The sequence below is a fragment of the Rosa rugosa genome, chromosome 4 (genome assembly GCF_958449725.1).
Source record: "Rosa rugosa chromosome 4, drRosRugo1.1, whole genome shotgun sequence".
NCBI lineage: Eukaryota > Viridiplantae > Streptophyta > Magnoliopsida > Rosales > Rosaceae > Rosa > Rosa rugosa.
In genome coordinates this window covers 20,158,002-20,302,180 of record NC_084823.1, presented here as the reverse complement: position 1 = coordinate 20,302,180, position 144,179 = coordinate 20,158,002, and the positions used below count along the sequence as shown (strand labels likewise).

At 38.8% G+C, this 144,179-nt stretch overlaps 8 protein-coding genes and 1 long non-coding RNA gene across 11 annotated transcripts; 5 read left to right on the top strand and 4 right to left on the bottom strand.

Annotated features, from left to right (window-relative positions):
- Positions 1–13,122: 13,122 nt before the first annotated feature.
- LOC133745586 (probable jasmonic acid carboxyl methyltransferase 2) lies at positions 13,123–14,722 on the bottom strand. Its single transcript, XM_062173681.1, has 3 exons — positions 14,565–14,722; positions 13,806–14,480; positions 13,123–13,706 (listed from the first exon to the last, which is right to left on the bottom strand). The coding sequence occupies exons 1-3, from the start codon at positions 14,637–14,639 to the stop codon at positions 13,314–13,316; spliced, it is 1,143 nt and encodes a 380-aa protein (XP_062029665.1). The 5' UTR covers positions 14,640–14,722; the 3' UTR covers positions 13,123–13,313.
- Positions 14,723–15,921: 1,199 nt separating this feature from the next.
- On the top strand, positions 15,922–16,708 carry LOC133744486 (hydroquinone glucosyltransferase-like). The gene is made up of 2 exons (XM_062172588.1): positions 15,922–15,925; positions 16,074–16,708. The coding sequence occupies exons 1-2, from the start codon at positions 15,922–15,924 to the stop codon at positions 16,706–16,708; spliced, it is 639 nt and encodes a 212-aa protein (XP_062028572.1).
- Positions 16,709–24,671: 7,963 nt separating this feature from the next.
- LOC133742891 (probable jasmonic acid carboxyl methyltransferase 2) lies at positions 24,672–26,333 on the bottom strand. Its single transcript, XM_062170588.1, has 3 exons — positions 26,175–26,333; positions 25,410–26,081; positions 24,672–25,310 (listed from the first exon to the last, which is right to left on the bottom strand). The coding sequence occupies exons 1-3, from the start codon at positions 26,247–26,249 to the stop codon at positions 24,918–24,920; spliced, it is 1,140 nt and encodes a 379-aa protein (XP_062026572.1). The 5' UTR covers positions 26,250–26,333; the 3' UTR covers positions 24,672–24,917.
- A 231-nt stretch (positions 26,334–26,564) lies between these two features.
- On the top strand, positions 26,565–28,517 carry LOC133742889 (hydroquinone glucosyltransferase-like). Its single transcript, XM_062170586.1, has one exon. It carries the CDS (start codon positions 26,938–26,940, stop codon positions 28,345–28,347), a length of 1,410 nt encoding a protein of 469 aa, XP_062026570.1. The 5' UTR covers positions 26,565–26,937; the 3' UTR covers positions 28,348–28,517.
- Positions 28,518–92,528: 64,011 nt separating this feature from the next.
- On the bottom strand, positions 92,529–94,477 carry LOC133742892 (uncharacterized). 3 transcript variants are annotated; one of them, XR_009862819.1, is made up of 3 exons: positions 94,074–94,475; positions 93,059–93,155; positions 92,529–92,900 (listed from the first exon to the last, which is right to left on the bottom strand). XR_009862819.1 is itself a non-coding variant. In XM_062170589.1 (3 exons), exons 1-3 carry the CDS (start codon positions 94,383–94,385, stop codon positions 92,790–92,792), a joined length of 474 nt encoding a protein of 157 aa, XP_062026573.1. In that variant the 5' UTR covers positions 94,386–94,477; the 3' UTR covers positions 92,529–92,789. The 3 variants fall into 3 exon arrangements, 2 of the variants coding, with proteins under 2 accessions (XP_062026573.1, XP_062026574.1); XM_062170589.1 differs by having other exon boundaries at positions 94,120–94,477; XM_062170590.1 differs by having other exon boundaries at positions 94,153–94,476.
- A 226-nt stretch (positions 94,478–94,703) lies between these two features.
- LOC133742890 (probable jasmonic acid carboxyl methyltransferase 2) lies at positions 94,704–96,327 on the bottom strand. The gene is made up of 3 exons (XM_062170587.1): positions 96,170–96,327; positions 95,411–96,085; positions 94,704–95,311 (listed from the first exon to the last, which is right to left on the bottom strand). The coding sequence occupies exons 1-3, from the start codon at positions 96,242–96,244 to the stop codon at positions 94,919–94,921; spliced, it is 1,143 nt and encodes a 380-aa protein (XP_062026571.1). The 5' UTR covers positions 96,245–96,327; the 3' UTR covers positions 94,704–94,918.
- Positions 96,328–96,869: 542 nt separating this feature from the next.
- On the top strand, positions 96,870–103,595 carry LOC133744485 (hydroquinone glucosyltransferase-like). Its single transcript, XM_062172587.1, has 5 exons — positions 96,870–97,349; positions 97,588–97,657; positions 98,256–98,590; positions 99,125–99,370; positions 102,556–103,595. The coding sequence occupies exons 1-5, from the start codon at positions 96,962–96,964 to the stop codon at positions 103,593–103,595; spliced, it is 2,079 nt and encodes a 692-aa protein (XP_062028571.1). The 5' UTR covers positions 96,870–96,961.
- A 20,919-nt stretch (positions 103,596–124,514) lies between these two features.
- On the top strand, positions 124,515–127,636 carry LOC133742894 (uncharacterized). Its single transcript, XR_009862820.1, has 7 exons — positions 124,515–125,051; positions 125,684–125,783; positions 125,985–126,114; positions 126,403–126,490; positions 126,598–126,701; positions 126,801–127,071; positions 127,151–127,636. It is a non-coding gene; the product is annotated as an uncharacterized LOC133742894 (long non-coding RNA).
- A 1,509-nt stretch (positions 127,637–129,145) lies between these two features.
- On the top strand, positions 129,146–138,254 carry LOC133742888 (mitogen-activated protein kinase kinase kinase 9-like). Its single transcript, XM_062170585.1, has 8 exons — positions 129,146–130,159; positions 131,586–131,670; positions 132,152–132,214; positions 133,100–133,257; positions 134,115–134,187; positions 134,302–134,361; positions 136,490–136,600; positions 137,458–138,254. Exons 1-8 carry the CDS (start codon positions 129,411–129,413, stop codon positions 137,665–137,667), a joined length of 1,509 nt encoding a protein of 502 aa, XP_062026569.1. The 5' UTR covers positions 129,146–129,410; the 3' UTR covers positions 137,668–138,254.
- Positions 138,255–144,179: the final 5,925 nt, after the last annotated feature.

Here is a 144,179-nt window from a genome sequence, read left to right as displayed (position 1 = left end):
CAGCTGTTCTCCATGGTTCAGGGAGTTTCCTGTGCAACAGGTTGACTAGATCAGTGCTTTCTAGTTCACCAATTGTACAGTAATATTCTTGAAATTCATTCAAGTATTCTTCAAAATATCTCATGTCACAAATTTTGAGAGCGTAGATATTTGATTTGGCCGTTTCTCTGGCCTTTTCACTCATATTTGCAGAATCTCCACAGAACTGATCGTACAGGGGTACTGCAAAATCATACGGAGATTTTGATGCTTTGATATCTTCAAGCCATTCTTTTCCTCTGGCCGTTTCTTTGAAAGAGAAATAATATTTCTTGGCTACTCCTGTGAGAGTAGTTTCAAAGTACATCTGAAGATCAGGAGCTTCGAATTTTCCAAAGGTGAGAGCAGATGCCATCATCAGGCTGTCTACCCATTGGTCAAGAGTTTTTCTCTTGTCTAGAGTTTTATCCAGATCTAACCAGATACCAAAATTGGTAATTGGTACTCTGGGTATTTTGTCCTCTGGGACAAATCTTTGAGAATTTCTTTCTCCATCTCTGCCCGTAGGGGCCTTCTGTATAGGGAGTTTCACCTTTCCTTTTTCTCTGGTGATGGAAGTTTTGGAGCTTTCTCCTTCTTCCATTTCAACATCCTGGTAGGGAAGGAGTTTTCTTTCCTTTCCTGGATTGAAATTTTTCATTTCTTCGATTAGTTTTTCTAATCTTTCTGGGTTTTCACAGAATTCTGCTTCTTCATAGAGATCATAGAGCTTTTGTGCTCCAAGCATATTGACTGGTCTGTTTAGATCAGCTTCAAGGTCTTCTTCAGTAATTGGCTCTTCAATAGTGGATTTTGTGCCACTAGTACTAGCTTCTCTAGTGCTGTAGCTTCTTCTGAGAAGATTTTTGTTTATCCTGATATTCTCAGGACAGACATCACTTTTTCTGTGACTTTCAAAATTTAGACTGATTTCTCCAGTCTTTCTGCTTTCATAAATTTTAGCTTTTGCACTTTCTGCTGGTAGCTTCGGACCAGATAATTTCCATTCAATAGGAAACGTTACTTCATTCCAAGTAACCTTGTGGATCTGTTGTGAATGGTTCTTCTGACTGGTGAGGAATCCAGTAGTAAGACCAGGGATGTTTGATATTAAGTCTTAGGATTTTGCCAAATTTTGGACTAGAATCCTAAAATATTGTACTTGGGACATCTGACGGAAGGATTCTCAAGTGGACGATCCAGTGATGACATTTCCCTTTGAATGTTGTATATAGAAAAAAGAGAGTTATTAAGCCTTAATCGTTTGACCTAGCCAATTGACATCCTATCGATGATAAATTTTACCGAATTTTGTACTGGAATCCTAAAATATTGTACTTGGCACATCTGATGGAAGGATTCTCAAGCGCACGATCCGGTGACGACATTTCCCTTGGAAGGTTGCATAGGGAAACAATAGGGCTATTAACCCGTAGTCATTTGACCCAGCCGATCGACAGTCTATCGATGACGGATTTTGCCGAATTTTTGGCTGGAATCATAAAATATTGTACTTGTGACATCTGACGGAAGGATTTTCAAGTAGACAATCCGGTGACGACATTTCCCTTTGAAGGTTGTACATAGAAAAAAGAGGGTTATTAAGCCTTAATCGTTTGACCTAGCCAATTGACATCCTATCGATGATGGATTTTACCGAATTTTGTACTGGAATCCTAAAATATTGTACTTGGGACATCTGACGGAAAGATTCTCAAGTGGACGATCCGGTGACGACATTTCCCTTTGAAGGTTGTATCGAAAAAAATAGGGTTATTAAGTCTTAGTCGTTTGACCTAACCGATGAACATCGTATCGATGATGGATTTTGCCAAATTTTGGACTGGAATCCTAAAATATTGTACTTGGGACATCTGACAGAAGGATTCTCAAGTGAATGATCCGGTGATGACATTTCCCTTTGAAGGTTGTATACAGAAAAAAGAGGGTTATTAAGCCTTAATTGTTTGACCTAGCCAATTGACATCCTATCGATCATGGATTTAACCGAATTTTGTACTGGAATCCTAAAATATTGTACTTGGGACATCTGACGGAAGGATCTTCAAGTGGACGATCCAGTGACGACATTTCCCTTTTAAGGTTGTATCGAAAAAAAATAGGGTTATTAAGTCTTTGTCGTTTGACCGAGCCGATCGACATCCTATTGAAGACGAATTTTTCTGAATTTTGAAACCATACTCTAAAATAATGTACGTGCCACTTCTGACGGAAGGATTCTCAATCGTACGATCCAATGATGCCCTTGTCCTTTGTAGGTTGTATAGATAAAAAAAAAGGTTATTAAGTCTTAGTCGTTTGACCGAGCCGATCGACATCCTATTGAAGACGAATTTTTCTTAATTTTGAAACCATACTCTAAAATAATGTACATGCCACATCTAACGGAAGGATTCTCAATCGTACGATCCAATGACGCCCTTGCCCTTTGAAGGTTGTATAGATAAAAAATAGGGTTATTAAGTCTTAGTCGTATGACCTAGCCGATAGACATCCTATTGAAGACGGATTTTTCTGAATTTTCAAACCTGACTCTAAAATAATGTACGTGCCACATCTGACGGAAGGATTCTCATTCTTACGATCCAATGACGCCCTTGCCTTTTGAAGGTTGTATAGATAAAAATTAGGGTTATTAAGTCTTAGTCGTTTGACCGAGCCGATCGACATCCTATTGAAGACAGATTTTTCTGAATTTTGAAACCATACTCTAAAAAAATGTACGTGCCACATCTGACGGAAGGATTCTCAATCTTACGATCCAATGACCCCCTTGCCTTTTGAAGGTTGTATAGATAAAAAATAGGGTTATTAAGTCTTAGTCGTTTGACCGAGCCGATCGACATCCTATTGAAGACGGATTTTTCTGAATTTTGAAACCATACTCTAAAAAAATGTACGTGCCACATCTGACGGAAGGATTCTCAATTGTACGATCCAATGACGTCCTTGCCCTTTGAAGGTTGTATAGATAAAAAAATAGGGTTATTAAGTCTTAGTCGTTTGACCGAGCCGATCGATATCCTATTGAAGTTGGATTTTTCTGAATTTTGAAACCATACTCTAAAATAATGTACGTGCCACATCTGACGGAAGGATTCTCAATCGTACGATCCAATGACACCCTTGCCCTTTGAAGGTTGTATAGATAAAAAAATAGGGTTATTAAGTCTTAGTCGTATGACCTTGCCGATCAACATCCTATCGATGATGGATTTTGCCAACTTTTGGACAGGAATTCTAAAATATTATACTTGGGACATCTGACGGAAGGATTCTCAAGTGGACGATCTGATGACTACCTTGCCCTTTGAAGGTTGTATAGATAAAAAATAGGGTTATACTTCTTAGTCGTTTGACCAAGCCGATCGACATCCTATTGAAGACGTATTTTTCTGAATTTTGAAACCATACTCTAAAATAATGTATGTGCCACATCTGACGGAACGATTCTCAATCGTACGATCCAATGACGCCTTTGCCCTTTGAAGGTTGTATAGATAAAAAATAGGGTTATTAAGTCTTAGTCGGATGACCTTGCCGATCGACATCCTATCGATGATGGATTTTGCCAAATTTTGGACAGGAATTCTAAAATATTATACTTGGGACATCTGACGGAAGGATTCTCAAGTGGACGATGCGATGACGACCTTGCCCTTTGAAGGTTGTATAGGGAAAAAAATGGGTTATTAACCCGTAGTCGTTTGACCTAGCTGATCAACATCCTATCGATGACGGATTTTGCCGAATTTTTGACTGGAATCCTAAAATACTGTACTTGGGACATCTGACGGAAGGATTCTCAAATTCACTATCCGATCAAATCCTTGCCCTTGGAAGGTTGCATAGGGAAAAAATAGGGTTATTAAACCCTAGTCGCTTGACCGACTCGATCGACATCCTATCGATGATGAATTTTTCTAAATTTTTGATTGGAATTATAAAATAATGCACTTGGGACATATGACGGAAGGATTCTCAAGTGGACGATCCGATTACGACATTGCCCTTGGAAGGTTGTATAGCAAAATTTAGGGTTATTAAGCTTTAGTCGTTTGACCTAGCTGATGGACTAACTATCGATGACAGATTTCGCCGAATTTTGCACTGGAATCTTAAAATATTGTACCTGGGACATCTGACGGAAGGATTCTCAATGGGAAAATCAAGTGGACAATCCATTATCTGCCGAATGGTGGTGCTGTTAAGTCTAAAATAATGTACTTGCCACATCTGATGGAATGATTCTCAAGTGTATGATCCGATGACAGCCTTGCCCTTCGAATATTGTATAGAGAAAATGGGCTTATTAAGCCTTAGTCGTTTGACCGAGCCGATCGACATCCTATTGATGACGGATTTTACTAAATTTTAAACCGAAGTCTAAAATAATGTGCGTGCCACATCTGACGGAAGGATTCTCAAATGTATGATCCAATGACGCCCTTGCCCTTTGAAGCTTTTAGTGAAAAATAAAAGGGTTATTAACCCCTAATCCTTTGACCAGGCAGATCGACATGCCATTGATGAAGGATATTGCTGAATTTTTGACTTGAAGCTTAAAAGAATGTACTTGCCACATCTGACGAAATGATTCTCAAGTGGACGATCCGATTACGACCTTGCCCTTGAAAGGTTGTGTAGCAAAATTTAGGGTTATTAAGCCCTAGTCGTTTGACCTAGCCGATGGACCAACTATCATTGACGGATTTTGCCGAATTTTATACTGGAATCCTAGAATATTGTACTTGGATCATCTGACGGAAGGATTCTCAAGTGGACGATCTGGTGACGACATTTCCCTTTGAAGGTTGTATAGAGAAAAAAGAGGGTTATTAAGCCTTAGTCGTTTGACCTAGCCGATCAACATCCTATCGATGATGGATTTTACCGAATTTTGTACTGGAATCCTAAAATATTGTACTTGGGAAATCTGACGGAAGGATTCTCAAGTGAACAATCCGGTGATGACCTTGCCCTTTGAAGGTTGTATAGATACAAAATAGGGTTATTAAGTCTTATTCGTTTGACCTAGCCGATCGACATCGTATCGATGATGGATTTTGCCAACTTTTAGACAGGAATCCTAAAATATTAAACTTGGGACATTAGACGGAAGGATTCTCAAGTGCACTATCCGACGATGACCTTGCCCTTGGAAGGTTGTATAGGGAAAAAATTGTGTTATTAAGACCTAGTCGTTTGACCGACGCGATGGTCATACTATCGATGACGGATTTTTCTAAATTTTTGACTGGAAGCCTCTAATAATGTACTTGGGACATCAGACGGAAGGATTCTCAAGTGCACGATCGGACGATGACCTTGCCTTTGGAAGGTTGTATAGGGAAAAAATTGTGTTATTAAGACCTAGTCGTTTGACCAACGCGATCGACATCCTATCGATGACGGATTTTTCTAAATTTTTGACTGGAAGCCTCTAATAATGTACTTGGGACATCAGATGGAAGGATTCTCAAGTGCACGATCGGACGACGACCTTGCCCTTGGAAGGTTGTATAGGGAAAAAATTGTGTTATTAAGACCTAGTCGTTTGACCAACGCGATCGACATCCTATCGATGACAGATTTTTCTAAATTTTTGACTGGAAGCCTCTAATAATGTACTTGGGACATCAGACAGAAGGATTCTCAAGTGCACTATCCGACGATGACCTTGCCCTTGGAAGGTTGTATAGGGAAAAAAATGTGTTATTAAGACCTAGTCGTTGACCTACGCGATCGACATCCTATCGATGGCGGATTTTTCTAAATTTTTGACTGGAAGCCTCTAATAATGTACTTGGGACATCAGACGGAATGATTCTCAAGTACACTATCCGACGACGACCTTGTCCTTGGAAGGTTGTATAGGGAAAAAATTGTGTTATTAAGACCCAGTCGTTTGACCGATTCGATCGACATCCTATCGATGACGGATTTTTCTAAATTTTTGACTGGAAGCCTCTAATAATGTACTTGGGACATCAGATGGAAGGATTCTCAAGTGCACGATCTGATGACAACCTTGTCCTTGGAAGGTTGTATAATTAAAAAATAGGGTTGTCAACTCTCTGTCGGTCGACCGAGCCGATCGACATGGTAATGGTGATAGATTTTTTTGTATTTTGGAACCCAAGCCTAAAATAATGTCCTTTGCACATCTAACGGGAGGATTCTCAAGTGCACGACCTAATGACGGCCTTGCCCTTGGAAGGTTGTAGAGAAAAAAATTAGGGTTATTAAATCTTAGTCTTTTGACCGAGCCGATTGACATCCTATGGATGACGGATTTTTCCAAATTTTGGACTTGAAGCCTAAAATAATGTACTTTGCACATCTAAGGGAAGGTTTCTCAAGTGTACGATCCGATGATGCCCTTGCCTTTTGAAGCTTGTAGTGAAAAAAAAAAGGGTTATTAAGCCTTAATCCTTTGACCGAGCCGATCGACATCATAACGATAACGGATTTTTCCAAATGTTGCAGCCGAAGCCTAAAATAATGTACTTGGAACATCTAACGGAAGGTTTCTCAAGTGTAAGCTCCATGACGCCCTTGCCCTTTGAAGCTTGTAGTGAACAAAAATAGGGTTATTAAGACATAATTTTTTGACCGAACTGATCGACAACATAACGATGGCGAAATTTTCTGAATTTTGAACCCGAAGCCTGAAATAATGTACGTGTCACATCTGACGGAAGGATTCTCAATCGTACGATCCAATGATGCCCTTGCCCTTTGAAGGTTGTATAGATAAAAAAATAGGGTTTTTAAGTCTTAGTCGTTTGACCGAGCCGATCGACATTCTATTGAAGACGGATGTTTTTGAATTTTGAAACCAGACTCTAAAATAATGTACGTGCCACATCTGACGGAAGGATTCTCAATCGTACGATCCAATGACGCCCTTGCCCTTTGAAGGTTGTATAGATAAAAAATAGGGTTACTAAGTCTTAGTCGTTTGACCGAGCCGATCGACATCCTATTGAATACGGATTTTTCTGAATTTTGAAACTGGACTCTAAAATAATGTACGTGCCACATCTAACGGAAGGATTCTCAATTGGACAATCCGGTGAAGATCTTGCCCTTTGAAGGTTGTATAGAAAAAAAATAGGGTTATTAAGCCTTAGTCGTTTGACCGAGCCGATCGACATCCTATTGATGACGGATTTTTCTGAATTTTGAAACTAGACTCTAAAATAATGTACATGCCGCATCTGACGGAAGGATTCTCAATCGTACGATCCAATGACGCCCTTGCCCTTTGAAGGTTGTATAGATAAAAAATAGGGTTATTAAGTCGTAGTCGTTTGACCTAACCGATTGACATCCTATCGATGATGGATTTTTCTGAATTTTGGACTGGAATCCTAAAATATTGTACTTGGGACATCTGACGGAAGGATTCTCAAGTGGACGAACCGGTGATGACATTTCCCTTTGAAAGTTGTATAGAGAAAAAATAGGGTTATTTAGCCTTAGTCATTTGACCTAGCCGATCAACATCCTATCGATGATTGATTTTACCGAATTTTGTACTAGAATCCTAAAGTATTGTACTTGGGACATCTGACGGAAGGATTCTGAATTGGACAATCCGGTGATGATCTTGCCCTTTGAAGGTTGTATATATAAAAAATAGGGTTATTAAGTGTTAGTCGTTTGACCGAGCCGATAGACATCCTATTGAAGACGGATTTTACTGAATTTTGAAACCAGAGTCTTAAATAATGTACGTGCCATATCTGACGGAAAGATTCTCAATTGTACGATCCAATGACGTCCTTGCCCTTTGAAGGTTGTATAGATAAAAAATAGGGGCCGTGACCACTTACCCAATTTCAGCATGAACATTGCCCACTTACTCCACCAAGAGTTTATTAACCCCATTTACCCAATCTAACCTATAGTGACAGTATTGCCCCCTATTAAACTCTATCCTTTCAGACTCCCCTTCTCCTCTCTTTCTCTCTCTCTCTCTCTCTCTCTCTTCCTTCCCCTGCCAAGCCGACTCAACGACCACTATAAGCCACGAAGATGCCGAGTCCACCAACCACCATCTGTCTCGAAGATGTGAGTTCACCACCATCTGCGCTGGACGACGAATGGACGTTGATCGATAAGGCGGTCGGTTGGGGATGGAGATCTCGGCATCATGGAGATCTCCGTGATGCAGGAAATCGCTGCTCCCTTCTGGACGAAGACGACGACGATGATGAAGAAGAGAGGCGGCGACGAAAAGCTTCAGAGGTCTCACCGGCGCTGCCTTTGTCGGTGATGTCGTTCTTATCAGCTATTCCGGCGCCTAGGAACTCGGCGACTGGGTCTGTTCGACGGCGTCGGTGTGGATCCGGAGACGTGGGTGATCCGGTATGGCAGTGGAGCTGTAGTGCGTTGCTGGGTTTGCAGGGGCCGCGCGGGGATGGGCTGCTGTGTCAGTGCTCGGTGCAGCAGCAGGTGGTGGACGTGGGGATAGTGGGCTGTCTTGGATGAGTTGGGTGCCCAAGCGACTAGGTGCCCTTAGCAATTCGATGCTGGAGTCGCCGGAGGAGTGACATGGATTACTCCGGTTGCTGCGTTTTTTTTTTTTTTTTTTAAGAATTGTTGTTCAGTTCTTTTTTTTGGCAAGGAACAGCATTTTTTTTTTGAATGTCTATTGGATTGGAGGCCAATGATCTACTATCTGTTCAACAATGTGAGTAATCTGACATTGCAATGTAACTGTGGGGTTTGTTTGATGGTCTACTGGGGGGCAGTAGACACATTATTGGCCCCCAGTAGACTTTGATACGATGGACAGGGATCACTATAGTGTGGTGTTTTGATAAGTTACATGTTGTTTTCTGTGTATTAAAGTCAAATTATCTGTGAATCCTACAAAATGGTGCATTTTTGGTGGTCTATTGGGAGGCAGTAGAGACATTGGACTTTGTATTGGGGGGGCAATAATATGATTATTGGGAGGCACTAATATGATTATTGGGAGTCCATAATTTGATTATAAATTGATCAATTGTGCCTGTAGTGTATTCATTTTGGTTTTGGGAGTTCATACAATTCACTGGACGGCAATAACATGATTATTGGAGGCAATAATATGATTTTTGGGAGGCAATAATATGATTTTTGGGGGGCAATAATATGATTACTGGAAGGCAATAATATGGTTACTGGTATTAGTAGGGACCGGTCGCCGGATTCCGATCACCGGTCGCCCGGATTCCGGTCACCGGAGTCCGAGGCCGGCCACTAGTCACCGGAGTCCGGTCACCGGAGTCGGCGGCTGCCACTGGTCACCGGAGCTTAGCAAGGTGGAGGATGACTTCTCTCTCTAAGTGAGAAAGAAGGAGAGGGCAAAAAAGTCCCAAAAATAAATAAAAAAAATTAAAAAAGAATTAATTGGGTAAATGGGAAATAATCCCTTAGAGTGTTTTGGGTAAATGGGGTTTTTAAACTCTTCGTTGTGCAAGTGGGCAATTGTTAAGCTAAAAATGGGTAAATGATCATTTCCCCTAAAAAATATGGTTATTAAGTCGTAGTCGTTTGACCTAGCTGATCGACATCCTATCGATGATGGATTTTGCTGATCCAAGTACAATATTTTAGGATTCCAGTCCAAAATTTGGCAAAATCCATCATCGATACGATGTTGATCGGCTAGGTCAAATGACTAAGACTTAATAACCCTATTTTTTTTCGATACAACCTTCAAAGGGAAATGTCGTCACTGGATCGTCCACTTGAGAATCTTTCCGTCAGATGTCCCAAGTACAATATTTTAGGATTCCAGTACAAAATTCGGTAAAATCCATCATCGATAGGATGTCAATTGGCTAGGTCAAACGTTTAAGGCTTAATAACCTTTTTTTTTTTTTTTTCTATATACAACCTTCAAAGGGAAATGTCGTCACCGGATTGTCCACTTGAGAATCCTTCCGTCAGATGTCCCAAGTACAATATTTTAGGATTCCAGTCCAAAATTTGGCAAAATCCATCATCGATACGATGTTGATCGGCTAGGTCAAAGATTAAGGCTTAATAACCCTCTTTTTTATATATACAACCTTCAAAGGGCAAGGTCTTCACCGAATCGTTTACTTGAGAATCCTTCCGTCAGATGTCCCAAGTATAATATTTTAGGATTCCAGTCCAAAATTTGGCAAAATCCATTATCGATACGATGTTGATCGGCTAGGTCAAACGACTAAGACTTAATAACCCTATTTTTTTTCGATACAACCTTCAAAGGGAAATGTCGTCACCGGATCGTCCACTTGAGAATCCTTCCGTCAGATGTCCCAAGTACAATATTTTAGGATTCCAGTACAAAATTCGGTAAAATCCATCATCGATAGGATGTCAATTGGCTAGGTCAAACGATTAAGGCTTAATAACCTTCTTTTTTCTATATACAACCTTCAAAGGGAAATGTCGTCACCGGATTGTCCACTTGAGAATCCTTCCGTCAGATGTCCCAAGTACAATATTTTAGGATTCCAGTCCAAAATTTGGCAAAATCCATCATCGATACGATGTTGATCGGCTAGGTCAAACGATTAAGGCTTAATAACCCTCTTTTTTCTATATACAACCTTCAAAGGGCAAGGTCTTCACCGGATTGTCCACTTGAGAATCCTTCCGTCAGATGTCCCAAGTATAATATTTTAGGATTCCAGTCCAAAATTTGGCAAAATCCATCATCGATACGATGTTGATCGGCTAGGTCAAACGACTAAGACTTAATAACCCTATTTTTTTTCGATACAACCTTCAAAGGGCAAGGTCTTCACCGGATTGTCCACTTGAGAATCCTTTCGTCAGATGTCCCAAGTACAATATTTTAGGATTCTAGTCCAAAATTTGGCAAAATCCATCATCGATACTATGTTGATCTGCTAGGTCAAACGATTAAGGCTTAATAACCCTCTTTTTTCTATATACAACCTTCAAAGGGCAAGGTCTTCACCGGATCGTCCACTTGAGAATCCTTCCGTCAGATGTCCCAAGTATAATATTTTAGGATTCCAATCCAAAATTTGGCAAAATCCATCATTGATATGATGTTGATCGGCTAGGTCAAACGACTAAGACTTAATAACCCTATTTTTTTTCGATACAACCTTCAAAGGGAAATGTCGTCACCGGATCGTCCACTTGAGAATCCTTCCGTCAGATGTCCCAAGTACAATATTTTAGGATTCAAGTACAAAATTCGGTAAAATCCATCAACGATAGGATGTCAATTGGCTAGGTCAAACGATTAAGGCTTAATAACCCTCTTTTTTCTATATACAACCTTCAAAGGGAAATGTCGTCACCGGATCGTCCACTTGAGAATCCTTCCGTCAGATGTCCCAAGTACAATATTTTAGGTTTCCAGTCCAAAATTCGTCAAAATCCATCATCAATAGAATGTCGATCGGCTAGGTGAAACGACTAAGACTTAATAACCCTATTTTTTATCTATACAACCTTCAAAGGGCAAGGGCGTCATTGGATCATACACTTGAGAATTCTTCCTTCAGATGTGGCACGTACATTATTTTAGACTTCGGTTTCAAAATTCTGAAAAATCAGTCATCAATAGGATGTCGATCGGCTTGGTCAAACGACTAAGGCTTAATAATCCTATTTTCTCTATGCAACATTCCAAGGGCAAGGCCGTCATTGGATCATATACTTGAGAATCCTTCCGTCAGATGTGGCAAGTACATCATTTTAGACTTCAGCTTAAAAATTCATAAAATTCCGTAATAGTTATGACGTCGATCTACACGGTCAACTGACTAAGCTTTTTTCTTATTTTTATTAAGTCGCACTTCAAATGGCGAGACCGTTAAATAATACAAAGTTTGAGACACATTATTAAATTACACGTCACGCCGAGTTTGTTCGAATTTTTGAGAATTTTTGCCGACTCCAGAGCTATTTATTACAATTTTTAGAAGTTTTGGAATTTTAAAAGTTATAATACAAATATTCTCAAAAACATATCAATTATTTATTATAAAATAATTTTGAAGAGGTGCGATCTGGACCATATACTTTGCATATTTTGATCTTAACCGTTTATAGTAATATGTGAGCCCTGGAAAAATGTATTTAGCTTAATGGAGATCGTACGCGAAATTATTCAACGATCTCGATAAATGTCATGATGCTTGAGGAAATTTTTAGAAATTTTCATAAATTGAAATCCTCAATCTAGGCGTTGGATAATAAAGTACACGACCTGACGAGTTCGTTAAAATTTTTGGGGAATTTTTCGGATACCCGACCTAATTGTTATGATATTCCAAAGTTTTGAGATTTTAGAAATTAATTAAGGAAATAGAAAATGGGTGGAGCGATCCTAGCCATCCACCGTCTCCACCTTTTGATCACAGCCGTTCAAAAGCAATTGAAAGGGCCTATCAATAGGCCTGGGATTAGATGGACGATCTAGAACACCCGAACTGCAACCCCTCGACCCGACGACTTGACCCGACCGAAAATCTCTCCTCCGGCCATCTCTCCGTGGCGGACCACCGGAAAAAGCTTCGTCTCGCAGTCGCCTACGTCCCTGCGATCTCCGATTGTACATGCAGCTGGGGCGTTACTGTATATATATATATATATATATATATATATCGCCTCGCCTCCCTCGACCCAGAACCTCCCCTTCGTCTCCGTCAACAACAGCACCACCTCCAAGATCTCCGCTTCATCTGCGTCTACAACAGCACCACGTCGCCGCCCTCGGCCCAGAACGTCGCCCGCATCTCCTGTCGGTTCAGTTCGACAACGATCTCGGCTTCGACTCCCTCTCTTCGCCACCACAACACTCTGACGGAGCCGTCAGTGGAGACACCGACGCCGACTAGTTGTCTCTGTTCTGCAGGTGGTTTAATGGAAGAGGCTTCGAATCGGCGTGCCTCACTGCCTCCCATGTCAACTGTACCCATCTAATAATCAGCCGCGTTTTGGTAACCGCGCGTGTCCTTCAAACGCCCCCTAATGGCTTGGTGCAGGTGGACCTTGGTCCATGGAAGTCTCTTCGCCATGCAACAATGACAATATTTTTATTCATTACGATCTAAAAAGTGATAATAGGATAGAATTTCATAAATGCATACAAATATCACATATTGAACTCAGTAACACAACTGGAAGCAATTACACACGATTAAAAAGACAAAGAAGGATGGATGGGGGAAGGAAATTTGATGCTAGGGCTTTCTCCTCTTATTAAACACAAATATAGATAAATGAGTAAAAGATGTGAAGATTCAAGTCTTTTTAACGAGTGAAATGACCCAAACCGTATACTTGGGTGTAGTGGTACTATTTGTTAAGTGCCTGCTAACGAGCTCTGCATATTTCTGAAACACATCATCCATTATCTCTTTTCCAAAATGAGATTCAAGCATTGACTCAACTACGGCTCTTATGCTATTGGCCATTTGCTGCCCATTGCTTGTTATTGTTTGATCATCGTCAAATGTACCATTAGGCATGTTATGATCGAGATCAGCACCGCCAATATCCCAATCAACTTCGAATGCTTCAAGGTGTTCCTTGATGAAAGACCCTTCTTTTTGTAACACCAAATTCAATTCCTCTGCACATGGAGCATAGTGGGGCAAGTTGAAGGAATCAACCTTCTCCTCTTTTATAAGACCCTATTAACAATACAAATTAATGTGTATAGTTAGGCAGTGACGGATCTAGAAAATTTTCTCTACGAGAGAAAGAAGAAGCGATCGATAAATGAGTCTTACCTTGGAAACCATGGCCATTAATGCTTGGGCTAAGAGCTCGTACTGGTAGAAAATTCCCTGATCAGCTGTTGGGTCAGAGGATGGCCTGCCCATGAAGGACAACACCATTCGTCCTCCGTCGACTATTTCTTGTGCCCTAGACCTCAGAAAAACAGCAAAGCCTTTCTGAAACTGCATGGAGTATGCATCCAACACACACTGTGGGCTGCTCTTAGACATGTAAATCTTTCCTTTGTTGTTTAGGCCATCGGGGACCTGAGATAGCCAGTGAAGACTAAAAGAAGAGTGAACAAAGTGCATACTCTTTCTGGGAAACAATGGACCGTAAAACGAACCGGGCACAGCAGAAATTAAGGGATTTATGACATGCTGCTCAGGATCACGACCATTATTATAGTCTTGCTTATTCAGTTTATCGTAGAAGGCTGGGAGTGACATAAAGATGGAGTTGAAGTCGTTGCTAAAGAGGTCATTTAGAAACACTCTAAGCTCTGTAACTGTGCTAAATTTAGCATGTATTACATCCATGATATGCGAGACGAGTAGGAAGGTGTTGGGTCCAGAGGAGCAACCCAAATCTGCTATTCCCATGCTCTCTATTCCCATGATAGTGGAGCCCAAGATTTCTAGCACTGCTTTCTCAATGATTGGCTTGGCGAAAGATATTGTTTTTTTCTATAGCAATTAAAAAGAAATATTAATGGTACGTAGAAGATCAAAAAACGAAGAAAAACACTTGATTGATAGATGGATGATCACCTGAACAGTGGAGTTTCTGGCATAACTAGTCTCGCCATCTCCGTTCTTCATATGAAGTACTTGCACCACCTCCATCTCGATCTCTGCGTCAACTCTAGCTAAGCCTGAATTGCTTCTCTAGCTAAGGCTGCTAATAAAGCACCTATATATATATATATATATATATATATATATATATATATATATATAAAGCTGGGTTGGCACCGGGTTGGCACTGTACACTGTGATCATGAATTAATAGTAAATCATTGAGATCACAAATAATTTTCCATTAAAGTTTTGAAGTCGTGAACCGTTAGGTAGCTGAGGGCAGCCGACATGCTTGGGCCTTGGGTCATTGGGTGGCATCATATCAGCAGCAAGAAGAAACTACAACCACACCCGTCAATTACATGCATGCATGTCAGAAAAGAGTAAAGACTAGTCGGAAGCTAGAAAACAATCCACCCTTCCACAGAGAGCCAAATTAGGCCAATTTTGCTGCTGATTGGGTTACTAATTTAGGGCACATTTATTCTGATAGTATCATGTGGGTTGATAGGTTCCCACCTGTTGTTGCTAGAGCTATTTTCAGTATTTTGTTTGACTCTGTCCTCGTGGACTTCGTCTTTCATATCAAAAAAAAAAAAAACCCTTCCACAGCAAAAGAAAATAATCTTCTGTTTTTTCTCAATAGCTAACGTCTCTGTCTTTAAATAAAGTTGGTTAAATAGGAACCGATCGCCATTAATTCTTCACTGAACTCTAGCTAGCTTCATTACACCACACTAGCAACCATGGAACCAGCCGGTCAAGTCGCCATTGTCCCAACCAAAGTTACCTGAAACGCGGAACGTTGCGGTACGGGTACGCGGTACGTCAGTCTTTATGGTACGCGATACGCCAGGATATATTAGTTAATCTTAATCTTAATAGCAAATTGTTTTTACGTAACTATCCCTTATACAAATACTATGAAAACCTCATTAATTAGAATGGGTAAAGAGGTAAAATTATAAATAACAGAAAATATTCATTATTCTTTCTTGTTTGGTAAAAGAATAGTTATTATTTTTTATTTCAGAAGTAATAAGAATAAAAATCTCTTCCGGATTCTCTATAAAAATAAAAAAAATAAAAAGATAAACCTAAAAAAAGAATAAGAGGATAATCAAGTCGGATTTTGCCCTACATTACTTTTTCCTTCCTAGCCGCCCCATTTCAATCGTGCATTCTAGAGTTATGATACCATGTCCGTCGTAGGAAATAGGAATTCAAAGGCTTGTCTACTGTAGTGATCGATTTATTTCAAAGGGAGGGCTCCACAGAGCCATTGGGTCGCAGAAGATGGAGGAAACATCATATTCAAGAACACCAGATGGGTAAACATCAAGTTAGATGGAGGACTGATAAGGGATCGCTCAACCTAGCAATCTGGGTCGCGGATGCACCGCGATTGGGTACGTCTATTCCGAAACGCGGTTCGCTGGGGATATCAGCGTTTCCGGTGACTTTCACTCCCAACTCCAGGTTTAGGCCACCTGATACCCTTGCTCGAGCTGGCCAAAGGACTCGTCGTCCACCACAACTTCACAGTCACCTTCCTCATCCCTAACGACGGTACGAACCTGACACCGCAAAAGAAAGTCCTGGAAGCTTTGCCGGAGAGCATATCCTTCACCTTCCTCCCTCCAGTCAACTTCGACGACCTCCCACCAGAATCGAAGGTGGAAACCAAGATCGCTCTCACCTTGGCTCGGTCACTCTCCGCTGTCCGCGCCTCAGTTAAGGCCCTAGCGGAATCGGCTCGGCTGGTGGCGCTTGTTGTTGATGTCTTTGGTCCTGAGGCCTTTGATGTGGCCATTGAGTTTAATGTGCTGCCCTACCTTTTCTTCCCTACTTCGGCAATGGATTTGTGGTTTGTGTTTGAGTTGCCAAAGCTTGACGAGACTACTACTTGTGAGTACAGGGATTTGCCTGAACCGGTCCAGTATTCGGGTTGTGTGCCGTTGCATGGCAGAGACTTAGCAGACCCGGTTCAAGATAGGAGCAATGATGCTTATAAGGCGCTGCTCAGCATCAGCAAGAGGTATAAGTCGGCTGCTGGGATCATGGTGAACAGCTTTGCGGATTTGGAACCGGGTGCTTTCAAGGAGCAAGTGTAAGACTAAAATGGACTTTATCATTAGTTTACATCGAGTCATCAACAACTTACCAATTTACGCAGAATAAGTAATTGGAGAATTTTGAGACTTTAATTCTATATATTTTATTTATGGTGTATCCACGTAAATTATGGAGAAATCTAATATGACTTGGTTATTAAGTTAACCTAAAAAGATATGCAATTATATTAGAGATTTGGACTTGAATTGTTTCATTTATAGGAGGTTACAAAATATCCAATTCTCTATATAAAGCTTGGGTCCCTGCACTCTCTCATGCTCTCGGTAATAAAGCACCTATATATATATATATATATATAAAGCTGGGTTGGCACCGGGTTGGCACTGTACACTGTGATCATGAATTAATAGTAAATCATTGAGATCACAAATAATTTTCCATTAAAGTTTTGAAGTCGTGAACCGTTAGGTAGCTGAGGGCAGCCGACATGCTTGGGCCTTGGGTCATTGGGTGGCATCATGTCAGCAGCAAGAAGAAACTACAACCACACCCGTCAATTACATGCATGCATGTCAGAAAAGAGTAAAGACTAGTCGGAAGCTAGAAAACAATCCACCCTTCCACAGAGAGGCAAATTAGGCAATTTTTGCTGCTGATTGGGTTACTAATTTAGGGCACATTTATTCTGATAGTATCATGTGGGTTGATAGGTTCCCACCTGTTGTTGCTAGAGCTATTTTCAGTATTTTGTTTGACTCTGTCCTCGTGGCCTACGTCTTTCATATCAAAAAAACAAAAAACCCTTCCACAGCAAAAGAAAATAATCTTCTGTTTTTTCTCAATAGCTAACGTCTCTGTCTTTAAATAAAGTTGGTTAAATAGGAACCGATCGCCATTAATTCTTCACTGAACTCTAGCTAGCTTCATTACACCACACTAGCTTCATTAATTCTTCACTTTAAACAAATAATGAAAATAGACAGCAAAGAAACCAGACTGACAAGGACAACCAAGAAAGGGTACTACTGGTAGGGGTTTTGCTAAGAAGGGTAGGTAAGAATGGAAAGGAGAAAAAGATGTGTAAAGAGGAAGAAAAATAAGACACTGGGGTGTATGAGAAATATTCTTAGGGATTTGGAGTGTATAAGCATTAACCATTTATTAATCTATTAATCGTACGCTGAAATTGATCTGTTTGAAAAATTGGTATTTGCAATGTCTATCAAAGTTGAGCCGAAGAAGAAAACAAAAGAGGACACACCGCTTTGAATCTAAAAAGGTACAGAGTAACATTTTGATTCTCAGTTACCTTCCAAAACGCTATCTTGATTTTTAAAGTTTTGTAACTTTATCTTGATAATGATTGATTCCTCGATTTTTTAAGTTTTGTAACTTTATCTTGATAATGATTGATTCCTCGTATAATGATTTGAATATCTTTAACTTGATATAATAATTCATTTGTCAACTCAAAATAATGGTGACTCTGATTTAGTTTTCTGTTCTTACTTTGATCATCATTGATTGAACTATTAATATTAAAAATGTAGTTTCCATATATAATCCCTTATCGAAAATTCTCTTTGTTGTCTATGCTTCATGTAAATGTCGGGTTTGTACATATTTAATTTAGAAATTAACATCCATAAAAAGCTTTCCCTTTGTTTCTGACATCGGCTAATGACCAAACCAATGTTGTTTTCTGTTTCCCTGTCTGCACAAAGTGTGAAAGCCAAGATTCAAAACCTATTGCTCACTATTGTCAAAAAGCTATTGCTAGACCTATCATCCTCAGGTTTCCTGTTTTGCTATGTAATTCACCTCCTAAAATATCTATTACATCTTTTGTTAACCGTCATACTTTACTTATTGTATTAAGTAAATATAGCTACTGTAATTTGGTATGCATTTATAAAACATGCGCAAACTAACTCTGATATAAAGCTAATCTCTTTACATCACTTGAGTTATTATTATTATAAAAACACTAGCTTTGTAATTCATCTCTCAATTTCACCATAGAAACTGCAAAAAATAAAGGAAGAGCTGTTGCCGTAGAAAAACAGAGACCACTAGATCCACTAGCTGACAATTTTCACCAACAAACGTCAGGATTAATGGTTAACCTCTACTACTCTTCTGGCCTTTTTTTGTTGTCGAACCTCTCCTCTTTTTTTTTTATTAGTAAATTAGGACCATTGTTCCAAAGTGTTCTAAAATGCTGTTTATATATTTATTTATTTTTTTGGACAGAAAGCCTTTTTTAATTGCCCAGCATTTGCATTTTGTGCTGCTGCATGTGGTTTTGCTTGAAGTCTTACATATTCTGGTATGTAAGCTAGCATTTATTATTTCTCATGATTTTCATGTTGCTCTGTTAATGCCTACTGCCTGCAATAGTTCTTGATCAATTGATTTTAATCTGATCATGATAGATGATGATAACATTGTGCCAATTACACACTAAAAGTCTCACATATAGGACAGGAGTTCAAGTACTATGTGGATTATCCCGAAGAGATCAACAAGCTTGTCCACGCTGAAGTTCCTAACGTCAAGGGTGTTATCATGAAAAATATTGAAAAAATAGAAAGAGTTGCTGATATTTTGTTCTATTTCAAAATTGCAATCTTGTTTAGCATTTGAAACTTGATAACTGATCAAGTTACAACCAAATTTTGCATGCTTTTCAAAAATGTTCCAACAGCAACCATGTCACGCCCCGAATTTTGAATAACAAATTCAAATCCGAAACATGAATTTAACAACTAAATCAAATAAACGTTCTGAATTTTTTTCTCAGAACAAACACACCACTCGCCACTCAAATAAAAAGTCTCGAAGACCTCGAGTTTATTATTACAAATTCACTCTCACAAGTAAAATTGTAAAGCTCTAAATGAGCATAACAAACCTCACAATAGAAAATCAGAATAACACACTTGCAGCTACTCTACGCAGCTCGATCACCTTCCTGATTCTCTTGACCTGTAGTAGTACCCGCTACACAATTTGAATAGTGTACCGGGATTGCAACAACACCAAACCCGGTAAGCTTTTGACAGCTAGTATGAGTAAACAAGAATGAACTGTTGATTTATTAAAATACATTTCCTTTAACTCAAGTATAGAAATGTAGAAACATCACAATCACAACGACCACCACAAAACCACTTCACTTTCTCACTCTCATATATATAAATATATATACTTATGAGTCACTCCCCGTTACCCTCATAAGATCACTCAACATTTGGCAGACAGACTAGAGCTCTAACTGATCGTTTCCACCTACCCGGCGCGAGGGCGTGGTTCACGATTTAATGCTATTAGTTTCCACCTACCCGGTACAAGGGCGTGGTTCACTAATAGATGCCATGGTCACCCCCGTGACCTATTGATCTCCACAGATCAATATATCTCAACAAATCAACAATTTATTGTTTCTCAACAATAAATTTAATACCTCTCACAATATTGTTGCTTTTCAACAATAAACTCAACACAACTATAACAGTACATAATATCTCACAATTTCAACAATACATATTATTTCACATAAATAATATATATATAGATAGACATTCACACAGGAATGCCCATTAATACCAACTATAGTTCACAATGACGACAAAAAATAAATTAATTAAAAGTACTCGGTTCGTAATATGAACCACGTGAGGTTTACTCACCTCGATAATCCCGCTGCGTCTTCAATTCCGCTCAAAATACGATCCACAATCGTCCACTAACTCAAACCGTCAATCACCTAGTCAGATACGATCTTAACTTAGCAATCATTCATAAACCACACATATACGGAAATCCAACGGTCGGATTCTAATTTAATGATGATCCAACGGCCAGATCGAATTTATATGATGATCCAACGGTCGGATCCTCACGGATCGCCCTTAGGATCATCCTCCAAAATTATCACGAAGATCCAACGGTCAGATCTTCTTGAATCACTCTAACAAACATCTCCTCAAAATTATACGAAAATCCGACGGTCAGATTCTCACGAATCGCCTTCCGAATCACTATTTCACAATTATACGAAGATCCAATGGTGGGATCTTCGCCCGTGACCACACAAAGTCATCGGGACAGTCATACGATCAACATATTCAAATTTGAAGTAAATCTGACGGTCGGATCTTAGCGGATCGTAAACCGAAGATAAAACGTAAAAACGTTAAATAGTAACGTCAAAACATAAATCCACTATTTATCAACGTTTTCTAAAATGACCTTGTAATATATCAAAACGCTCGTAAGGATGCGTAGATCATCACCTAGATAATAAAAACTCGAAATATGGTCGAATACGCCGCCACAAGCGGCGGTCAGTGGGTGGTCAACGCGGCGGTCAACGACGGTCAACCACCTCCGATGCAAAAGTTGTCAACTACAAACTTGTTCAAAATGACGAGTTGATCCACTTTCATAACTAGCATGAAGTCTTAAAACGAAAGGAAGTGGTCGGAAATTACCTAGAACAGTCGAGGTGACTGGAAAATTTCCAGAATCCGGCGAGAAACTGCAGAAAACGGCGAGCTCCAATTCGACGTAAAAACGTCAATTTAAGGCTTCGATTCCTTCTGAAGAGTTGTTAATAAACTCAAGAAGAACTCACTGGTTCAAGAATCACAGAAAAATATGGTCTGTAACTCGAGATATACCGATCGAAAGCTTCGGTGGTCGGAAAAATTCCAGAATTTTGCAGAATCCGGCAAGGCTCGATTTCGACGTCAAAACTTCAATTTAAGGCTTCGATTCCTTCTGAAGAGTTGTTAAGAAACTCAAGAAGAACTCACTGGTTCAAGAATCACTCAAAACGACGTCCTGTAGCTCAAGATATTTGGATCGATAGTTCCGGTCTCGTTCTTGGTCGGGGTTGACTTGCAGCCACTGCTACGGGCCACGAAGCCGTGTAAGGCTGCTTCTGGGAGCTTCAGGAAGTTGAGGCAAGCACGAGGATGAAGTTTGGCAAGGATCGGTGGCCGGTAGCGTGAGATATCTCGATTTGGAACCAAAACGCGCTCAAACCGGCCTCGTGCTCCACCGCCGTGTACGGCTCAAGAGACAGCGAAAGGCTACCACTGGCAGCTGCGCAAGGAGGAGGCGAAGGCGTGGGACGTGGTCTGGGGTCGATCGATGGCTTGTGGAGAGAGAACAAGCTTGAAGAAAAATCTGGTGTTGTTTCGGCAGAAAGAGAGAACGAGAGAAAAATGAATTTTTTTCTTCTTCCTCCAAAGCCGGTATACCACCAATCCTATACAATTGTATAATAAAAAGCAAACTAGTGTCGCACCACTTTACTTAATGCTTGAAACACATAGCACGCCTCCATTTTTTTTTAACAAAGTGATTGCCACTACTTTGTGTTAAAACCAGAAATATAGGATTTGATTATTAATGTAGGGGAAATTTGATTAATCCTTGCTACAACAATAACAATTGAGATTTGACGTAAAATTAATCTCCACCAAATCGAAATGAATACTTCATTGAATAAAACTGCCGCCAAGTATTGCTCGATTGAAAATCGAGGTTATTACAATCTACCCCCCTTAAAGGAATTTCGTCCCGAAATTTACGCGCAAGTCAATTCCTCACGATTAAGGTTGACCTAACCATCGAATCTCCATCCTTTCGAAAGCTGTAGTAATCTACAAAGCCACAGCCCTTTGTATAAAAATACATTCCTATGGCCACTAAATCCTTTCATCACAAACGTAAACTCACACAACAACTGCTCAACAACACTCCACATCACATACACAAAATCGTCACATGGATCATCTCATAGATCCTCACATAGATCATCACATAGATCTTCACTTAGATCATCACTCTGTACTGGCATACAAGCACAGTAAACACTCCCACAAAGTGTTTCGCTACTCAATTAGCATCACGGTAAATCTCTATAGTAAAACTCAAGCATGCACCATTCTTCACAACAATAGAGATGCATCACTCAAAACAAATCATCCCCAAAAGTACGCCAATAAAATATGTCACCCAGTGACGATGACTTGGGCTTGCTCAATCCTTGGGCTAAGCATTAGGGCTGGCCAATTGGGCCGAAGAAACCGAACCATTCACATTTCGAACCGGCCCGAACCAATTTGGGTTTAACATTTGGGCCTACCATTCGGGCCGAACAATTGGGCTTAACATTTGGGCCTACCAATCGGCCGAACAATTGGGCTTACCATTTGGGCCTACCAATCGGCCCACCGACTTCCAGCTCGGCTACGGTATGAAATTGTACATACCGTAGGTATACTGTATATATGTATGCATACCGTACAGACCGTATATACGTATGCATATCGTACAACTGTATACACGTATGCATACCGTACAGACCATATATATGTATGTATACCGTACATACCGTATATACGTCCGTATATCAAGCATATACGAGATCCAAAAATATTTGTAAGAGGTAAGGTTCGAACTCCCGACCTCGAACACGAAGGTTTTGCTCCCAACCACTGAAGCAAGAGCTGCCTTCATTAATATATGCTCACGTGTTATATTTATTATGTCATAAGCGACATAAATAAAATAACGGGGGAGGCAAGATTCGAAACCTTAACCTGCTGCACGAAAGTTTTGTCCCCAACCACTGGAGCACAAGCTGTGCTTAATATAACGTGTACAATTGTTATACTTATTATGTCATAAGCGAACATAATAAAAATAAACGAGAGGCAAGGTTCGAACCTCTGACCTCTTGTACAAGAGCTTTGCTCTTCAACCACTAGAGCACCAGCTGCACTCGTTATTCTCCATGCAACTCCTTTTATTTATTCTATCATAAGCGATAGAATAAAACAAACTGTCGGTACACTCCACGTGCCACGACACGTCGCTTCCGTGATTTACGGAAAGCAGATCCCTTTCGGCGAAAGCTGTCTGCCACAGCATCTCGAGATTCGGCATGTCCCCTTACACGCTCAACACGCGCCAACAGCTTTTCCGGGTTTCGGGGCGACTTTAATCCAACGCGTGGATTCAAATTCTGAGATCGTTCATCCAACGGTGGAGATCTGCTCACCTTGTTCTATAAATAGGTGCATTCTGGAGACGCGACTGTTCACTCCAAAGGAAAAGAAATTTTCTTCCGAGCTCAAGCCTTTCTCTCTCAACTCTTCAGCCTTTCTCTTCTCAAATCCCCAGTTTTTTTTTACTCTCAAATCTTCAATCCTTCTCTCTCAGATCTTTTCTTCCATTTGAAGATTCGATCTCTTCTTTCCTCTGAACTTTCAGATCTCCAATACCCCTTCATCGACCTTAATCCTTCTAAGGTCAATCTCCCACAAACACTCAACAACTTCGTTCTTGAATTTACACTTCCTCTCAACTCATCACCATGGAACCACGAACTCTGCAACTAATGGAGCTACAAACCCAGCAACAAATCGAGGATGGAGGAAACAACCAAGCAGCCGGGAGTAGTGCCAACACAGATTTCTGGCGAAGCCGTGCCAGGTGGGTTCCTACTCCAGATCAAATAAAGATCCTCAGGGATCTTTACTACGACAAGGGAGTTAAGACCCCAACTACAGAGCAGATTCACGAGATCTGTCTCCAGCTGCAACAGTATGGACAGGTTGAGGGCAAGAACATTTATTTTTGGTTCCAGAACGTCAGGGCTCGAGAGAAGCAGATGAAGAGGTGCAATCAGGCTGCTCAAGTGCCCATGGAAACTAGTTCTCCTTATCTAGAAAATATTACGTTTGGTGACATTGAAATCTTCCTATTTTTTTTTTTTTTTTTTTATATAATTGCAATCACATCTGAGAGTATTATTTTGTGGGTCTCATCTCAGATCCAAAGAAACAGGATTGGAGTGTTGTCCCCATTAATCTAATCGTGGGGACTCAATCGTATCTTTAGCCCATATTTTGTTGAAGTGACGTACGCCCCACATTTCAAGTCTCATACTTTTGTTCAAGAAAATGAAAACATGTGAACCTGTGATATATAATTGATGCCATGCAACAATGACAATCGTTTTATTCATTACGATCTAAAAAGTGATAATAGGATAGAATTTCATAAATGCATACAAATATCACATATTGAACTCAGTAACACAACTGGAAGCAATTACACACGATTAAAGACAAAGAAGGATGGATGGATGGGGGAAGGAAATTTGATGCTAGGGCTTTCTCTCTTATTAAACACAAATATAGATAAATGAGTAAAAGATGTGAAGATTCAAGTCTTTTTAACGAGTGAAATGACCCAAACCGTATACTTGGGTGTAGTGGTACTATTTGTTAAGTGCCTGCTAACGAGCTCCGCATATTTCTGAAACACATCATCCATTATCTCTTTTCCAAAATGAGATTCAAGCATTGACTCAACCACGGCTCTTATGCCATTGGCCATTTGCTGCCCATTGCTAACAGTTTGATCATCGTCAAATGTACCGTTAGGCATGTTATGATGATCGAGATCAGCACCGCCAGTATCCCAATCAACTTCGAATGCTTTAAGGTGTTCCTTGATGAAAGACCCTTCTTTTTGTAACACCAAATTCAATTCCTCTGCACATGGAGCATAGTGGGGCAAGTTGAAGGAATCAACCTTCTCCTCTTTTATAAGACCCTATTAACAATAGAAATTAATGTGTATAGTTAGGCAGTGACGGATCTAGAAAATTTTCTCTACGAGAGAAAGAAGAAGCGATCGATAAATGAGTCTTACCTTGGAAACCATGGCCATTAATGCTTGGGCTAAGAGCTCGTACTGGTAGAAAGTTCCCTGATCAGCTGTTGGGTCAGAGGATGGCCTGCCCATGAAGGACAACACCATTCGTCCTCCGTCGACTATTTCTTGTGCCCTAGACCTCAGAAAAACAGCAAAGTCTTTCTGAAACTGCATGGAGTATGCATCCAACACACACTGTGGGCTGCTCTTAGACATGTAAATCTTTCCTTTGTTGTTTAGGCCATCGGGGACCTGAAATAGCCAGTGAAGACTAAAAGAAGAGTGAACAAAGTGCATACTCTTTCTGGGAAACAATGGACCGTAAAACGAACCGGGCACAGCAGAAATTAAGGGATTTACATGCTGATCAGGATCATGACCATTATTATAGTCTTGCTTATTCAGTTTATCGTAGAAGGCTGGGAGTGACATAAAGATGGAGTTGAAGTCGTTGCTAAAGAGGTCATTTAGAAACACTCTAAGCTCTGTAACCGTGCTAAATTTAGCATGTATTACATCCATGATATGCGAGATGAGTAGGAAGGTGTTGGGTCCAGAGGAGCAACCCAAATCTGCTATTCCCATGCTCTCTATTCCCATGATATTGGACCCCAAGATTTCTAGCACTGCTTTCTCAATGGTTGGCTTGGCGATAGATATTGTTTTTTTCTATAGCAATTAAAAAAATCAATGAGAAATATTAATGGTACGTGGAAGAACAAAAAACGAAGAAAAACAATTGATCGATAGATGGATGATCACCTGAACAGTGGAGTTTTTGGCATAACTAGTCTCGCCATCTCCTTTGTTCATATGAAGTACTTGCACCACCTCCATCTCGATCTCTGCGTCTACTCTAGCTAAGCCTGAATTGCTTCTATAGACTTTATGCTAGTTAAGGCTGCTAATTATAAAGCACCTATATACACATATATATATAGATACATTATACAATATACTAAAGCTGGGTTGGCACTGTACACTGTTCATGAATAGCAAATCATTGAGACCACAGATCATTTTCCATTAAGTTTTGAAGTCGTGAACCGTTAGGTAGCAGAGGGCAGCTGACATGCATGCTTGGATCATTGGGTGGCGTCATGTCGGCAGCGAGAAGAAACTACAAGTCTACAACCACACCCGTCAAATACATGCATGTCAGGAAAGACAAGTAGAAAGCTAGAAACAATTCACCCTTCCACAGCAAAAGAAAATAATCTTCTGTTTTTTCTCAATAGCTAACGTCTCCTCCATTTTTGGGTTTAGGGGAGCTTTGGTTCTTAGTTTCATTGTTTTTCCGTTTCTGTTTGCTGCGTTTCCTGTTTTTCCAGATTTCTGGGTTTTTTCTTATGTTTCGTTAAGTTCCTCGTCTTCCATTGGGCTAGAAAAAAAAAAAAAGGTATCATTTGACCCAAAAAAAAAAAAAAAAAGTCTCTGTCTTTAAATAAAGTTCGTTAAATAGGAACCGATCGCCATTCATTCTTCACTGAACTCTAGCTAGCTTCATTACACCACACTAGCAACCATGGAACCAGCCGGTCAAGTCGCCATTGTCCCAACTCCAGGTTTAGGCCACCTGATACCCCTGCTCGAGCTGGCCAAACGACTCGTCGTCCACCACAACTTCACCGTCACCTTCCTCATCCCCAACGATGGTACGAACCTGACACCGCAAAAGAAAGTCCTGGAAGCTTTGCCGGAGAGCATATCCTCCACCTTCCTCCCTCCAGTCAACTTCGACGACCTCCCACCAGAATCGAAGGTGGAAACCAAGATCGCTCTCACCTTGGCTCGGTCACTCTCCGCTGTCCGCGACTCAGTTAAGGCCCTAGCGGAATCGACTCGACTGGTGGCGCTTGTTGTTGATCTCTTTGGTCCTGAGGCCTTTGATGTGGCCATTGAGTTTAATGTGCTGCCCTACCTTTTCTTCCCTACTTCGGCAATGGATTTGTGGTTTGTGTTTGAGTTGCCAAAGCTTGATGAGACTACTACTTGTGAGTACAGGGATTTGCCTGAACCGGTCCAGTATCCGGGTTGTGTGCCGCTGCATGGCAGAGACTTAGCAGACCCGGTTCAAGATAGGAGCAATGATGCTTATAAGGCGCTGATCCGCATCAGCAAGAGGTATAAGTCGGCTGCTGGGATCATGGTGAATAGCTTTGCGGATTTGGAACCGGGTGCTTTCAAGGCTTTCAAGGAGCAAGGACCAGGTCTTGGTCTTCCACCGGTTTACCCGGTAGGACCGGTGATAAGGACCGGTTCGGCGGATGAGTTGGGTGAGAATGAGTGCTTGAGCTGGTTGGATCGTCAGCCAAAAGGGTCAGTGTTGTTTGTTTCGTTTGGAAGTGGTGGAACCCTTACCACTGAGCAAATGAATGAGTTGGCTTTAGGGCTTGAAATGAGTAGGGTCAGATTTCTTTGGGTTGCTAGGAGTCCAAATGAGAAACAAAATGCCACATTTTTTGGTGCTCGAGGTTCTAACGATCCTTTGAGTTTTCTACCCCAAGGGTTTTTAGAGAGAACCAAAGATGTTGGTCTAGTGGTAACTTGTTGGGCTCCTCAGGTCCAAATTTTGAGTCACACGTCGACGGGCGGTTTTTTGACCCATTGCGGGTGGAACTCAACCCTAGAGAGCATTGTACATGGTGTGCCTTTAATTGCTTGGCCGCTCTATGCTGAGCAAAAGATGAACGCTGTTTTGCTTGCTGAAGATCTAAAGGTAGCATGGAGGGTTAAGGTGAATGAAAAGGGCATAGTGCAGTGTGAGGAGATTTCCAAGTATGCAAAGGGACTAATTGAAGGAGACGAAGGGAGAGTGCTCAAAAAGAAGATGATGGAATTGAAAGAGGCATCTCAACTGGCTTTGAGCCAAGATGGGTCGTCTACAAAATCACTCTCAGAGGTAGCCAATATATGGAAGGAACACAAGAACTAATCAATATATTGTGTCAACTAATGTATGTTTTGATATGAAGTTTCTTTATCTTCTGTCTCAGGATTGCAATTTTTGTCATCAAATATGGTCTTTTAATGTACCGTTAAATAAGAAACTGGATTTTTCAATATATATAATAAAAAACAGGCCATCGCTAATTTTCTATTTTACATCATATACCATTTGAACACATAAGTACTTTGTACCAATATATAGCTGTATGGTTATATATATGATTGACGTGAGATAAAAAGAATGATTGAAGATAAATATATATACAATATGCCTATGGTTCATAATACCATGAACTATATGCATTTACTAGATAAATAGCCCGCGCTTTGCTGCGGGTATTTTTATTATATGTGTTTTGGATTCTTCTGGTAGTTAAACGCCCTCATTACTAGATATCCCACGCTTTCTTTCTGGATTCTCTGAACCCAAAGAGCAATAGTAATTTTCACTCCAAAACCAGTGGCAACTGTAACTACAATCCCCAAATGTGTGAACATTGATACAGAACTATTACAGATCATTAATGGTGTTGATGTACTCTTGAAACATAAATTCAATGATATCATTGTTCAGGAAGAAGACACATCTAAATGAAAGGGAGAAAGAAATCCTTCCAACCTTTGTAGATCTTGTAGGTGCATCATTTTATGGTCATTACAGAAGTGATCGAAAAATGTCCAAGCTGGTAACATATACAAACAGAGAGAGAATTATCTGACTTGTTACCAAAAGTTTACAAACCCAGGTGCCAAACTTGGAAATTAGAGAAGGGAATAAAAAAAAAATTGAGATAGATATAGAAACAGAGAGTTACCTGGCTTGCTGAAGTGTCAATATGTAAAAATGCTTTAGGCTTTTAGCCAATATGTAATTCGTAAGAAGCAACCAGCCATAGCCGCTGTAATCAACCAAGTTGAGACATTAAATGGCACAAAGAATACAACTAATGAGATTTTTGTGCAACCCCTAGCATTGTAAAGCCATTCATTTTTTTACCTGGATTTACAAAGAGAAATCCATTTAATCATTTGGAACAGTACATGAATCTTGTTGTGGGCGAAGAAGGGCCAAGCTGACATCAACTTTTTTCCATCTCAACTGTTGTAAGCCTCATATCATTTCATCTGTTCACAATACTAAGAAATTTTTACTCAATGTCAAGGATTGCACTCCTTATTGTCATCATATCGTGAATATCTGGTGGCACTTATGTACTTACCTTCAACAATTTCATGATATTCCAAGGTGTTCTGTTGGTTGGATTTACTTTGGGCGGCCTTCTTTAGCTTGGCTGCTCTGTCAGTGGAAACTGGAGGATAATAATCCACATCTACAACATGCTTGTAGTCAACGAAAGACTGTCGAGGAGGCTGCAAATAATGTTTAAAAAACATCATATTGATGCAAAAAATTGAAGGGTAAACTCAGTATTTGAATTAATCTAGAGCAAAAATATTTAGCTTGAGAAACATGATGGCCATGATTCCATAAACAAATTATACTTGTTTTGGGAATAGATGGAACAAATTTGACAGAAGTTACAAACTATGATTATATCAAATTCATAAAAATTTATCTCTCTCCTAATAGGTGATGTTTGAAAGTTCAGCCATTCATATAATTCTGCTACAAAATGAATGATACAGAGGAGGATATGATGATAGATACAGTAGCATAAAGAATCTGAGATCTAAATGACCCCAATGCAAATCTGCAAAATGAAACATATCAGAACTATAATAGAACTTTGCCAGAAAAAGAAATGCCTAAAGTAATTAATATAAAAGGCTCGACAAATTCAAATTGACTATGTGAAGGTTAGGTTCAACTATTCAAGTAGTCCTAGATACAGGAAATAAACGGCTACCATGATAAAGCATTACAGAAGCAAAGATATTTAGTTAAAAATACATTTCTGTTTTTACTTTTTTATATTTTTTTATTTTATTTACATTTGAAGTCTCAATATCATTACTATGTTTAATTGTTCTCTCCATACTGTAAGATATCTAACTGACATTGTAAACACTATGTTTAATAGATTATAGATATTGACTTTCAGACCTATATGGAAGCAATGTAAGCCGTGTTCTTCATGTAAAGCTGCATTTACTTTCATGGAAAGATCCAAATGCCTAAGTTTAAACGCTTAATCTATTAAGCAGCAGACTTTCAGAAAACTAAAGCTTTCAGTCAAACCTACATTTACTTTCTTGCTAAAGAGTTATATATAGTGCTCTCAGAAAATAGAAACCAAAATAGTGCTCTCAGGATGTATACAACTCTTTATTTTCTGAAACCAATTCAAACTTCTTACCCAAGATCGAACAGAAATCTGATGCAAATGGAATGGCAAGCACTATTTTCCTAAGCTGATGAGAAAGCTAATAAAATTTCATAATATGGTTTCTTTATCAATATTTTGCAATAAAGTTTCTGTCCATGAAAAAGCAGTAAACCATATTACAGGAAGCTTAACTGTACTTCCAATGATCCTATGATCCTATCTCCAAAGAAAGGCAAGATTTTGTAAATTGAGTCGCAAAGTTGATACTTCATTATTCACATGTAGACTGTAATCTCTTGATTATCTAATTGATTATCACAACTTAGAACCTTATTTGCATGTAGAATTGAAATGTAATGCATATGTAAATGGACCTAATCAATTTATTAATGTGTGTGTCTTAGTCTGCAGGATCAGAGTTCCAGAGTTTCAATTGCAACATGTTCTACCCTCAGCCCTTTCTTGGTGTTGATGACAGTTATAAATCAGCAAAGGAATGCTTATTAAATAACAGTACAAAATAAACTAAAATGAAAAGTGACATTAAACTATCATGCAGGTTTAGCAATTTCTCTAGACAGTTGATAGAGAAGGATAAGATTTGTGTACATGAGTTTTACCTGTGGTATTGGCTTGCATGGAGTGGGAAGCTTCCAGTCATGTGCCTCTTCAAGTAAAATTTTTATTTGTCTCTGCAAAAGGTAGATACTGTGTTTAAATAAAAAGATTGCTGTGTTCAGAAATTCCTGCAGCAGACCTGCAACTTTGAAAAATCATAATTAATTCTAGAAAAATCGTTTTTAGGAGATTCTATTTCTGAAACGATCTTTAAGATGTCTACTGCAATTTGTAAGAAGACAACAATTTCAAATTCCCAACCAAACTGTACACTTTTCAATAAAAGTTCAACTGGGTCAGAAACTCAGAAACACAAATTCACATTGGCAGACCTCTATTCTACCTTGAGTTTTAACCACTTAATGAATCCTAAATAGAAGAGCTGGAACTTAACAGAAACAAACCAAAAGACTCAAAATCAATTGAAAGACATAACCGATTAGAGAAACATAGCAAGGACTTTGGAAAAGAAGGAACCTGTGGATCTCTCTGCTCTGCTCTTCCTGCCGAGACCATAGTCCCAATGGGCATTTGTCAAGAGTTTACCTTCGACAATCATAAAAGCACTGCATGAAAATATTCAGTTCATAAGTTCTTATAGATTCATTGAAACACTCAATAGTTATCAACCAAGTGCACAATAGATACCTGTTAATATATGGTTTTCAGTTTTGTATCAAAAAAGTAATTTTCAGTAAACAATTAGTATCATCAAGCATGAGTCAAAGTATCAGTGACATGACACAGAACATTAATCTAACTAAGAACTTTGAATAAACATCAATAGAACACATAACTAATTCTATATCTGATTGTTTCTATATAGAGCACAGTATTTAACCGAACCAATCATACAAATGTCAAATGCCGCAGACCAACAAACATACCAATAAATATAACTCTACAGATATTAAACACTACACAATCATGCCACATTCATGAGCCATCAGTACACTTGGTAAGAGGCAAATAAGTCTTAATAAATATAGGAGATCGACTTACAATAGAGTTACCAAAAAGTTCAAGCTGTTGTGGCTGAGCAACGCCTTCATCATACACAACTTCTTGCCGGAGCTGGAATGTTGATGAGTTGAGGACCAGCAAGCCTCTTGATTTCTGGTCCACAAGTGCAGCCAAGCCCAGGATGGCCGGAAAAGTCGCCGGTGAAACTTAAATCGAATTCTGAAACTAATCACACAGCCATGTAGACCATGACGAGAAGATGAGGTTTCATACCAAATGCAGCTTAATCGGTCGCCGGAATTTGCACAAGTTGCCGGAGAAAGCTCGAAGCTTCCGGTCGTCGATTCTTCGTTCACGATCGTTGCATGGACGATCCTAGACATAAGGCACGTAGGTGACGGCGAGACGAACCTATTTCCGGTGGTACGCGGCGGAGAGGTGGCCGGAGGAGCGATTTCCGGTCGGACCCAGTCGCGGGTCGTGTGTTCTGGTGTGATCTCTATCCTTGATCTGATCAAGGGGTATAAATACCCTAATTTAAATTTGATTTCAAAGGCTAGGATGAAGCGGTGGATTTATGGATGGCTAGGATTGCACCGTAGCAATTTCTATTTCTCTAAATTATTTTCTAAGATCCCATAACTTCCAAAAATCGCTATAAATAGCTCGGGTATCCGAAAATTTTCACGAACTCGTGTCATGTACTTTATTATCCACCTCCTAAATTGAGGATTTTACTTTGTGAAAATTTCTGAAAGTATTCTCGAGCACTTTGACGTTTATCGAGATCGTTAAACAATTTCTCGTACGATCTCCACTAAGCTCGACACATTTTTCCGGGGCTCACAACTACTTATTGTGATGTGTTGGTGATATACGAAATTTCAAAAATTTCAGAAAATTTCGGTCAAATTTTTTGTGTGAATTTTTCATATATGTTATTTATATGTAGATATTTTAGAAATTAAGAATTTCATGAAAATTAATGAAAATTTTAAAAAAACTTCTGAGGGAAATGTCATAGCATATAAATTTTGTATCAATCCTTTAATATTACTGAAATTTCGGCAGTTTCGAAGAAGTTTCAATCCTTGGTTCAATCACTGTGGGATTAGCCACGTGCACCCATTAATTTCTCTCTACAGTGCAATTGACCATTCATTTTGTTTTGTTTCTACTTGAACCTTTGTGTACGAATCAGAAATCTCTTTCAATTTGAATGCATGGAGTAATTAAAGGTTTATTTTCTTGCTTCCATGGTTCTTGAATCCAGACCAGCAATTCTTATTTGTTCTTGAACCTAGACGCAGTGGATAGAGGAAGAAGGTAAGCAAATTTTTTTTTTTGCAATAATTAGAATTTTTTTTTGGAGAAAACAAATAAAGGGTAAATAGGTCAATTTTTATTAAAAATTAGAGAAAATACCGGGTATAACCCCACATTTAGCAATCTACCAACGGTAGACTAATGGAAGTATCACGTTGATAAAAAAAACATGAGTCCAGATATCACAATGATCACTTTGTAAGTTCATGTATATATCATCCTAAAAGTCCCCTAAGCCTCCAAACACTATTGGTGAAAATACCCTATTTTCTGCGACATATATATCTTGTAGTACAATACAGTTTTGACATCATTTGATAGCATAGTGAAATCCAACATTTGGAAAGAGAACTTTTTACGCTATAGATCGAAGCACTCAATTTTCTATTTTCCCTCCTCACTCTTGATAAGGGCTCGAACACATGATCTCTCGAATGGAAACCGTTGTCTTACCCTATCTATTGAAATTGGAAACATATAAAAAAATATCTCGATGTCTTAGAGTGTTGCCAAGTGTCAGCGCTTGAGCCCTTTGTCTGTTTCCATTTAACACCCATACCCTCTCTGCTGCAACTCGAAAACTCTCTATTCTCTCTCTCTTGTAGAAGAGTCGACTCCTTCAAGAGAGAGAGAGAGAGAGAGAGATGAAGAACATGGACAAGCGTCCGAAGTCGAGACTCGATCACCGGAACGCGATCAAGAACATAGACTACGACGCCGATCAGCACTCCCCTACTACTCTCCAGACTCGCTCTCTCGACCCCCCTCCTCTCTCCCATAACCAAACCAGCTTCCACGTCAGAGGCATCGACGGCGAATTCGACCTCATTTGCCGCTGTCTCGGCCTCTCCGGCCCGGAAGACTTCGCCAACCCACTCGCCGCTTGGGAGGCCCAGCGCGCCCGCTCCTCCTCCGACTTCACCTCCCGCCCTCTCCTCCGTTGAAACTTTGACATTCCGAAACCTAGGGTTACGACCGCCGTGAAAACTGGGGGCGGAGGAGGAATTAGGGGTGTTTGGCCCAGTGATGCCGGGATCGCTGGGTTTGCCGATGACCCGTCGCCCGACCCGCAACGTGGTACGATCGCGATCCAGATTGGTAACTCCAGCGATCCCATTGTCTCATCGCATCAGGTCTGGGTTTCATTCACCGAAACGATCCACGAAGCCTAGAGTCCATTGAGGCTTTGGAGTTTGGACCGCGGGTTTCAGACCACGGAGGCCATGAGGGCGGCGTACTGCACCGCCGTGACTGAGTGCACGGTCAAGTCTTTAAGAATCAAGACTGGTGATCAAGACTTCGTCAGTTTATCGGTGTTCTTGATTAGACCTCCATCTTTGCGATCTAGATTCTAGATCTATGAAAGCATAATTCAAAATATGAAAGCATCGAATTATGATTCGCTGAAAAGAATCCCCAACAAATTTCAAAGGAATCCATAGAATTATGGAAGCATCGAATTATTATCAGACCTTCATCGGCGATGTTCTTGATCAGACCTCCATTCTGCAATACTGTGGCTCCGATGACGTTGAGATTTTTTTTTTTAGTTTATCCTCTTTTCGTTTTTGTGAAGAGATTTCTTAAGATTATGACTATTCAGAATTTCTGATAAAAAAGAAGAATATAATATCTAAAAGATTTCTATCCTTATTCCTAATTACTTCTAATATCTAATTTTACTTGTTTACCCTTTCAAATTAATGTAGTTTTCATAGTACATGTATAAGGGTTATTTACGTCAAAAAGTTATGTTTCCAAATATGCTATTAGGATTATGATTAGGAATCCTGAATTCCAAATATTTTATTTTTTGATGAAGAATAAGGAATCCTACTATCCAAAATAGTATAGTTTGAACTCTATAAATGGGTGCATGCACACGTTAGTTTATCATAATAGTAAAATTACAATAGCATCTTTTAGCTAAGCTCAATAATGACTTTTGGAAAAAGAAAACCAATGCTTCAAGTACCAATTTTAGAAGAAAATTATGAAGATGTCAGTGAGTATGACGACAATAATTCTGTTGAAGAAACTCAATCAAGTGCTACATATCAATCATCAAGTAGAAACAGTCAAGACCAAGGTCAAGAATCCCAAGAAATTCCAATAAATTCTGATGTAAAGCCATTACTCAATGAAGTTGTTATCACAGGTAGAGCGCAAGGCAAAAATCCGGGTGGAGCAAAGTCTTGGACATGCAAACATTGCAATGGCAAGTTTAGTAGTTCATATACTCGCATTCACTATCATTTTTTTGGTACTCCCCCTGGAAAAAAATCAGAGATTCATTGATGTCGAGAATTACTTGCCAATCGGGAGGAATATGAGAGGGTTCGCCGAATGGTTATGGAAGCTGGAAAAAAAAAAAGGAGTTCTTCATCTTGAAAAATTCAACACTCTTGAGGCAGCAACCAAAAAAATCCACCGCGAGTGCTCTTGATGATATGTTCAAGATTATGAACAAAAACTCTGTTGATTTCAGGTGATGAGAGGATTATGCGCTAATGAAATTCTGTTTAATGTGTTGAGAAACCCCCAATTTCATGAGATGACACTATGCCAAAAACCTTATCAGACGACGGTGGAAAACCATTGTGTGATATGGAGAGCCACCGTTGTAGACCGAGCCGTTGTCTGATGAAAATTCAGACAACAGTGGAACACAGTTGTCTGAGAAACACACAGACGACGGGTATGTGTTAAAAGTGTTATCTGATAGCTCGACAAATGGCTCGACAGATGCCAGGTGCAGCTGTGCAGCAGTTGCAGCGCTGCCTTCAGACAACAATGCTTGTATGTAAAGCTTCTTAGACAACATACTTTTATTTTGTGTGTTGTCTGATTGATATTCAAACTTCAGTTCTTTGACTATATCTGTTGTATGATTTACTTTTGGACAACTGAGTTCAATTGCTTCTGCTGTCTGATTAACTTTTGGGACAACAGAGTTCAATTACTTCTATTGTGTGAGTATAAATTAGAAGACACTGATTTGTTAAAAACCAATGTGTGATATGAACGATTGCAGTGTGTTTGTTCCAATTTTGGCCATTCAGACAACAAGCAGTTGTCATTATATCTATTCTATTGTCTAATTATTTGAACATCCCATACCATTAAATTGTTCATTTATTTGGTCCATTTACCAAATGAACAGTAGTTCATCAAATATAAACGTTGCAAACCACTAAGGGAAAATTTCACAAACAGTACACCAAATAAAGGCCACTAATAATTTTTATACATAAACTTCTAAACCGATCATTTTGGTACACGACATCTGAAACCCGACCCACTATCTATACACAACGTTAATGACGCCGTTAACTTTATGTAATTTTTCATTTATCAAGGGGTAATTTAGTACTCTCTCACTCTAACTCTTCGTTTTGGTCAAAAAAAAAAAAAAAAGGATCTTCTCTCTCTGACTCTCTCTCTCTACACACCCAAACCCAGAAAACTCTCCGGCGACCACCGCATCTCCTCCACCTTCCAAATCCACACCCATCAAACTCAATCCCACTTCTAATTCCACCAGAACCCATTCCACTTCATTCGAACAAGACTCATCAATCTCTCTCCTTCTTTCCCCAATCTCATCTCTTCTAATCCACTTCAAATTTGGCGGTTTAATTAGGGTTTCCACCTTTCAAATCTTGCTTCCAATTCATGGCTCCTAGAAAGAAACCCAATTCTTCTTCTTCCACCGCTTTGTCTCGGAAATCGAACTCGAAAGCTCAGCCTCAGCCTTCCAAGTTCAGTACACCCAGAACTCTCAAAACCCACAAACCACCGCCTCTTCCGCTCCTCACAACCCTAAGCCCCCAATCCCCGACTCTTCCACCACTCCTCTTCAGCTCCTCCACATATCTCCTCCTCACTCCATTCAAATGATCTTTCTCTGCCACCAAACACCAACACCTTCTCACACCTGAACCGGCTCCTATCATGCAACCCTCCATTCTCCTTGTTTATGTAAAGCCACATCTCATTGTCGGTCCCTCCCGTGCTGTCGCCGCCGACGAAGACGCGGTTCAAGTTAGCATACTCGTTTAGCCATTGATCCGGCCTGGTTCCGTTCACATGGGTGGCAACCCATTGGAGAGATGCTCAGGAGTCCTCATAGCAAGTGGGTATGGGCCGGGTCGGGAAGAGGCCGCACTCGACGGAGACCTCGATGACGTTGACGGTAGAGCAGATGGTGGAGACGTAGTCATGGTAGGTGGAGGAGAAGGCGGACAACGTAAGATATGGGTGAGTGAGTGAGAGAGAGAGAGGTGGCCAGAGTAAGAGAGAGAGAGGTGGCCAGAGTAAGAGAGAGAGAGAAATAGATGGGTGGCCAGAGCAAGAGAGAGGGAGAGACCAATTTACCCCTCAAATTATGCCAGGTGGCAGAGGTTCTCACAGTGTCATTAACGTCGTGTATGGATAGTGGGTCGGGTTTCAGATTTCGTGTACCAAAATGATCGGTTTAGAAATTTATGTATAAAAATTATTAGTGGCCTTTATTTGGTGTACTGTTTGTAAAATTTTCCCAACCACTAATCATTGAAACCAACATTTTAAACAAGAAAAGCATTCTAATGCATGCCCATCTACTTGGGACATCAAAAAGCTGATACATATATATCTATTGTTCCAAAACATGCCACACATGGTGCATGACAATGTACCAGCAGAGAAGCACAAAAAAGATGTTTTCCTTAGCAAAAATGTACCGGCAAGGCAGCAACAAGTGGGCTACTTCATGGCTCATGCACATATGTGTTGACAACAAACTTCCCCCACTCATTTCGCACTTGATCAATATCCGCTTAGGTATATTCGCTACTGCTGATTTCTCCCACTGAAATCAGCTTATTATATCAAAAGGATTAGTTAATCATTTTGGTGAATGAGGCATGGACATGATAACAAAGTTATGAGAAATTGAGTCAAGTGACTATATTTACTTAGCTGCATATGAACTGTTGCTGACATTTTACAAGAATGTAGAGAAGTTATGATCCAGATCTCTTCACTTCATATAATAAAACACATTCCGATGGAATTCAAATGGAATTCCACAATAAACATGAGGAAACCTGAAAAGAAAGAATAAAAAAGGTTGGATGTAACAATGTTGTTCACGACAGAACAAGACTTACCAAGTGCCAACATCTTATTGTGCACATAAAAGGTTAATCATTGTTCGTTTATCAGAGGGAAAAATTTAAACTTCAAGACAATTTACCTTAGTATCTTGACATTCATAAATACATTCATGAATCGTCCAACCAAGTCCTTCTCTTGATCTGCAAGAAGAAAATAACCAAATTTCAGTAAAACAAGCAAAACAGGTACTGGCCAAATTAGCCCATACATCACATTCAAGAAAGCTAGGCCATGCAAGTACCAGAATAGAGATTGTCCTAGAGTCTTAATATTCAAAAAACTTAAACAAGACTCAACTGTGGAACACTAAATAATGAGGATGCACCCTACTCTCTTACCTCAGGATTTACAAATTTTGTTCTCATATCATGCTTGCACATGGGGCAACATGTCCCTCATTTTGTCAGCCATGAGTCCACACAGCTTGAATGAAATTCTGCAAGTAACTCTCAAGTGATTAATGGAAATATTTAAACTTCGAATGACAAGGTAAGAAAGTATTGCTAACTTATATGACGTCCCTATTACTACTACCAGTTGGCAATGTACTGGAAAAGAAAAGACTATTTAATATAACACTTCCATGTTACTCACATTCATTTGTACATCTACCACAGGCTCAGAAACAGAGGTAGATGCTCTTGAATAGCAACCTGGATCTTCTTCCTACTCAAAAGTAAGGAAGATCAAGATATATTAATTAAAGCTCTTGCTGACATAAAGAAAAAAATGAAGATCTGAAAAATCTGAAACCCTTGGGTTTAACCCAAGTGATTATGAAGGGTGGGTAATAGATTGATAGGGTTAGAATAGACTAGGTCAGGGGTTCGATCCCCTCCAATGTAAACCCCCAAAAAAATAAGAAATAATATAAATAGATCTGAGTCTTATTACACAAACCTCCAATATCTTCACAAAAAGACGCATTGCTTCAGTGGAGGCCATGTCTGCAAGCTTCTTCTAGCTGCAAATAAAGCATACTATGCACCATTATAAAAGTAGATGGTGGAACACAATCTCCAACTAGGTCATAAGCTTATTGCAGTGCAGTCTTTTACCAACATATGTACAACAGTGTAATGCATTATAATTAATATGCACAAAAAGAGAGGTTTGTGACGAACAACTCAAAAACTATGTCATACGGAACACACGCACACACACATAATAACAATTTTTGTGTTTTAATAAATAATGTTTCATAATTAGAAATTTTGTATTTTGAAATTCTCATGGAAGCAACATTATATTAGTTGTCAACCCTCATATAAAGCTTCCATTTGGAAACTTGCGGGTGTTGATATTCTCAGTTCAAGGGGGATTCCTAAACTGTAATGAGACTATAAAAATTTTGGTACTGAAATAGTTACAATATTGACCCCATTTCTTATATATTTTTTGTTGATCAAGCCTAGGTCTGAGCAGAAAAATGAGACTACATATTTTGGTGTTGAAGTAGTCACAACATTTAATATATCTGTAGCTATTTTTCAATGTTTGAATCTAGGTCTGAGCAAAATAATTTACCAAAAAACACACTATTCCCTTTTGCTGATGTTATGAACTTGCCATGAAATATCAGTTTACCAAAATTTGCTCTATGCCTCTACCACAGATAATCAACTTACCCACTGTCCTCCCAAATCCAGCATCACATATGGTCCAAACCTCCACAGATCACTATACATATCTACATTATTTGATTAATTATACATATATTCCCTCTTGCTCCCAGACTTAATGACTAAAAATCCTTTGCTATTCCCTGATTACTTCGACCATCTAAACAACAACTACTAATCAACAAGTCCATGAAACAAGGGAACATCAATCAAAATAAATTCACAAACATGTTGTTTGGCACAAGCAGAGTGAGATAGACTCTCGTATGTAAGCATACCTGTTCCATTTGCTTTTCTCTACTGCATTCCAAGCACTCGGCTCTGGTGTGTTACATGGTCCTACAGTAGCTTGCCATTACATTTGTTAAGCAATAAGCCATACCGAAACTGGCAAGCAAATGTTTAGGTAGAAAGCACAACGAAACATACATAAAATTATATTTGAGCAGAAGTCAAACTAAGATATCAGATCAACATAAAAAAATCTTCCTTCCAAACACAGTTTGCCTTCCAGAATATCACAGCATACCAAAACTTAGTGGTTATTGGACGGTTTCGTGGCTCGTGGATAGAGCGGGAGTGTTTCGGACGAATTATTATTCAAAGAATATGGTTTTAGGGGGGGGCGCAAAGGTTGACTTTTTATTCGTTTGGTTTCTCCGAAAACTTCCTTCACAAAAGTCGTAGAGCGCGTTGATACGAGTTCGTGGACATGCGGAACGTGGAAATCGGAGTTCGTATGAAGAAGTTATGGCCGTCGGAAAAAGTTTCCATTTTGGTATATATGAGATTTTTCTGGAAATTATTTCATAAATTCCAACTTTCCTTTTTCGGAAAATTTTCTCTCTCCTCTCTCCTGAGCCCGTGTGCAGCTCTCTACTTCGCCGACGTCGTTCTCCCTCCTCCAGCCACCATCGGACACGATTTCAATTGGGCTTTCTTCGCTTAACCTCCTCTACACGTCTGTGGAAGCCATCGAGCGTGGGTCGAGCTGTGGGGGGCGCTGCAAGACCGAGAAGAAGCCGCGACGTGGACGAAATCGCCTTGATCGGAGTCGGCGATTCCGGCCACCATAGCAGGTGTTTCTTGAGGGGTTTTGTAGCCCTGAGGCTGGGGAAAGATTCTCCCAAGGTAGCTTGGAACGATTTCACTTGTGGAGGTCGAATCAAAGCTTTGAAGTTCTAGGGTTTCAATCGGCCTGATTTATTCTAAGGTAAAATTCGATCGATAGGTTTATAATTGGACTTTGATGTAGTTATGAAAGTTGTAATTGGAGTTGAGATGAAGAAATTTGGTGTTGGAAGTTTTGCCAAATTCCGACTTTGGGCCGACTGTGGTGGTATTTTCCGGTGGTTTCCGGCCACCTCAGGGATAGTTTATGTTCCTGATTTCGATCTACTCGTCGATACAAGCATTTCGATATACAATACGTAATTTTTGGAGATCGTATGAGCATGTTAGGGTTTTTGTGATTTCTATAGTTTCGATTATTGATCCGTGAGGATCCGACTATCCGATCGACTTGTGGTTTTGTCACATCGATCGTAAAAGCATTCCGGAGACTTTGGGTGGTCTCGGTTGAAGGTTCGCCTCGATTGGCGTTACTTTCGGGTTGTAGTTTGATTTGGGGATTCGAACTTTAATTTGTGTTTCATTGACTGAATCGAGGATATACTTTCCTTAGGTGCTTGACATAGTGCGTTCTGTAAGTAATCTAGTGGTGTGAAGACGCAGCGGGAATTCCAAGGTGAGTAATCTCACAATGTTCATTTACGAACAAAGTTAGCTTTACTGTTTTGAGAGTTATTTAGTTAACTGCAAACTATAGTTGGTATTAGTGGCATTCCTGAGTGAATGACCACGTGTGTGTATATATATATATATATATATTTATTTATTTATTTATTTACGTGAAATATGTATATTCTCATGGGTTGATGGGTGAATTAAGCAATAGGGATTGATGGGTTTCATTCTATTGTTTTGAGCCTTGACTTTTCGGGAAACATTGTTTTAGGAATTGGGAATTTCTATTGTTTGAAAAGTGTCAAGATTCGGTGTGAGTTGCTTTAATGTGATTTCAACGTTTTGATCTAACGACCGGGGGTCGGAAGATCTGAGAGTCACAAGTGGTGATTTCTCCTTTTGATTTGATTTAACATTTTGGGTCCAGAGCGACTTGCTTAATGTTTTGATCTGACGACCAGGGAAGTCTGATGATCGGAGGTCACGGGGTGACATCTCCTTTTGAGAGTCGGGTAACTTTTGGTCCTGAGTGACCGCTTTGAAATGTTTTGATCTGACGACCGGGGAGGTCTGAGGATTCGGGGTTGCTGGGAGTGACCTCAGGCATATATATCGGGATTTCACGCCTTTGGCCGGGTTTGTGGATACGATCAGTTAGAGCTGTAGTCTGTTGTCATTGTACATCATGGGGGGTAGCGGGGAGCTATTTGATGCTCATGAGTACATGTTTTAAAAGGGAGTGTCGAAGATTCTTTCTTTTAAATGTCCAGGGAGGACTTGTGTATCATATTTAATTGTCAGAGTTTCAATTATTATGATTTTGTCACGGGGTGACTTTTGTTGATTTGAGAACGTGTTTTAAAAGGGATTGTCGGGGATTTTTTCTTTTAAATGTCCATGGAGGACTTGTGTATCATATTTAATTGTCAGAGTTTCAATTATTATGATTTTTTCATGGGGTGACTTTTGTTGATTTGAGAACGTGTTTTAAAAGGGAGTTTCGGGGATTCTTTCTTTTAAATGTCCAGGGAGGACTTGTGTATCATATTTAATTGTCAGAGTTTCAATTATCATGATTTTGTCACGGGGTGGCTTTTGTTGATTTGAGAACGTGTTTTAAAGGGAGTTTCGGGGATTCTTTCTCTTAAATGTCCGGGGTGGACTTGTGTATCATATTTAAATTGTCAGAGTTTCAATTTATATGATTTTGTCACGGTGTGACTTTTGTTGTGATTTTGGGGAAATGCATATTGAATTGTCAGAGTTTCAATTAATATGATTTTTGTCGCGGGGTGATTTGTGTTGTTTTCTTGTGGGAAAAGAATGTGTTCTTTTGGGAAAACAAGGTGTGTGTTCCTTTTTCACGAGTTGATGGGTTTCCTCATTGGGCGAGTTGTGCGTGTGTGTTTTGAGTTACTCATACGAGCTTTCATAAGCTTACCGGGTTTGTTGTGTGGCAACCCGGTGCACTATTCAATGGTGTAGGGGTTAATTCTGCAGGTCAGGATCATCGTGGCTGAAGCTGAGATCGCGTGCTTACAGCTATACGGTAGGAAGCCAATTTTGTGACTTTACCATTATTAAGACTTCCGCATGTAGTAAGCTCTGAGGAGCATTTACGTATTATTTTGTTGTGGCAATTTAATTCGTATGCTTGTGTAATATTTGACTCTGCGGAGTGAGTCTGTATTGACATAGTGGGTTCAGGGCATCAGTATGTACTTGGTTTAAAAGGAAATTTTTTTTCATGTATTTTGTATTGATGGCTGAACCATCACGCATGTATAATTATGGGATTATATATCGATTTTTATTTGTGTTTAAAAATCGGGGCGTGACACTAGTTGATAAAGTCAAATTGCAAGACCTTTTAAAACCCAAGAGCGATAATAGCAGAATGCCCAAACTCTCAAGAATAACTGAATAAGTGCTAGGAGAAATCAAAACATTGTTCACTGAACAATCGCTTACTCTTACGAGTCTAAACATAACATATGGAAATGAAACCATCCAAACCCAATCTCACAGCATCACAATCACAAGACCAATTTCAGAAAGACATAATGAAAAAGGTAAAAAATATCAAGAAAAGCATAATTTCATATATAAAAGTCACTCACCGTCTTAGACTAGTTCTTCTTCCTCACCCATTCAAAAACAAATGGCCAAATTTCCACCCATTGCTATATTGTACAACCGACAACCAAAATCATCTCAATCTTCAATCTCTTCTTCTTCTGAAATCCAAACCCATCATAAAAAATCACTACTCACCTTTTTTTCTTTCCCTATTTTCTCTCTTTCCCGTGCTCCCTCTTTTCTCTTCTTCTTATTCTTTCTCCCTGATTCCCTTGCTTTTCTCCTCCTCCCTCTCTTCTCTTTTTTTTTTCTCTCCCTTCCTCTCTGTCCTCTTTCTTTTTTTCCCGTCCCCCTCTTTTGTTCTTTAGTCAGCAACAAATCCTCCTTATCTCCCAAAATAAAATAAAACAATACAATAAATGTAAAATAAAAAAATAAAAAATTATCTAATTACTGAATATATATATATATATATATAAACATATAAAAAAGAATTTGTAACTAAAGAAAAATACCACGATAGAAAGATATGTCAATCTGCATTTCGAATTTCCAGATCTACCTAAAGTCACACAGAATATTAAGCACAAAAGAATCAAATCATAACTTAGCATCGAAACTCAAAACTAATCCGTCCCTAATCTATATCAAACGGTTAGAACTCCAAACAAACCACAGTAATATCAAACCATCATAATATCACAAATTCATATCAGTTAGCATTAACTCTAGATTGGAAAGAATACAAAGAATATGAACAATACAAAGAATCAATTTTGAGAGAAAACCTTACCAGTTAAGCTCCCAGCAATACTCCAACTTAACTCTAGCTTTAATATTCCAACTCCAATGGACAAAACCCTATACAACAAAAGCAGTGATTAAAAGCAAAACCAAAACCTGGAACCGAGAATTTAACACGGAGCTTTGAATTTAAACACTCCTGTTGAAAAAACCAAAAGCATATCCATGCTAAATTAATAGAGAACTCAAATCCCCACATCGATACTTCACCAAAACTCAATGCATGCATTATCAAAGTTATTCACACTGTCAAAAGTGGGAAAAGAACTTAACATATAAGCCAGCCTCATTGACCAGTTCACATTATAATTAACGTACTTCAATTACATATCTTGATTACAAGAACATAACACAAGGCAGTTAATTTATTTATACTTTTAACTCAGTACAAGTAAAGAAAACAGGAAAACCAGTTTCATTCTACTTCTAAAAAAGTTTAGTTGTTTTTCTCTCAAACATTGCAAGGTATACATTAGAAAACTAACGGCAATTTGAGCTCATAATAAAATAATAATTCTTGAGCCAACAAAACACACCTGAAGTTCAACAAAAGAGGCATTGACATTCGATTTTGTTCAAGACCCACTTTTAGAATCCCTTGTAGATTTCGACTAAGATTTGTTATTATTAGAACTTGGATTCCTCCTTGCAACTCAAAAATCAAAACCAACTTCAGAACAACATAAAAAAATCTAAACTTTATCTCAATCTAACACCTCAAAATGAAATCAATGTTTACCCAGTTCAATAAACTTTCTTCAAGTTGTTTATTTATCCTGGGAAACCAAATAGAGAGGTATCAGAAATTAATGATGAATTATAGGAATAAAGCAGAGACCTTGACAAATAGACCAACTCGTGCAGAGGATTTGGACGATGATCTTCTTCTGCTGCTATTCCTAGTAACCTCGTTGTTGTTGTTGTTATTGTTGAGTCTTCTTCTTCCTCATCCTCTTCTTCCTCTAGAATTTATAGATTAATGTACCCGAGAAACCCCTCTCCCTTTTTCCTCCTCATTCAAATCCCCAAATTGAAAACCCTAATTGAGCAGATCGAACCCCAATCCAATGTTTTCAAAAGATGGTGTTTTGAGAAGAAGTCAGGTTCGATCGATTCTTTTAGAGAAGAAGACAGCCTCGGGTTCTGCTTTGAGAAGAAGAAGATGAGTTTTGCTCTTTTTCTCGAAGACTACCTAGCTAAGTGTTGAAAACAGCCAAGTCGTGGGAGACAATGCATTAAGTTACAGCGCTAGCTGGACAATGTTTTACTTAAGTATAATTTTTGACTTTGTATAATCAATTCAGACAACACATAAATGAATTTTCGTTGTCTGATAGTCTACACTGAAACTTCATCTTAGAGATCCAACTAGCAAATCTCCCGCCTAGTGCAAATCACAAACTCATTTCTCCCGCCTAGGATTACCATCGCACATTCACACAACAAAAATAAGCCATTCCGTTGTAGCAGCATACAATCGTGTACTAGCATTTCACTCAAATATTGGCCTTTTTGGGGCTACTCACTCACATTTTGGGGTACATGTGATTTTCTTCCAAACTTGCACAACAGAAACAAAAAAATGTGTTGTATGTTATTTTGCAACTTACTCTCATACAACATATATAACTATACTGTTGTGCAAGGTGAGTCAAAATTTCGACCCAAATTTGTGCAAGGTGAGGGGGAAATTTTTTTTCATTCAGACAACAGACAAATCCTTATAACTGTTGTAAAATAATCTTGGACCCAAAAAAAATTGATGTACGACCCCCTTATACAACTAAATCTCATTAAACCTGTTGTGTGAAGCAGTTTCAGTGATGACACGTCGGAAATTTTTTTTTCGTTGTCTAAAAAGTGTAGTGTGATAAAGATTTTGGCATAGTGAATTAGAATGCAAAGGAAATAAATAAAGAAGTCAACATCTCACGAGTAATTAAAACAATCCAAAAACAACTCCATATTAAATAAGAAACTCAAGTCCCTCAATGGACGATAAAAGAAAGAACCCACACGAACTCTCTTTAAAAACGCGTATTCAAAGGCTTCATGTAACCCCCGTGTTACTCCCATGCAATATAATGGCAGACAGACTAGAGCTCTACCTGAATCGTAACCTGTCACCTCGGCCGAGGTTCAGCCTTACAATAATAATTGCCTCTGTCACTAGTGTGACCCGGATTCGTAGATCCGAAAACATTTAAAGTCCCACGTGACTCGAAACATTACCGAACTCAACTACTCATTCAACACAATAACTAATAGTTCAAAACGATATTCTGAATAAATCACAATTCACTCATATCACAATGTCACGCCATCAACATATATATTTCACGTAAATATATATATATATATATATATATATATATTATCCAGAGCGGACCTCCGCTCTGAAATTAACGTGTGAACTTCGAGTTTTGAGTCACTTTTCGGTCGCACGTCCGCATCTCGACCGTTCAGTTTTTAGATACTGGTGTATAGATCATCTCTGCAAATTTTCAGCCAAAATGATGATCGTTAAGGTATTGATAACTGCCTTAAAGCTAGTACGGTTCAGGTTGACAGATTCAGTCCGTCGATTGGTTTGAGTGAGTTAGATACCTTAACGATCATCAATTTAGCTAAAAATTTGCAGAGATGATCCATACACTAGTACCTAAAAACTGAACGGTCAAGATGTAGATACGTGACCTAAAAGTGACCCAAAACTCGAAGTTCACACGTTAATTTCAGAGCAGAGGTCCGCTCTGGATAGGATCTGTGTATATATATATATATCCACACAGGCATGCCACTAATACCAATTATAGTTCACAATCACAAAAACATCGAGAAACTCATTTTTATACTTAAAAAATCCATTTTCTATACCTGTGAACCGTAGTTGATCGAGTTCATATCATTTAAAACAAATATTCATTTCCGAAAATGATTTATAATTTATCACATAATTCCGACTAATAAGTAAATTCATTCGTAAATGAATCACGTGAGATTTACTCACCTCTAAATCCCTCAGCGTCTTCTCAAAATTAGGTAATTTACAAAACGTACTCTGCCAAGCACCAAAGGAAAATATAGTCTCGATTCAGTACACGAATCACAACAACAATTAAATTTCTTCGATCCAAAAATCTGAAAGTGACGCCAATCGAGGCGAAACCTCATCCGAGACTAGCCAAAGTCTCCGGAACACTTCTACGGTCAATATATCAAAACTACAAGTTGATCGGACGTCCGAATCCTCACAGATCGAAAACCGATCGAACCGAAAACCCTAAAAAATCATAACTTACCCGTACGATTCCCAAAAATTACAAACTATATATCGAAATACTCGTATTGACGAGTAGATCGCAATGAGGGGCAAAAACTGCCCCAGAGGTGGCCGGAAGCCGCCGAAAAACGCCACCACAGAAAGTGGCAGAGCCTCCGCCGACCTCCGAATTAGGTGAATTAGGTGGCGAGACCTATGCCAAACTCTTCCTCTCAACATGTACATCAACATTCATAACTAGCACAAAATCTGAATCAAAGCCATTAGGCCGGAATTTACCTCGAAAGATTTGAAATCCGATGAATCCTAGAATCCCAATCTTCAAAATTCGATCTCCACAAGTTGAATCGATGCAAGCCACCTTGGGAGAAAGAATCTATGTCCTCTGGGCTCTAAAAGCCCTCAGGAATCACCGCCTATGGTGGCTAGAGTTGTGAGTTCCGACAAGCCCAGATTGCAGCGCCGTCATGGGTTCTTCTTCTCCTTGTAGCTCCTTCCATAGCTTGATTCTTGCATCGATGCTGCCACAGACGTCTAGAGGAGGATCAGAGGAAGAGATCATGACTTGTGGTGAGGCCTATGGTGGCCGGACATGGGAGAAATCGCTGGGCGAAGTGGAGAGGCTGATCAGGCTCGAGGGGAGAGAAAGAGGGACGGGTTTCCAATTTTGGAAATCTGTCATTCTTTGCAATTTTTGCAAAATTCCGTCCTTTATAGAAAAATGGAAACTTGTTCCGAAAGCCATAACTTCTTCATACGAACTCCGATTTTCGCATTCCGCATATGCACGAACTCGTATTGACGCGCTTTACGATTTCTGTGAAAGAAGTTTTCACATAATCCTAACGTATAAAAAGTCAACCTTGAGACGAAGCATTTCGAGCAAATAATTGTTCGAAATAATTTCCGCTCCACCCTCTAACCACGAAATAGCTCTAACGAACACTTTATTAATTCCCAGAAACCATTAGAAATTAATAACGAATTTCCGGGGTCTTACATTCTACCCTCCTTAAAGAAATTTCGTTCCGAAATTTAAGCGTACTACAGTCCACCAAAAGATGCGGATACCTTGTTCTCATAACTCACTCGTACTCTTGCGATGCATCACTCATGTCGCGGCGACTTCACAAAACCTTAACCAAGTCACTCACTTCCTTCAAGGTCACTTTGTCAACCTATCCAGATACGAACAGGTTCGACAACAAAGGTTACATCCGCATTCACCTCGATCGTATCATGATCAATCACAAGAGACTCATCACGGGTGTACATACTAGAGAAATCTTCACTAGGTTTGGCACTATCGGCTGGGGCCCATAGGGATACCCAGGTACCATGCCATGGGCCGGGTTCACAACCCACCATGACGGGGCCCATGGGGGATGTCACCCCGGGCACCCAAGGCCCGGGGCATGGCCAGCATAGCCCATCTAATTACACAACAGAGGGCTGATATGGCATCAGAAGAACAACCTGCGTCCCACATCGAAGATAGGGGAAACTCTTTTCCCATGCTCGAGTATAAAGGCATCAGCACAACCACCTTTTACGGATAATAACTCCTTGATCTACTATTACTCGATTCACTTATACATTGGTATCTTACTCAGGCATTGGAGAGGCGTAAACCGTCCGGTACGGTTTACCCCTCTAACGTTGTGTTCTTGGTACATGATTTAGGAGTTGGATCGGTACCCCCGGTGGTATAGCATTCTGTGTGAGGTACCCGGAGAAAGCCACCAGAAACATTGGCGCGCCAGATATGGGCCTCGAATCATGACCAAGCCGGAAGAAACGGCAGGTGAGGGTAGAAGTGTTGCCAGGGCACTGATATTCTCTCCGGGCACTTCATCAGCAGGGACGCCAAGTGTCGGACGAGAAGCACATGGTCTCGGATTCTTGGATCCGCATAACGCAAGCATCCCACCGGTCATCCAGGACCAAGTGGCCCCGGTGTCCGAGCAGAGATCGCAGCCTTCCGGGAATAAGCCAGGATCGATCGGGAACAGCAAAGAATCGATAGGGAGACGAACCTCCTTTCACAACAGAGGCTGCAGGAGCTGGAAGATGAAAATATTGCGCTTGCCCGGGCACTGGATCGAAGGCACCAGCATAACGAGGCACTTACCCAGGCCCTAGCTAGAGCATCTTAGGTAACGACAGAGTTAAATGTTGCCCCAGTTACGGGGGTAACCGGTATAGCGGCAGTCCCATCCACAGGAGGCGGTCACCGGGTCATCCAGGTACCGGTGGATCTGTACCCGGAAAGCCTGAGGCATATGCCACCACCACATTTGCCCCAGCTTACTCAAAGTGACCCACCTGTAACTAATCCAAACACGGCGTTGCTCTTACAAATGAGCAACTCCTTGCATGCCCTTCAGGCAAGGGTAGAGGCAACAGAGAATAGGGACACCTGGCGGCCCCTGACCACTTACGAAGACCGTCCGGGTCCTTTCACCCAACAGGTTAGAGGTGCCATTTGATCGAACATATCAAAGCCGCTGAAGATTGACTATACGGGAATTGGGGACCTGTACCAGCACCTACAAGTTTTCCGCTCACAAACGAGCGCCAAGGGATACTTGAATGAGGTGTGTTGTAACATGTTCCAGGAGACATTATCAGGGGAAGCTTTGAGTTGGTTCTACGAACTGTCGGCCGGTTCTGTAGGGAATTTCAAGGAGCTCGCGGACAAATTCATAGCTCGGTTCATCCTACGTACCAATGGGATACACACCCCGAAGGGGCTGCTGAAGGTTCAGCAGGGGGAGAATGAAACGTTGAAATCTTTCGTCAACCGGTGGCAAGCGGCTACCGCTAAGTGCCGGGACCTTAACAAGGAACTGGCTGAACTGGCTTTCAGGAGGGGCTTAAGAGCCGGGGAGTTCCTCTACGGGATCAATCATCATCCCCTGGCTAGCTACGACGAGCTGATGGCCACAGCCATCAGACACGCCCAGGCTGAATTCAAAACATAGCGGGATAACATCAGACCAGAGCAGAAAACCTCTAACCCGGCCCCAGTGGCCAGGGAGGAGCCAAGAAAGCGGGAGTGGGTGCATGATCAGGGACGATCACCCCACAACTCAAGCAAGAGAAGCAAAGAGTCCTCGTCCAGGTCCAGCGGTTACGTGACCACTCGGTCCCACCGAGAAGAAAGGGCACAGCAGGCCCCGTGAACACCACCACCACCCCGGTATGAGGTATTTACTATCCTCGATCAACGCTTCGTATGAAACTATTTGGAACGGGAACAAAGATGAGATACCTGGACCACCACCGAGGAAGTTCCCGAAGAGTAAACTTACCCAGCAGGATACCGGAAGGTTCTGTACATATCATGAAGATGTCGGGCACAATACAAACCTCTGCATGGCTTTAAAGAATACAATCGAGTCACTTATTCAAAAGGGCACGCTTCAGCGGTACCTACCTGCTAAAGAGATTGGAGCTATCGACGTATATGGCCGGATCCTCATGATCCACGGTGGAGGCCCGAAGGATTTACCCCCCCCCCCCCCCCCCCCCGGCGGAAGAAGAAGCGAAATTCTAGTTTCGGCCACCCGGAAGTGTTCAATTTCCACAAGGCCCCGCAACAAGGAGGCGACACCGAGTGGAAGTCAGTCACTTTCTTGCAAGAAGAAGAAACTGACCTTAAGATGCCCCATGATGACCCCTTCCTGATCACGCTCCAAATGGACCACTACATAATTTCTCGGGTGACACCGGGGCTTCTGTTAGCGTATTATTTCGTGATGCGTACAAAGCCTTAAACAGAGGACGGGCCAAGCTATCACAGGATAATGAGCCCCTTATTAGCTTTTCAGGAGATATCGTCTAGCCACTCAGATCAGATTACTTATCGATCACGGTAGGAGAAAGTCCAAACTGTTCAACCATCAAGACAGAGTTCATTGTCGACAATTGTGCTTCATCCTATAACGCTATCTTGGGTCGGCCGGCACTCTGGCGTTTAAAGACATTTATCGCAGGCCACATGCTCATAATGAAGGTGCCAACCCCGGTGGGAATAGCGACCATACGGGGTGATCAAGCTGCGGCAAGGCAATGCTATTCTTTGACGGTATCTCGGGGCAAGGGAAAGTCTGAAATGTTGCCCGTAGCCACTGACCTTCTCACGGACAGGTACGAGGACCCCAGAGATGATACGGACTCGGACGAAGAACGGCCCGGTGCCGTGGAGGACATCGAGGAAGTCGTGTTATCCGAAGAATTCCCGGACAGAATTGTCAAGATAGGTACCAAGTTGGCCCCGGCTATTAGAGAAAACCTGATCACGTTCCTTCGCTCTAATGCATCAGCTTTCGCTTGGTCGTACGAGGACATGCCCGGTATACCAACCGACATAGCCATGCACAATCTTAGCATTGTTCCTTTCTCAGCACCGGTAAGGCAGAAGCGCAGAACCTTCACGCATGATAAGTACCGGGCTATCCAGGTTGAAGTGAAGAAGTTAATGGCCATCAATTTTGTCAGGGAAGTGACGTATCCCCGATGGTTGGCCAACGTGGTCATGGTACCAAAGAAGGCACCGGGATCATGGCGTATGTGTGTAGACTATACAAATCTCAACCGGGCATGCCCTAAGGATAGCTTCCCGCTCCCACGAATTGACCAACTAATCGACTCCACTGCTGGGTACCGGTTACTCAGTTTCATGGATGCTTATAGAGACTAGAAAGAGTTCTGGGAGTTCAGTTTGTTGAGCAGATAAAACTGAGTACAGAGACAAAATCAAGTCGTGGGTGTCTAGGTCTGTGAGTTGCAAGCTTTTGGGCTGATACCTCCTACCAACAAAATTTGGAGTAGTGTAAAGCCCACTCTAGAAAGCCGGTGGCACAGCTTGGCAAAAGTTTGGGCTCGATTAAATTTGCTCCTCGATAAGTAAAAAGAAAGGAGGGGAAGGTGGCACAAAGCCCATTGCACCATGACCCATTATGAAGCTGGGCACATTCAGGTGCCCAATTCAAATCAATGGACACGCTACTAAAATCGGGTGTTCACCAAAATATGTTTTCTCGACGAGTTCAAAATACATACCAGTTGAATAAAAATAGGTACAAATTAAACTGAAAATCTAAAATGTTGAACTACAGTGGTTTGATCCCTTCACAGGGTATGTAGGCAGTCTAGATTTAAATCTGGATGCAACCGCGACCTTAACCGAATCCCTGGTTTTCTCTAGACCAAATTCACTAAATCCTTGTGACCACAAAAGTCATCCGAATTTCCATATTCAAATGACCTTAAAGTCACCCAAACACTTAACCAACTTTCTTTGGTGGGTTATTTACCCATCGAAACATCCAAACCTTCCCAAAAATCTGAACCACGAGTGGCTTGATCCCTTCTGGGGTACGTAGGCAGCCTGATAAACACTCTGGGTGCAGCCGCAAAATCAAACAGACACACTCTTCCCCATTAAATTTTGTCTTTGTATTTGGAATCAAAGGGTCTTCCCTTGAAGCAAGGGATTGTAATTAAGGGATACTTTTATCTCGAATGGGTCCGAACTTAACATAATAAAAATTCTATTTCCGTTAATGAAATAGGGTGAGATTGTGTTGAGTACATTTTATTTACTATTTTTGCTCAACACTGATGGAGGAACTTGATCTACTTCATCTTTTGTTGTGAAACAGACTTAAATCTTTTGTTAATATAATGATCATGTCAACTATATTTTTTATGCTTTTTAATCCTTAAATAACGTTGTGTTAGCTCCAAAACTCGCAACAAAGTGCGGGTACGATTTCTAGTCTATGACTAAATATACTAATATTATTACATAAAGATTCACATTCCCGTTTGGACCTGTCACACCAAAACTAGGTTAACTGCAACACTCCCCGCTATGATGTCCAAACGTGACGTCATGTAACGTTGATGACATTTTTCACTCTATCTCATTAAAAGTCTTGTCAAGTAACAAAAATCATTTGGGACACGGCACCCTAATTTCACTTTGCCCCCTTCAAGTTGAGGTCGAAAATCATGTTAGTCCCTGATCTTTTTTTTTAATCAAGAACACCCCTACACTTCTAATATTCCTCTTCCGTGCCCAATCCTCCAAACTCAATCAAATTTTGCCGTCAAATGGTGACACGGCACCGACAGTATGGCCCACTAGAAGGGTAAAATGGACACTTCCCAACATATCGACACCTTGTGGTTCTCTTTTCTTCGTACACCACCGCCTTCATCCTCACCTGTTGCTTTCCCATCTTCTTCTCCTCCTCCTCTCAAAGTCTCTTGGGCTATGAGATTACAAGAAAAATCGAGTGCGTTCTAGAATTCCAAAGTCTCCATCTTTCTCCTTGAAGCTCTCATCTTTAACTTCATAGCTCTTCCATATCCTCTTCCCTTTTGCACTGGAATGCCCCTACCTTCCTCCAACCAACTCGATCCGGCGAAGGATGCGATTCCGGCGTGGTAGGCATGCGCAGCATATTTCTGAGAACGGCGAGAGAATTTCAGTCATTTGCTGACCTTGGAATCTTCCTCGGAGGCCGAAAAGCCCAAGGCTCCTCGATAACCCCCTTTCGATTGGAGTTGGATTCGACGGGGTAAAAGATCCGAGCTGTCTCGACGAGCTTGGGCGGAGGCGAAGGGTTTGACGACAGAGGATGGTGTTCGTCATCACCGATCTGATGACAGATATCTTGGTCAAGTACAAGGGCTCCTTGCCAGATTTTTTCCAAGAGTGGCACTCCGTGGTGGTGGAGGGGTTTGTAAAGCCTTCTACCGACGAAGTTCGCAAGGAAGTGTAAACGAAAAGCGGCTCCAAGAAGGGCAGGTTCGTGAAGATGAAGAAGTGGGATTTGTTTTTGTTAATCTGTGTTTCTGGGTTTGGTTCTTTTACTGTATTAAATTTATGGGTTTGAGATGAGCATTGTGTTGGAAATGGTTTGTTTAGTTTAAGGTAAATGTGGAATGCAGATTAGGTTCAGGGGAGTGTGTTTGTGAAGAAACGAGTGCTGATGGCATTGGATGAATATAATCAAGATCAGAATAGGGGCAGGAATTCGGGCGGGCAACGGAGGCGGAGGATGATACTACCACCCGGCACAGGAGGACGAGACGAAGGCGTTAGGATTGTTGAGGATGGATGCCAGGCTCTGGGTAACAGACTGAAGAACTGTGGCGCTAGAGAAACAGAGACTAAGAAAATTAGAGAGGAAGAAGAAAAGGGTTTGAAGCTGGTGGAGTATCAGATTATTTTTGTTGGGCGCTATCAGATTATTCTGATTGATTTGATTCTGCAAAGAACAAGGCTTTATATCCATTTGCTATCCATTCGATTGACTTGCAAGCTCTCGCCTTTCAAGTACTGAAATTGCTGAGTTTTGCTTACTGCTAATTGTGTATAGTTTTATAGTACAACTTTTGGTTTCTGGGTTTTTGAGCAATGGTGATTTAGTGACAATATTTGCACGGTTTGTTGTGGAAGTCAGCCTTGGGATTTCTAAGCTTGTATCTATTCCTTGGACACGGATTATGATTTTGGGAAATTTCTTTCATTTCATTTACAAATATGTGTGTGAATATATGCGTGGTAATGAGGAAAATGTGAAGGTGGATCTGGGGATCGGAGTGATCCCATACGGGGTCTGCCTGTGGACAGATAAAGAAGAAGAAGAATAGTGAAACAGGAAGATCCCATAATTTGTTTTAGTTTTTTTCTTTTTCAAAGGTCATTTTGGGATTTTTGCCATTTAGGTGGGACCCGACGTGAAAAAATTGTCAGGCTGTTAGTGCCACGTCACTATTTGACGGCAAAATTGGATGGAGTTTGAAGGATTGGGCACGGAAGAGGAATATTGGAAGTGTAGGGGTGTTCTTGATTAAAAAAAAAAGATCAGGGACTAACATGATTTTCTACCCCAAGTTGGAGGGGGTAAAGTGAAATTAATCCTAAAAATAACTTCGGCCAAAGGAGGCAAAAAAAAAAAAAATCAACACGCACTACGACAAATATGGCCTAAAGACACCATCACTAATGGGGAACATCTTCCATGCTCGGAGCTTTTAATGCTCCTTGTAATTGGGTCCACACACGTGAGCTGCACGTGTAACTTTATTAAGGGGAGGTGTAGATGGAAAAGGCTATGCCTGTTCTCGGTAACTGTTGGTTTTTTTTTTTTTTTTTTTTGAGAGAACCGGTAACTATTGGTTGGGTGCCTTAAGGTGAATTTGGATTTTTCTTTCAGCTTCGGGTGGAAAGATTTGTACGTACAAGTGGATAACTTCCCTCAAGCTTGGCTAACTGGTAAGTAAAAAGGAACGGAATTTATGGAGTTGTGTGTAGAAGAAGTAGATCTGGAGGTGCGGCGTATTCCTACGAAGACTGAATCTTGGTACATTTCTGATTTCTCTACAACGGAATGGAACCGTGGGCATCAAATCTGTTGAAGGGGAGCCAGGTGATGAAGGACTACTCTGATTCCCCAAGGGCTGAATATCGGAATGAATCAAAGTAGAAGATCTGATCCTTTACATGTTGATGGTGAATAAGTATGACGCTTCAGGCTTTTATAAAAGAGTTTAAAACAGAAGAAGCAGCTAAGGATTCTTATTGGTTTTAGTATGAGATTCCAACTCTGATGGGAGAGGCTTAGTCCGATTGCACTCTCATTTCTTTTTCTTATTAATTCATGGCATTTTCTACTGAAGAAACGCCTGGGTTTGTGCATATTTGGAATAGTTGAATCAAGATCAGTTTTCCCTCTTTGAATTTCAGCAGCAGCTTGGTTCGTTGCTTTTGTCTATATCAGTGTGTATTATTCTGTTACCAAGGAGCAAGAGCTCTCACCGAATCCGTCTTCTATTGTTTGATGTTTTGTAATTTTCTTTGGGCACCCTTCCTATATTTATTTATTTTTGGTGGGCTTGTATGTACTGTGTACACTTAAAACCAATTTCTTTTTTCTGGAATAAGATATTTCATTGATAAAAGCAGAGTAATTACATAACAGAATTACATCATAGGGCTAATATGGCCTCAAAATAGAGGTCCACACCCAGACATTAGCAAACATATGAAGCATCTACATCAAGAGCATAACTAAGCCATAGAGGTTCTGCTTCCTTGGCGATTCTGTGTGAAGCATAATTGCATTCTCTACCAACATGTCTCCATTTGATAGATTCAAAGGATCCATCAGTTCATTAATTTCATCCACCAATGCACGACATTTTCACTTAAATCAGCTCCAGCAGTGATCACTTGATTACATTCCCATAAACAGTGAATCACTTGATTACATTCCCATAAACTTTCATATTGAGCTGGATCAGAATTCCATTTGTAGATTCTGATCATAAGCTAAAACTATCAGACATGTAACCAGAACCCAATATGGAAACTGATAAATCAATTAAGGCAGATATCAATTAAACAGACACAACTTATAGACCATCTGCATTAATCTACATTCCAATCACAATGCCATATTGATCATACAGAGTAGAGAGCGAACCTAATTGTAGCACAACAACCATGCTGATAAACTTTTTAGTACATGAACAATAAGATTGTGACTGTCTCAAAACTTGTATTGATTCAAGAACTCAAAATTACTAGCACAATCAACATGCTTGTGAATTCTTTGAGGCAGACTGCAACGTAATAGACATATATGCAGATCTGAAGCTTTTTATGGCAGTAATGGCCTGTCATACAATGCCTACAAAGCCAGAGACTGCAGTCAAACACAATATTTCTGAGTTTTTGGCCTTGAAACACAAAAATCCTCAATCAAATACACAAAATCCACAAATTTATCATTTGACAATAAGTGATACAGTAACATTGATGCATATAATCCAATGACACTTTCAATATTATAAAACTAAAAACAATCATATTATCACCATTTAACCAATTTACTTCCGAATTGAGATTATTAGTATTGTGAATTGTTGAGGGCGCCCCAAATTTAAGTTTATTATTTAGCCCCAAATTTAAGAAAATCATGAACATATCTGAATTGACAAACGGAACACAAGACAAAGATTAAACAACATTAATTCATCATGACTGAATCCAAATTGATATAAAAAGAAGTTTGTACCTATACTACATATACATGATTGTAGACGCCCGTAATAGCATCCATCTAAGCCTGAAAGCTCTATAAACCTGTGAAGAGAGGAAACAAAAAGAAACAGCATACCAAATTCAGAATCATGAAAATAACAGAGATGCAGGACTGCTTCAGACGCAAGCTTAAAGCAGCGGTTTGATGATCTAGGAGGAGTTCGACCAGAATAAGACCGGTCTGGCCAGAGCAGAATGTAGACCAGGTTAGATTCTCTCTCACGATAAGCAAAATAAAAGGGAGAACTGGAAAAACACAAATGACAAAGCGATGATGAAACTTAAAAGTGTCTGTGTATACCTGGAATTGGGTCGCCTCGCTTTTTGCCTCTGGACCTTGCTCTGCATCCTGAATCCTGATGACTCTGACTCCTCCACCACTGTCGATTACGATGACTACTCGTATAACTGCATGTGATGGGCTCGTCTCTTTAACCATTCGTGCTGAACGAACTTGCATTGCCCGGACTTTGGATTTGAGCTCCTTCGATAGGCCGGAAGGGAGGAACAGAGAGAGAGAGAGAGTAATTCAACTGTAATACCCCGAAAAATCCAAATTTAATTCCGTGGATTTTTAGAAATGATTTCACCATTGTGGGAGCGAGTACGAGGCTTGAAGAAGTTGTGGAATTAGTTCGAACGATTTATTTTTCGAAAACGAACGTTATTTAGGGGGTCTCAAAAAGTGACTTTTTATACATACATAATTTTGGAAAACTTCCTTCATGAAAGTTATAGAGCTCGTCGATACGATCTCGTGTATATGTGGAACGCAATATTCGGAGTTCGTATGAATAAGTTATGAATATTTGAAAATTGGGAATTTTCTATAAATAGGAAAATTTTATGTTTTTTTTTCATTAAGGACGAAATGTTTCCTTTTTTGCGGAATAGTCCCCCCCCGGTTCTCTCTCTCTCTCGCTCGAAACCTTTCCCAGGCCGGCCGACCCGGTCCCAGCGGCGCCGTAGCTTCTCCTCCAGCCACGACCCGGCCCTCACCGTGATCGCCGCAAGCCGCCCAGCCGCCTGGTGCCCTCCGCTTGCCCCGCCCGTCGTCCCCAGAGCTGGATCGAAGGAGCCCAGCCGTGCGAAACCCGACCCAGCCGGAGAACCGATTTTCCGGCGTCTCCTCGGCCGATCCTTCCCATTTTCGTGATCTCCTCCTCCCCCTGATCATCCTCATATCCTCCTTGCACGATGATTTTGAGTGTGGAGTGAAAGATCACGAGTTGAAGTTTTGACGACTCTGATTCAATCTGGAATCAGATCAGACGCACCAGATTAATCCAACTTCCAAGCTTGATCTAGGACGATCTAGACCAAACCAGACTTAGCTCCAGGTATGAAAGTTGATCAACTCTTCATTTTGAACAAGTTTGTAGTTGACGACTTTTGCATCGGAGGTGGTTGACCCGGAGTTGACCGCCGCCGTTGACCACCGGTTGACCCGCCGCTTGTGGCGGCGCGTCCTGCCTTATTTTGGTGTTCTGTTTTCAGTTTATTCATCTACGCATCGATACGGTCGTTTGGATATATCATAATGTCATTTTGGAGAAAGTTGATGTATGCTAGGGTTTCGGTTTTTACGCATTACTTTCGGTATACGATCTGCGAGGATCTGACCATCGGTTTTGCTTCAAATTTAGATATGTTGATCGTATGACTGTCCCGATGACTTTGTGTGGTCACGGGCGAAGATCCAACCGTTGGATCTTCGTATAATTGAGAAATGGTGATTCGGAAGGCGATTTGTGAGAATCCGACCGTCAGATTTCCGTATAATTTTATGGAGATGTTTGTTAGAGTGATTCAAGAAGATCTGACCGTTGGATCTTCATGATTATTTTGGAGGGTGATCCTAAGGGCGATCCGTGAGGATCCGACCGTTGGATCATCGTATAATTTTGATCCGACCGTTGGATCATCGTATAATTTTGATCCGACCGTTGGATCATCATTAAATTAGAATCCGACCGTTGGATTTCCGTATATGTGTGGTTGATGATTGATTTACTAAGTCAAGATAGTATCTGATTAGGTGATTGACGAATCGAGTTGGTGGACGATTCAGATTGATATTTGGCTTTTAGAAGACGCAGCGGGAATTGGAGGTGAGTAAACCTCACGTGGTTCATATTACGAACCAAGGACATTTAATTAATTTATTTGTCGTAATTGTGTGAAAATATTTATGGAATAAATATTTGTTTTAAAATCATATGGACTTGATCAACTACGATCCATAGGTAAGTAAAATGATTTTAACTATACAAATGAATTTCACGATTTCTATGCCTAAACTATAGTTGGTATTAATAGGCATTCCTGTGTGAATGTCTATGTATATATATTATTTACGTGAAATAATATGTATTGTTGGAGTTGTGAAATAATATGTATTGTTGGAGTTGTGTTGAGTTTATTGTTGAAAAGCAACATATTGTGAGAGGTATTGAGTTTATTGTTGAGAAACAATATATTGAGAGAGGTGTTGAGTTTTATTGTTGAGGAACAATAAATTGTTGTGATCTGTGGAGATCAATAGGTCACGGGGTGGAACTGATAGTATTAAATCGTGAACCATGCTCTCGCGCCGGGTAGGTGGAACTGATAGTATTAAATCGTGAACCACGCTCTCGCGCCGGGTAGGTGGAAACGATCAGTTAGAGCTCTAGTCTGTCTGCAAATTGTTGAGTGGTGTTGTGAGGGTAATGTTGAGGTTACTTGAGACTGTGAGTGGTCATGTATGAGTAATGTTGAGGATACTTGAGTCTTTTAAGTATGAGTTTTTAAAAGAGAGTCTCAAGAGTATCCTTTCTTTTATGTTGTGGTGTGTTTTGGAGTTACCTTGTGATCGTGTGGTTGTTTGTTTGAGTTATAAGAATTGTAATTTAATAAATCAACAGTTCTTTCTTGTTTACTCATACGGGCTGTCAAAAGCTTACCGGGTTTTGTGTTGTTGCAACTCCCGGTACACTATTCAAATTATGTAGCGGGTAATCCTACAGGTCAGGATAATCAGGGCAGTGATCGTGCGGTTTAGAGTATTAGTATTGGATTTACAACATTTGTTTTTGTGAGGAGTGTTATGCTCATTTGAGCTTTACACATTGATTTGGTGAGAGTGTGCTGTAATAAGTAACTTGAGGATTTGGTTATGTAATTTTTAAGAGGTGTAAGATGTGGTTGTTTTTGAGAAAAAAATTCAGAACGTTTATTTGATTAAGTGGTTTAATTCATGTTTCGGATTTGAATTTATTATTCAAAATTCGGGGCGTGACACCAACAATAGAGGAAACTATTTTCTTTTATTATCATTGAATCGATGAGGGGAAATATGAAGGTAAAGTTGAGCTCAAAATTTTGCCGCCATGATAGGCGGGAATTTTCTTTGGACTATTTTTCAAAGCTAGAAATTAATGATTTATAAAATTCTCACATTTCTAAAAATTATGATAAATAACTTGGGTATCCTGAAAATTCTCACCCACTCATCGTGACGTGTATTTTCGCATATTTTATTATCGTATATCAAGTCTTATATTCATCAATAGTCTTACAATTTGAAGTGTGGAGTTAATAAAAATAAGAAAAAAAAACTTAGTCAGTTGACCAAATTTTGAACCAAAAGCTTTGTCACAATACATGTTAATACGCACGACTAGAATTATGTCATTAGACATCAGTCCAGAACCGATGTAAAACTAATTTCCGACCGACCTCTTAGTGGCTGATGTAAAAGACCCAGACATCAGTATAAGCGCGTTAAATCGATTACAATTTCAGAAATGATGTCTAATACTCTCGAAGACATCAGTCTCCAAAAAATTTTGTTTGTTCGTGTCCATTTTTACGTGCATCTTGGCACTTTATTCTCTTGAGAATGATGTATGTGCCTTTAGGCAACATCGGTTAATCTATGAAGAATGATGTGTTATTTAGTTGTAGACATCACTTCAGTTTTTCAAAACCGATGTCCTGTATTTCATGGTAAATCGGTTTATTTATAACAACTGATTTGTACGTTGACAATAGATTACGGTTTGGTGTTTAGATATCGATGTGCATTGATTTTGTGTACATCGATTTTGGGGTCACATTTCGATATGTCGATAATCATGAGACATCGATTTTCATTTTGATACTGAATTGACATCGTTTTCTTTGACATTATTGTTTTGTTATACATTTATATACATCACTTCCTTTTGACGAGCATGATGTGCAATGTTTAATTGTAGCTGCTACTTGGAATAAAATTGACATATCTCAACATCTTAACTCAAGCACATCATCCAAAAATGGGACATTTCATTAATTTTCTTACTAAATTCATGATCCAACATAAAACTCCAAGCCTACAAAGGCTAGCCTAGAAATATATGAATAACAAGCTACAATCAGTTTTATCAACAAACTTTGCCTCAAAGCAAAAAACTAGCCATACTCAAAATCATTTTAGTAGTCAAAATTCTATACCAAAGTCTGTATATAATCACCCACTTCAATGCGCACCTCATCGTTGTTGGCTATATGATTTTCGAGTCTTTACCGCCCACTAGAACTGTATAAACCAACATATATATATATATGTAGAATTCTGTTGAAATGGACTCAATAAGAAATTCCATATTCCTCTCTAGAAATGGACTAGTTGATAATTGCAGACGATCATAATCACACTGAAACAGCAACACTTGATAAAATAAGTACTCAAATAATATGAAAATCAAGTAGAATTTCCAATAAAAGGATCACATATAAACCTGGATAATAGGTGTTCAGCTTCCAACTCCGTCATAAATGCACTAATAAGTGCAGAGTTTGAAACTTTGATCTGTCAAGTTCAAGCAAAATAAACATTTACAAACCCTCAGACAAATATCAAGCAAAACCAAAAAAGAAAAAAGAGGCATTGAAAGCATAGCATAGCAGCACTGAGAACCATTGCTAAAGGCAAAAGCCTTATCCTGCATGTTGGACCATTTCATACTTAAATCGCATTGTACTCCAAGAGCAAGATAATTTGATGTGCAGGAAAACCAACCTGTCCAACAATATCAGGAGCAGAACCATGTATAGGTAAAAAAAGTCCAGCATCCTGAGCCAATGGGAATTATAATGTATTCAGATCAAAGAGATAAGAATTCCCACCATAGCGTACAAAATTCCAAAAGTAAATAAATAACTCAAAGTTAAATAAAAAATCCAAGTATAAATTACGATTGGCACTATGACATTTCTGGAGTAGCCAAGTTATTGACAGTTACTTGTATTGAACATATATGATGGTCTAAAGTATCTAAAACTAAAAAACCTGATATACAGAAAAATACAAGCAGTTCAAATAACGAATCTTGATTAGTTGAGTGCAGAAACAAACCATGTCAGGCTTGACACTACACCAATTTCGGAATCAGACGACAGTTTTTCACTGTCGTCTGATTATAGAGTTTGTTGTTGTCTATCTCAATGTCGTCTGATACATAATCAGACAATACCAAAAAACTGTCGTCTGATAAAGTTTACTACAACAGCAACTACTATATTTTCTGTTGTCTGAATACCACGAAGAACAACAGCAATAATACCAAAAACTGTCGTCTGATAAAGTTTACTACAACAGCGACTACTATATTGTCTGTTGTCTGAATACCACGAAGAACAACAGCAATTGGCAACTTAACTGTTGTGCAAAGTAATTTCAGTTGACAAACCCTAGAAGAATATGGACGTGTAATCAAATTTAGAACACATTGATTTGTAAAAAAACTGTTGTCTGAAGGAAGCTTGTACATCTGCAAAGTAATTGAATACTATTGACTGACTTTGAACAAGACAAGAGCAAAACTATTAAAGCTATTGTGTATCATTGTTTCATACTATTGTATCCTAAAATAAACTGTTGTCTGAGATTTTGTTGAACTACAGCTTTCCTGCTTCATGGATCCTTAAAGTCTCTTTTCAACCATATGGCCTCCCAAGATGCTGTACTAGTTGATCAATTCATACAATTGTAGCTTTTCAATTCTCTGTGGTCTTCGTTTTCATCAGACAACAGAACATATTACTATTTTTTTGTGTTATATCTTGTTAGACAACTGAATATGTTTAATAACTATTGTAGATAGATGATTCAGACAACAGATTTTTTTTTTTTTTTTTCATCATGTTCATTTGTTAGACAATGGTTTGCTGTTGGTTTTGAATTGTCTGAGATATAAGAGAAGACATACATTCTGTACAATTGAACACATCCTTGATTCCAAAAGCCATTTCATTCATCAGCAATATTCATCCCAACATTTACATAAGAATTAACATTGCCTAAGTGGCTATAACTGCATAAAGCCGGAAAACATAAACGCGTCCACATTGCATTAACCATGCCTATAACTAAAGCAAAAACTAAAACTAGCTAGCAGGAGGCTCATCAAAATACCAAAACAAATGGTAACATAAAGCTAGGATATCCGGTATGTACACCACTTGACATTAAGAAACAGAAAAAATAATGACAAAGGAGTAAATACATCGGCTCGGAGTTCACAGAGTGCTTTTAACATTAGTAAACGCTCTGTCGGATCAAGTCCTTTATAACGTGCTATCTCCTCTCTGCAGGGAAAAGAGATTGCCTTTAGTTGATATCACTTTTTGAATCATATTATATATAGTAAATCTAGCTTGTTTCAGTACCCTTTAGCTACCATGAGTGGAATCTACCCCTTAGCAACCTGCAGTAATGTAATCACATACCAGTGAACATTTTAATCATGAATTACCACTCTGACATATATTGCTGGAACAGAAATCTCTTCCTTTGTACAAATAGAACTTCCTTCATAGCTCATATATTGCTGGAACATATTGAGAAGAGATACAATTGAAAGACTGTGACCAAGCCTGCTCAAGCAAATTAACATTTAGTAGTATATCCTAGCTTTATGTCTTAGAACACCACTTGATACCATTTAACAATTTCAATTTGGGTTTTATCAATTTGGAGATGAATTGGGTTCACTACACCAAAACTGGTCTTTTATGCTTTATACTTGCTTCATATATGTCACTAACGTATCAATCCATGGAAGGGATAACTTTGATTCAAATTCAAAAAATATAATAAAAATTACAAAGGAAAGTACCAGAGCAAAGAAATTTATCACAATGAAATCACCATCCATGCTTGGGCCTGATCCAAATATCGTTTCAACTACCGAAAGACATTCTTTTCTATGTTCTCCAGAAAACAACTTTTTCTGCAGCGAAAGAGGCAACTCTACAGAGCCTGGTAAGGCAAGAGATCCAATGAGAAATTTGCAAAAGTACTTTCTACCTATTTCTTAAACAAATGCAATTATATTGAGAGTTTGAGAGAACGATGAGAGAAAGAGAGTAATTTGAACCTGTAGTATCATGTTTCTTGGATAGAGAGAACAGGTGGTGATGAGATTGGAAGATAGGAAACATTCTTCTCAGCCAAGTGACAACGTAAGCTCTGCATAACAACCAGCAAATAAGACTAAAAATATAGCTCAATAGCATATCAAAGAAACAAATTTCATTTGCATGAACATTTCCATAAGATTAGGTAACATGAACGTATCAATGTGAACATTTTGTGAGGAATAGGGAGCTGCTGTTTCTTCTGTTCTTACTATTAATACTAGTAATAATTTTGTGAGGATAATTAGACTGCTAATAACTTGACTTGCAACATGTCAATTTAGGATGGTATAAGTAGTCAATGCTGAACCCTCCGATTCTGGATTGAAACACTTTCATTTAAGTGTTTTGGTCCTAAGAGAGAGAGAGAGAGAGAGATATTCAGTTTTTTGATTCACTTAAAGTGAATCTATAGAAACAAACACTCCAGTTTTTTATTAAAAGTCAGCATAAGCTGGTATATAATTTATTGAGTACATGGAGTTGTTGGCCAACAAAGTAAAGTTGAAAACTGCAAGCTCTAAAAAGTGTCAAGGCCTGCAGTATCATGGGACAAATCATAAATTCTTTTAATAAAACGATCAACCTGCATTTGAGACCCACAATCTCCCTAACTATTGTTGAACAAAATTTAAATTCCACAATATCTCGTACGCAAAAGACCATCTCTAAAACTTGCAGCCTTGGAATTATATGACAAGGTTAAAGGATGCCTAGCATAATACAGAAAAGGAAATGTAAATGAATGAACATGAAAGTAGCAGCTTTTAGTATTCATATATGAATTTTTTGTGTTATATGCTACTTCATTGGAGTTCGAATGCAGTGGACAATGCAAAATTGTGGGATTTACTGAGCGATAAATGGGACAATGCAGTGGCCTAACTCTGAGAAAAACGAGGGTTGTATTCTTGGGCCATCTTGAATGGTGCTAGATTATTCCTTAAAGAGGTGAACAAATGTCATTACAAAAATAATGAATGAGTTGGGGTCAGAGGAGTCTGCAATTGTTTTTTGTTTTTGGAGTCCCAAAAGGTTGTTTCTTAGGTAATCCTAGAAGAATTGTCACAAACAAAAAATCTCTAGCATTGATCAAATATAGGAGCCTTAAAAAATGGACAAGAGTTTATAAAAGTAAACCTCGTGAGCTGAATGTGTGATAAGAACAACTTGGTACTGTCTCTGGTCGGAAGCAAAGGCCGCCGCAATGGCCTGCAAAGAGAAGAGAGAATCAAGATTATAGTCTCAAAACGGAAAGAGAGAGAGTGAGTCGGCGACTTACAGCAATTGGATAGACATCGCCTTTGGTACCGAACGCCATGAATACAGCAACGGGTTTCGTCCTCTCCGGCTCTATTGGGTTGGATCTGAGTTGGATCGGTGGAAGAGTCCAGCTTCTTTTTCTTTGGGGGAGCTTTTCTGCTCAAAATCTCTAACGAGAGCTTCCAGCCGCCCGATCTCAACGCCATGAACACAACAAATGCAGAGTCGATAAGGGAAATATTGGAAAATTAGAGAAACCCTAGAAATTGAGGAACTGAATGTCGGAGAATAAGGGGTTACCGTGCATGACCATCGCGGCAAGGCTATGTCTACTCCTGCCGAATCTAAGTAGGGGACCATGGTGATGGACTCTCCCTTCTTGTACTACCTTACTAAGGAGCCAAAAGCAAAATCGGATTTTCTTGTCGATTCACCTTAGATCTGATGTTTGGGAGAGAGAGAGAGAGAGAGAGAGGTATTCACCCAGACAACTGGATGATTGGATTAGTTTGAGCAAGGATTGAGAGAAACAGGGGGAGAGATATGAGAGAGGAAAGGATAGCTGATAGAGTTCGGCGTTTGTTCGGTCTAAAGTGTGAAATTTTTAGTGAGAGATTGGGTGGGAGATTAGAATTTAGCCAAAAACGTGAGCGGGATCTCAAAATTTAGGCGCAATATTTATAATGCTTCCCCACCTTATTTACGGCACATTATACTAGAACGCCGTAAATGTATAGTAACATTTACGGCACGCAATAAAAGCATGCCATGAAAGACCAATAAAGAAAAGTCTTTTACGGCGCTCATACAAAGCATGCCGTGAAAGACTGATAAGGAAAATTCTTTTACGGCGCTCATACAAAGCATGCCGTGAAAGACCGATAAGGAAAATTCTTTTACGGCGCTCATACAAAGCATGCCATGAAAGACCAACAAGGGAGAGTCTTTTACGGCGCTCATTCAAAGCACGCCGTGAAAGAGAGAGAGAGAGAGAGTAGGGTTTGGAAGGACAAGGAAGCGAGAGAGAAGGAGAAGAGAGAAAAGTGTTGGTCGGAGGCGGGGAAGGATGAAGAGGAGAGTTGGGAGAAAATGAGTTGTTCTCGGTTAGGGTTTGGGGAGTAAATGCAAGTGTGGGAAAATATATCCAAGTGTGGGAATTAAAATTTTTGTTCCCACCTTCAACTGTTTTAATTTTAAGTTCACCGCTCCGGTTTTTGTGATTCCCGCAAAAATTTTAACAAAAGTTTTTTAGGGAGGGGGGGGGGGAATCTAGGGGTCATCATGGGCCGGGCTAGGGCCGGCCCTACCCTAAATTTTAGGGCTTAGGATCGGGCCGGCCCTCAAATAGGGCCAAATAGGGCCGAAATGGGCAAAAAAAGGGTCTTATTTTGTTTAACAAAAAAAAAAAACATTATTTTTTTCTTCTCAAAATATGGCTTAATGGTATATATAGGCATATAAGGATTATATGTGATCCAAAAATTCTGAAATGGAAATTGACCAATCTGAAAATTCTCATATGTTTATATAACATTGATAGGTATTGTGTAAAAAAATTAGGCAGATCTGCCATGAATAAGGCGCCCAACGTAGCGGTCAACGCTTTGCACAAGCAAACTTCCCTAAGGGGAGCGGCACCATGCGCGGACAAACGTTGCGGAATTTTGACATCCGTAAGTAGACCCCCTACCCATGAGAGTGTGGGAGCTGAAAGATCGAAAAAAGTGAATTGCCAAGGACCGGTTAAGAGCATATTTGTTTTATGTTCTATTTAGGGTATTGAGTTGACCGGGTAGATCGAGGTCCAACCGAATGCGGAAATTGCTGAAATTTCTACCACTAACATATATTCATATGAAAACAACATCCAGCGGTTCATTTTAAAAAATTCCATTTCGTCCCCCATTTTGCTCATGGAGGGTAACAAGCCTAATAAACTAGTTATACTACATTACAAGACATATAAGGATTATTTGCGATCCAAAAATTTTGAAATGAAAATCGATCAATCGGAAAATTCTTATATGTTTATACAATAGTGATAGGTATTGTGTAAAGAAATTAGGCCGATCCGCCGTGAATAAGGCACCTAACGGAGCGGTCAACGCTTTGCACAAGCAAACTTCCCTAAGGGGAGCGGCACCATGCGCGGACAAACGTTGCGGAATTTTGAAATCCGTAAGTAGACCCCCTACCCATGAGAGTGTGGGAGCTGAAAGATCGAAAAAAGTGAATTGCCAAGGACCGGTTAAGAGCATATTTGTTTTATGTTCTATTTAGGGTATTTAGTTGACCGGGTAGATCGAGGTCCAAAAGAAGGAGGAAATTGCTGAAATTTCTACCACTAACATATATTCATATACAAACAACATCCAGCGGTTCATTTTAAAAAATTCTATTTCGTCCCCCATTTTGCTCATGGAGGGTAACAAAGCCTAATAAACTAGTTATACATTACAAGACATAATAAGAATTATGTGCGATCCAAAAAATTTGAAATGAAAATCGATCAATCGGAAAATTCTTATATGTTTATACAATAGTGATAGGTATTGTGTAAAGAAATTAGGCCGATCCGCCGTGAATAAGGCACCTAACGGAGCGGTCAACGCTTTGCACAAGCAAACTTCCCTAAGGGGAGCGGCACCATGCGCGGACAAACGTTGCGGAATTTTGACATCCGTAAGTAGACCCCCTACCCATGAGAGTGTGGGAGCTGAAAGATCAAAAAAAGTGAATTGCCAAGGACCGGTTAAGAGCATATTTGTTTTATGTTCTATTTAGGGTATTGAGTTGACCGGGTAGATCGAGGTCCAACCGAATGCGGAAATTGCTGAAATTTCTACCACTAACATATATTCATATGAAAACAACATCCAGCGGTTCATTTTAAAAAATTCCATTTCGTCCCCCATTTTGCTCATGGAGGGTAACAAGCCTAATAAACTAGTTATACTACATTACAAGACATACAAGGATTATGTGCGATCCAAAAATTTTGAAATGAAAATCGATCAATCGGAAAATTCTTATATGTTTATACAATAGTGATAGGTATTGTGTAAAGAAATTAGGCCGATCCGCTGTGAATAAGGCACCTAACGGAGCGGTCAACGCTTTGCACAAGCAAACTTCCCTAAGAGGAGCGGCACCATGCGCGGACACACGTTGCGGAATTTTGACATCCATAAGTAGACCCCCTACCCATGAGAGTGTGGGAGCTGAAAGATCGAAAAAAGTGAATTGCCAAGGACCGGTTAAGAGCATATTTGTTTTATGTTCTATTTAGGGTATTGAGTTGACCGGGTAGATCGAGGTCCAAAAGAAGGAGGAAATTGCTGAAATTTCTACCACTAACATATATTCATATGAAAATAACATCCAGCGGTGCATTTTAAAAAATTCCATTTCGTCCCCCATTTTGCTCAATAAGAAGTTAACATTACATTGGTAAAAAGGTTTCAACTCGACCAATTGATTATTTTTAGTTATGTTGATTACTTGATTTATTTCAAAATTGGTATTACATGAATATATTGTCCAATTTGAAATAATAGCTTTGTAATTATTACAGTTAATTAGTTAACAGTAATTATTGGTAAATATTAAAATACCCATAAGATTATATTAAAACGGCGGCGTTTTTGCCGAATTAACGGTTAATTCTTTAAAAAAAATTATTTTCTTCTTCTCAAAATATGGCTCAATTTAAAAGACTCATTTCCTAATATGGCAGATTGAAATAATTTTCTACACTTCCATAGTTTTATACATATAACACATGTAATAGAAAATAACAAAAATAAAATATAAATTTTAGGGCCGGGTTAGGGCCGGGCCGGGCCTAGCCCTTACAGGCTCAATCGGGCGGGGCCGTAGGGTAGGACCGGGCTTTATTTGTGTGACCCATACCCTACCCTAAACGGGCCGGGCAGGCTTAGGGCCCAAGGGCCATATGATGAGGCCTAGGGGAATCTAACTTCAGACAACAGCATTTAGGGTGCATTGTCTGAAGATAATGTGACAACAGATGAATAAAAACAGTTGTGTGAAACCAAATCAGACAATATCTTTTAGCAAGTATTGACTTAAAAGTTATTGCACAACAGACAATGAATAACAGTTGTGTGATTGAACAATCAGACAACATCAAAAATCAACCATTGTCTGAATAAACCTTGGACAACATTGAAATAATAACTGTTGTCTGAATTGATCCATTCAGACAACATCAAAAATCAACCATTGTATAAATGAACCTTGGACAACATCACATAATAACTGTTGTCTGAATTAATTCATTCAGACAACATCAAAAAAATCAACCATTGTCTGAAATGCTATTGCACAAGAGCCAAGAAAAAACTGTTGTCTGATTCAAAAACTCAGACGACATAATATTTCTTGCTGTCGTCTGATTAAATCAGACAACAGTTAAAATGTTTGCTGTCGTCTGATATGTGTTGTCTGATTCCGAAATTGGTGTAGTGTGAACATCGCCTCACAAGCACCATATACGCACGCTGATGCAGTGCCAGCAACAACAAAATCCTTTGCTAGTTCCCTGAATATACATATGCACAAATGGCATCACTATAGGAAGCTACTTAACATCTGTAAGCATATACACTCAAAGTAGGAGAAAAGCATGCATCGTTATCCTATTTAGAAAATTTGAAAACACAAGCAAGAACCGCACGTGCATAATGCGTGTGCAACTTAAACATCTTTTAATATGAGTATTCTTTTAATTGAGGTCTTCATAAAGAAAACGTAAAATTTGCATACCATTGCATACAAAATTGAAACATTAAACTAAATTCTTAACTATAAAACAACAAAGATCAAACTTTCTAATTTCCTATATTTCACCGTACAATGTACTAAGGTAAAATAAATAATAAAAAAAGAAAGAAAAAAAAACCGCTCAAAATTTATTACAATTATAGTCTCAAACTCTCAATTGAGTCAATTCTTTTTCATGGTAACCTTTTTCACTTAATTGGTTTTTCTTTTTTGGCTCTTCAATGTGATAGCCCATAACCTAGAAGTCTGGTGCTTCCCTTGTTAGCCTGCATTGATATAGTCTGAGGAAGTTCCAGTAATTTAACCTGCTTAACAAACCATTTAGCAAGATCTAACTATATTGAACAGCTTATTTTTCCAAAAAAAAAAAAAAAAAAAATGGAAGCTTTGTAAATCAAAAAGGAAACCAAACTTCACACTTTAGTCTTTGTTCATGATAAATAGAAACCATCGGCACAGTCAACCTATATGCAAAATCAGGTTGAATTATAACAGTTCAATGTGCAATTGCAATATGATGACAAATCTACAAAGTTGTAAAAGAAAAGGTGACTATACCGTATATACCTGTCGACATTGATTAAGAATAGCTCTCCTTGAGCATCTTCTTCTCTCCAGGCCCATCATCAACATTTGTTACCATTTGAGACAAATGGCTTGTGCACTTCATTTCCATTTGTAGGTTATCCTCAATATTAATAGTGAGATCTGCAAATTTCAACCTCATAAGCTCTAAAATACAAAATATCTTATGTGCAAGAAAGAAGATGCAGATCTAATTGAAACCAAAAACTTCTAAGCAGTTAACACCACACACTTTGCGTAAATTTTGCCAAACATATGAATGTAGTATCCAAAAGGCTTGGGTAAGCTATTGGATTAACTCCTATACCTGGCACTGAAGCCAATTTATCAGGTCCCCTATAAAAGTAAATCTGTTCATAATGAAACAGAGAGAGTGCATCAAGCTTTAGAAGAAAATCCGGAAAATTGAGATTCCTCCCATCCAATTTCAAAGAGGATACAATCTCATCCCATCTCCTATCTTTGTTCAAATGAAAATGCATCAAGATATCAATCAAATTCCATGAGAGGCCAAGAACGACACTCGATAGTAACAAACTTTGCAGAATATAAAGATACTAAAATGACATGGTAAAACCTGAAATTTCCATTTGTAAACCAATCCCACATCCAAAATCCATCACAGGAAAGGAAAATATTTACCTTCAGACAACTCGCACAACCCAACAACTCGACAGAGATCAATCATGAAAAACTGTACCAAACAGTCCACAACCTATGACTCTGCAGAAAATGAAAAAAACAATGAGCAAATCATACATGCAAGACAATACAAACTGCAAGAGAACACCACACCACTTCCGATCGCAAACCGAGCAATCCCAGATGAAGCTAAGCAATACCCAAATCAAATTTTAAACGGAAACTACAATTGCCCATCAATTGAAATCTAATAGCTGGATTGCAGACCTGTGTTCTTTGAATTAGTAATCCTTTCAAGTCTTCATCATGCAACATCAACATCTCCTCCAGTGCCTTCGCGAAAACTAATATCTCTCTCTCTCCATTACTGGCCATATATACAGAGGTCGATTAAGAGTTTTCTCACCTCTTGCAGAGTCGCAGAAGACCCAGAAGGCCTCTAGGAAATACGTACCACTAAGAAAAGAGCAACAGATCGAACTGATAGTTAAAACTATTTCACTTCAATGTTCTCCTGCTCCGACAAATAAGCATCCCAAACAAACAGTCACGAACACATGTCAGATACCCGATTACATTCTACATTTCAACTTACCAAAATGAAGTAGAAAAATAAGAGACATGTACCTGGGATTTTCAGATCCATCAATCTCACTATGCAAATCAAACAATTTCGAGACTCAACTTTCCAAATTTACGCTCCAATTTCAAATTACAGAACATAAAGTAGTAAATAAACTACTCCATTTCTTAAGTACCTTCACCGGAATGTTTTGAGCGGCAGAGGTCAGAGATTTGGGCAAATTGAACGGTACTGGTAGCGGCTTGGTAGCGAAAGCTGAATCGTGGTCGGCTTGGATGTAAGGGTTAGGTGAAAGGGGCTTTTTGGGCATTTGGTGGGGCAATTTTGGGGCTGAAGAAGGATTTTCCGTGCTTGGTTGAGATGGATCTAGGGTGGAGGTTTCAAATCGATGAGGCGGAGATGGTTCCCAGGAATCGAGACTCACCGGTGGTCTCTGTGGGGGTGTTCTTCCCGTTCATTGTTTCTAAGACGAAGAAGGAGAAAGGAGGAGGAGGTTAGGGTTGGGGTTGGAGGCGGATGCGGAGAAAGGCGGTGGAGGCTGGGTCCGGGTCTGAGCTAGAGAATGGAGGAGGAGGTCAAGTTTGGGGTCGGAATGGAGGTCGAGTTTGGGAGGAGATCTAGTTTGGGGTGAGTTCAGAATGAAGGAGTCGAGCGAGAGTAACATAAGGGTTTTCAATCTGTTTTAGTTTTGGGGTCGGGCGTAATTTTTTTCTAAGTGTGAAAGTTTTGAGTTTTAGTACCCGCTTCTTCATTTCACTTAAAAGACTTAGCGCTTTTTGCAAAAATAGGTTCCCGCAAATTTTCGAACAAAATTTTTAACACCAGTCATTTTAAGAACCGATGTTAATAATATACATTTAAATCGGTATTTTCGTAAAACGATATTAGATTACTTTTTTACATCGTGGGCAAGTCTGATCGATTTAAAACATGCGATATCTAATAACATAATTCTAGTAGTGATGCTATAAATATATGGGTAATGTCACATTTAACGATTTCTAATTTTAATTTTTGGATTGCACAAAATCGTTATCTGTCTACTAATGTGATATAACTAGTTTCACCACTACAATTATAGACAAAAGCCACACACAAGATATGTGACAAAATGACCCCAAAGGACACACATGTGTGTGTCTAGCAGCCATAGCCACAGTGCAGCCACGTTTAATAGGGTCAGTGCCCTGTAGAGGGGTGGCTTTCTCCAATAATTGTCTCAGTCCAATTCTGTGTGTGGCTTCTTTGTATATAATAATGGTGGGGACCACCGGCTCCGGCTGACCTCCGGCCCGAACCAATGCCAGAATGCAGTATGAGCAACTGGGTCTTGCTAGAATGAAGAACCCATTTTCTGGGGACAATCCACATAGAATTGGAAATTCACATAGACACAGTCTATGAACTATCCGTAGTTCTTCCACAATGCCAAGTCTGAGACCATCCTACGATGATTTCCTCAACTTTAGGCTCCTTCTTCTCCTCCTCTTTGACAGGGTTCACATTGACGATCGCAGTATGCTTGATGCTTTTTTCTGAGAAGAGTTATGAGCAAAACCACATGAACATCATTTCCTGTTACTTCAATTTGGAAGCTCCTTTGCCAGTGACCCACCCCTGTTATTTCCATGAGCACCCAAATGTTTTTTTAGTCAATTTTTCAGAAACTAGAGCAGTTAATTATGGGGCTGATTGGAAAAACAAGCAAATTTTAGACTAAACAGAACAAGAACAGAGTGTTGGGTAATTACCATCAATTCCAACTACTATCTTCATTGTCTTGGATTGAGACTTCTCGTCGTGCACAAAGACCTTGTCACCACCTGTTACTGCAAATGAAAATAGAGAAGAGCGATGAAGGATCGGTAAGCAGGAGAACATTGCTAGAAAAAAAAAAAGAATAAAAGAATAGATTTTGAAGAGAAACAAATGAAGACCCATATCAAGAGTGTTATACCAATTTTTTTTTGAACAAGAGTGTTATACCAATTTATCAACGAGAGATTGATAGCAATTACCTGCTCTTATTGCGCGAAGTCTTAAAAGGGGATGAAGATCTGAAGATAGCAAAACCATTGAAGATCTAGAAATAGCCAAACCACCGAATATTTAGAACAAGGGACTTGGGAGTGAAGATGGAAATCCATCCTTTTGCTAGTACTGTCTACTTTGAATTCAAAAAGAAGGGAGGAGCAGATCTGGAGAGATTTTGCTGGCTGATAATTTGATGGTTTCGGTGAGTTCAAGCCTTCAGGGAGAAAGGAAGAAGATGCAAACTTGCATAAGTGTGGGAGCACTGAAGAGAGAGGAGAGAGAAAGAAAGAATATAATAGAATTTTCAATGGCCATTGTCAGATTCTAGTACAAAGGAAAAATAAAAAAAATTTGGTTATCCACAATTATAAGCAATCTATGGCAAAATATCTCACCTACAATACTTGATACCAACTTATTCCACTCAAATAGTAAAAGCTCCCACACATATTTAATTCGGGGAAAAAGTCAGGAATGGTCACTGAGTTTTGACATATTCGACACTTAACTCACTGTATTTTCAACAATATCACATAACTCACTCAATTTTAAAACCGTCTATCACATAACTCACTACCGTCTACATGGTCATATTTTAAAGGGTATTTTCGTCTCTTCACTATCTTAAACATTTATCTTATTTTTTTCTTTAAACATTTTTTTCTTCTCTCTCTCTTTTCTTTCTTATCTTCTTCTTCCCTCTCTCTCCTCCCACCTTTTCTCTCTCTGAAACTCCTTCACTTTCTCTCTCTAAAACTCATCCTCACTCTCCGGAAGGTTCTACACCTCCCACTCCTCCTCCACCGACTTCGCCTCCTCCACTTCCAGCTTCTCCACCCCCTCCGCAGGCGATTTCTTCACACGCGTCGCCTCTCCCCCGCACGTGAGCCTCGCCAGATCCTCCCCGTCGGCTCAGTCCGTCCGGCTCTCTCTCCACGACCGCCCTACCTCCCCCAGCCGCTCCATCTCCGTCTCGCCCCACACCCACAACAATATACTTGTCTAATGAATCTGTTGTAATTTGGTGCACAACAACCATACCCAGAAAGCATGAATAAGGGAGGGGGCGGGGGAAAGAAAGAAGAAGATCTGAGGACACAACACCCAAAGGAAAAAAAAAAAAAAAACAAAAAAAATAAACAAACAAACAGTGATTTAACGGAAAATTAACCCAAAAAAAAAAAAAAAAAAAAAGAGAACACAACACCCAAACAGTGATTTAACGGATAATAAACGTTGTTAGACGATAGTGAGTTATGTGATAGACGGTTTCAAAATTGAGTGAGTTATGTGATATTGTTGAAAATACAGTGAGTTAAGTGTCGAATATGTCAAAACTCAGTGACCATTCCTGATATTTTCCCTTTAATTCGTGGCAAACCAAATGTTGCCTTTGCTCATATTTGTTGTGGTGTTTATTAGTTGTAATGAAAAGTATACCTTTCATGATTTCGTGAGCAAAAATGTGTATGAAATAGACTTTATCAAAATCGACCGTAGGATGTTGTCATGATAAGAAGAAATAGTTATGGTCAAAATTTCAGATATTTTCGTCGTCGTTTAGATCTCGATCTACTAGGTTAACCTTAAATCCTAAATACACATAAAACTAATATGTTCATAACCGCTCATTCGCAATGTATTTTTTTGATCTGTCAACTCTTATACTCTCATGGGTATGAGGTATATCAAATAATGTAAAAAATTTATCTCCTCGTGGTTTACCTCCCCTTAGGGAAGTATAGGTGTATATAAGGTTGAGCGCTTTATTTGATATCGAAATGACGGCTGATCGGGTTAATTTTTTTACACAATACTTATTAATACGCTATAAATAGATAGGTAATGTCAAATTTATAGATTTCCAATTTCAATTATTTGGACTGCACATAATCCTTATATGTCTACTAATGTACTCTAACTAGTTTATTAGTTGTATCGAAAAGTATACCTTTTATGAGCAACAATGTGGAGGAAATAGACTTTATCAAAATCGACCGTTGGATGTTGTCATGATTAGAAGAAATGGTTATGGTCAAAATTTCAGCTATTTTCGTCGTCGTTTAGGTCTTGATCTACTAGATCAACCCTAAATACCACATAAAACTAATATATTCATAACCGCTTATTCGCAACTTATTTTTTCGATCTATCAGCTCTCATACTCTTACGGGTATGAGGTATATCAAATAATGTAAATTTTTTGAAAAGCTTACCTCCTCGTGGTTTAGCTCCCCTTAGAGAAATATAGGTGTATATAAGGTTGAGCGCTTTATTTGATATCGAAATAACAGTGGATTGGGTTGATTTTTTGGGATAATGACCATTTACACAATTTTAAGATAAAAATTGCCCACTTACCCAAACACTCTAAGAGATTGCCCATTTACCCAAACACTCTAAGAGATCATTTCCCTAGTACCCAATTAATTTTTTTTTATTCCTTTTTATTTATTTTTGGGACATTTTTGCCCTCTCCTTCTTTGTCACTTAGAGAGAGAAGTCATCAGAGACATTGCCGGATTCCGGTGACCTGTGACCGGATTCCTGCATCTGAATTTATTGCCCCCTAATAATACCCACTAACCATATTATTGGCCCTCAATAATCATATTATTTCCCCCCCCCCAATAATCTTATTATTGCCCCGTAATAATCTTATTATTGCCCAATAAATATTTTATTGCCCCCCAATAATCTTATTACTATCTTCCACTAATCGTTTTATTGCCCACTAATGATTTTATTATTGCCCAACCAAATCATAATAAACAAAACAATAACTTATACACAGAGGAATCCAAAACGCAGCAACTCAGATCAAAACAAACGATACACAGAGGTTTATCTAAAGCCCTCTTCTCTTCTGTTTCTTATCTAAAGAGTCCTAATCCCTTCTGGGTTTAAGAGACAAGTGAGTCCCCTCACTCTTTTTTTGTACAGATGTATTTCTTGGGTGAATCTGTCAAAATTTTGAAATTCAAAACACCAAACATATATTGAGACAAAAATTGACACGAATACCAACAAGCTAGGCTCTCAGATCTACCATGGTTTTTTCGACAAAGCTCAGATCTACCATGGTTGTGAACGAGAGGGCTACCAAGAGAGCTAGAGGAAGGTCGCTGCCTCTGCTCCAGTACCATATCTCACCGCAACGACTCTCTGTCGAAAACCTACCCTACCTCCACCGCGGCACCAAAATCCAGACTCTGCTCCCCAATTACTCACTCACCGTGACTTCGTCTCAGGCTTCCGAAGCCTATTTGTCGGTCAACGACTTTCCGGTCAACCCGAATTCGGTTCTAGACGACGAGCCGATGATCATATACACCGTCGATTCTTTAACTTGAGTTTCTGGAGGCTGAAGAAGCTCCGGCGACGGCTCCGATCGCTGGAATTTCGGGTAGCCACATCTGTCGTTCGGGTAGGTTGCGAATCTGCTGGGGAACGGTGAAGCCTCCATGGATGGACGGAGAGAGAGAGAGAGAGAGAGAGAGAGAGAGTCTGATTGGAGGGGAGAGAGAGAGAAGTTTGTAGTTTATTAATTAGATTGGGGGTAAAAATGTCACTTGCGTTTAAATTGGGTAAATGGAAGTAAAATTTGGTTAGTGGAGTAAGTGGGAGTAACTTGACTCAAAATTGGGCATTGGGTCAATATCCCTAATTTTTTTACACAATACCTATTAATATGCTATAAATAGATAGGTAATATCAAATTTATTGATTTTCAATTTTGATTATTTGGACTGCACAAAATCCTTATATGCCTACTAAAGTACTAATATAGTCTGACTAGTTCATTAGTTGCATCGAAAAGTATACCTTCTATGACCAACAAGGCAGAGGAAATACAATCTATCAAAATCGACCGTTGGATGTTGTCATGACAAGAAGAAATAGTTTTGGTCAAAATTTCAGCTATTTTCGACGTCGTTTAGGTCTTGATCTACTAGGTCAAACCTAAACCCTAAATACTACATAAAACTAATATGCTCATAACCGCTCACTCGTAACTTATTATTTCGATCTGTCAGCTCTCACGCTCTCGTGGATAGGATCTGTATCAATTAATGTAAAAATTGCCGAAATTTTATCTCCTCGGTCGGCTCCCCTTAGGGAAGTAGAAGCTTTCAAAGGGTTGACCGGTTTATTTCATGTCGAAATGACGACAGATCGAGTTAATTTTTTTTACATAATACCTATCAATATGCTATAAATAGATGGGTAATGTCAAATTTATCAATTTTCAATTTCAATTTTTTGGATAGCACAAAATTCTTATATGTCTACTAATGTGATATAACTAGTCTATTAGTTGTAATGAAAAATATACATTCCATAAGCAACAATGTGTATGAAATAGATTTTATCAAAATCAACCGTTGGATGTTATCATGATAAGATGAAATTGTTGCGGTCAAAATTTCAGCTATTTTCGTCGTCGTTTGAGTTTTGATCTACTAAGTCAACCCGAAAGCCTAAAAATCACATAAAACTAATATGTTGATAACCGCTTGGGTCTCCACCTACAAATTTATAGATTTACAATTTTGTTTTCATCCACCCTTTCGCAATTTACCCCTTATATGTTAAAATACTTTGAATCAAAATTAATCTATAAGGATAATAAAGTGATTTTATGAAATAAAAAATAAAAAACAAAATAAAAATAATGCAAATGCAGCGAAAACGTGGTGGGTTTCTAATTACCCCCCACACACACTCTTTGGGGGGGGGGGGGGGGGGGGGACCAACCACTACGCACGGTAGGCCAATGCTAGTTTATTTCGAATGTTTTCTTTTCATTTTGTTATAGAGTAGAGAAAAGATAAAGAGAGAATAGTTGGGAGGAAGTAGAAGTGTTCTCATTCAGTCTCATTAGCCTCCTTTATATAGAGGTAGGGTTTACATCAAAGTACACAACTAATGAGTCTTTACGTGGACAGCCATATAGATAATAATATTTACAACACTCCCCCTTGGATGTCCACTAATGAATGATAATATTGGACGCGCTTATTGTTGCCTCGTTAAAAACCTTGCCAGGTAACAAAAACCCAGTGGGACAAAAATAACCCTGGTCGAAGGACAAAAAGAGCACAACGCGCATATGTCCTAGGTAGCATGCTTCTGGATGCTCCTCCTGATGAGAATCTCCCCCTGATTGTTGCAAGCCTTAATTATGTATGCGATAAGCTACATGTACCATGTATAGTGGTTTGATGTGTCTATCACTGAAGTGAGACCATGTGTGCTTTGCATATAGGGGCTCATCTCAAATTTTCATACCTGCAAAGGTTAAGCAATACCAACAAAGCTAGACGATATTCAATAAGCCTTACCTCATATGATCAGGTTAGAAACAATCTCATATGCTCAAATTCATACACAAAGTAATAGCTAAACAATATAAAGAAATTGACACATTTAACTTTGTATAGTTTAAAACATTGAAAAATCATCATGGCATACCTAGCCATACACATCAATATGTCTCATACAGGCTCTTCAAGAGCTCTAAGTAATTCATAACTTCGCGAAGTTAAAATATGTTGCAACACAATAATCATAATTCGAATTCGATAGTAGTCTCGTCATAGTACTCATTAAGACAGTTTAGATCTCGTTGACTAGAACGAAATGAGTACATATGAGCTAGCTGTAGACTCTTTGATTCCATGAGGGAGCTTCAGGCTCTTCAACCTTTCATGGACTTGCATTTGAATCATTCATGTATTTGAATCCCTTGAGGATTGATAAGCAATACGCTTATAATGACACTTTACTTTTGAGATTTTGCTTTTAGCAATGTGTCATTAAGATCTTCATAATATACGATGACAACGTGCCATAAATCTCTCGTCAATATAACAGCTATATGTAACCCTGTATTTATAGAAAATTGTCATTCGTATAAGGGAAGATGTTCACAATCTCATGTCTCTATAAATAGACATTGTGTCATAGTGATTTATCTTCACTTTTGTAAATACCCTTTTGTAACTTGTAGGGTTAAAGGTCTAAGTATTTCATCACGTTTCAAATATTCAATTTCATTGGAATTGCCTCTTTCCAATTTGGCCAATAATATACTTTGTCAACATTCATAATGAAACGTCGTATAGCATCAATACAGCCCTTAATGATTTTTGGTAGCTACCATATGTAAATTATCATCGATGATCAATAATCATAGATCCCACACATTCTTATATGCATGCATTAGCTGTAAGAAGCTTATTGATATTGGGTACCCATGCCACTTCTGGGCCATATATTGTCACTTCTAGGACAATCATCTCTCATTGATGAATTATGTAAAATGTGGATCTTTTTACGTATAATCTCATGTCGAGCACTATAGGGCTTGTATGATCTTCCCTTTTTGGGAGTTTAAAACTTTAGACCTGGTGGATATAATCCACAAAAATTCACGCCGTTATTCAAATGACAGTTGTCTTTCCTCCCCCTAACGGCGGGAAGACTGTCTGATTTTGACCATGCTCAAAAGATGCATTCAAAAATCTATCACTTTCTTTGAAGTGAAGATGCTCTTTGGTTGGTGGCGAGCCCAAACCAACATTTAGGTCAAAACATGCTTTATTCATTAGCATCAACCATATTGATTTATTATTGTATCACTAAGACATCATTTCCTAATGGCATACCTACACCCTTTGTATGTGTAGCCATATTAGGAGTTGTGATATTGTTTAATGACATTCTCTTCAGGAGAACCATGTCAATTGGATACACTTGCATCCCACAAATCAAATGGAGTCTACATTGTTTGTATTAATATGGTCGGTCTCAATGACTTTAACCCAAGCAGATGCATTTGCATTTAGCATATAATTTTGTCACTTTCTTTTATCAATTCACTAGTTTAGATATTTCTAGAAGTCAAAATGAGACGATGGAGATATCTCACACCAATTCATATCGTTCTTCAGGAACAATCTTTCTCCCCCTCATTGCAGGAGGATTGTCTCATTAAAGTGACAACTCGCAAATATGCGGTAAATAAACAATTTGCTTGTGAGTAAGGTTAGCAGTCATCAAAACTTGTAAGTGATTCCATGCAACATGGTAGACAAAAGATGACGTAACCGGTCATGCCAAAATAGTGTATTTGGTTCAAGGAACTTCAGGTTCATGACATCATATGACTGAGTTTACTGCAGAAAATTCGATACAGTATATATCTGATGGCATAAAGTCTTCTCCAACCATATAGGAGGTAATTAATGCAACAGTATTTCAAATTTGGTAACATGATAGTAGCTCATTCGGAGCCGTAGATCAAGATCTACGACTCTTGATATGGGTGTTACCTTAGCTTCAGTAAACATTAAATGTGAAATACTGATAATTGGAATGGACCAAATTCATTTTGAACTGTTGGCCAAAATGATATACTCGAAGATTTCAAGTTGAAGACTATAATCCATAATAATAGAGTAACATTATCACGTATCACGTGGAGAACCTCAAGTTCTCTGTCACGTATATATTTATAGTCATAAAGAGGAGGAACTTCAGGCCCTCATATAATCGGAGATCCAAGAAACTTGAGATTTCGATTTTTTTCATTTTGTAACAACTTCTTGAGGAACATGACGTTCTAAGATAATCAGATTAAGAAACATTTAGTTTCAATGGAAACTCAAGAGGTTACAAAATTTGCTCAAAACATAAAGTTTGAAGAGGACACAAATCAAATTTGCAAGAATTGAACAGTGGATCTCATAAGATATACACGAAGTTTCTGGTTCATATTATACAGGTAAAAGATGACGTTCAATTATATATTGTATGTTGTTTGATGTAGATTAATAACATCAAATGCATTTTGAACTTCTGGCCAAAATGATTATTCGAAATATCGAGTTCAAACTTTCTGACCATAACTTATGAGTGAAGGACTTTAGATGGTCATCTAGTTAGTTTGATCATTGAGGAACTTCAAGTCCTCATGTAATTAAGGATCAATGAACTACAGGTTCTGATCTCTTTTAATTACAAAAATTCACGATCACAAATTTGGGGTATACTCATACTCATTCGTCATAAACCAACGGTTAAATATTTGCTTACTTTTAAATTGGTGTCAAACTATGTCACGCCCCTGATTTTTAACACAATTAAAAATCGATATATAACCCCACAATTATACATGCGTGAACGTTCAGCCATCAATACCAAATACCTGGAAAACTTTTTCCCTTTATACAACATACATATTGATGCCTTGAACCCACTATGTCAATATTGACCCGCCCACAGAGTCATATATTACATAAGCTTACGAATTAAATTGTCTACAACAAGATAAAACGCAAAAACTCCTCAAAGTTTACTACATAGCGGAAGTCATAACAATGGCAAGGCCAATCAATTTTGCTTCCTACCTGTTCTGTTGCCAACAAGCTACCTCGGCTTCAGCCCCGATTATCCTACCCTGCAGGATTAACCCCTACACCGTTGGAATGGTGCACCGGGTTGTCACACAACAAACCCGGTAAGCTTTTGCAAGCCCGTATGAGTAACTCGAAACAACTCACACCAAATCACAACCACAACCACACTGAAAAATCGAATTAAGTAAAAGCAATAATCCCTGCATTGAAACTTAGTTCAGGAGATCACATCAGAACAACAATCCAAAAAGCAGTAATCCCTGCATATAACTTAGTTCAGGAGATTACATTAAAGCAATCGATTCAAAAAGCAATAATCCCTGCATATAACTTAGTTCAGGAGATTACATTAAAACAATTGATAAAATCATAGTAATCCCTGCATAGAAATTTAGTTCAGGAGATTACATTAAAACAATCGATAAAATCATAGTAATCCCTGCATAGAAATTTAGTTCAGGAGATTACATTAAAACAAACAATCTCAGTTTAAATATTGTTCTCAAAACAACTCACACCCAATCACAGGATAAAAGTCCGCACAAGTCACGTTTCAATCGAGAAACCAAACACAATTTAATCCCGTAAAACACGAAATAAAGGAGAACAAATCACACTTTATTTTCCTTCAAATCGAAATAAAAGAAAGCAACTCACTCCTTGGTTTCTTTTAAAACGAAACATAGAAAACAACTCACACCTTGAATTCTATCAAAATAACATAGAAAGCAACTCACTCCTTGATTTCTATCAATCGTACCATAACGTACCATAGAAAACAACTCACACTTGAATTCTATCAAAATAACATAGAAAGCAACTCACACCTTGATTTCTATCAATCGTACCAAAACGTACCAAGTCGTTAATAAGGAAAACAACTTACACCTTGTCCCCTTAAAAACCGTTAATAAGGAAGCAACTCACACTTTGTTCCCTAAAAACACGTAATGTCATGAGTTATCAATAACCAATTCCCGTTACCCCATGAATTACCTAGATGGCAGACAGACTAGAGCTCTAACTGAACGTAACCACTCGTCCGGCCAAAGACATGATTACCTGATATTCTGCCCAAGGTCATAGACCTTCGTTCCTCGGGCCTCACAGTCCCTTGGAGCAAATCATTAAAACAGTCGCACAGGACTCAAAAACATTACACAAATCTCACGCTTTTCAAAACAATCGAAATCGACATTTCCATAATCATTGTTTTCCGAAAAGCCACAAAACAATAAAAAGCATCATTTCATGCATATTGTTTTCATACACAAATCTCAACGCTTTTCAAAACAAATCGAATCAACAATTCCAAGTCATTTGTTTTCCAAAAGCCACAACCCAAAACAATAAAACGCATCATTCATGCCTATTGTTTTCATAAATCCACAACCCACTAAAACATATAGTTTGCAGTTAAATCAATAACTCACAAAACGATAAGGTGTTCCGTTCCAAAATGAACCTTGTGAGATTACTCACCTCGAAACTCCCGCTGCGTCTTCAATATAGAACAAAGCAGCCAATCCACAAAATAACCGTCCAAATACTTCGCCAAGTACCTAAGGAAGCACAGCTCTGATTCAGTCAACGAATCACAAGGAATAACGTTCGAAACCCTAAATCGAACCAAAATTCCCAAAGTGACGCCAATCGAGGCGAAAACGCATCCGAGACCTCCCAAAGTCTCCGGAATACACCTACGATCGATACGTCCAAACCACAAGTCGATCGGACGCTCAGATCCTCACGGATCGAATAAATCCACCGGTATGAAACCGTAAAAATCATAACAATTTCATACGAACTCCAAAATATGCGTATTATATATCAAAACGCTCGTATCGACGAGTAGAAGACATTTAATACCAGAAACAGTCTCATACATGGCCGGAACACCGCTGGAACGCCGCCACAGACGGAGGCGCACCGCCGCCGGCCAAAACTCATTATTTCACAAAACTCCCAACATCAAAAAGCTTCATCTAAGCATGCTTGTGGATTTTCATAACTAGCTCAAAGTCAGAAAACAAGCTTAAGGGATCGAAAACTACCTCACAAGCCGTGAACAGTAATCCCAACTGAGTTGAACCGATTTCCACGTAAACCGATCGAAACAAACACCATAGATCGATCAAGGAGCCTCCCACGAACCCAAAGATGGAAGCTTGAAGCCTTGACGTCGCCGGAACTGTGTTTTCCGGTCGGGTCCGAAAACACTAGGCTGCACCACCTTTCTCCGTCGCACACAGTAAGAATCGACGTTAGAGAGTACCACAGGGACGACCAGACGGAGGAGGCGATCCCATCTGGAAAGTTTCGTCGCCGGAGACCGCCGCAGTTGGCCGGAAAAGCCGGGTCGGGTCAGCCGGGTTCGGGTCTGGTCAGGCGGTTTTCTTTGATTCTGAAGGTAGCAGCCGAGAGAAAAGAGAGAGAAAGAAAGTTTCCAAAAACAGAAATGAGGAATTATGAAAATATTTTCGGAAATTCCCTATTTATACCAAAATGGAAACTTCTTCCACTGGCCATAACTTCCTCATACAAACTCCGATTTCCGCGTTCCACATGTCCACGAACTCGTATCGACGCGCTCTACAACTTTCGTGAAGGAAATTTCCAGAGAATCTCAATGTATAAAAATTCAACCTTTGCAAACCCCCTAAAGTCATACTTTCCGAATAAAAATTCGTCTGAAACACTTCCGCTCCATCCACGAGCCACGAAACCGTCCAATAACCACAATTTAAATTCCGGAAAAATCCTCGTAAAATAAATACGAATTTCCGGGGCATCACAAAATAATCCCCTCAAAGCTTCAGGTTTGAGGTTGACCCAGATTAAAACTTTATGATAAATTGTCTATATATTCACTCGAGACTTATGGCTCGAGTCTGCACAATTAGAACTTCAGGTTTTAAGGTGGAATGCTTTAAGCAGGCATAAAAGAAGAATGTATCAATCGACATATGAAAATTTACTCGAAACTTCTAGTTCGAGTTGACATAAAGTCAAATAAACTATGAATGAATTATATGTGTAATCGAAGCTTCAGGTTCAAATTTTTTTTCTATGAACTGCAAGTTCAAAGATTTTGTAATTTGAACTTCGGGTTCAAATAAATTTGGTGCTCGAAACTTCAGGCTCAAGGTGACTAAAGTGAATCTTCAAGTTCACTTTTAACTAATTTATATGTTATACTCAAAGCTTCGGGTTTGAGTTTTACTGTTACAACTTCAGGTTCTACTATGAAATTTTGAACTTCTGGTTCAAAAATATTACACTCAAAATTCATATGTTCGAGGTATAGGACTGCTGGTCCGTATGAGTAACAAAAATAATAATTTAAAAGATAAGTACTGTAATGAAAGTACATAACAAAATAGGAAAATTGCAGGGAAAATAAATAGATAAATTATGCAATAAAGTTAAGGGTTTTTTACTTCAACAGTGTCTGAACTCTTCGAGGACTTTTCAAATGATACCTGAACTTTCAAAGTTATCAATGTGATACCTGGACTCTAATTTTCTTATCAATGGAATACCTACGTCAATATTCCGTTACGGGTCCGTTATCTAGAGACATGTGAGGCGCACGTGATCAAAATAGCAAGGGCAAAACAGACTTTTTATCCCAATTCCCCCTAAAATCGATCAAAAACTCAATTTCATCTAAAGTTTGAAAGACATGAGATTCAAACCCCCAAACTCTCTCACAACAACCCAACTCCCCACCACTGAAGCACGAACTGTCCTCGCTATAATAACTCTTTTTAAAAGATACCAAATAATTATACAAAACATACAAACCATGGAAGACTTGAGGTTTGAACCCCCAACTTCTTGCACGACAACCCAACTCCCCACCACTGGAGAACGAACTGTCTTAGGTATTAGACCTCCAAACTTTATATTTATACTCTTTTGAAGAGGTACCGAATAATTAAACAAAATATATAAACCATGTAAGACATGAGGTTCGAACCCTCAACCTCTCGCACAACAACTCAACTCCCCACCACTGGTGCAGGAGCTGCCGCCGTTATAATTTCTTCAAAATTTATATTTATACTTTTCTTAGGTGATAGATTAAACACAAAACAGTGAAACACAATCTTCTCTCTCTCTCTCTCCTGGTCTTCGACCTTTCTTCTTCTTCTTCTTCTGCGTGTAGTTCTGCAATTCTGCTTTATCTTTTTTTTGTTTTTTTTCCTTCCTCCCCAATCTCCATCAAATCAACATAAGATCTTGTAATTACAACATATTCCATCACCAAATGGATCGGTTTAGTACTGAATCCACCCCTACTAGTCCAAACTAACCACACAGAGAAAATTTCAGACCTAAATCAATCCTAAACTATTGCTCCCAAACCAAAAAGGAAGTGGTGGCTTCAGTGGTGAGAGGTAGGGAAAGGAATGGATAGATCTGGTGGCTTTGTGTTTCCAAGGAGAGAATGATTATTAGGGTGAGTGGCGGTGATTGTAGAGAAAAAAGAAATGGATAGGTGTTGTGGTGTTAGTTTTTAGTGTGAGATTTGCAGATTTGCAGATGAAGAGGTCGGAGGAGGCGAGGGAGTCGTAGCGGCCGGGGGAGGCAGGGGGAACGGGAGGGCGGCATCGGTGGAGTGACGTGGCGGGGGGATCATGACGGGAAAGAGAGAGTTGTCGGAGGGGGAAATGTCCGAGACGGGAGGGGAGGAGGCGATGGGCTCCGGGGCGGCGAAGAACCCGACTTGGCGGACCTTCGGGTCACTGACGAAGAAGCTGAAAGAAAGCAGAGGGAAGAAGAAGCTGAAAAATAAAAACAAGAAAGAAAGAAAGCAAAAAAATAAAGAATTAAAAATAATAAAAAAATACTTTTGAGGGTAAATTAGTCTTTTACTATTATTTTGTGCCTCACGTGCGCCTCACATGCCTCCAGATAACGGTTCCGTAACAGAATACTAACGTAGGTATTCCGTTGACAAGAAAATTAGAGTCTAGGTATCACATTGATAACTTTGAAAGTTCAGGTATCATTTTAAAAGTCCTCAAAGAGTTCAGACACTGTTGAAGTAAAAAACCCTAAAGTTAATTGTGGAAACTTCTGGTTCCATTACTGAAGAAATACACAGAACTTCTGGTCTGGTTAACTTCACGATACATGATAATCTTGTATCTTTTCTAACAAAACACAATAGGAGAACCAAGTTCTCTGATCTAAATGCTAGTCAGAAGCTTCTGGCTTCGATTGATTGTCCAACTTTGAACTGCAGGTTCTAAAGGTGGTTTGAATTCCAAATTCAAAAATAGTCATAAGGAGGAAAGGACCCCAGCATAAAAAATAACTAGAGGAACTTCAGGCCCTCTTATAATTGGAGATTAAGCAACATTTAAGTTCATATACTCAATTGCATAGCTTTGAGGATCTACTGGCCCTCGAAATTGTATAAACTCTGAAAAACTTCATATTGCAATTGTGATTATGTAATTATCGAGGAACTTCAGGCTCTCTGTAATCAGATTGAGAGACTTCAGGTCTCAATTTGTTTTAATTTCAAAATTCCCAACTAGATATGGGTGTGAGTTCACGATTTCACTTTTCCAATCAAATGGATGAAGAAGGTGAATCAAATGGTATCTTTCAATTAAAAGAGTGAAAAATGCACTTTCAAACATAATGCAAAATGGAAACATGACCAATTAACCATGTGTGAATATCATTGACATTGCCTATACAAGATTATGTTTAATCATAATAATGACATTCGGAGACTACTAACAGTGCTAAATGGGCAATGATTATATAATAAATGATACAAATCCACTTGCTGCAAATCAAATTCAAGAAACCATCACCCAGTAGCCTTTTGTTGTAATTAAACACATAGGCATACCAAAATATGAGGATAATTAGTAAGTCGTGCAGCACAAAGGGAAAAGAACAGGTAGTAGAATTGTCGAATAAAAAACAAACAAACCATGATCAGAAAACATAGGTTACGGCACAATATGCACAGTATTGAGACAAACATAGATATGCATATTGACTATCTCATATGTATATAATATTAATAAGGAACAGACCTTGGGAAGAAATAGGATTTCTACAACCTTCTTACCTTAATTAACATGTACTCGATCATACGCAAACAATTCCCTTCTGATTTCTGATTATCAATTGGGAGCGCATACATACATGAAAGTAATCAACAAATAGATCTTTGATCGTTATGGCAGCTGATAGGGTTTATCATAAACACTTTCGTCAGCAGTGGAAAATACTCATAGATCAAGTTATTGGTCACAAGCAACAACGTTGCCCCATGTAACTGTTTGACCATCATGGAGTATATAAGTAGGAAACAAAAAAATAGAGCAGAGCGTGCTGATAACGTGTTATAGAGTAGAGAAAAGATAAAGAGAGAATAGTTGGGAGGAAGTAGAAGTGTTCTCATTCAGTCTCATTAGCCTCCTTTATATAGAGGTAGGGTTTACATCAAAGTACACAACTAATGAGTATTTACGTGGACAACCATATAGATAATAATATTTACAACACATTTCACTTTTTAACAAATTTTAGGTAACAAATTCAATTTATTATATATTGTGAAAAAGAAAAAAGAACAAAAAACAAAAAAAAGGTAAAAGGTAATAGGGGTGGCTCGAACCTGAGCTGCCATTCCCCAAAACTAGCACCTTGTGCCACTGCACCATCATTGTGCTCTTGTTTCTTGCCTTCAGTTTAATGTAACCTCTTTTGTCTGAGTATTTTTGCTGATAATTCAATCTTGTTCGACCTCCTCTGGAATTTTAATTCAATTTCCCATACTGCACAATTGTCCATCTGTGCACCCATCAAATTCAATCGAAATTTAACTTCTAAGCCCATATATTCTAAATCAAACCCGATCTGGCTTCACCCTCGGCTTCTTGGCTGAGTCCGCCGACGGTGACAACAACGACAGGGAGATGATGGGCTGCCATGGATTTGTTGCCGGAATCAGAACAAATCCAATTCTTCAAATCGTGGGGTTTAGGCTTCGTATTCATTGAAGCTTTATCAGCATCTTGTCCAATTTGCAATTGAAGATGAGCTATGCGACTCTCAGCTTTTTTCAGCATCTTGTCATTTTTCTGTGAATTGGGAACTTGGGTTTGCTGGGTTAAAGTTTTGTACTTGTAGGATGGAGTTTAGAGGGTAAATGGTAATAAGCGAAATGCAGTAATGGTGTTTGTGAAATGTTCTGTGAAAACAAAAAATGGTAGAGTTACCATGGAAGAGTTAAACTTTGATCAGGGTGATTTCTTGTTAAGAGAAAACATTCTAGCAGGTTAGCCGGTTACATAAATGAGCGGTCAGGATTATGACAAAACATCTGACGGCTAGAAAGTGTGGTGATGTGCCCGAGCACTTCATGCTCTGAGCATGGAAGAATCATTAGTGACGAAAGATTGCTAGGCCGCACCAATGGCCACGGTCCACTATTATGTTGTTGGTTTGCATTGTTGCCACGACAATTACTCAACAAACCCACATTTATGGTTGTGTGCCATCATGGGTCCCACATATTCAATTTACCCACCAATACAATTAATAAATAAATAAAATATATTAAAACATCTAACTACAAAATATCTTTTTTTTTTTTTTTTTGAGAAGAACTACAAAATATCTTTAAAATATCAAAATACAATAGTCAAATACTGCTATATAACTGTTTATGGGTCCTACATATTCATATAACTGTCTATGGGTCCTACATATTCAGCCCAGTAACTTCAAAATCGTTGTCTTCAACTTCAAGAGCGTTTCTAAAGATTACATTCACAATAACCGTCAGATTAAATAGTATGCAGATAATTTGGTTCGTCCTGTTAAAGGAAAAACATATTGTGTGCCTTCATCAAAGCAACTGACGGAGAGGGAATCAAGGAATCAGTGATTACCATCAATCAGCACAATTACGGATCAATCAGCATTTAGTATCATTAATGTAATCGATATTTCCGTTGTAATTCTATCCCTATATAAAGGGACTATGAAATGAAATGAGTAGACCAATTCCAATTGTCATTTTACTTTAACACGTTATCAGCACGCTCAGAGCCAATAGCCAAGAGAAATTGCAGAAGCAAATTGATCTCCCAACCACGTCATTTTACTTTAACACGTCCAAATTTATTGGTGAGTTTTTCACTCTTTTCAAAAAAATTGTCAAGGTGTATTGGTGATAAAAGTGTCAGTGGAGTGTGTTAAAAAAAAAATTCACTCTTTTAAAAAAAATTGTCTGTACATGTGATAAAAAAAATTGTCTGTACATGTGATAAAAAAAATTGTCTATACATGTAATAAAAGTATAGGTGGTGTGTCGGTGGAGATATAATCTGTCTATTAAAAAAAATATTATTGGTTGTATTTTCAAAATGTTCACCAAAACTATTTACTTACATCATACATTTCTCATTTACACTAAAAGCTAAAACAATAAGACAGATTTACAAACAAAGACTGAAGCTCAGATGACAAGTAACTAATCAAATTGAAAGGTTGCAGCAGCAATTGGGCATTTACACAAGTTCATAGAAGAGCTCCGTATATGTTATGTATCACATAACTGCACATAGAAATTTGAATAGTGCAAGACCATCAAAATTTAAATATCACGACTCTTCCTCCCCAATATATACCTGAGCAGTGCAGGACCATAAGACTTTGGTGGGACCTTGCTGGACCATAAGACTTTGCTAGACTGTAAGACTACAAGCACAACGAACCATTGTTACTTATCCACAGAAACATATAATGAGAGAATCCATCAAACTACATGTCATCTAGTTCGGTGCATATCTATCTACCAGTTTCTGCGTTCATGTGTCTATGTGTGCATATCTAACAAATACACTTAATTTTTATACCTGGTTAATAGTAGAGTAAGCTGCAAGAAAGTCTAGATATCTGTTTTCCTGGGGATCCCCCATCGCTTGAGAGAATACAATTGGAATCGAGTAGTAACTGCAAATTGCACCACCAAATTTTCTTAAATCCTTATCACTTAGACAATAACCAAAGATATTAACACATGTAAACCATCAAGGCAAAACCTCATAACACTGACAAGAATCCCATACTAGTATCCTCATTTCATCAGTTTCTTCCATGATTCTCACAATTAATGACACTCCACAAATAAAAACTTGAACAAATACATTAAGAAAACCATAAAGTAAATTCTTAATTTACCGAAAACCAAATGGCAGAACATGATCAGGAATCAAATGGCAGCAATAAAGTGAAATTCTTTACTGAAAAACCAAGATAAACAACCTAGATGGGTTTCAAACTCATCCACTCTGATTGTTCATTAGCTAATCAAGCATAGATTTCTGATTATTTATTCCTTGATGTTGTTCATGTATTATTAGATACTAGCATTTTTCCACACATGCTCTGCATGTGCAAGTTATTAAATTTTTTTTCTTCAGAAAATAAAAAAGAAAAAAGTTGGTTATTGCAGAGAAAAGAAAATGGGAGAGAGAAAAGTCGGTTGTGGATATTTTTTTTCAAATTTTTTTAATAAAAATATATTTTGTAAATGTCTTAATTATCCTTGTGATTTAATTAATTTTCAAAATTTATTAATCTTCTAGGGTTAATTCTGTCAAAATTTTAGATTTTGGCTAACAAAGCCTCTTCTCTTAATAATAGTATAGATATATACACAATAAATAATATCATGGTATCGCTAACTGCTTTTAACAAAACAGAAAAGCAAAAAACAAAAAACAAAAAACAAAAAAGAAAGCAAACTTTTTGATCGAGAGCATAGATTGAACTCAATTTTCAGATACATATTGGCATCAAACAGAAACGAATAAGCATCAGAACAAAAGTCAACATCAGGAGCTTATTTGCAACAACAACAACACTCACCACCTTAATCGCAACCTCTTTAGCAAAGAAACCCTAAAAATCAAACCTTTGAAGAGAATCTAAGCGCCGAGCAGCATACCAGAGCTCCGCCGGGATTGTCGTCAACCGAAGCAAAACGAAGAAGCTAGCAGAGAACGAAATGCAAAGGCAAAAATAACTAGATGCAATAGCAAATCGACGACGACATCCAGAACTGTCGGTCATAGCTGGATCGAGTAGAGGAAGGTCCAACGCGCGCGTATAGTAATAACCGATGGTCGGACTCGGAGACCGATAAAAAGAGGAGAGAAATCTGGACAAGTCCCCATTCATGACAGCTTTCTTTTTTTGTTTCTGAGGACATCTTCCTTATCTAGAAAATATTACGTTTGGTGACATTGAAATCTTCCTTTTTTTTTTTTTTTTTTTTAATTGCAATCACACCTATGAGAGTATTATTTTGTGGGTCTCATCTCAGATCCAAAGAAACAGGATTGGAGTGTTGTCCCCATTAATCTAATCGTGGGGACTGAATGGTGTATCTTTAGCCCATATTTTGTTGAAGTGACGTACGCCCCACATTTCAAGTTTGTTCGAGAAAATGAAAACATGTGAACCTGTGATATATAATTGATGCCATGCAACAATGACAATCGTTTTATTCATTATGATCTAAAAAGTGATAATAGGATAGAATTTCATAAATGCATACAAATATCACATATTGAACTCAGAAACACAACTGGAAGCAATTACACACGATTAAAGACAAAGAAGGATGGATGGATGGGGGAAGGAAATTTGATGCTAGGGCTTTCTCTCTTATTAAACACAAATATAGATAAATGAGTAAAAGATGTGAAGATTCAATTCTTTTTAACGAGTGAAATGACCCAAACCGTATACTTGGGTGTAGTGGTACTATTTGTTAAGTGCCTGCTAACGAGCTCTGCATATTTCTGAAACACATCATCCATTATCTCTTTTCCAAAATGAGATTCAAGCATTGACTCAACTACGGCTCTTATGCTGTTGGCCATTTGCTGCCCATTGCTTGTTATTGTTTGATCATCGTCAAATGTACCGTTAGGCATGTTATGATCGAGATCAGCACCGCCAATATCCCAATCAACTTCGAATGCTTCAAGGTGTTCCTTGATGAAAGACCCTTCTTTTTGTAACACCAAATTCAATTCCTCTGCACATGGAGCATAGTGGGGCAAGTTGAAGGAATCAACCTTCTCCTCTTTTATAAGACCCTATTAACAATAGAAATTAATGTGTATAGTTAGGCAGTGACGGATCTAGAAAATTTTCTCTATGAGAGAAAGAAGAAGCGATCGATAAATGAGTCTTACCTTGGAAACCATGGCCATTAATGCTTGGGCTAAGAGCTCGTACTGGTAGAAAGTTCCCTGATCAGCTGTTGGGTCAGAGGATGGCCTGCCCATGAAGGACAACACCATTCGTCCTCCATCGACTATTTCTTGTGCCCTAGACCTCAGAAAAACAGCAAAGCCTTTCTGAAACTGCATGGAGTATGCATCCAACACACACTGTGGGCTGCTCTTAGACATGTAAATCTTTCCTTTGTTGTTTAGGCCATCGGGGACCTGAGATAGCCAGTGAAGACTAAAAGAAGAGTGAACAAAGTGCATACTCTTTCTGGGAAACAATGGACCGTAAAACGAACCGGGCACAGCAGAAATTAAGGGATTTATGACATGCTGCTCAGGATCACGACCATTATTATAGTCTTGCTTATTCAGTTTATCGTAGAAGGCTGGGAGTGACATAAAGATGGAGTTGAAGTCGTTGCTAAAGAGGTCATTTAGAAACACTCTAAGCTCTGTAACTGTGCTAAATTTAGCATGTATTACATCCATGATATGCGAGACGAGTAGGAAGGTGTTGGGTCCAGAGGAGCAACCCAAATCTGCTATTCCCATGCTCTCTATTCCCATGATAGTGGAGCCCAAGATTTCTAGCACTGCTTTCTCAATGATTGGCTTGGCGAAAGATATTGTTTTTTTCTATAGCAATTAAAAAGAAATATTAATGGTACGTAGAAGATCAAAAAACGAAGAAAAACACTTGATTGATAGATGGATGATCACCTGAACAGTGGAGTTTCTGGCATAACTAGTCTCGCCATCTCCGTTCTTCATATGAAGTACTTGCACCACCTCCATCTCGATCTCTGCGTCAACTCTAGCTAAGCCTGAATTGCTTCTCTAGCTAAGGCTGCTAATAAAGCACCTATATATATATATATATATATATATATATATATATATATATATATATATATATATATATATAAAGCTGGGTTGGCACCGGGTTGGCACTGTACACTGTGATCATGAATTAATAGTAAATCATTGAGATCACAAATAATTTTCCATTAAAGTTTTGAAGTCGTGAACCGTTAGGTAGCTGAGGGCAGCCGACATGCTTGGGCCTTGGGTCATTGGGTGGCATCATGTCAGCAGCAAGAAGAAACTACAACCACACCCGTCAATTACATGCATGCATGTCAGAAAAGAGTAAAGACTAGTCGGAAGCTAGAAAACAATCCACCCTTCCACAGAGAGGCAAATTAGGCCAATTTTGCTGCTGATTGGGTTACTAATTTAGGGCACATTTATTCTGATAGTATCATGTGGGTTGATAGGTTCCCACCTGTTGTTGCTAGAGCTATTTTCAGTATTTTGTTTGACTCTGTCCTCGTGGCCTTCGTCTTTCATATCAAAAAAACAAAAAACCCTTCCACAGCAAAAGAAAATAATCTTCTGTTTTTTCTCAATAGCTAACGTCTCTGTCTTTAAATAAAGTTGGTTAAATAGGAACCGATCGCCATTAATTCTTCACTGAACTCCAGCTAGCTTCATTACACCACACTAGCAACCATGGAACCAGCCTGTCAAGTCGCCATTGTCCCAACTCCAGGTTTAGGCCACCTGATACCCCTGCTGGAGCTGGCCAAACGACTCGTCGTCCACCACAACTTCACCGTCACCTTCCTCATCCCCAACGACGGTACGAACCTGACACCGCAAAAGAAAGTCCTGGAAGTCCTGGAGAGCATATCCTCCACCTTCCTCCCTCCAGTCAACTTCGACGACCTCCCACCAGAATCGAAGGTGGAAACCAAGATCGCTCTCACCTTGGCTCGGTCACTCTCCGCTGTCCGCGCCTCAGTTAAGGCCCTAGCGGAATCGGCTCGGCTGGTGGCGCTTGTTGTTGATCTCTTTGGTCCTGAGGCCTTTGATGTGGCCATTGAGTTTAATGTTGTAGGTACAAGTTTTGATTAACTTGGTGTGTTGACATTCCATACAAAACGGGAAAATATCTTTGAGGTTTAACTTTCTTTATTTAAAGATATTTTTCTATTTATGAAATTGTGTAATTGATTCCCTAGGGTTTTTAGGATTTTGTGGATATCTTGGAATAAAAGCTCTTTCCTAATAGAAGTCTAATTAGGGTTGTTTCTGGTTTGTTTGAGTGGTTGCCGCTGGTTGAATATATATTGCAGGAATATACTCGGCAAAAGTGCACTTCATATACGCAAGAATTTTTGGTTTGAGTCTTGCATGTTTGTTTGAGTTTGTGTCTTCACAAAGAGCCAAAACACTTGGTCCATGTATAAGTGTTTGTGATCATAGTTTCATATGCATAATACTCTCTCGAGATCAGTAGGGAGACTATGAAGAAATAAGAACAAGATTTGAAGATCGTTCAAGTGAAGGAGTTCTAGAAGGAAGACAAACTTTGTATTAGATTTTGTGTGAATCTTTATAGCCGAGCTAGTGCTATTCAAAGTTTGTAAAAGAACATATCCTTTTCAATATGATGATCTTTATTTTGGGTTCTCAAGAGTAAGAGCCCCGCAGTGTTTTTAATCTCATACTTGATGTTTTCACTGCGTAACCAAAATCTAGTGTTTAGTTTGTTATTTTGGTTTCTGCTGCCCAGTAAGGATTGATCAGTGCACTGCAATCCCCGTTTTTCAGAAAATCATATTCTGTCCTTGTATTTTCACTTGGCATCAGAGTGGGTTCTAAAGTTTTTTTAGTTGATCCGTGATCAAGGATGGAACGTGAATATAACAAAGCCTCTAGTTCTATAAATTGCCCGCCTTTGTTTGATGGTGAAGACTATTCACAATGGAAGATTATGATGAGGGCTTTTCTCTACTCTCAGGATGAAAACATGTGGAATGTTGTTGAGAATGGATGGGTCATCTGCAAGAATTCTTAAACCTAGGAAGCAGTGGACAGATGAGGAAGTTCGTGACAGAAATTGTGATTTTAAGGCTAGAAATTCCTTATACACAGCTTTATCCAAGAAGGAGAGGGTGAGAATAAGCCATTGTGACATGGCTAAACAAGCATGGGATCTTCTTCAGGTCACTTATGAAGGAAATAAAAAGGTTAGAGGTCAGAAGCTTCAGAGACTTGTCTTGGAATTTGAGAACATGCAAATGGGGGAGGATGAATCAATAGATGACTTTCATGCTCGTCTTATGTACGTGACAAGTCAGTGTCACAGTCTTGGTGATCCTTTTGAAGAGCATCGGATTGTCAAGAAAATTCTTAGGTCTCTTTCATCAAAGTTTCAATCCAAACAGACAGCTATTGAGGAGACTCAAGACCTGGACACCTATTCTCTTGACGAACTGATAGGTAATCTCAAAACCTTTGAGATGAGGATCAAGCCCGAGAAAAATGTAAAAAATATTGCTTTCTCTTCTGTTAAAAAGAAAGATTATATTGTTGATGATTCTGTGGATTTAGCTTTGTTGACAAAAGAGTTCAAAAAATTTTTAAAAAACAAAAACTTTTCTAGAAACTCATTGAAAATTTTTCCTAACAAACCTAAATGCTTTGAGTGTGGTGGAATTGGACATCTTGTTGCCGATTGTGGCAACAAGAAATATTATTTGCGTGGAAACAAGGCTCTAAAATCTACTTGGAGTGATAGTGATGAAGGCTCTCAATCAGATGGTGAAGAGGTAAATCTTGCTCTTACTTCCTCTCTTAATATTGATGTATCTGATGATTCTGACTTAGAAGATGATACCCTTGATGAAGAAACAAATGTCAAGTGTAAGCAGTTATATCATGCTTCGAAAATTGTTCTTCGAAAAAATTATACACTTGAAAAAGAAATTGATTCTTTAAGAGAAGAAAAAGAGAAAATTGAGCTACAATTTGAAACTTCTGTAAAAGAATGGAATGTTGAGCGTACTAACCTTGTTGATAAGATAAAAGTTTTGCAGGATGAGGTTAAGTCTGAAGTTGGGGACAAGGAACATGGTGATCTCATTAATAAAATTAAAGTTTTGCAGGTTGAAGTCAAGGCTCAATCCACTTTAAATGTTTCACTAACCCTTGAAAATGAGAAATTGCAGGATGAGTTGCTTAAAGTCAAGGAAAGCTTCAACAAGTTCTCCATAGGGTCTGAAAAGGTCTCCAAGATGATAGGATTTGGTAAAACTCACGGCAACAAAGAATGATTAAGGTTTGAAGGTGAGTCGAGCAAGCCTTTGACCTTTGTAAAAGGTGTGGAAAGTGAAAATTCGCTGGGTCAATCACATGCTTCAGAGACATTGATTATGGTCCCAAATTGCCCAAAAGACCAGAACGTAAATTGGACCTTCAAACCTATAAAAAAGTTGCTTAGGTAAGTCCTGACAAACTTTGTCAGCCCAGGTATATTCACAACTCCAAAAACTTTGTTCCTACTTGTCATTATTGTGGAAAATTAGGACACATACGTCCTAGGTGCAATATGCTTCGCAAGGTTACTCAAAATCAGAGGAAAACGATGGGTATTAACTCACATGCCTCGCTGCAAGCTGAGTTGAAAGAGGGTCTGAATCTGATCGCCAGGATTGCAAAGCTGACTTCAATCCCCGTGGATCTGGAAACAAAAACGAAGCAGAAGCAAATCTGGATTAAAAAAAGGTTCAAATAATCGTTTTTCTACTCATATGGATAATCTTGATAATATGCTTGAGCGTGCTTTTGTTCCTACTGATCACAAATTGGCTAATTCGTTTACTAGGCCTTTAGACATAAATCAATTTGAATCACTTAGAAGCACCGTTGGTGTATGCTCTAAGTATTGATACTCTCACTTCATTTGATCCATTTTGCATGCATTTATGGTGTATGTCTTCATGATAGTATAAGTGCATTTTCTTTACGTTTCTGCATTGTTAGGTTCAGTTTCTAGAAATTTAGGATTGAAAAATAGTGGTTTGTATCCCCGAGTGTCTGACAGATTATTTTGAACTTAGATTGACAAGGGCCATACTCTTTTCTTTAAATATGTGTGCAATAAGGTGCCTAGCACGTTTTGAACTTGTACTTACGTCACTCTGTAATTGTGAGCTTGATCAACATATTCTTTACAATCTTGAAACCTCACATGCACACATACTCTAAGTGGTAGTAAGTCTTAATTGATGGTTGGCTTGTTCTCATTGCTCATGTACGAAATTACTCATGTTGGTTGCTCCTTGATAAAAAATAAAATAAAATAAAATAAAATAAAATTATTGGTTTATGGAGCATGGCCAGGCTATTCCCAAAGTAAACAGGCCTCGTTCGTGACGAACGATATGAGGATTGGGAAGAAACAGGAATGGTTTGGTCACCCCGGTGGATTGTGAAACTATTGACTCGAGTAGATGTGCTCTTTGGGATGTCCTTGTTACATCTAGTACCCTAAAGTCATCTGACTTGAGAGCTGCTAGCATAATACTCGTTACATGGGTCGTAGTCTTCTTGAGCAAAAATGTTACTTTGTGTGAAAGGCAAAAAGAAAAAATTCAAAATCATGCCCACACGGTGTTATAAGGGGGAATAAAGTTTATGTGCTTAGATGTGTTTCGTATGTGAGCTTTGCTTTTCAGGTTTCCACAAATATTACACACCCCATCTTGAGATATGTTCACTCTTCACAACAAGAGGTATAGAATACTCGACCACACTCTATCTTACCTTGTGATTGTCGGAATCAATTCACTCGTGTGAACTTATTTTGTTGCACTCTTGTTTATGGTTAAGTGGTATTGCTCTTGTTGGAAAAGCTATGCGAATTAAATCTGTTCTTAGCATTTGGATACAACCCACTCATTGTGTGTTTGCATTTCATTCTTGCATCTCTCATCACATGATCACACTTAGGGAAATTCTACAATATGTTAACGTATGACATGCATACAATTGCCTTAAAGTGGTAAAATGAGTCCTCAAAATAGTAATATTAGTCCTCAAAGTAGTAACATGAGTCCTTAAAGTGGTAAATTTTCTTAGTTACCACATGAGTTCTCAAGTGATAAAATGAGTCCTTAAAGTGGTAAAATAAGTCCTCAAAGTAATAAAAAAAGTTGATGTATGAGAAACATTAACATACCATAGCCTTACCCTCACACTTAAGGGGAGTATTAATACTTGGACTATCTTCCTCTGATTGATTCAACTTGGGCTAGTGTCTATTGTGCACCATCTATTTGTGATCCTTCTACATCGCTTCCGCTACGTAAGTTACCTTTGTCATTCCTATTCAAAAAGGGGGAGAAAGCAGATTCATAACTGTGATAACGTTATTCTATCTTATGCATTTTAACCAATGTGTGAGAAATGTTTCAGGAATGAATGGATGAAGAGTTGTGATGTTCATTCTGTACTTGTTGAGGGGGAGAGTTTGTCCTAATTTCTGTTTTGTATAGGAATGCCAAAGGGGGAGATTGTAGGTACAAGTTTTGATTAACTGGGTGTGTTGGCATTCCATACAAAACGGGAAAATATCTTTGAGGTTTAACTTTCTTTATTTAAAGATATTTTTCTGTTTATGAAATTGTGTAATTGATTCCCTAGGGTTTTTAGGATTTTGTGGATATCTTGGAATAAAAGCTCTTTCCTAATAGAAGTCTAATTAGGGTTGTTTCTAGTTTGTTTGAGTGGTTGTCGCTGGTTGAATATATATTGTAGGAATATACTCGGCAAAAGTGCACTTCATATACGCAAGAATTTTTGGTTTGAGTCTTGCATGTTTGTTTGAGTTTGTGTCTTCACAAAGAGCCAAAACACTTGGTCCATGTATAAGTGTTTGTGATCATAGTTTCATATGCATAATACTCTCTCGAGATCAGTGGGGAGACTATGAAGAAATAAGAACAAGATTTGAAGATCGTTCAAGTGAAGGAGTTCTAGAAGGAAGACAAACTTTGTATTAGATTTTGTGTGAATCTTATAGCCGAGCTAGTGCTATTCAAAGTTTGTAAAAGAACATATCCTTTTCAATATGATGATCTTTATTTTGGGTTCTCAATAGTAAGAGCCCCGCAGTGTTTTTAATCTCATACTTGAGGTTTTCACTGCGTAACCAAAATCTGGTATTTAGTTTGTTATTTTGGTTTCTGCTACCCAGTAAGGATTGATCAGTGCACTGCAATCCCCGTTTTTCAGAAAATCATATTCTGTCCTTGTATTTTCAAATGTGCTGCCCTACCTTTTCTTCCCTACTTCGGCAATGGATTTGTGGTTTGTGTTTGAGTTGCCAAAGCTTGACGAGACTACTACTTGTGAGTACAGGGATTTGCCTGAACCGGTCCAGTATTCGGGTTGTGTGCCGCTGCATGGCAGAGACTTAGCAGACCCGGTTCAAGATAGGAGCAATGATGCTTATAAGGCGCTGCTCCGCATCAGCAAGAGGTATAAGTCGGCTGCTGGGATCATGGTGAACAGCTTTGCGGATTTGGAACCGGGTGCTTTCAAGGCTTTCAAGGAGCAAGGACCAGGTCTTGGTCTTCCACCGGTTTACCCGGTAGGACCAGTGACAAGGACCGGTTCGGCGGATGAATTGGGGGGTGAGAATAAGTGCTTGAGCTGGTTGGATCGTCAGCTAAAAGGGTCAGTGTTGTTTGTTTCGTTTGGAAGTGGTGGAACCCTTACCACTGAGCAAATGAATGAGTTGGCTTTAGGGCATGAAATGAGTAGGGTCAAATTTCTTTGGGTTTCTAGGAGTCCAAATGAGAAACAAAATGCCACATTTTTTGGTGCTCGAGGTTCTAACGATCCTTTAAGTTTTCTACCCGAAGGGTTTTTAGAGAGAACCAAAGATGTTGGTCTAGTGGTAACTTGTTGGGCTCCTCAGGTTCAAATTTTGAGTCACAGGTTGACGGGCGGTTTTTTGACCCATTGCGGGTGGAACTCAACCCTAGAGAGCATTGTACATGGTGTGCCTTTAATTGCTTGGCCGCTCTATGCTGAGCAAAAGATGAACGCTGTTTTGCTTGCTGAAGATCTAAAGGTAGCATGGAGGGTTAAGGTGAATGAAAAGGGCATAGTGCAGTGTCAGGAGATTTCCAAGTATGCAGAGGGACTAATTGAAGGAGATGAAGGGAGAGTGCTCAAAAAGAAGATGATGGAATTGAAAGAGCCATCGATAATTTTCTATTTTACATCATTATTTTCTCCATATTTACCATTTGCACACATAAGTAGTTTGTACCAATATATAGCTGTATAGTTATATGATTGACGTGAGATAAAAAGAATGATTGCAGATAAATATATATAAAATATGCCTATGGTTCATAATACCATGAACTATATGCATTTACTAGATAAATAGCCCGCGCTTTGCTGCGGATAGTCGATAATACCATGAACTATATGCATTTCATATATTTATATTTACGTGAAATATATATATTCTTATGGGTTGATGGTTGAATTAAGCAATAGGGATTGATGGGTTTTATTCTATTGTTTTGAGCCTTGACTTTTCGGGAAACATTGTTTTAGGAATTGAGAATTTCTATTGTTTGAAAAGTGTCAAGATTCGGTGTGAGTTGCTTTAATGTGATTTGAACGTTTTGATCTAACGACCGGGGGTCGGAAGATCTGAGAGTCACAAGTGGTGATTTCTCCTTTTGATTTGATTTAACATTTTGGGTCCAGAGCGACTTGCTTAATGTTTTGATCTGACGACCAGGAAAGTCTGATGATCGGAGGTCACGGGGTGACATCTCCTTTTGAGAGTCGAGTAACTTTTGGTCCTGAGTGACCACTTTGAAATGTTTTGATCTGACGACCGGGGAGGTCTGAGGATTCGGGGTTGCTGGGAGTGACCTCAGGCATATATATCGGGACTTCACGCCTTTGGCCGGGTTTGTGGATACGATCAGTTAGAGCTCTAGTCTGTTGTCATTGTACATCATGGGGGGTGTCGGGGATTCTTTCTTTTAAATGTTCAGGGAGGACTTCTGTATCATATTTAATTGTCAGAGTTTCAATTATTATGATTTTGTCATGGGGTGACTTTTGTTGATTTGAGAACGTGTTTTAAAACGGAGTGTCAGGGATTTTTTCTTTTAAATGTCCATGGAGGACTTGTGTATCATATTTAATTGTCAGAGTTTCAATTATTATGATTTTTTCACGGGGTGACTTTTGTTGATTTGAGAACGTGTTTTAAAATGGAGTTTCGGGGATTCTTTCTTTTAAATGTCCAGGGAGGATTTGTGTATCATATTTAATTGTTAGAGTTTCAATTATCATGATTTTGTCATGGGGTGGCTTTTGTTGATTTGAGAACATGTTTTAAAGGGAGTTTCGGGGATTCTTTCTCTTAAATGTCCGGGGTGGACTTGTGTATCATATTTAAATTGTCAGAGTTTCAATTTATATGATTTTGTCACGGTGTGACTTTTGTTGTGATTTTGGGGAAATGCATATTGAATTGTCAGAGTTTCAATTAATATGATTTTTGTCACGGGGTGATTTGTGTTGTTTTCTTTTGGGAAAAGAATGTGTTGTTTTGGGAAAACAAGGTGTGTGTTCCTTTTTCACGAGTTGTTGGGTTTCCTCGTTGGGCGAGTTGTGTGTGTGTGTTTTGAGTTACTCATATGAGCTTTCATAAGCTTACCGGATTTGTTGTGTGGCAACCCGGTGCACTATTCAATGGTGTAGGGGTTAATCCTGCAGGTCAGGATAATCGTGGCTGAAGCTGAGATCGTGTGGTTACAGTTATTCGGTAGGAAGCCAATTTTGTGACTTTACCATTATTAAGACTTCCGCATGTAGTAAGCTCTGAGGAGCATTTACGTATTATTTTGTTGTGGCAATTTAATTCGTATGCTTGTGTAATATTTGACTCTGCGGAGTGAGTCTGTATTGACATAGTGGGTTCAGGGCATCAGTATGTACTTGGTTTAAAAGGAAAAAGTTTTTCATGCATTTTGTATTGATGGCTGAACCATCACGCATGTATAATTATGAGATTATATATCGATTTTTATTTGTGTTTAAAAATCGAGGCGTGACACTAGTTGATAAAGTCAAATTGCAAGACCTTTTAAAATCCAAGAGCGATAATAGCAGAATGCCCAAACTCTCAAGAATAACTGAATAAGTGCTAGGAGAAATCAAAACATTGTTCACTGAACAATCGCTTACTCTTACGAGTCTAAACATAACATATGGAAATGAAACAATCCAAACCCAATCTCACAGCATCACAATCACAAGACCAATTTCAGAAAGACATAATGAAAACGGTAAAAAAAATCAAGAAAAGCATAATTTCATATGTAAAAGTCACTCACCGTCTTAAACTAGTTCTTCTTCCTCACCCATGTTAAATTAAAACTAGCCTACTGCAACTTAAATGCAGAACATAACATATATATAAACTGAAGATATATTTCTATGTCAGACTAGGATTAGATATAGAGTTTAAGTAAATGACCAGTTTGGTTGGTGTTGTCCATTCCTTCTCCAAGATCCATACGATATAATCTCCTTGTATTGATGGGAATATATATAGAGATTAGTTTATGTTCTTGGCTTCTTGCAGGGGAATCAACAAATCTGTAGAACAGTTTTGTAACTGCTTTGCAGTTATAGCAGTTCCTTCCATCAAGGAAACTGTTTATAACTCCTTATCTAGTCAGACAAGGTCTTATCTTAATCAATGCATAATTTGAATGTTTGTATTCAAATCAGATGGCTTTAATTAAGTGTTTATAAATGATTTTATAACTTAATTAATCACCAATGTTTTATTTAAATCCCAATAACTTAGCTTCATTTTTTTTTGCTGCTGCAACTCGTATTCATACCAGCTTTATATATCTAGTTCAATATGTTCTTACAACCCATTCAAAAACAAATGGCCAAACTTCCACCCATTGCTATATTGTACAACCGACAACCAAAATCATCTCAATCTTCAATCTCTTCTTCTTCTGAAATCCAAACCCATCATAAAAAATCACTACTCACCTTTTTTTCTTTCCCTATTTTCTCTCTTTCCCGTGCTCCCTCTTTTCTCTTCTTCTTATTCTTTCTCCCTGATTCCCTTGCTTTTCTCCTCCTCCCTCTCTTCTCTTTTTTTTTTCTCTCCCTTCCTCTCTGTCCTCTTTCTTTTTTTCCCGTCCCCCTCTTTTGTTCTTTAGTCAGCAACAAATCCTCCTTATCTCCCAAAATAAAATAAAACAATACAATAAATGTAAAATAAAAAAATAAAAAATTATCTAATTACTGAATATATATATATATATATATATATATATATATATATATATATATATATATATATATATAAACATATAAAAAAGAATTTGTAACTAAAGAAAAATACCACGATAGAAAGATATGTCAATCTGCATTTCGAAATTCCAGATCTACCTAAAGTCACACAGAATATTAAGCACAAAAGAATCAAATCATAACTTAGCATCGAAACTCAAAACTAATCCGTCCCTAATCTATATCAAACGGTTAGAACTCCAAACAAACCACAGTAATATCAAACCATCATAATATCACAAATTCATATCAGTTAATATTAACTCTAGATTGGAAAGAATACAAAGAATATGAACAATACAAAGAATCAATTTTGAGAGAAAATCTTACCAGTTAAGCTCCCAGCAATACTCCAACTTAACTCTAGCTTTAATATTCCAACTCCAATGGACAAAACCCTATACAACAAAAGCAGTGATTAAAAGCAAAACCAAAACCTGGAACCGAGAATTTAACACGGAGCTTTGAATTTAAACACTCCTGCATGTTGAAAAAACCAAAAGCATATCCATGCTAAATTAATAGAGAACTCAAATCCCCACATCGATACTTCACCAAAACACAATGCATGCATTGTCAAAGTTATTCACACTATCAAAAGTGGGAAAAGAACTGAACATATAAGCCAGCCTCATTGACCAGTTTGCATTATAATTAACGTACTTCAATTACATATCTTGATTACAAGAACATAACACAAGGCAGTTTATTTATACTTTTAACTCACTACAAGTAAAGAAAACAGGAAAACCAGTTTCATTCTACCTCTAAAAAAGTTTAGTTGTTTTTCTCTCAAACATTGCAAGGTATACATTAGAAAACGAATGACAATTTGAGCTCATAATAAAATAATAATTCTTGAGCCAACAAAACACACCTAAAGTTCAACAAAAGAGGCATTGACATTCGATTTTGTTCAAGACCCACTTTTAGAATCCCTTGTAGATTTCGACTAAGACTTGTTATTATTAGAACTTGGATTCCTCCTTGCAACTCAAAAATCAAAACCAACTTCAGAACAACATAAAAAAATCTAAACTTTATCTCAATCTAACACCTCAAAATGAAATCAATGTTTACCCAGTTCAATAAACTTTCTTCAAGTTGTTTATTTATCCTGGGAAACCAAATAGAGAGGTATCAGAATTAATGATGAATTATAGGAATAAAGCAGAGACCTTGACAAATAGACCAACTCGAGCAGAGGATTTGGACGATGATCTTCTTCTGCTGCTATTCCTAGTAACCTCGTTGTTGTTGTTGTTATTGTTGAGTCTTCTTCTTCCTCATCCTCTTCTTCCTCTAGATTTATCGATTAATGTACCCGAGAAACCCCTCTCCCTTTTTCCTCCTCATTCAAATCCCCAAATTGAAAACCCTAATTGAGCAGATCGAACCCCAATCCAATGGTTTCAAAAGATGGTGTTTTGAGAAGAAGTTATGTTCGATCGATTCTTTTAGAGAAGAAGACAGCCGCGGGTTATGCTTTGAGAAGAAGAAGATGAGTTTGCTCTTTTTCTCAAAGACTACCTGGCTAAGTGTTGAAAACGGCTAAGTCGTGGGAGACAATGCATTAAGTTACAGCGCTAGCTAGACAATGTTTTATTTAAGTTTAGTTTTTGACTTTGTATAATCAATTCAGACAACACATAAATGAATTTTCATTGTCTGATAGTCTAGATTGAAACTTCATCTTAGGGATCCAACAAGCAAATCTCCCGCCTAGTGCAAATTACAAACTCATTTCTCCTGCCTAGGCACATTCACACAACAAAAATAGACCATTCCGTTATAGGATCTTACAATCATGTACCTGCATTTCACCCAAAAATTGGCCGTTTTGGCGCTAAAGACTCTCATTTTGGGAGCATCTAATTTTCTTCCAAACTTGCAGAACACAAACAAAAAATGCGTTGTATGATATTTTGCTCATACAACATATACAACTTACTGTTGTACAAGGTGAGTCAAAATTTCGACCCAAATTTGAGCAAGGTGGGAGGGAATTTTTTTTTTTTTTTCATTCAGACAACAGACAAATCCTTATAAGTGTTGTACAATAATCTTGCACCAAATTTTTTTTTATTTCTGACGTCCTTATACAACTGAATCTCACTAAACCTGTTGTATGAAGCAGTTTCAATCAACACACAACGGCAAATTTTTTTTCGTTGTCTAAAAAGTGTAGTCTGATGCAGATTTTGGCATAGTGTGATTTCAGCTATAAATGATAGAGCCAAAGGTTATAAGGCTCCATCATATGAAAAAGAAAGAACTACTTTGCTCGATGAGTGTAAACGAAGTCTGAAAAAAAAATTTGCTCCTGTTAAAGATACATGGTTTACTCACATGTTTCGATTGTATCAGATGGATGGTCTAACGTGAAGCGTGAGCCACTTATCAACATTATTGCTGCAAATAGTAGAGGAGCTATGTTTCTTTATGCTCAAGATTTTTTTGGGATACTAAAAACCGGTGAAGTGATTGCTGATTTTATGATTACTGCAATTGAAGAGGTGGAATAGTCAAATGTTCTCTAGATAGTCACTGACAATGTAGCAAACTGTGAAACTATTGGGAGAGAGATTGAAAAGATATATAAACATATCTTTTGGTCTCCTTGTGTTGTTCATACCTTGAATCTTATTTTTAAAGATTTGACAAAAGAGCTTGACTGGTTTGAGGAAATTTACAATATTGGCAAAAGTATTGTTAAGTTCTTTTTGAACCACTCACATGCTTTGGCCATGTTCAGAAGTCAATCGAAATTTGAGTTATTGAAAGTAGCGAAAACTAGATTTGCGCGCATCACATTATATCTTGTTGAAGCAACTTATTGATTGCAAAGAAGCACTAGCAAGTACGGTTGTTCTTCAAAAATGGGAAGATTGGTTGAAGACTTTAGATGCCGGGAAAAGAAAACTGGGGGAGGACATAGCACTAGCTGTGTTGGCAGACAATTTTTGGCAGAATGTGATGGCTATAGTGAAAATCACAAAGCCAATATATAAAGGGATAATGACCATTTACACAATTTTAAGATAAAAATTGCTCACTTACTCCACTAAGAGATTATTGTGCCCACTTACTCCATTTAAAATTAAAAAGACTATTTTAGACAAACTTTCATTATAAAATTAAAATCATGCCATTCTCTCTCTTCTCTTTCACGAATTCACGTTGACGACTACCTCTCTCTCTCTCTCTCTCCTCTGCTTCCCGAGCCCGTCGCCGGAGGCCTGCATACTCGCCACCGGCGCTGGTCCTCCTCACCGTCCCAGTCAGCGACAACTCTCCTCCTCCGCCGCAGTCCACGGATCAGATTCCCTAGTCACGTGATCTCTTCGTGGTTCGATTGCGGTGGCTTTTGATGATCACGGAGCCGCCCGCCGTTGTCATCCTCGTCTTTGAAGTAGTTGAGGGAGGCGCCGCCGTCGAAGTCCTTGGGAGGCGTTTGAGGAGCGAAGGGAGGGAGGAGTTGTCGTCGTAGACGAAGGTGGAGTACGGGTTGGGTTCTTGGTCCGTGGAGCTCTTGAAATTGTTGCGTCGCTGCTGTTTCTGGTCTTGGTGGAATTAAGAGTTAGAATCATCGTCACCGTGGATGACTACAGTGGAGTAGGGGTCGGATTTTGGCAGGATACTTCAGGTCCGGACAGGAGTGCCTGTCGGATCCATTTCTAAGAAGAAAACACAGTGGGCCATTGAGTCATCATCTTGAGAAAGGCTTCTTGGAAATTCACAGAGAAGAAAACCCAGTAGGGCATTGGTTTGGTAATTTTTGAAGTGCTGACTGGGACGGTGATCGGTCAAAAGAGTTGTTTTCTCTCACTATATGAATACTTGTTATATGCTTGGTTTGGTAATTTTTTGACTTGCCCAGCAAACTTTTTCAAAATTGACTTGGCAATAATAACATTATTGAGGGGCAATAATGTTTCTACTGGGGGCAATAATCATATTACTGGGGGACAATAATATGATTATAAATTGATCAATTGTGCATGTAGTGTATTCATTTTGGTTTTGGGAGTTTATACAATTCACTGGGCGGCAATAATATGATTATTAGGAGGCAATAATATGAGTATTGGGGGGGGCAATAATATGATTACTGGGGGGCAATAATATGATTACTTGGGGGCAATAATATAGTTACTAGGTATTATTAGGGGGCAATAAATTCAGACGCCGGAATCCGGTCACCAGTCCGGTAGCCGGATTCTGGTCACCGGAGTCGGCGGCCGGCCACTGGTCACCGAAGTCCGGCAAGGTGGAGGATGACTTCTCCCTCTAAGTGAGAAAGAAGGAGAGGGCAAAAAAGTCCCAAAAATAAATAAAAATAATAAAAAAAGAATTAATTGGGTAAAGGGGAAATAATCCCTTAGAGTGTTTTGGGTAAATGAGGTTAAAAAACTGTTAGTGGAGCAAGTGGGCAAATTTTAAGCTAAAATTGGGTAAATGAGCATTTCCTCTAATTAAATATTGTGATGGCGATGGTCAAAAAATTGGTGAAGTTTATGAAAGGATGGACAATATGCTTGGAGAAATAAGATAAGTTATAAGGACCGAGCAGTACTCTGAATATTTTCCACAAGTCGAAAAGATTGAGCTCCAAAGGTGGAAAAAAATGAATTACCCTATCCATTATGTTGGATTTGCCCTAACGCCAAGATTTTATGACAGAGAGTATCTCAGCAAACCAGCACCGGGAGGATTAACTTGAAAAAGCCCTAATCAAGATATAGAAGTGATTACAGCTCTCATGGAATCATTTAATAAGATAGCAGAAGATCCAGGAGAAGCAGAGTTATTACTTACATTGTATGCCTCCGAGGAACTAATATCGCCTAATCCATTATTTAAAAAAAAAAAAAAAAGAGTTATTACGTAATCAATAGGATAAATCATTATTTACCCAATTTCAGCTTAAAAATTGCCCACTTGCTCTACTAACAGTTTTTTAACCTCATTTACCCAAAACACTCTAAGAGATTATTTCCCTAATACCCAATTAATTCTTTTTTTATTCTTTTTATTTATTTTTGGGACACTTTTGCCCTCTCCTTCTTTGTCACTTAGAGAGAGAAGTGATAGGAGACCTTGTCGGACTCCGGTGACTAGTGGCCGGCAGCGGACTCCGGCAACCGGTGACCGGATTCCGGCGTCTGATTTTATTACCCCTCAATAATACCCAGTAATCATATTATTGCCCCCCCAATAAACATATTATTGCTTCCCAATAAACTTGTTATTAGGGATCAATAATTAGTGAAAAATGAAGTTGTTTTGAATTTTGAAAGCTTTCGGAGGTTTATCCAAATAAATAATTTTATTATTGCCCCCCAATAATCTTATTATTGCTCCAATAAACATTTTATTGCCCCTCAGTAATCTTATTATTGCCCTCCAATAATCATATGTTTGCCCTCAAGTGAATGACATAAACTCCCAAAACCAAAATGAATACACTACAGACACAATTGATCAAAGAGTGCGCCGGGCGGATGGCATGTAGAATCCTGGCGGTGAATGGTCCTGGCCTGGACGCAAAGAGTGGATTTGGTATTGGCGCTGGGGCACCTGCCTCCGCCCGGATTAGCCTTTGCTCTAGTTGTTGCATGCGCTCCAGTATTAGGGCTGTTGTGTCTCCATCGGGTCCTTCCTGGACGTTCCGCTGAACCAGCTCTCTCCTGGGGGCAGGTACATTACCCTCGGTTCTAGCCCTGAGTGCGGAGCGGTTGGTGTATGGTTCTGACTCCGCCTCCTGCTCCAACATTAGCCGGGGCGGAAGAGGTGGTCTCATTCCTCGTAGTTTTGGTGGGTTCAGCGGTACCTGCATCTGTATGATTGGTCCGGGTACGAATTCGCCGGTTTTGGGTTGACTGCACCTGGTGCTCCGTGATTGCTCGCTTTGCGCTGGGTTGGCGTTTGCCTCCAGCGCCTTCTTCAGTTCGTCAAACCTTGACATCAGCGTGGCCACCTGCTTTTGGGCCTCAGCCTTTTCTCTGCTCTCCTGCTCGCATTCTCTATTTGCTTTGTGAAAGTCCGCCAGTGCTAGCTCATACATAGCGGCGAGGTCCTGTACTGGTGGGCGGCTGCCGCTCGGTTGAGCCTCCGCTGTAGTTTGGGTTGGCGGGATCTGGGGAGTAACCTGGGGTTCCACGCCGGGGTTGACCGGTGTGCTGAATAGTGCACGGTTAACGTTAGCTGCTGGGTTAATGTTATCCGCGAGGTTGGTGGGATGGAGGTTGGCGGACTGATCCGCTTGTTCCTCAGCGTTTCCCCCGCTATCGTTAGTCATGGTGGTTGTGGTGATGGGATGGCCTTTGTTCAAGGATTCCCACAAACGGCGCCAATGTTAACGTCTAAAGTTCAGCGGTAGCTAAACCTTTGTTAACGCTGGACCGATGGGCGGACCGATACTTGTGATGTTCTCAAAGCTTCCGCTACCAGTCAAGTAAAATACAGAGGGCGTCAGAGGGAGACCGCGCTGGGCAGTCTTCTCTTCTCCGATGCCTAAGTTAGTCAATCTATTTATGTTGACAAAGTAACAGTAGGTAAGTATTGAATGCGTAATTAATGAGGAGAGAAGATAGAACCTTTTATAGGTGAAGAAGGAGCTGATCTTCTTCATGTTTTTGATGTGGGACTGACATGCTTCAGTCCCCAGCTTCTGGAGCTTCTAATGCTGTTTTGGCGCGACGCGTGGCGGCGCGTCAGCGGTGATCTGGGGGTAAGCCGGGGCACAGGTGGTAGCCTGCATGGCTGTGTACCCGTAGGTCACTCCTTTGGCGGGAGTTAGTATCGCTGGCGGTAGCATAAGCGTGGCTCATTATAGCTAATTATGCTTGCAAATGCCTATGTAAGTACACCGGGAAACCCCGATCCGATTTTTCTCTCTCTACCTCCCTCCGAACCGTTTTCTTCTTCTGGCTATAACTTACACCGTCCGGCCAACCCAAGCCTCGCCACTGGTCTGCACAGCGCGCTTCACCTCCTCCTCCTCCGTCTTCCATGGTCGCCTCGCAGCCTCTCTCGGCCCGTAGGCGCCGCTGCCGGAAAAACCCTATCCAAAACCCAGATTTAGGTCAACGTTGTTTTCTCTCTCCTCCGGCCACCATAGCTCAAGCCGCAAGCCATTCTAGAACCCCCTGGAGATGCTGATCATGCTCCCCAAGCGGCTTGAAGATATTTGAAGCGTGCAAGGAGAAATCAAGCAAATCAGGAAATTTCGCTTCAAAAATCTTGGAATTTTCCGATCTACTCACTGTTTAGGTAATTTCCGGCCTCTTCTACTTTGATTTAGACTTCATACTAGTTGAGAAAGTTGTTTGGATTGTTGAGAGGAAAAGTTTGGCATAGGTATCGCCACCAAACTCGGAGGCCGACGGTGTTTTCCTGCGGCTTTCGGCCACCTCAGGGGCAGTTTCTGCTCCTCATTGTGATCTACTCGTCGATACGAGTGTTTCAATATATAGTTTGTAATTTTTGGAAATCGTATGAACATGTTAGGGTTTTAGAGTTTTCGGTTCGATCAGTTTTCGATTCGTGAGGATTCGGCCGTCCGATCAACTTGTAACTTTGATATATTGATCGTAGAAGTATTCCGGAGGCCTCAGGTGGTCTCGGATGAAGTTTCGCCTCGATTGACATTACTTTCGGGATTTTAGTTCAACGAGGGTTCCAACTTTAATCGTATTCGATCGTGTACTAAGTTAAGGTCGTATTGTACTTAGGTGATTGACGGAGCATATTCGATACCTTATCTACTGTAAGAGAAGACGCAGCAAGATTTGGAGGTGAGTAAATCTCACGTGGTTCATTTACGAACTTTTACGAACGGATTTACTTATTATTCGGAATTAATTATGAATTGTGAAATCGTTTTCAGAAATAAATATTTCTTTTAAATGATAGGAACTCGATCGACTACTGTTCATAGGACTGCGGTTCACAGGTATGGAAAATGAGTTTTAAGTATAAAAATGAGTTTCTCGAGTTTTTGCTATTGTGAGCTATATTTGGTATTAATAGGCATTCCTGACTACGTATGTATATATATATATATATATATATATATATATATATATATATATATATATACAGATTCTATCCAGAGTGGAGCTCCGCTTTGAAATTAACTTGTGAAGTTCAAGTTTTGGGTTACTTTTCGGTCGCACATCCACATCTCGACCGTTCAGTTTCTAGGTACTAGTGTATAGATCATCTCTGCAAATTTTCAGCCAAAATGATGATCGTTAAGGCATTGATAACTGCCTTAAAGCTAGTACGGTTCATGTTGACAGATTCAGTCCGTCCATTGGTTTAAGCGAGTTAGATACCTTAACGATCATCAATTTGGCTGAAAATTTGCAGAGATGATCTATACACTAGTACCTAGAAACTGAACTGTCGAGATGTGGATATGCGACCGAAAAGTGACCCAAAACTCGAACTTCACACGTTAATTTCAAAGCGGAGCTCCGCTCTGGATAAAATTTGTATATATATATTTGGATGGTATGGCATTGGGTGAAGTAATGATTGTGAATTGATTGAGTTATTATTTTGAGCATTTACTCCTACGAGCGTACAATAAATGTTTTGGTCTACGGATCGAGGGTCACATTAGTGATCGAGGGTGGGTTATCAGAACCATGCCCTTGGCCGGGGTATGGTTACGATTAAGTTAGAGCTTTAGGATGTCTGCCATTGTATGTCATGAGGGGTAACAAGTAGGCTACTTGTGACTCATGAGTACGTATTTTTAAAAGAGAGTTTGAGGTGTATTCCTTCTTTTAAATTGTCCGAGAAGGGACTTGATTCATATTAAATTGTAAGCTGGAAATAATATGATTTAGTCACTTTAGTGATGTATGTTACCTTAAGAGATAAGGTTGTCGAGTTTTTGAAAACGAGTCATTTTATGAGATCGTTTATTTGGAGTTGAAGGGTGATTCTTGGTTTTAACGTGAGTTGTTTGATTTCTTTATTTATTTTTCCTTTTTCATTTCTATCGTTTGATTTCCCTATTTAATTCCCTTTTTCATTTTGTGGTTGATTTTTAAGTAATCTCCTGAACTAAACTATATGCAGGGATTATTATGATTTCTTTGGTGTGATGTTAAGTGATTTCCTGAACTAATTTTCTAAGCAGGGATTACTGATTTTTACCTTGTTTGATTTTAAATTCGGTTGTATATTGTGGAATTAAATGTTGTCGCTTTAATTTACCTCATAAGTTGAAAAATTTTAAGCATGTGTTGTCTGAGTCATTTTAGTTTGAGTTACTCATACGAGCTTAAAAAAGCTTACCGGGTTTGTTGTTTGCAACCCGGTGCACTATTCCATGGTGCAGGGGTTTTTCCTGTAGGTTAGAGTAACCAAGATTGAGGCTGAGCTTATTGTCGCAACAGTATTAGGTTTAGAACCTATTTTGTTTATTTTATTTACTGCTGTTTGTAGTATGCTCATGGTGAGCGTTTACATGTACTTTAATGCTTTTGAGTTTATGTAAACACATGGTGATGTAATATGTGACTCTAGAGAACCAGTTGGTATTGACATTTGTGCACTCGGTTGTTTTGTTACTTAGTTTAAATTGAAAAAGTTTCGATGTATTTCTGACAGAATGGTTGAGTTATCGCGTTTCCGATTCGAAATATCTTTATTTGAAATTCGGGGCATGACAATATGGGTGGTGGCACGGCTGGAAGTGACCGGAAATGGAGAATCGCCAGAAACCCAAAAACAGTGGCTGCACCGTGTTTTCTGCCTTGCTGCGTCTCCTATGGCCCAAATCGAACCACCAAACTACATCAGACTTGTAGGGGACGAAGAGAGGTTTCGATTGACACCCCTGGCATCCAAATCTGTTGCCGGATGGAGGAGAAATCGCCAGCTAAAGTCAACGGGTCGGGGAGAGAGAGAGGGAAAGGAGAGAGAAAATGACCGGGGGGGCGGAGTAGGTTTCTGAAAATGGAAACCTACCACAGTAACTTTCCCTTTACATAGAAAGTTACCATGAATAATAACTTTGCTTTTTCGTCCATAAATTTCGGATACGAATTCTGATTTAAGTGAACCACATGTCCACGGACTTGGTTTAACGTCCTCTACAAGTTTCATGAATAAAATTTTCTCAAAAACTTCCCCGAACAAAAAATCAACTTTTTAGGCCACTAAAAGTATCGAAACAGAGTAAAATTGTGAAAGTTATTGTCGTTTACCACCCAAATGACCAGTAAACAGTAAATTAAGGTACAGGACATAACACCAAGTGAGAATAAATATGGATATAATAAATCTCCTTACCTCAAACCATGTTGAGGCGTGATATAACCACATGGCTCACCTTTGATCAAAAAGGAATATCTAACCGAAGTAACACATTGCATAATTATCTCTATCCATGGTAAGGAGAAATTACGGGTTGCCCAAATGACCTTTTAGTCTATAAAATAAAAACTCATAATCAAAGCATTTAAATAGTTATTTTAGTAAAATAAAGAAAAAGGAAAAAAAAATTCCTAGGGGCTCACAATATTAACAATACAACTTTTCAAATATCTGTAAATTTCCAGTTGAAACCTTAACTTTCGGGTTTCGTGCAAATCGACGACGCCTCATCATCCCAGATCGACATGAGTCTTGACCAGGCTAGCGTGCTTCTCTGAATGTGGATCTCGGTGTGTGAAAGGGGGTTAAGGACGCTGATATCGATTCAGCGAGTCTGTGATCTCAGATTTTGGTCGTGATCTGTCAGCATTGAAGTGGTGGTGATTAGATATGCTCGAGGCTGAGCAAAGGCATTAGGGTCGGCGCTTGTTTCTCTAGGTATCTTTTTTGGTGCTTGAAGAAAGGCTGAGGTCGATTTTTGTTCGATCCGGCAAGGCTGTTGATCGAAGTTACGGTGCTCTAGTTTGGCGATTTCTAATCGAAGAATGATGCTATGGTGGTAAGGAAAGCCGCTGGAGGGTCTGCAATGGCAGAGATAAAGCTTATGTTATTTCTGATTCGGTTTAGTTTGGGCCTGGGCTCGAACTTGGGCTGAGGGGCTAAGTTTTGTGGGCTTGTAAGCCCACAGTTATCACTTACTGATGTGGGTGGCATGGCCTAAGAGGTGGACCTTCTTAACAGTTGGGTCAATATATAGTTCTAAACCAATCTTTTTCGGATCATGACTGATACTGGAGTTGATAATTATTTGAAATAAGATTGAAGTTTTTTTTTTTTTTTTTTTTTTTTTCAAGCAGCTATGGATAAGGAGGTGCTCTTATTATTTTGCTGAGAAGTGACTTTCTGTTGGTACTAGAATTGGGTGATTAAACAATGGAATGCTAATAAATGATTTTTCGCTAGACGATACAGACTTTCTTTATTTGTAGGTTCGCTTTAACAAGCGAACTCACATAGACTAGTAATGAGTATCATTGCTTAGACAGAAATATATAAGTGTATGTAGACTCTGACTTTTTGGCTGCTGATCTAATGTTATTAACCGCTATGTTCTTCTAGTTATTTTAGGGCTTAGAGCCTCCGTCTTGTATTATTGATGTACTCTCAAAAGAGTTTTCCTCCTAGTTTAATTTGAGTTGACAGTTTCTCCAAAAAAAAAAAAAAACACACACACAACCATTCATACTATACATGTCAAATAGATGTCATACCATATATGTGTTTATGCTAGATGCATATGTTTAATATTTGCCTATTTGGGCAAAATGTTTTTATTTTTATTTTTTTTAATCCCCCTTTTGGGTACATAGAATAAGGATTAAGTGAATTAGTTGCTGACCTTCCACAATTGGTAACAAATCTAGACATTCTGCATTATACTTTGAATTAGTTTTTCCATGCACATGTATGACAGAAAACAATAATTCTCATACTATCATGTGAAATAAAATAAAATAAAATAAAGTTTATGGTACATTAACAACACAACATTATTCAAAAAAAAAAAAACAACACAACATTTCTGATTGACCCTGTCAAATAGATACCATACCATATATATGTTTATGACTTTATGCTAGATTCATGTATATGTTTAATATTTGTCTATTTGGGAAAAATGATCTTCTTTTTTTGTCCTTTGGGTACGTTGAATTAGAACTAGGAGAATTAATTGGCGACCTTGCGCAATTGGTACAAATCTAGACATTTCGCAGTATACTTTGGATAAATTTTTCCATGCACAGGGATAACAGAAAAAAATAATTCTCATACTACCATGCGAAATAAGAAATCACAGTTTTGTAAATTGTAATTACAACATGGGAGAATTTTTTTATATATTAATCAGGAAATAGTATGGATGTGTAACATGTAAAGCAAAATATGTATAATGCAGGAAAAAAAAAACGTTAGTACGGAAGTAACTATTTTGTTAAATATTAGTTAAGTATTTGATTGATCGAAATAAGTCTATTAGCTACCGAACAAGTTGTGTGTGTGTTTTAATATTACGCAATTAATTTTAAGAAATTAAAAAAGGAATTTCTTTTAATAAGTATGTTGAAATTGCGCACGGAAGTTGAAAAGAGACTCGTTTTCTCCTTATCCACTTATCGTAATAGTCAAGGTAACTAAGATAATGACATTTGTTTCTTCAATTTAGTCAAATGACCCAATGGGCCTGGCCATGTTAGGAAACCCTTTGCCCTAGCATCTGTTTAGGTATAAAAAGGACATTATAGCAGACAATAGTGTCACCACCTAGAATTGCTCATTTCTCTGTTCTTATTTTGTTCAAGCTTTTGTAAGGTGAGTTATAGTTTCATGGATATGACGAGTGATAGGGATAGATTTATATGAGCTTTAGCTCTTCTTGCTTGATTAAGTTAATATGTATACATCTCCTTAGCTATTACACTTCTTTGTTTTTTGTAGTCACATAACTTCTAAACAAATGGATTTATCACCACCATTGTCACCTCCACCACTGTCACCTCCATCATCAGAGACCTCCAGCGATGAGGACATTGGAAGTACGAAAGCAGGAGAACCTGAAGGGATTGAGACTGACGACTCTGAGGAATCAAATATTGATGATTTACCACTGGAACTTGTCCAACGCATTAGGGAGCTAGAAGCACAGATTGCAGCTCAATATGTAATATTAATTATATTCTTTTCATTACTTGTATATTTGACTGTTTATGTATCAAACTATCAATGTTCATGCATAGATTAACAATCTTAAGCTCATGTGTAAGATGTAATAATAATAATCATATATTGCAGGAGGAACTTGTAATAGCGCAAAGGAAAAAGATGTGGTTGCAAGAAATCATCAATGCAATCAGAGAGCGCATAATGTTAAGGCAAGGTTAGTAGTCTTCTCTATTGGAATTCATATATCTTCTTTTGTTGAGTCTATCATTTGCGTAAAAAAGAAATGTTTGGCTAATTATATGAAATTCAAAATTATTTATCTAATTCATTATAGATTTGAATTATTATCAAATTTTTAGGTTGTGTGCTAGGTTTTCTTATGTTATTTAAAATTTTTTTCCTTATGTTATCTGCATGGAAATACTTTAATTTTGTGGTAAATTTCATTGAATATACAAGCATTAGATGTAAGATGAGTACTACCAAAATCTTTAAACATTATTGGCATTGGGGTTATAGTGAAGAAGAAGAAAAAGAACAAGTTATAAGTGGATTGTTTTTTTTTTTTTTGATAAGAAATTTTGTATTGCATTTGATCTATTTATTTATTTTTTAAATTGATATATGTTGTTTTTCTAATGGAGATAACTTGTCTCCTTCACTTATGTAAGTGACTAAATATGGGGTCATGACCCACCCTAGGATTGAATGAATGTTGTTTTAGTCTTAGCTATTGATATTAAATTTAAGGATGACTCACAATGATTTTTAGGTCTTATAGTAATTGGTGAGTATTATAGTGAAAATAATATTTCGTAAACTAATAGGATAAATAAGTATTGCAAAATATGTTGTTGGTATATAATAATTACATGATAAATCAAAAGCATTTTACTTCTCATAAGCTATATATTTTGTATGTTTGTCAACATCTTCTTCATAGTTTCATAGCTAGACTTGATTTGTTTTGACATCCCATTTATTTCTTGCATGTAGCTCAACTATTGCAGCGATATTTGCAAGATTCAGATGATCAGAATGGTTTGTATGTTTATCAACATTTTGTCCATATATTTTCATAGTTAGACTTGATTTGTTTTGACGCCCCGTTTATTTCTTGCATATAGCTCAACTATTGCAACGATATTTGCAAGATTCGGATGATCATAATAGTGATGACTCAGATGCCGAGGACATGGATGAGGATGAGGATGAGGATGAGCATGATGATGATGATGATGATGATGATGACGATGACGACAACATGATGTAGAAACTTGCAAGGCCATACCATTATGAATTTATGATCGTTAGCAATGAATTTTTATTTTTCAAGAATATCGTACTTTTAATTAAAATAAAATTTTTCTTTATTACATGGAAAAATGTCTCCCCTTACTCTCTTTCCAGTTTTTGAAATACTCAGAGTGCTAATAATTAAATTCTTTCTCCAGTTTTTAAATTTATTATGCATGTTCTTCATTGTTGTTGAAATTACTCTTCAAGTATGTTTACATACTTCTTATTAATGAATTAATCTGCTGCTACATCCAAATTTTTTGTACAGTTAGCTCAATTAGATTACTCAAACATTAATTTGGTAATTCTTCATGTTATTAGTTCAATGACAAATAATTTGTTGTAAGCAGTGATACAGTAAAACCTTGATAAATTAATAACCTCGATTAACTCGAGTGTGTACTAAAATAATAAGTTTTGTCAGTCGTTAAAGACTTAAAGGCATAAGATAATAATTTTTTCAGACATTCTTTACGACCCAGCAAATATATACATTAATAATTAATGAAATATATAAAACAAATTCATACATAAAAGTATTAATAATTGAGGAAATACACAAAGGAAAAAGTATATAAAAATTCATAGTACATATTAAGAAAACTTTTAACCATTCCTTTCTTAATTTACTTATTTCTCAAAATTAATATGCTTTTATAATTCATTGTTTTTTCCTTGTGAGAAGTTTCAAATACACACCTAAAGGTGAGGTCCAGTTCATGGTGCAGTTTCAAAATTAATATGCTTTTATAATTCATGCTTTTATAATTAATATGCTTTTTCCTTGTGATCGTCCGGCCTTTCGGACTCGTGTCTTGCGCATCAGGGTCGAGATTGATTATGCCAAGCCGCTCCTGTTTCGTCGGCGTTTCAGGGTGGAAGATGAGATCCAGTTCATGGTGCAGTTTCGATATGACAACCTGTTTGACAGATGCGGCTCCTGCGGCCTAGTTACCCATGTTGGCCTCCCTTGTTCAGGGCCGGATCTGGAGGAAGACAATGACATACCGGTTGGAACGGTGGAGCAGCCCACGGCTTTGGCCGTGCTACGGGGACAGGAAAACCCTAATGTCACTAGGGTAACAGTAAATAGGGTAAAGCTATGGTATGTTAACATTTCTCATACATCAACTATTTTTACCACTTTAAGGACTCATGTTACCACTTTGAGGACTAATATTACTATTTTGAGGACTCATATGGTAAACTAAGAAAATTTACCACTTTAAGGACTCATGTTACCACTTTGAGGACTAATATTACTATTTTGAGGACTCTTGTGGTAACTAAGAAAATTTACCACTTTAAGGACTCATGTTACAACTTTGAGGACTAATATTACTATTTTGAGGACTCAAATTACCACTTTTAAGGCAATTGTATGCATGTCATACGTTAACATTTTGTAGAATTTTCCCAGTAAATAATCAAACATTGATCTTCAAGGCTCAAATACCTAATAGCATACCCGAAGCTATCCTTCCTCAATCTGTGATAGCCATGCGTCGATATGGAAGACAAGTGCAGATTAGAGAATTGAGTGAACCAAGACTCAATGAAAATCCGATCACAGGCCAACGCCTGTGGTAGGGAAAATGATGAGGTAATTATCTCTCCAAAAAAATTATGTTTAAGTCTTGTTATTGGAAAGAAAAATTTGGATGCAGTGATTATGGGTTTGTTGGAGGGACCTTCGAACAACAATGAGCAACCTAAGAGAAAGAGAGGACGTCCTGTTGGAAGTGTGAACAAGCTGCCATATGGAACAACAGGTAAAGGAAGAAAGAAAGATGGAGAACAAGAAAAGGCAAAGAGCAAAAAGACCAACCTGATGCTGAGGTTGTTAGTTGCTGATGAGTCTGAAGCAAACACTAGCTCTAACCCTAAGGGGATAGAGAAAGTGATTGCTTAAGGTACACAATTTCAAGACTTTCTGGTCATCAAGTCTTCTCAAGTGGGAGTGATTTCTATATATTTTCTAAGATGTTTCTAGTTGATATGTGTACCACAATTGAGTGCTGGCATATTAGACTAGATGAATTGATTTTGCCTTAGGAAGTGAGATTACTTTTACTTAATTCGTTGACTTGTTGTTTAGCGAGCGACGAATTTAGTTTAATGAGTTTAGGTGTGACTTAGATAGGACGCCCGGTTTAATTCCGGATCTTCTTATATAAGTTCTGTTAGACTCTGGCCTGTTTTTATGGCTTTGATATCTAATAAAATCAAATCCGTTAAAAAAAAAATACACACCTAAAGTACCTAAAATATTCTTAATCTCAAAAATCATGGAATATCATATTATTTTACTAATTAAGGCTATTATGTAATATGATTAATATATATTAGTATATTGATGTTTTGTATTGATTAAAGATTTGTCATTGTTCCTTTCAAATACATGCCTCGAATTAGGTTTTGTATTATTTGAGTTCTCATCCACCAAACACCCTGCCCTGTTGATTAAGTAAAAATTTTGAGTTGAGCATTTAACCAAAACTATATCAGTAGTTTCTCTAGAGTTGTGAAATGAAAACTTCGTAGTTGGAGAGACCAAACTAAGATTCTAAAAATCGCTAGGCGCTAGTCGGGCGGTGGCCAAGGAACTAGCGCCCAGGCGGGTGCATGCGGTTTTTAATTTATAATTTATTTTTATATCATATATAAGAAATATTTCATGTGGCCTGGGTCTGGCCTTGGTTAGGAGTCCCTGTTTGGGTTTCTCATTTCTAGGCTTGTTGGTCTTCCATGTGGACCTTGGGTTTCCTGTGGGCTTGGCTCATTTGGGCTCACAGAATTTCCAACTTTTTATTTTTCATTTTAGTTTCGAGCCTTCATTCTTTTTCACGAAAGAATGATTAGCCTATGTTCTTCTTTTTTTGAGTAGGGAAGATCGACAGGAAACAAAAAGTCTCGTAAGTAGTTTTATTTAATTTCAGGGTTATTTAGTTTCTTGTTTTTGCGCTTAATCACAAAAAGTGAGTGTGCTATGAGTATGCTAAGTAGTATACTCATGTGAGGGGTGTGTTAGGGTTGTGTGCTCTATGTAATGACTTCTACTGACGGCCCTCTGGGCAAGTCATTATTGTACTGCTTGGTGAAATGCATAACGAAATGGATCTTGTCAACTCAAAAACTTGGCTCTATTACAAAAACAAAGAAGCATTACCCTCAATCCGGTTACCAAAAAATCATTAAATAAGAACAAGTTTTCAAGAAAAGAAAGCATCTGGCTTCAAAAATAATTTGATGTATTCTATTTCTCTACAAAATGAAGAGAAATTTACTATATACTAAAGCTCCTACACTGTTCCTAAGCACTGTTCATCACTGTTCACATGCGAAATGGCAGTTCTGCCCTCGAGTTCTATACAGAGATAAAAAGCGTGAGTTTTGTGGTGTGTTCTGGAAGCCTTCATCGAGTGCAGTCGTGCAAACTGTTCATTCTACTTTCGGTTTTGCTCTTAGATAGAGACACATCGTCAAAGGCAGGTATGAACTGTATTGATCAAGCTGTGAGATATAAAGGTTGGGCTTAAAGCAAATAGGAGGGGTTTGGTTTTCACAGCTTTTGAATTTTTGATTTGTTGTAGCGTTTTGGATTGTGAATTTGGGTTTGTTTTGTGAATAGGAGAGATCCAAGATTGTGGTAGCATTTTGTTTTGTGAATTTCGATTTGGTTTCTATCAGAACGATTGGCAAGGGTGAAAATTTGGGTTGTGATTTTGTTTTTGAAATTTGATGTGTTTTTGATTGAATTGTTCATAGGTTGAATTTGCTTTCTTTATTTTTATAGTGTGCGCTAAGTCTAGAGGTTGTACGTATTGAAGGGTGGTGATTTATCTGGGGACACCTACTGAAACTGGCATAGCAGATTATTTACAAGCTCCATTTGCTTTTGATGAAGCTAACAGTTCAGCTAATCTCTACTCTCTAGCTTGGTGCCCACTACTCCTCAAATAATCTATTTCAGGTATGTACACAAGTGTAATCGGTCACATATGTTTTCATAATTTGATCTACATAGTACATTTAGACATATATGGTTTCATGTTAAACACTCATATAAAAAAGTGACATGGTATGCACTGATAATCATTATCACCTGATATATAACTATATTTTCTTATGATAAAAAGATGATATGAGATACAAATTAGTTCATATATTAAAATTAAAGTTCACTAGCTGATCGATGAGGATCTCATAGCGTTGTCGATCTCTGAGATAAAATTGTATATGCATAACATGAAACAGATTCTTTTCTTTTCTTTACTCATACACAAATGATTGATACATTACTCTCTGTTCCTGTTGTTTTTATTAATTGTCAATTTTCATTTTACAGTGGAGTTAAAAAATCAAATGACTCTCTATAGGTTGATTAATACATAATAGAACAAATGCAGAATACGTAAAACACAAAATAATTTGAATGATTGAAATATAGAGATTAGGTCACTATCAACAGGACCAGCATCATTATGACCTTCCATACTGAAGCATAGTATCAATTACTATCTACAAATTGATAGCCAACTGAAAATACATCATAGTACATGCTGCATTCTTTCTATATTAACACTAACTTTTATTATGATGCAGCATTTTAGGTATCTGATGCAACATGTGCCCCTTTCAGTTAATTTGATTATGATGCAGCCCAATTTAAGTTTTTATGAAAGTCATCAAAAATACTCTTCAGGTTAATTCAGTTCTCTCCCTTAAATTGTTCACGTTGGTGTCATTTGTTTAGATATGTTTAAAGTCCATGACACTTCAGTGCATACATTTAAAAATGTTTAAACAGATATAGAAGTGCCCATTTGAGTTCTTTGTCTAATCGAAAGTAAAACTTGGTGTGTTTCATATCGTTGGTTCTGATGCTTAATCACTTATGTTACAGAGCAATTGATTCCCTTCTTCAAAACAACCAAAATCTAAGGAAATGCTTAAATATTTTGACATAGCTATTTATTCTCACCGAATTCTGCTCGGGTTCCAAGTTATCAGAAGAAGAGGCAGAGAATAGAAAGGTATAATTCAATTTATACAACGAAATAATCACTCATTCTTATTGCAGTAGTATATATTTGACAATATTTCTGTAAAGGCATAAACCAAGACACAGAATGAAAACACATGCATATATTTAATAAAAGTTTAAAAATAGTTTGTGTAGAGCTCTCTGATCAGGAACTATTTATCTTCCTTACATGAGAATTTAACTAAAATACGTGCAATAGGTGAGCTGAAAGTTTATACCTATTTTATAGTATTAAGTATCTTAGCATGAAAATTATCCTGCTTTTATCTTCTTTCAGAAGCACAATCTGATCCAGTGCTTGAGAGTCAATCTATACGTGGCAAAAGGGCTCAAATGCCCATGGGTTGAGATGTCCAGTCCTTTAGGTAATCATAATTTGATTTTTTTTTCCTGTGTCTATTTCATGTTGCTTTCCTGATTACAATATATGACACAACTTTTTAAATACATCCCTTTCGGGTTTGTCTTTCAGAGTTTTTGTGGCAACCTGGAATGTAGGGGGAAACCTCCCCATGGTGGCCTTAATCTGGACAATTTTCTTCAGGTTAATAATCCATCAGACATTAATGTCTTGGGGTATGGTTTCTCTTCTTATTTTTCGTCTTCTCTTCTGATATTCTTCAGGTTAATAATCCACCTTTTCCTAATTCCTTTTGAATTTTGATTTTTTCTTAGCTGATTTCGATAAGATTACACAAGGTAGTTTTCGAGCTGTTTACTATGCCGAGCTGACAAATGAGGTTTGCTTCTTTTACTATTTTTTATTTTACTTGCTGAGTTTTTTTTATTATCGTTTGTTTCTGGGTTTCGATGGGTACATTTGTTTTCCACCTACTCTTGATATATAATTGTGCATACCTGCTATGAGTGTCAAGAGCAAAATATTTATCTCAGATATACTGCATGTATATCAACAATGGAAACTTGAAGCAGTGACTTCATGGAGGTATTCGTCACCATAGATATTTCACTTTGCCTTTGATGCCGAGGTGTTGTTCTTATTTAACAAGATATACTTTTTGCAGTCTTGCTCAATTACATAACGCCATTGAACCAAAGTTGATACATCGAGACAATAAGTGGAGGCTTCTTCTTGGCCACTAAGCACTTTGTAAAGTAATATACCATTTAGGGATGAGAGAGCAGTTACTGACATTGTTTTGCCAAATCAAGTCTGACTGATAAGAAAATTGAATTCAAGAGGGGAGTTGCCTCCAGGTGAGGTACTGCTAATGCCGCTGGATGCAACTGTTGGACAGCAAAACAAGAAGCTGAGTGTCCAGAGGGATGCATATTGGATCACAGAACAATTTGTGTTGATGGAAATCAAAGGCTTGGAGGAATCAGATGATATGGAAGTACTTTGTAGAGCAATTCAATTGCGAACAGTTTCCGTCTCTTCGCAAAAATACTATTCCAATTGATGTTATATATGGTATTTTATCAATTTGATCAATAATAAAGTCATTTTCAATTATATCTTTCATTATTGTAAATTATTACCAACAACAAATCCCGCGGCAAAGCGCGGCTACTATTGCTAGCACAGGTCAAGAACTTGGAGAAGTCAAGTAGAAACGAATTGGGAGAGCCTTGAGACGTTCTCCTATATATACCTAGTGTATTTGAAATTTCAAGGTGAACATTCTTTCTCCACAATTTCGATTTCTCACTTGTTCTCTCTAGTTTTCAGGTTTTCACAATCTTCAAGGAGCTTAGCCGTGCCATCCTCTTCCATTCCCGTGTTCTTCACTTGTTGCGACACCTTGGAGCTGCTTTGGGTCTTTGGGATGTAATTAAGGGTTGTTCATATGCTTTACCATACATTTATTCACGGTTTTGTGTACTTGTAATTAGATAGAATTTCTGCTTTGGATTTTCTATGTGTGAACTGAAAACTATGAGTTGATAATCTGATTTTTGGATTCGATTTTGATGAACTTTTCAATGTTTGGTTCGTTTATGTGTCTTTGATCTTTGTTAGTTGCCGATTTCATGGATTGATAATCTGGTTTTGTTTTATAGAAAACTTTTATGTGTTCTTGTTCTTTGGTTCGAAACATAGAATGATTGCATGTAATTGGAGCTAATAATTAGGTTAACGCTTCGTGACCCTAATTCAATTAAGTAGTAAAGGCTTTGTACAAAGATCGAAATCAGATTATGCATGTAATGAAAAGATTCGCTTCGAGTACTTGAATTTGCATGTTTATTGACTAAACTATCACTTGCTCTTAATGATTTGAATGCATGAGATTATGAGTCGCTTCGATTGTGTGATACTTGTCTTCGAAATATATTGTTTAGGCGCTTGTTCTAATCAATTGTGTAAAGGGAAGTGATATAAGGGATATTGTTCGCTTGTAACTTTGTTTCTTGGGTTGATATTGTTCCATGGTAACTAATTATAAGATAAAAAGATTGCATAAATGAATTAATCTTGATTAGTTCTTGATAAATTGTTTTCCAAAAGTTCTTCTTTTCCCACCTATGTATATAAAACATTTTCTTTACTTTATGTTTTCTGAAAATTTATACTTTGATCTTTAAAACCCCCCTATCTTTTATGTTTTGTGTTCTTGTAAATATGTAAATCGGTTTTAGGTTTTTAGTATGCATGAAATTGTAAATAACATGTTAATAATCTGAAAATATATTGAAATTAACATCTATAATTCAGTATGACTACCCAGAAAGCTCAAAACAACTATAAATTGAACACAAAACAAAATTACTGAATATCTATGAAAGATTAATACAGCTTAGGAAATAGTTTCAGTCAAGAACAAGGTTTCACTTTCATTTCACCAAACACAAAACCCAGTTGAAAAATCATAAACCCCATATTGAAAAGGCAAAACTTCAGATCATCATAAACTATGAACAGAAAATCATATTAGGGTCTCACTTCTCAATGTTTACAAAGCCAATAGCTACGCCAAATTCAATATAGAGAACAATACAAAAAGATTCAGAGCTTAAATGCTTAGTTTCTAGAGACACAAAAAGATTTTCGGCCTGGATTTCGATTTGGGGATTACAATTTTCTAAGGATTTCAAGATTGAAGGACTTGAAAATTGAAATATGAGGTTTCGGGCTTATTGAGAGAGATGACGCGTGAGAGATGATCACGATGTCTTAGAGTGTCGCCAAGTGTCAGCGCTTGAGCGCTTTGTCTGTTTCCGTTTTTTTTTCCACCCATATTCTCTCTCTCTCTGCTGCAACTCGTAAACTCTCGGAGTCGTCTCGTCAAAAGAGAGAGAGAGAGAGAGAGAGAGAGAGAGATGAAGAACATGGACGCCGCCAAGCAGAAGCGTCCGAAGCCGAGACTCGATCGCCGGAACGCGAGCAAGAACATAGACTACGACGCCGATAAGCACTCCCCTACTCTCCGGACTCGCTCTCTCGACCTCCCTCCTCTCTCCCACAACCAAACCAGCTTCCGCGTCAGAGGCATCGACGGCGAATTCGACCTCATCTGCCGCAGTCTCGGCCTCTCCGGCCCCGAAGACTTCGCCATCCCACTCGCCGCTTGGGAGGCCCAGCGCGCCCGCTCCTCCTCCGACTTCACCTCCCGCCCTCGCCTCCGCCAAAACGACGACGTTCCGGAACCTAGGGTTCCGACCGCCGTGAAAACTGGCGGCGGAGGAGGAGGAGGAGGAGGAGGAATTAGGGGTGTTCGGCCCCCGCCGGTTGTGTTGAAATCTTCTGCTTTTGCTCCTCCGCCTGTTCCTGCTGATGACGACAGCTCGTCGGAGGAAGACGACCTTGTGACGAGTGAAGCAAATGGTGGTGGGAGTGAAGCGGGTGATGAAGTGAGGTCAGCAGAGGGGAATGAGTTGGCTGAGTCTGTGTCTTGCAGCTCATCTCCGTCCTATAATGAAACTGGTGTTGGTATTGCTGTGAGGGTGCCGCCAATCCATAGTGTGTTTTCTCCGAATGGGAAGTTCAGACGCAGTGTTTCGTCTTCGTGGCAAAGGGGTCACCTTTTGGGGAGTGGTTCCTATGGAACTGTCTATGAAGGCTTTACTGAGTAAGTGACTACTTGCTGTATCCATATGGCCAAAGTGTCTTTGGTGGGTTTCTTCTTGCTATTGAACTTCGAAAAAGCTGCTCACATTGATGTGCCTGTGTTGGGGGTGATTGGTATTTTACTTAAATTAGTGTGAACTAACCTCAGTCAGAAGAAGACTTTGAATGTTGAACAATTTACTCCAATATTTCCTACTTTGAAGATGCGGCTGTCCTGATTTGCATGCTTTAAGTTGCTTTGAAATCAAATCAACCAAAGGAACTCCCTATAGTGTGGCAGGTGACTAGGAATTTGTTGACAAGTTCTGTGCTAATGAATAGTATCATAGAGCGTTGTCAATAGCAGTTTTATCACATTTGGAGTAACAGCTATAGGATTTTTGTTTCTGATTCTTACCTTTTCCTCATAGCTGTTGCTCATCCATCTTGGCATTAGTTTATGAACTGCATTTATTGCATAAACATGTAGTTTCCTTATCACTTTGCATAATTTGCCATCAAGTGTGTTAACCTTGTCAGAACATTTAACCAACACTTACAAATGTTGTATGATCATACGAATTCCATAGGCACTATTTATATTCATCAAACTTGTAACTCTATGCATTAACTATTCGCCAATCCCACTACCTTATGAATTTTACTAAGTCCAGCTTTTGGAATACTTATCTGAAAATTAAGAAATAATTTATATCAAAGGATGGGGATTTTGAGAAACTATTGAGAGTTTTCTGTTAATGATCGATTGCACTGGATAGGGTCTTTTCTTTTGTAAGACAAGTGTTCAACTACCATTTTAATAGTTTCGGTAGTTTCCAGAATCTGTTTAAGGACCCATATATTTTCCAATGTGATAATTACTTCTGTCCGTCAAACAAAGGACTGACGTTTTGGCAACTCTTTTGATGAATGAACTGTTTTGTATTGGTGTCTAACATCAAAGGTTTTCTACTTTTTTTTTTGGGTCTAAAATCGTTTTCTACCTAGTTTTCACTGTTTTTGTTTTATTGCTGGCCCTTCATAACTGATTTATATACCTAGTTCCTGCTACAGACCATCTTGCCGTTTTTTTTTTTTTTGGCTATGCTCTTATTTATGATGCTTCGGGGGCAATCTTTCGTCTGAAAAGATTCTGGAATGTTGGAATTGCAACTACCCGCCATAAGAAATTACCTTAGGCACCGCCCCAAATGAATTTCCAGTTACGGAGGGACCGTTTCGTTTTTGTAGGTTGGTCTGGCCTATTGTATCTGTTAAAATTAAGTGATTTTCAATTTTCCTTGATCCGTTGGCTGAAAGCTTTAAGATTTCTTAGCCAAAACATGTATAGTCAGAAAAAATAAGGGATAAAGTGAGTAGATTAAACAATGTTTTTCTTGTATGTTTTCACTCTCTATTTCTCTCATTCTTCATTTATTCTATTGCAGTGATGGATTCTTTTTTGCTGTAAAGGAGGTTTCTTTACTTGATCAAGGAAGCCAGGGAAAGCAGAGTCTTTTACAACTTGAGCAGGTCTCAGCCTTTTTGCTATCTCTTATTCTCAATTTATTTGTAATATATACATATACATCTCCTGAACCCTAAGGTCAAAATTTATAGCTCCTGAAACCTCATTCTGGGATGTGGCATGAGGCAGATCGTTGTCAGGGGTGTGAAGCTATCCAACTCTCTATTCCCACCCCTTGCATTTACCCTATTTTTGCTGTGACCCACCCTGCCCTGATATGTTTTCTCTTTTTCTTTCTGGGCTATTGGAATAAGTCCTGATCTTAGAATGATTGAATTATTGCCCAAATACCCTATTGTTGTGGCAATAAAGAAACTAAAAAAGCGTCTAAGCATCAAAGAAACTTTTGAGCCCCCTCAACCCTAGCTAGCTACACCCTTTCTATCTTGGATCATAGATATGTTCAAACTGGATGCCTTAACAGTATTCTTTCTTCTTATACTGCCTTACAAATTCTTTCTTCTAATACCCTGATTATTGGTTCAGGAGATTCATCTTTTAAGTCAGTTTGAACATGACAACATTGTTCAATATCTCGGTACAGACAAGGTATGCTCCTTGCTTCCGTGGTTTGCATCTCTTTTATGTTCCTGCTAAATTATCCTAGTTAGAAATACAACTTTTGTAATGACTCTGCATTTTCTAGACTCTTATGTAATTTTGGGACCTGGCACCACTTTGCATTTAGTATTTACCATCTATTCTTGTTGACTGTGGTTAGTACATAGGTATCTGTATGTGTTCTGTATTTCCTTATAAATCTATCATAAGAGTTAGGATCAACCAGCAACTGTTTTCCTGTCATGTAGAGTTTTAAGAAGAATTCTTTCCAAGCTACTTGATAATAACAAATCCAAAGCTGCTGCATCAGGTTCTTTTATACATTAAGAGATGAAATTTTTGTTCAGTAGGGAAGATGGGGTTGTTCTGAGTGCTCTACAGAAATCATAGAAATTATAGTCTTGCTTACTGGAGTGTGTATATTTTCTAAGGTCTATTAAAGTTATTGAATGGAATCTTTTGGTTGTACGCTAATTGTGAGTTGCATGTCAATATTCCTCATGGTAATGCAAGAGTGAAGGCTTTCTTGGCTGATTCTTTCAACATTTTTAAATTTTAAACTTTTATTGTTTTTTATGCAATAGAATAGTTTAGCTTAGTTACAGTTGTTAAATTTTGATCTTATGTTATGTACATCTTATAGTATATGCCTATCAACTTTGGCTCTGTGGATATTAGGACTGCTATAAGCCTATAATCACTTATATACCATGTCTGCGTAAATCTTTTGTTGTCATGCGCTATCTAATTGAATTATATTGAATTTTGAAGTCTCTTTTCATTGCCAATTAGTCTTCAATTTGAGCCTGCTTCTGTAGGCTTATATTTGCCGGTCTGCTAAGTTCTTCTTATTGGTTCAAAATATTGATACAGGATGAGAGTAAGCTCTATATCTTTCTTGAGCTTGTAACAAAAGGATCACTTGCAAGTCTCTATTCAAAGTATCTCTTGAGGGATTCTCAAGTCTCTGTGTTCACAAGGCAGATTTTGAGTGGCTTGAAATATCTTCATGATCGTAATGTGCTCCACAGGTAATATTGGTTCTGTCTCTCAAATGTAATATTAGTTTGCTTCTGTAATTGTATGTGTTATCTTTTTTTTTTTTTTTTAATTACTTCTGTAATATATCTTCATGATCGTAATGTGCTCCACAGGTAATATTGGTTCTGTCTCTGAAATGTAATATTAATTTGCTTCTGTAATTGTATGTATTATCTTTCTTTCTTTTTAATTACTTCTGTAGTTTTGAACTCCAGATAGCATTTTTTTGCTGTTCTAGTTGTTCACATTTTAGGTTACTAGGATGATGCATTGATACTTGACCATATCCTAATTTTGTGTCAAAAAAGGAAATAAGTCATGTCGGTACTGCCATCAAAATATGATGTCTGATTTCTTTACTCTTGTAATGGATTTTCTTTTTACTAAATGCCATTGTGAAGCATTCGTAATAGGGTCAATTTATTTCCTTTTTGTCTCTAAAATATTGCCTGTAGAAAATATTGATGTACAAGTAGTTGAAACTAAATTACCGCCTTAAGGCAGACAAATAAACGGATCCATCTCTGAAGAGAAGTCATTTTTGGCATGCAGAATTGAGACAGCAGCTTTATATTTCTATTTGGCCCCATTCTTGTGTTACTTTAATACTTTTTGTCTGTCAAAGTACTATAAACGTGAAATTTCCAAGGCAATTAAAAAAATATAAAATTAGAGAATTTCATTTCACTGCATTTGTATTTAATTTGGACAGAGGTTTATGCTTTGCAGACCTATTATGCTAATTGATATTGATATCAAACTTGGAGCACTTAAGGGGGAAAAAAAACCTTGTTAGGTATATTATTTGTGATGATTTCTTATTTTAAGATTCTTTGTTTTTCCTTAGGGATATCAAATGTGCTAATATATTGGTGGATGCAAGTGGATCTGTGAAACTTGCAGATTTTGGTTTAGCCAAGGTAAGTTTTTATAGTGCTAACACATCCACCATGACAAACACACGTACAATCATTTTATATGACCATCAGTTGTAATCTTAAATCATTCTATTTTGTCCTTTTGATGTTATCTAGGCAACCAAAATGAATGACGTGAAGTCTTGCAAAGGAACTGCCTATTGGATGGCCCCAGAGGTTAGTCTCCTCTCTTTTTAAATGTAAATATGCTTCTGTTTTGTAGACATCAGATTGATAGATCAATAGACACCTTTGTGCAGTGAAACCAGTTTGAATTGACTATGTATCTATCAGTAGTGATGATTCATGTGAACCACTGCAGTCCCTTACAATTGCTTCCAGTTACAGTTAGTAGATAAGCAAATATTTGATCTGTTTCTGTGGACTATAATCTGTTTTGTCCTCGGAAGATCAGGCATCCCTGAATCACTCAAAGCTATTGTAAACTGATGTCTGCAATGCATGAACAAATTGCTGAAAGAATGTCCAAATAGTGAAGTTGGTAATTGGATATAACTTTTTCTTACAGAAGTCTGGAAAAACCGTGAGATCCACCTTTGCTGTGGTGTTAAAAGTTTTGTTTCTTAAAAAGAAGTCTTGTTTTCTCACATGCTTTGGAAATCTCGCTAGTAATGGCGAGGCAATGTATTCCGCACATTTGCCACCCCCATTTTCTATTAGTAGGTATACTTGTTATAAGATGGCTGATTGATAATGTGAATTCACTAGTGCTCTTGACATAACTCTTAGATAAGTACTATGGAATCCTGTTTCTCCTTTGGAGTCCTGATTATTATGAAACCATGTTATAATTCAGATGTTTTTGAGTTTCTAGTCAGTAAAGATGAGGCAATATATTATGCACGTGAGCCACCCCTTTTCTCTGTTAAGTAGGTGTACTCCTCAGATGGCTGAATTCCTTTAACGCTTGTGAAATAACTCTTAGATAAATACCCATGAATGCTGTTTCTCCTTTGGAGATGTCATACGAGCTCCTGACTATTATTGTGAAACATATTAGTCCAACTTTTGTTCTCATTGAGACCTCAAATATCCTATTTTTCATGTTGCCATTTTCCATGGATTTTTTACCTTTTTTTATCTTTTATTTTTATTTCTTTTTTATAAGAGAGTGCAGAGTCCTATCCTTTCTAGATTAGAATATGAGATTCTCTCCCTTATAAGAGTATCATGAGGAGGATGTCCTTGTACAAGTTAATGGGAGGTTGACGACTTGTCCTTTGTAGATAAGAGTGTTCGATACTCTCCCCTATAAGACTATTATGCCGGAGAATGCCCTTGTACAAGTTCGGTCGGAGATTGAAGACTTGTGGAATGTTTCAGAAGTGGGCCTTCTTGGTTCCTTTCACCTTGTTGGTGTGTGATGTGTAGAAATGATACAGAAATGAATCATTGCTGCTTCATTGTCCCAGTGAGGCTTAGTGTGAGTAGGGGTTTCCATCATGATGTTTTGCTTTGTTGTGTGAGAGGACTACGTTCTATAGAGCAGGAAAGGGGGCCATGGTGCTGGGAGTTGTGCTATTATAGCAGTGTCTAGGGTGGTATGGATATTTCGAGGGAGGCAGGAGGCAGGTACATTGTGGGAAAGAATGCAATTTTGGGCATCTCTATGGTTGTTAGTTGCTTCAGAGTTTAAAAATGTTTTATTACACTCCTTTTTGTAATTGGAGTGCTGCTGTGTTTCAGATACTTGATCTACATTGCTTTTCAAAATATAGATTACAGTACATAGCTAGCAAAATTAATGCACTTCTTGTCCTCCCGTGTTCTGCCTTATTATTACATTAGCAAAAGTATATTTCTTTTGTAGAGAAAAAGGATATCAGCTAGCCCAAATAGTATCACTCTCTGGATCATTAATCATAGTCGAGAAAATTAGATTTCTTTTTTCATATGAATGAGAAATGCTATATTTTTACTTTTTTTGTTTTTTTTGTTTTTCTCTTTGAAAAATAAAATCTGTAGGTTATAATATTTATATAACAAGAAAGGAAATGTTGGTATCAGATATTTTATAGATAAGTAGGATATCTTCATATTCTAAAAGTATTCTAGGATTTGGTCATTTTGAATTAAAATAGGAGTCAACTGTAATTTTCCTATTACTTTTTGGTGAATTCATATGAAACTGAATGCACATCAAGCACTCTGAAGAACAAGTGATATACCCATACAATTTCTTTTGGCTCTTTTAAGTGAAATTTGGGCATAGCTTGCTCCAACCATTCTTGTGTGTATCATAGGTTTCAGGTTAATCGGTTAACTAACAAGCTGTTAAATGTAGGTTGTTAATCGAAGGAATCGTGGCTATGGGCTTGCAGCTGACATATGGAGTCTTGGCTGTGCTGTGTTGGAGATGTTAACCCGTCAGCCTCCATACTCTCACCTGGAAGGCGTATGTTGTTCTTACTTCTGTAATTTTGATTTTATCAGATAGAAGTACTTACTTTTGTTAAATAGAAAGAAAAAGTTAGAGAAAAGTTACAAGAGCAATGACGGGCTGATTCAGTCTCCAGTTAAAAGATGCCAATATTGCATTAAACTTGATTTTCTCTCAGATCTGATCTGTTTTTTCACTCTGATTCCAAATGAAGTTGGGTATGGTTATAGTTTAGAGAGGACAGAGAACTGTAGAATAGATTTGGGATTTGATTATCACCCTTTCTAGCAATGAACGTTGTCTTTTGTCTGTCCTTGATAGATAGGTCAGGACGAGATCTAGGCCGACTTGTTTGTAAACTGGTCTTGATTAGCAATAGAGACGGGCCCAACCACTCTCGCTCTTGATACAGCACTGCATCTTTTTAAAAGAACTATGAGAGAATCATCTACGTGTAATGTAGTTGAACATACTCTATTTATGGCCAAGATCTTTTAGACAAACCAAATTTATCTTCTTTCTTGTCCATGGTCTCTAGAAACAACCCTCTATTCACATACACAGAAAGTATGCATAATCATATACTAGACTAGAAGCATGAACCTGAGAAAACCTTCAAGCAGATTTAGTAAAGTGGATGAATGAAATTCAGTCAATAATGAATTCTACCAGTTTATTAGATATAGCCATCAAAGATATTACTCGGTCTGTTAAACTGACAACATTGAATCATATAGAAAATGTTATAAAAATACATTTTCTAAAGAACAGAAGATTGTTTACGACATGATTCATTATAAATGGTACAATGTCACTTGTGGAGTTGCTTTAGGAAATCTATAAAATCATATATCTTGTCTGCTGATTGGCAGATGCAAGCATTATTTCAGATCGGAAGGGGGGAGCCTCCTGCAATTCCTGATTCCTTATCAAGAGATGCAAGAGATTTCATTTTGGAGTGTTTACAAGTTAACCCAAACAACCGGCCTACAGCAGCCCAGCTCTTGGAGCATCCATTCTTGAAAAGGCCTCAAATTTCTCCAGTCCCTGCTTCTCCCCATTCCAACAGTTTACGATCCTGAGAGCTCTCGACCTTTGGTGCTCATTAGGTATTAGATAGAGAAATACAGATCCTCCATGTTCTACACTAGAAGCATGAACCTGAGACATACTGGTGGTGGCTGCAGTCTACATCAAGCCATATTAGAAGGTGGTTTTGGAAAGGAGAAGTAATGCTTCCGGTCTTTTTCACAAAGATGTGAGAATGACAGTGCTGTTGGTCCTGCTGTGTTGGCACTGTATTGATATATTGGACCACAAAAACACTCATCCAAGAAAAGGAGATGCAGTTTCAAAGGAAGTATGAACCTCAAGTTTTAAGTGCTTCTGGATCACTTCATTCGGTGACTGGTCAATGTGATTTATAATGGATGCATGCTGCGGAGACAATGTTGCAGAATATTGACAGGGTATCTGTGCTGAACCTATGAAAAATCCCAGTCATGCCACCAGATCGAAGTGCCATTTGGAATTGAAGTTTCTATATTATTTGGCTTCATGTAAATGATTCTTGTAGATGAGTGATTTCATGATCAATGCTTGCTCATGATTTGTATGTAATCATGTATATATTATCTCGATGAAAACATAATCAATGCCATTTGTTCAAGTACGTAGATTCATTTCCATTGATTTCAATTTGTTTTCCAAACTCAATGGGAGGCTGAGTCGAAGTCAGGAGCTTACATTAACAAAGTACACACTACACAGTAATATCATTTAGACCAAATGATATTAGGCGGCATACAACTTATGTTGAAAGAGTTTTGTCTTGCACATAACCAAGTTATGTCTAAATTCTAAATTCGTACTGAAAACTATTGGGATTCTTTTATTCTAGCACCTTACTTAATCAATAACACTAACAAATATAGTTCTAGAAATATTTAATAATAATAATAATAAAAACACCGTAATGTCACCGTTTGTCTCTATTTCCCAAAAATCTCTAATGAAAAATAATGGAGGTAAAAGTGAGAGAAACTATGCTGCATAGAGATATCTTTGGTGTGGTGAATGAATAAGAAAGAGGGGCTATATATATTTAACACTGATATAGCCGTTGTACGTTTTCTTGGTAAAAACCAGCATAATTACAGCTTTGGGTCAAAAATAGCCGTTGGAACAAAACCATGATTCAAATATATTTAGTTAACTACAAGACGACAAAAGTGATCAACAGCCATTACTTACGTCATCTTCCATGTGAAGCGCATGTGCCAGCCCATGTGCCATTTTGGTCGACCAAGTCAAAGTCCAAGACTTGCCATTGGGCTTGGTCGGGAAGGCTTGTGATCGTCCAACATCACTTGCGGTGCATAGCGCTTTTTTAATTTTTTGCCATTTTGGCTGGTCTTGGACGTCCAAGATCAGTGGGGTGCATTTGCTCTTATGGAGTCGTCGATCAAGGAGGCATCGCTAGTTGTTGTCTGCCTTCCTGTTAGGTGTTAGCAGTAGCTACTTTGTGTCTTTTTAGAATTTTATTACTTCTTCTTTGCATCAATCTCGTTAGAGGAGATGCGGCTCTCAATTATTCTGATGCTTTGTCTCACAACATCGATGTAGTTAAGTTCCAGGCCATAGTTTGTCCTTTGTTGGAAGACTGGGGTGGAGAACCAAGTAAAAATTTAATTACTTTTTTCTAATTGTACAATAAATGAGTTCTCCAGGCGATTGAGTTTGTTGTGTAGAGAGTTAGGTTAATTAAGAAGTTTTAGACATTTTGATAGGCTGTTTGTTAGATTAAACTAGCTAACCTTGTTTGCAATGAGTTGGCTTGGTCATAAAGGCTTGGTCCAAGGCCAAAATTGACATATGTGCCATTCTAACTATGATAAGGAATGTAATTATCTATTTTTTTCTATACAAAATGGAAATGAGAAATTTTAAATACACTCCCTCAATTACTTAATACACATCCCTTATATTTTTTTGTCTCATTTTTTCATCAAATTTCCATCTATGTCCCTCCTCATTAAATAAACAAATGAGAAAAACTTTTTTAAAAATTAGGTCGGCTGTGTATGACAAATTTTTATTTAATACATTCTTTTACTATAATTTTTTGATTTATTGTGGAATTAATTGCTAATTAATTCCAGGACATATCAATATGGTAATTATTAATTATATTTATTCTTTCTCACATCAATAATGTTGGTATATTGCTAGAAAATTGAATAACTTAATTTTCTTACCTTTGTTGTTCTTCAAGTTGAAAAACTTCATGCCTCTCAGATTTTTAAAGATTCAATATATGTCAATATCTTCATGATCCATATAGTAGTCAGGGTCAATAGTAGAATCGGTAAAGAATGTCGTGGTGGTTGTTTTGTAAACGAAGTGATTGATCATTTTTTTTTTTGAAATGGGGTTTGGAACCCAGTCAAGCTGGGAGGCTCAACCCCACGCCCATATTATTAACTAAAGAAGAATACAACCGGGGGGGGGGGGGGGGGGGCATATTGCCTAAACCCCGTGAGCTAGAGATGACAGATAAATCATATTGCCTAAACCCCGTGAGCTAGAGATGACAGATAAATCTTCTAACCAAAAGTGACACCCACTATTCCGGACGATGAACTTGGCAATCGAGTGAGCCACCTTACTGCACTCACGCGATCGATAGAAAACTTCAGAAACATTAAGTTGCCTAAGGAGACTCTTAATCTCAGAGACGATAACACCATCAGTGGCATAACAATCCTCTTCCTCTAACGAAGTGATTGATCATGTATCCAATATATATTTGATGGTTTTATAACTTATTTCAATATGTTTCATCCAATTTGGTTGCTTGCTAATCTTCATATAAACTACAATTATTTCATCTGTCATTAACGTTCATGTATGATCTTGAAGAAAGATAGATTATATCATAATCAAAGACGAGAAGAAAATTTTAACTTATAAGAAAATATTTAATTAATATTTAGATATATAAAGCATTTAATTCTTATTTTATTTTTGTGGATTTTTTTTTTATTATTAATGAGGAGGGGTAAAGATGGAAGTTTGATGACTGTTTCTGGTGGCTTTCTCCGGGTACCTCACACAGAATGCTATACCGTCTGGGGTACCGATGCACCTCCTAAATCCTGTACCAAGAACACACGCTTAGAGGGGTAAACCGTACCGGACGGTTTACACCTCTCCGATGCTTGAGTGAGAAGCTAATATGGATGTATAGTAAGTAAATAGTAGACAAAGGAGTTATTACCCGTAAAAGGTGGTTGTGCTAATGCCCTTATACTCGAGCATGTGAAGGAAGTCTCCCCCATCCTCGATGTGGGACACTAGTTGTTCTTCTGATGCCATATCAGTCCTCCTGTTGTGTAAATAGTTGGGCTGTGTTGGCCTTGCCCAGGGCCCTGGGTGCCCGGGGTGGCATCCCAAATGGGCCTCGCCATGGTGGGTCGTGAACCCGGCCCATGGTATAGTACATGGGAGTACCGATGGGGCCCAGCCGATAGTGCCAAACTTAGTTGAGACTTCCCTAGTATGTACAAGTTCCCCAAGTTCCCGTTCAAGATGTTTCTTGGGTGGGGACTTATTATTGTCTCGGAAGTTTGGCACTAGTGTGCCTATAGGGAGTCCCCCAAGTTCCCGTTCAAGGGATATCTTGAGCGGGTTACGCTGTAGGTAGCTAATCTACACGATGCGATAGGGTGAGGGTTGGATCCTCCGGTACCCAATGGGGTAGAGGATGTGAGTCTCCGGTACCCAATGGGGTAGAGAGAGGACATGGCTCTGATACCCGATGGGGTAGAGAGAGGACATGGCTCTGATACCCGATGGGGTAGAGAGAGAACTTGGCTCTGATACCCGATGGGGTAGAGAGAGTTGGATCCTCCGGTACCCAATGGGGTAGAGGATGTAATTCTCCGGTGCTCAATGGGGTAGAGAGAGAACATGTCTCTGATACCCGATGGGGTAGAGAGAGAACTTGGCTCTGATACCCGATGGGGTAGAGAGAGTTGGATCCTCCGGTACCCAATGGGGTAGAGGATGTAATTCTCCGGTACTCAATGGGGTAGAGAGAGAACATGTCTCTGATACCCGATGGGGTAGAGAGAGAACTTGGCTCTGATACCCGATGGGGTAGAGAGAGTTGGATCCTCCGGTACCCAATGGGGTAGAGGATGTAATTCTCCGGTACCCAATGGGGTAGAGAGAGAACATGTCTCTGATACCCGATGGGGTAGAGAGAGGACTTGGCTCTGATACCCGATGGGGTAGAGAGAGTTGGAGCCTCTTGGTACCCGATGGGGTAGGCGGTGCATGTCAGCCACGTGGGGCATACTGAGTTGTGCAATAAATGCCCGTCCCCTCAACTGACGGTTTTCGAGACGTGGGACACGTGTAGTGATCCTGTGGTTGTGGGCTTTTCGGCTTCAACGGCCCTGATGCTTTGGAGATTGAATTTAAGAGGGAAACAGACTGTTTCCCTTCTCACTTTCTCCAAAATTCTGAGAACTGAGCATTGTCGTTTTGCCCTCTCACCTCTTGTGCTTCTATTGCTGTGGCTGTGAGGAGTGAAGACGAAAGCTTTAGCTAGATTAGCGACTGCCGGAAAAGAGGTAAGAGAATGTGGTTTGGTTTTTTTTTTTTTTGTGTTTTTGTTTGGCGTGGGTTTTGGGCTGCTTCGATTTTGCCTGTGTTTCTGGGTTTTGCGTTGAATTTCTGGGTTTGCTTGAATTTCTGGGTTTGCTTTGAATTTCTGGGTTTGCTTTGAAGTGGGGAGTGATCCGCGCTTCAACGTGGTCTTAGATCTGGTTAGGCTAACCCTTGTGCTTCTGATTCCAGATATAGCGAGTTTTGAGGTTTCCGGTATCGTGATTAGGATGGAATCAGAAACCAAGGGTGGGGATACGGGATCGTCATACCAGTCGTCTGCCAGGCAAGCTGAAGTGGATATCGATCGGTACCTAGCTTCAGTAGGTCAATTAGCAGAGAATACCGGGTCCTCGACGGGGGTGTTCTCGGAGAGCAGTGAGGAGTCCGACGAGGGTGAGAGCGAGGATGGATCTGTGGAGGCCCCCGTAGTCACGGTGGCAATCCCGGAGGGCATACCGAAGCCTAGGTATACGCTTACGGACGGGACCGTATGCGACGAACCCGGGAGAAGTATGACGATGAAGGAGATCATCGCCATGCGACTGAAGTGGGGAATACCGGACGCAGTAGAGCTTAGGCCCCTTAAGGAAGGAGAGATGGCCGCGAATCCTGCCCCGGGGTGGGTGGCGCTGCACGAGAACCAGTTCCACCAAGGGTTATCGCTACCGCTGCCCCGGTGCCTACAGTATCTGTTGCGGATGCTGAACCTGTCACCGGGGCAGTTGACCCCGAATGCCATTCGCCAAATATATAGTATGATGGCCATGTGGGACTTGTGCCAACAAGGGTGGCCTTCCGTAAATGAATTCCGCGCGGTACACAGGATCCTGTACTCAAGGAAGCTGTCATGTGCGGGTACGGTGACATTTGCCGCTAGGGATTACGAACCATTAGTTACCGACATGCCCTCGTCGATGAGCAAAAGGTGGAGGAATAAAGTGTTTCTAGCTGGTGGGCGATGGCAGATTAAAAATAAGAAGTGGAATCTGACCGGTACTTTCCAAGCAATCGGGGACCAGGCCTACACTTTATCCGAGGTGGAAAGGAAGAGGATAGCCCGGGTATACGCTGTTTGGAATGAGAAAGAGAGGAGCTCTTATAGATTTATCCGGCACTCTATTCTTTATAGGCTAGGGCTAGGATGGCTCCCTGGTGAGGCTTTTTTTTTTTTTTTTTAAAAAAAAAACCTTTGGCTTCTTTTGTTTTTTTTTTTTTTACTAACTATGGAACTGATTGCAGTGAAAGCACCGAAGAGGAAACCTCGGAAAGGCAAAGAGGAGGACAGAATGGACGATAACCAATTGATGGATATGCTGATGAACCAGGGAGAAGACGCCCTGCACATTGAGGTCGACCTAGGGTCGAAGGCTACGGGTCGGTCCATTGAAGAGACCCTGCTGGAGATCACTGACGCGGGATATGGGGAACCTGATCCCAATGCTCCCACGACTCTAGTCGAGCAGCCTTCTGCCTCTGACATCATCACAATAGCTGATCCCGGAAGGGAGAAGGTACCGCCCGCCGTGTCCATTTCTTCTTGGTCCACTGGGAGCGACGAGGCCCTGCTTCCAGGGGAGAAGAAGAGGTCACACAGGCACCGGCACCGAGGTGATAAACAGGAGGTTACCTATACCGGCCGGGATGTTAAAGGATCCGGTGCGAAGAGGCAGAAGAGAGAACTTCCGGTACCCGAAGCGTCACCGTCACTTGGCCTACTGGCTCCTGCCATTCCGGTAATCCCCAAGAAGCCCATCAAGCAGCTGCTGAGTGAGTATGGGGTTGCTGATGAAAAATTCGTGCGGTCCATGCTTAGCGATTTGAAGGATATTGACCTCGACCGGGTGCGGGCCAAGGACAATACCCCCAAAGGGAATCGCCGTCTCGCCCGGGAATCTATGATGCGGGTATGGGTTTGCTT

What these genes read in the sequence shown, in the direction of transcription:
- LOC133745586 (XM_062173681.1), bottom strand. Translation starts at nt 14,639, where the DNA reads ATGGAGGTGGTGCAAGTACTTCATATGAAGAACGGAGATGGCGAGACT. An exon ending in CCAGAAACTCCACTGTTCAG is followed by an intron (nt 14,481 to 14,564) that starts GTGATCATCCAT and finishes TAATTGCTATAG; the next exon opens with AAAAAAACAATATCTTTCGC. An exon ending in TAATGGCCATGGTTTCCAAG is followed by an intron (nt 13,707 to 13,805) that starts GTAAGACTCATT and finishes TATTGTTAATAG; the next exon opens with GGTCTTATAAAAGAGGAGAA.
- LOC133742891 (XM_062170588.1), bottom strand. Translation starts at nt 26,249, where the DNA reads ATGGAGGTGGTGCAAGTACTTCATATGAACAAAGGAGATGGCGAGACT. An exon ending in CCAAAAACTCCACTGTTCAG is followed by an intron (nt 26,082 to 26,174) that starts GTGATCATCCAT and finishes TAATTGCTATAG; the next exon opens with AAAAAAACAATATCTATCGC. An exon ending in TAATGGCCATGGTTTCCAAG is followed by an intron (nt 25,311 to 25,409) that starts GTAAGACTCATT and finishes TATTGTTAATAG; the next exon opens with GGTCTTATAAAAGAGGAGAA.
- LOC133742889 (XM_062170586.1), top strand. Translation starts at nt 26,938, where the DNA reads ATGGAACCAGCCGGTCAAGTCGCCATTGTCCCAACTCCAGGTTTAGGC.
- LOC133742892 (XM_062170589.1), bottom strand. Translation starts at nt 94,385, where the DNA reads ATGAATGGGGACTTGTCCAGATTTCTCTCCTCTTTTTATCGGTCTCCG. An exon ending in CGCTTAGATTCTCTTCAAAG is followed by an intron (nt 93,156 to 94,119) that starts GTTTGATTTTTA and finishes TGCAATTTGCAG; the next exon opens with TTACTACTCGATTCCAATTG. An exon ending in CTTACTCTACTATTAACCAG is followed by an intron (nt 92,901 to 93,058) that starts GTATAAAAATTA and finishes TTGTGCTTGTAG; the next exon opens with TCTTACAGTCTAGCAAAGTC.
- LOC133742890 (XM_062170587.1), bottom strand. Translation starts at nt 96,244, where the DNA reads ATGGAGGTGGTGCAAGTACTTCATATGAAGAACGGAGATGGCGAGACT. An exon ending in CCAGAAACTCCACTGTTCAG is followed by an intron (nt 96,086 to 96,169) that starts GTGATCATCCAT and finishes TAATTGCTATAG; the next exon opens with AAAAAAACAATATCTTTCGC. An exon ending in TAATGGCCATGGTTTCCAAG is followed by an intron (nt 95,312 to 95,410) that starts GTAAGACTCATT and finishes TATTGTTAATAG; the next exon opens with GGTCTTATAAAAGAGGAGAA.
- LOC133744485 (XM_062172587.1), top strand. Translation starts at nt 96,962, where the DNA reads ATGGAACCAGCCTGTCAAGTCGCCATTGTCCCAACTCCAGGTTTAGGC. An exon ending in CATTGAGTTTAATGTTGTAG is followed by an intron (nt 97,350 to 97,587) that starts GTACAAGTTTTG and finishes TATATATTGCAG; the next exon opens with GAATATACTCGGCAAAAGTG. An exon ending in AGTTGGGGACAAGGAACATG is followed by an intron (nt 99,371 to 102,555) that starts GTGATCTCATTA and finishes CTGTCCTTGTAT; the next exon opens with TTTCAAATGTGCTGCCCTAC.
- LOC133742888 (XM_062170585.1), top strand. Translation starts at nt 129,411, where the DNA reads ATGAAGAACATGGACGCCGCCAAGCAGAAGCGTCCGAAGCCGAGACTC. An exon ending in GTCTATGAAGGCTTTACTGA is followed by an intron (nt 130,160 to 131,585) that starts GTAAGTGACTAC and finishes ATTCTATTGCAG; the next exon opens with TGATGGATTCTTTTTTGCTG. An exon ending in AATATCTCGGTACAGACAAG is followed by an intron (nt 132,215 to 133,099) that starts GTATGCTCCTTG and finishes ATATTGATACAG; the next exon opens with GATGAGAGTAAGCTCTATAT.